General features: G+C 33.8%; 13 protein-coding genes across 28 annotated transcripts in view; 7 read left to right on the plus strand and 6 right to left on the minus strand.

Moving 5' to 3' along the window:
• LOC112704840 (uncharacterized) overlaps positions 1-3,391 on the plus strand; it is a 22,923-nt gene extending 19,532 nt beyond the window's left edge. For 11 of the 13 annotated variants that reach the window (XM_025755748.3, XM_025755749.3, XM_025755754.3 and 8 more), the window contains 4 exons: positions 1-77; positions 183-425; positions 1,027-1,104; positions 1,452-3,391. The exon at positions 1-77 is cut by the window's left edge and continues 157 nt beyond it. In XM_025755748.3, coding sequence (XP_025611533.1) covers positions 1-77; positions 183-425; positions 1,027-1,104; positions 1,452-3,215 — 2,162 coding nt within the window. In that variant the 3' untranslated portion in view covers positions 3,216-3,391. Of the gene's footprint in view, positions 78-182; positions 426-1,026; positions 1,149-1,451 lie in introns of all 13 variants that reach the window. The other 2 variants (XM_025755802.3, XM_072201310.1) reach the window with 1 other exon arrangement.
• Positions 3,392-4,447: 1,056 nt separating this feature from the next.
• Positions 4,448-7,074, plus strand: LOC112704944 (pentatricopeptide repeat-containing protein At2g36980, mitochondrial-like). Of its 2 annotated transcripts, none has more exons than XM_025755809.3 (2): positions 4,448-4,658; positions 5,072-7,074. In XM_025755809.3, exon 2 carries the CDS (start codon positions 5,125-5,127, stop codon positions 7,018-7,020), a length of 1,896 nt encoding a protein of 631 aa, XP_025611594.1. In that variant the 5' UTR covers positions 4,448-4,658; positions 5,072-5,124; the 3' UTR covers positions 7,021-7,074. The 2 variants fall into 2 exon arrangements, with proteins under 2 accessions (XP_025611594.1, XP_025611602.1); XM_025755817.3 differs by having other exon boundaries at positions 4,448-4,615.
• Positions 7,075-10,121: 3,047 nt separating this feature from the next.
• Positions 10,122-10,832, plus strand: LOC112704960 (heavy metal-associated isoprenylated plant protein 19-like). Its single transcript, XM_025755825.2, has 2 exons — positions 10,122-10,289; positions 10,432-10,832. The coding sequence occupies exons 1-2, from the start codon at positions 10,175-10,177 to the stop codon at positions 10,707-10,709; spliced, it is 393 nt and encodes a 130-aa protein (XP_025611610.1). The 5' UTR covers positions 10,122-10,174; the 3' UTR covers positions 10,710-10,832.
• Positions 10,833-13,141: 2,309 nt separating this feature from the next.
• On the minus strand, positions 13,142-17,272 carry LOC112704968 (probable 1-deoxy-D-xylulose-5-phosphate synthase, chloroplastic). Its single transcript, XM_025755833.3, has 10 exons — positions 16,692-17,272; positions 16,310-16,438; positions 16,038-16,202; positions 15,798-15,948; positions 15,392-15,663; positions 15,024-15,297; positions 14,482-14,789; positions 14,053-14,334; positions 13,680-13,964; positions 13,142-13,562 (listed from the first exon to the last, which is right to left on the minus strand). Exons 1-10 carry the CDS (start codon positions 16,833-16,835, stop codon positions 13,413-13,415), a joined length of 2,160 nt encoding a protein of 719 aa, XP_025611618.1. The 5' UTR covers positions 16,836-17,272; the 3' UTR covers positions 13,142-13,412.
• Positions 17,273-18,892: 1,620 nt separating this feature from the next.
• On the minus strand, positions 18,893-22,738 carry LOC112704977 (serine/arginine-rich SC35-like splicing factor SCL28). The gene is made up of 7 exons (XM_025755841.3): positions 22,369-22,738; positions 22,150-22,227; positions 21,750-21,914; positions 21,566-21,627; positions 21,386-21,425; positions 19,556-19,921; positions 18,893-19,181 (listed from the first exon to the last, which is right to left on the minus strand). The coding sequence occupies exons 1-7, from the start codon at positions 22,542-22,544 to the stop codon at positions 19,172-19,174; spliced, it is 897 nt and encodes a 298-aa protein (XP_025611626.1). The 5' UTR covers positions 22,545-22,738; the 3' UTR covers positions 18,893-19,171.
• Positions 22,739-31,117: 8,379 nt separating this feature from the next.
• Positions 31,118-35,268, plus strand: LOC112704984 (sugar transporter ERD6-like 16). The gene is made up of 17 exons (XM_025755849.3): positions 31,118-31,734; positions 31,835-31,897; positions 31,997-32,086; positions 32,177-32,236; positions 32,329-32,394; positions 32,495-32,560; positions 32,659-32,734; positions 32,839-32,903; positions 32,990-33,082; positions 33,195-33,275; positions 33,353-33,437; positions 33,527-33,636; positions 33,719-33,778; positions 33,878-33,931; positions 34,027-34,086; positions 34,191-34,305; positions 34,888-35,268. The coding sequence occupies exons 1-17, from the start codon at positions 31,501-31,503 to the stop codon at positions 35,004-35,006; spliced, it is 1,497 nt and encodes a 498-aa protein (XP_025611634.1). The 5' UTR covers positions 31,118-31,500; the 3' UTR covers positions 35,007-35,268.
• Positions 35,269-48,023: 12,755 nt separating this feature from the next.
• LOC112704992 (uncharacterized) lies at positions 48,024-48,783 on the plus strand. The gene is made up of 2 exons (XM_025755857.3): positions 48,024-48,312; positions 48,400-48,783. The coding sequence occupies exons 1-2, from the start codon at positions 48,165-48,167 to the stop codon at positions 48,525-48,527; spliced, it is 276 nt and encodes a 91-aa protein (XP_025611642.1). The 5' UTR covers positions 48,024-48,164; the 3' UTR covers positions 48,528-48,783.
• A 14,548-nt stretch (positions 48,784-63,331) lies between these two features.
• LOC112761193 (uncharacterized) lies at positions 63,332-66,105 on the plus strand. Its single transcript, XM_025808171.1, has 4 exons — positions 63,332-63,377; positions 64,458-64,811; positions 64,909-65,042; positions 66,049-66,105. Exons 1-4 carry the CDS (start codon positions 63,332-63,334, stop codon positions 66,103-66,105), a joined length of 591 nt encoding a protein of 196 aa, XP_025663956.1.
• A 40,427-nt stretch (positions 66,106-106,532) lies between these two features.
• LOC112705002 (nucleoside hydrolase 3) lies at positions 106,533-115,461 on the plus strand. Of its 3 annotated transcripts, none has more exons than XM_025755867.3 (11): positions 106,533-106,954; positions 107,027-107,317; positions 112,120-112,458; positions 112,887-113,063; positions 113,177-113,461; positions 113,546-113,668; positions 113,739-113,936; positions 114,043-114,296; positions 114,401-114,599; positions 114,679-114,990; positions 115,070-115,461. In XM_025755867.3, exons 1-11 carry the CDS (start codon positions 106,766-106,768, stop codon positions 115,364-115,366), a joined length of 2,664 nt encoding a protein of 887 aa, XP_025611652.1. In that variant the 5' UTR covers positions 106,533-106,765; the 3' UTR covers positions 115,367-115,461. The 3 variants fall into 3 exon arrangements, 2 of the variants coding, with proteins under 2 accessions (XP_025611652.1, XP_025611656.1); XR_011864834.1 differs by having other exon boundaries at positions 106,583-106,954; positions 114,028-114,296; XM_025755871.3 differs by having other exon boundaries at positions 106,583-106,954; positions 107,041-107,317.
• Positions 115,462-119,903: 4,442 nt separating this feature from the next.
• Positions 119,904-121,551, minus strand: LOC112705045 (histidine-containing phosphotransfer protein 1). Its single transcript, XM_025755907.3, has 6 exons — positions 121,154-121,551; positions 120,931-121,061; positions 120,777-120,845; positions 120,512-120,583; positions 120,361-120,433; positions 119,904-120,265 (listed from the first exon to the last, which is right to left on the minus strand). The coding sequence occupies exons 1-6, from the start codon at positions 121,211-121,213 to the stop codon at positions 120,206-120,208; spliced, it is 465 nt and encodes a 154-aa protein (XP_025611692.1). The 5' UTR covers positions 121,214-121,551; the 3' UTR covers positions 119,904-120,205.
• A 246-nt stretch (positions 121,552-121,797) lies between these two features.
• Positions 121,798-124,885, minus strand: LOC112705029 (probable prolyl 4-hydroxylase 4). The gene is made up of 7 exons (XM_025755891.2): positions 124,443-124,885; positions 124,292-124,349; positions 124,076-124,180; positions 123,855-123,912; positions 123,032-123,207; positions 122,489-122,558; positions 121,798-122,394 (listed from the first exon to the last, which is right to left on the minus strand). Exons 1-7 carry the CDS (start codon positions 124,577-124,579, stop codon positions 122,099-122,101), a joined length of 900 nt encoding a protein of 299 aa, XP_025611676.1. The 5' UTR covers positions 124,580-124,885; the 3' UTR covers positions 121,798-122,098.
• A 76-nt stretch (positions 124,886-124,961) lies between these two features.
• On the minus strand, positions 124,962-127,649 carry LOC112705014 (receptor-like cytosolic serine/threonine-protein kinase RBK2). Its single transcript, XM_025755876.3, has 9 exons — positions 127,417-127,649; positions 127,169-127,275; positions 126,683-127,069; positions 126,314-126,565; positions 126,056-126,210; positions 125,898-125,977; positions 125,662-125,797; positions 125,417-125,563; positions 124,962-125,342 (listed from the first exon to the last, which is right to left on the minus strand). The coding sequence occupies exons 1-9, from the start codon at positions 127,497-127,499 to the stop codon at positions 125,187-125,189; spliced, it is 1,503 nt and encodes a 500-aa protein (XP_025611661.1). The 5' UTR covers positions 127,500-127,649; the 3' UTR covers positions 124,962-125,186.
• Positions 127,650-128,261: 612 nt separating this feature from the next.
• Positions 128,262-131,300, minus strand: LOC112705022 (uncharacterized protein At4g15545). Its single transcript, XM_025755884.3, has 10 exons — positions 131,197-131,300; positions 130,506-131,060; positions 130,339-130,407; positions 130,103-130,159; positions 129,941-130,010; positions 129,609-129,701; positions 129,214-129,471; positions 129,026-129,068; positions 128,760-128,838; positions 128,262-128,649 (listed from the first exon to the last, which is right to left on the minus strand). Exons 2-10 carry the CDS (start codon positions 130,779-130,781, stop codon positions 128,557-128,559), a joined length of 1,038 nt encoding a protein of 345 aa, XP_025611669.1. The 5' UTR covers positions 130,782-131,060; positions 131,197-131,300; the 3' UTR covers positions 128,262-128,556.
• Positions 131,301-144,179: the final 12,879 nt, after the last annotated feature.

Here is a 144,179-nt window from a genome sequence, read left to right on the forward strand (position 1 = left end):
ATGTATTATCATACCCACTAGCTACCACAGAACCAAAGGATTGTTTGACTCAAGAGGATTGTGATGATAGTAATGAGGTATGGTGTTTCCTACCTACTAGCATGCTGATATGGTTATTAACTTATTATCCTTACATACAATCATTTCTTCTGGGACCGATTGGAAATGCATCAATTCTGCAGGCATCAAATCCTTCTGTAGCTCAAATTGACCATCAGGTGGAGGCATCTGATGATGTTGCTGGGGATGGGGATAATGCGGAAAGGCTTCCATTAAAGAACATCAATATCCCTTCAGAGTCCTTGATGATCGAGGAAATGAAGGTTGATGGTTCGTCTGTTAAGGTCTCACTCTGCAGTCTGCCTGCACCAGGGGATCCAAAAGTTTGTTTGACTGGGGGGAGGAGCTGTAGCAAAGTCATTGAGGTAAGCCTTTTTTACCCATATTATTATATACTAGATTAAGACCCGTGCGATATGCGGAGAGTTAAATTAATTATACTATATAGTATAGACTTAAAATGCTAGTGTTTAGGGATAGATTGGATAATTTGTAAATTAATGTTAAACTTGAAAGCTAATTTGTAAAAATATTGTACAGTGCATTTTATATATGATTCAATATAACTATTCAACAAAAAAGAAATACAAAGGAAAATATAGAGTTTTAATGTAGATAATAATCGTATTTAACTATTACTTTTTAATCCAATTGAGTATTTATATGTATTAAATTAATTGATTAAGTTTAAAATTTTGTTTAGTGGCATATCAAAATTCATTTAAATTTTGTAACGGTTGATGATAAATGACATATTAATACTATATAGAAATCTAATTATTTTTTATATTGCAAAAATGCAAAATTGCCATGTTTGCAAAATTGCTGAAGTGACAAAAATACAAAAAAGCAATATAGCATAAGGTCATTTCTATTATACGTTGGTATCAATCTTTATATGATATAAATAGATAGATAGATACTATAGTGATTCTCCCCCGTAACCCCATGGAATTATTTCTGCAGGTTCCCACCACTAAAGAAATAATGGTGCAGGAGTCCTTTGATTCTGGAGCTGAGATGGATAATCAAAGCGAGTCACAGGTTGGTTCCCCCTTTAGACCCAAACTTCTGTCTTGGTTTTACAGGTCAGTGGGTTGATTTTATGTTTAATGTAATCAATTAGCTATGTATTCATCTATTCATAATATTTAAGTGGACTCGGTTTACACATATACTCGTTTTTAGTATCCTGCTTTGCTAAAAATATTTACCACTGTTTCTGTTCTGATGATGCTTTATGTTTGGAATCAGTACATTATAGAAATTGGGTCAGAATTTTGTACACATCCAGCATTTATGGTCTGATTTCCATAAAGGAAAAAAAGAATACGTATTTGATCTGTTGTTTCCATTAACCTCTGGTTTGTGATTCTGTCTGTGCATCCCAGGTTGATGGGATACCAGTAGATGATGAAGCCAGATGTTTGGCTGTGTCTGTCACTACAGCAGAGGGAAAAAATGAGGTGGAGGTCTTGCCTGATGAGGGTCCACAAAGAATCTTCAAAGTGCAGGATAATGTGTCAAGAGAGTTGACTGATGAGGATGAGGCAGACAAGAGTCAAGTCCCAGTTTCCTCAGCATCAGTTGTGAATGTGGAAGATTTAGTTGATGGCACAGGAAGAATGCAGGTGACGGAAGAATCTGAAGCTGTTGTAAGTGATGATGGAATGGATGCTACTCTTAGGTTCTCAGCAGTGCAAGAAACAGCATCAATTGATGTGTTTTGCACTTCAGCAGCGTTGAGTGAACATGTAGAGAGCTTGTCTAAGAAAGGTTTTGTTGTCCCCCCTATTGTGAATCCTGACATCAAAGAATCTGAAGCTGGTGTTATTAACCAGGGAAATAAAATTGCACAAGACAATGAATTGAAAGACGTCGAACATGTGGAGAGCTTTTCTGAGAAGGATATAGTTGCTAAATCTTCCCCAAATCTTGATGCCAAAGAATCTAATAACCTGGAAACTCAAGCTGGGCAAGATGATGCATTGAAAGACACGGAAAGTGTGGAGAGCTTTTCGGAGAAGGATGTAGTTGGCAACTCTTCTACAAACTGTGATGCCAAAGAATCTGAAGCTTCTGTTACAAACCAAGGAAATGATATCATGCAAGATGATGAACTCAAAGACAGAGAATCTGAAGCTCCTGTTACAAATCAAGGAAATGATATCGTTCACAATGACAAATTGAAAGATGTCAAACACTTGGAGAGCTTGCCGGATAAAGATTCATTTGGCAACTTGCCAGCAAATCTTGACAGTAAAGATTTTGAAGGTGCTGTTACAAACCAGGGAGATCAAATAATGCAAGATGACAGGTTAAAAGATGTCAAACCTACGGAGACCTCGCCTGAGAAGGATTTAGTTGGCAACAATCCAGCAAATCTAGATATTAAAGAATTTGAGGGTGCTGTTACCAGTCAGGGAGATCAAATTGTGTACAATGATGAATTGAGAGACGTTGAACATGTGGTGAGCTTGTTGGATAAGGATTCGGCTGGCAACTCTTCGGCAATTCTCAACATTAAACAACCCGAAGATGCTTTTACAAAGCAACGAGATGAAATCATGCAAGACGTCAACCACGGGGAGAGCTTTCCAGAGAAGGATTTAGTTGGCAATTCTACAGCAACTATAGACCCTAAAGAATCTGAAGGTGCTGTTACAAACCAGGGAGATCAAATTATGCAAGACGACGAATCGAAAGAAGTCTCAGAGAAGTGGTTAGTTGGCAACTCTACCGCAAATATTGATCCTAAAGAATCAGGTGCTGTTACAAATCAGGGGGATCAACTTATGCAAGGTGAGGAGTCAAAAGACATCCTACGTGTGGAGAGCTTGCCGGAGAAGGATATAGTAGGCAGTTCTCCAGCAGCTAAAGAATCTGAAGCTGATGTTACTGAAGCCATGCATGAAGATGCCTTGAAACACTTGGAGACTCCGCCTTCTCCGAAAACAGAGGAAAGAATTACTGAGAGCTCCTGTGAGAAGGATACCACTACCTGCTCAGAAACACAGCAGGAATCAAAAGTGGGTGAAACTGAGGATGGAAGCAACATTGTTCAAAACAGTGACACTCAAAACGAAAAGGCACCTGAGAACGAGTCGGTTGAGAATTCAGTCGTAGAAGCTGATGATACCAATGCTATGAAATGAAATCGGTCACTGTATATATTAATATAATATATCATCATACGTAGGTATTTTGTGTACATATATATTGTGATCCAAGGCTAATTATTCATAGTTATTATTATGAGTAAAGTACTAATCCGGTTGTGTCCATTTCCCTGAATGACAACGCGATCCTTAACAAAAAACAGGTTTCATTACGGTCTCTGATCTTGTGTTCCGTCTGTCCTTTTGATGTGTAAGGTTCAAAAATAGATAGTGGTCTAATTGTCTCTAAATTTAAATTGGTTAGTGGTTTATTTGTTCTTATTATTCTTTAAACAATATTTTTTAATTATTTTTTATTCATTATATTAATATTTTTTTTAATAAATTATTAAATATATGGTATAATAAGTACAAACTAATTAATAAATTATTCAAATTTAAAAATATTTATTATAAAATCAAATAAATAATTTTTAAATGTATAAATAATAAATATTAAAATTTAATTAATATATTAATAATAATAACTCTATGATATACTATTAGTATTATACTCTAGTTAATTTTTACAATAAAATAAAAACTAATGAATACATTATTTGATATATAGTAAATTTTTTTACTAATAACAAATTTAATTTTTTATCTCTTTAAACTAAATTAATAATTCTATTTGATATTTTTGCATTAAAATACACTATAAGTAGGCTACTAATACTAAATAAAATAAAATATAATAGAATTATTAATTTAGTTCAAAGAGATAAAAAGTTAAATTTGTTATTAGTCAAAAAAAGTTTACTTGGCAACTATTTAAATTATCATAGTCCATTGCTAATAATAATCTATGTTTTTTTATACAAACTTCACAAAAATTTTGGATGATGAAAAATGCAGTGAGAACATTTTATGTTTATGTTTTGCATCTTTGTTACAAAGCCGCATGTAGATTGTAGGTTTGCAGAACTTCTCGACATTCTAATTTGTCAGTAATGGTTTTAAAAGTGGTTTTAAAACTGAATTTTTGGTTTAAAAAATCTGATTTTAAAATTGGATTTAAAAACAAAACCCGGATTTTAGATTTGAATATTAAAAAATCAGATTTAAAATCGGTTTGTAAATTAAGATCAAATTTAAATTCTAAAACCGACTTGAAATTGGTTTTTGTTTTTTTAAACCGAATTTAAAACCAATTTCTTTCTTCAATCCAGTTTCGATTTGGTTTTATGAACCACAAAACAGGTTCTCCAGTTTGAATTTTAAAAGATCCAAACCATGTCCATCCTAATATCATGCATTTGCTAACAGAGGCACAAAATACAAGACATTTTCTAATATGAAATACAACATGATCACAGAATTACAAATTGCATTTTGATTGGACTAGGGAACGAAATATAACGCGTGTCCAAATACGTTGTGACCAATTTAATCAGGTGAACTGGACCTGGTTATTCTGCAAAATCAGCTTCAATTTATGTAAAGTAACAATACTACTCATTTTGGTTGTCGTTTGGAAGATATGTTTTCTTCAGTGCTTACAATTTTGTACCAAAAAGTAGAAACCATTTTCATAAAAAATTAAAAATACACCAGTCTGATTTTGGTTATTGTTTTGGTCATGTTTTAGAGTAGTTTATTAATATAGCAGGAACTTGTAAAGAGAGAACATTTAGTCGTAACAATGTTTTGACTTTCGAAAGTTTAAAGCTCAAGTACCCAAATCTCTAAGGATTTATATTTTAAATTTTCAGTCAAAATACGATGAAATAATTATCTATCATGATTTCTCAAGAAGAGGATTTATTGGTTGATTTTGTAAAATTTTCTGTTTTTTTGCATGATAGGAATTTATTAATTAAGTGACTAACACTTTTTCTTTTGTTCTGAAGCATTGTCCACATTTCCTTGATGGACTTGCTCTCACACTTCAACTCCAACCTGAATGAGTCACGTGCGCTCTGAATTGTTCCGTACTACGTCCAAGATCGTAGCCTTAGCACGTTCAGGTAGAATTTCCCATGCTCGCAACTTGTTCGATGAAATGCCCCACAGAGACCCTGTTGCTTGGAACGCCATGCTATCTGCATATTCCCACTTGGGACTTCACCAAGAAAGTCTTGATTTCTTTGACACCATGAGAATCTCACATTCAAAACCTGATGACTTCTCATACTCTGCAGCATTAAGTGTATGCGCCAGTGCATCCTGTCTTCCTTTTGGAACCAGAATTCATGCTTTGGTTCTTGTTTCTGGGTACCGGTCTTCTCTTCCTGTTGGTAACTCGCTTATTGATATGTATGGTAAGTGTCTGTGTCCTGATGATGCAAGTAAAGTGTTTGATGAGATGACAGAAAGAAATGAAGTCACTTGGTGTTCGCTACTGTTTGCTTATGCAAACACTTGTCAATTTGGAACGGCTTTCCAGTTGTTTCGCAGCATGCCTAAAAGGGTTGAAATTGCTTGGAATATAATGATCGCAGGTCATGCTCGTTGCGGAGAAGTTGAATCATGCTTGCATCTGTTTAAAGAGATGTGTGAGAGTTCATATCTGCCAGACCAGTGGACTCTCAGTGCTCTCATGAATGCTTGCACCGAGTCAATGGAATTATTATATGGACGCATGGTGCATGGTTTTGTTATTAATTCAGGTTGGAGCTCTGCCATGGAGGTAAAGAATTCAGTTTTAAGCTTTTATGCCAAATTAGATCGTCAAAGTGATGCTATTATGAAGGTATTTAACTCCTCAGAGGATTTTAATCAAGTGTCTTGGAATGCCATCATTGATGCCCATATGAAATTAGGAGATACCCAGAAAGCCTTTCTTGCCTTCCAGCAAGCCCCGGAAAAAGATGTTGTTTCTTGGACTTCTATGCTTGCAGGGTATACCAGAAATGGGAATGCAGAGCAAGCTCTGAGTATGTTTGTAGACATGACAAGAAACTCTGTTCAGCTTGATGATTTAGTAGCTGGAGCAGTCCTTCATGCTTGCGCTAGCTTAGCTATACTAGCATATGGAAAAATGATGCATAGTTTCGTAATTCACCATGGTTTAGACAAACATTTGTACGTTGGCAATAGCTTGGTTAATATGTATGCTAAATGTGGGGATATAGAAGGTTCTAGGATTTCCTTTCATGGCATTGTTGAGAAGGACCTAGTATCATGGAACTCAATGTTATTTGCATTTGGATTACACGGGCATGCTGACGAAGCTCTCTGTCTATACAGAGAAATGGTGGCATCCGGTATAAGACCAGATGAAGTGACCTTCACAGGGCTGCTAATGACTTGCAGTCACTTAGGCCTAATAGATGAAGGCTTTGCATTCTTTCAATCAATGAGTTTGGAATTTGGACTTTCACCTGGAATGGATCACGTTGCATGCATGGTGGATATGCTCGGTCGAGGCGGGTATGTAGCAGAAGCAACTAGTTTAGCCAAGAAATATTCAAAAACAAGCAGAGATAGGACAAATTCATGTGAGGTTCTTCTTGGAGCATGTTACACACATAGTGATTTAGGAACTGGGAGCTCTGTGGGAGAATATCTAAAGCACTTAGAGCCTCAAAAGGAGGTTGGTTATGTTTTGCTGTCAAACTTGTATTGTGCTAGTGGGCAGTGGAAGGAAGCAGAGAGGGTGAGGAGGGCAATGATGGATCAAGGGGTGAGGAAAGTGCCTGGTAGTAGTTGGATTGAGATAAGAAACAAGGTTACAGCTTTTGTATCTGGTAATAATTCATGTCCCCACATGGCTGAAATATCAAAGATGTTGTGCTTCCTTGAATTAGAAATGAGACACATATGGTTAATTAATTTTGATATTGAAGGATCTTTATAAAACGATGGTTTATTTATTTATTTATTTATTTATTTATTTATTTATTTATTATTATTATTATTATTATTATTATTATTATTATTATTATTATTATTATTATTGGTGTCTATAAAACAATGGTTTATATGGGAAATTAACTGCATAAGCACTTATTTATTTATCTTTATTTTCAAGTTTAGTTTTTCTTTTTTTTTTTCCATACAAAATCTGTTTAAAAAAAACATAATTTAATCTTAAAGCAAGTACAAGTATAAACGGTGCATGGAAAATGGTATAAAATAGTAAATGTTGTTGATATTATTTCTTCCACTTATAGTTCCTCTCTTTACTACAGTTATATGACTTATATCAAAGTTAATTGGTTATCTTATTGAAAAAAGGGGAATACTAAGACTACTATTTTGTGTTAAAAAAATTGCTTACTATAAGGAAATGTATAGGGAGCCGTTTATTTAAATATAAGAGAGAGAAAAAAAAAAAGGTGTTGGCGATCTAAAATTAATATCTCCACCATTGTAGTTGATTTGAATAATCCCTCTAATAAATTTACCGATATATACATGATTTACAAAAATTTCTTAGGTGCAGTGTAAATAAGAGTTTTTGTTCTATTCTACTCATACTGTGACTCGGCAATAATGTTAGAAAGAGGAAGGGATAAGAACATTTTAAATTCTGAAAATTTATTTTTGTACAGAGTAAAAATGACATATTGCTAAATTGTCACAATCTAAATGGAATGGAATGGATTAAATTTTGGCTTAATAGTTAAATTCGTTCTTGAAAGATCACTTATTTTTAAATTAGTTTTCAAATAATTTTTTTAGTCATATTAGTCTTTGAAAGATAAAACATAAATCGAATTAGTTCTTCCGTTAGTTAGATGATGTCATGTCACATTAAGTGTCACGTGGCATAATGACGTGGTAGATTAATGCTACATGTTATAAAATTATTAGTTGACGTGTCTGGTCATTGACACCTAACACGCTATGTATCACTTTACATAAAAAAATGATTTATAATAAAAATAGTTCCTAAAAATTCAAATGTAAGTTATTTTTGTCTCTAAAATTTTAAAAATTAATCAAATTAATTTTTATATAATTTTTTATTTTTTTCCATAATATTAAATTTAAAATAATTTTTATAGTACTAACTTTAATATTATTTTTTAGATTTTAGTAAATAAAATTCTCTTTACATAAAATAATAAAAATAATTAAATTATTATAAAATTATTTTGTCATTTATATTTTAAAATTTTACATTTTTAAATTATAATTTTTTTATAGTATCATTTTTTATTTAAACGAATTTATTAAATTATTATTGATTATATATTTAAAAATTAAATATTTTAAATCTCACTAAATAATATAGTAAATATTTTAAAATTTAAATTGTTTAAAATTATAATTGTGTTATTATTTAATTTTATTAAAGTAGTGGCCTTTTAATATTAATAAAGTAGTGATCTTTCAATATTGGTAGAACTCACTAAATTATATTGTTTAATTTTATTATTGTTAACATTCAAAGGCCACTACTTTAATAGAGTTCTATCTAATAAATTAAACAATAATAAAATTATAATTTTAAAAAATTTAAAAAATTTAAATTTTAAAATAATTACTATATCATTTAGTAAAATTTAAAATATTAAATTTTTAAATATATAATCAACTATAATTTAATAAACTCATTTAAATAAAAAAATTGTACTATAAAAAATTACAATTTGAAAATATAAAATTTTAAAATATAAATGACAAAATAACTTATAATAATTTGATTATTTTTATTATTTTATGTAAAGAGAATTTTGTTTAGAGGAGTATTAGGGACCAGCAACTTTTGTGATTTGTAGTCATCAATAATATTTTTAATTATGTGAGATTTCATCTAATGATGTAGGATTACTCACTTTTCTTTTACTAGTTACATGTTGACCAAAATTTAATAAAATTGTTGGTCCCCTAAACTTTTTTTTCTGTTTATTAAGGTCTAAAAAATAATATTACAATTAGTACTACTAAAAAATATTTAAAATTTAATATTATGAAGAAAAAATAAAAAATTTATATAAAGACTAATTTGATTATAAATAACTTTTTGACATGTAAGTGACATGTGGCGTATTAAGTATCACTGATTTGACATGTCAATCAATCATCTTGTGACACATGACATTAACTTACCATATTATCATGGAATGCGACACTTAATATGACACGTCATCATCTAACTAACAGAAAGACTAATTTAACTTACGTTTTTATTTTTCAATGATTAATATGATTAAAAAAATTATTTTTGAATTAATTTAAAAAAATAAGTGATTTTTTCAGAAATAAGTTTGACTATTAACCCATTAAATTTTTATCTTCTAATGAGCACTTAAAAAATTCAATTAGTAATTTTTATAACCCTAATACTGAAAGCATACTCCAAATTTTGGCTAAACCATCAAAATAGTTAGAGTAACGGATATTTTTGTTTTTGATCTTTTTTTGGATATTTTCGTTCTCAAATAACAGAAAATACATTAAAGTTTCTGACCCCTGAAAAACGTTGATATTTATGTCCTTTCGTTGAATGCAGCCGTTTGCACTGGACGAAAAAGACTGAGCTGATAGAAGTGGCGATGAGGTGGCACGTAACGGAGGCAAGGTGGCATGGAACTTTTCGTAACAGGACATATAAGTCCCTGGAGACGAAAACGACGCCGTTACGTCTCCTCCCCCAATCTTTCAAATTCGTCTTCTCCAATCCCTCGTCTGCACAGAAATGACGAAATTCTTTTCGAGAGACCATACCTGACTTATTCTGAATCAATTCACTCTTATCGAAAAATATTTTTTCGATCAACAGCATTCAAATGTCCAATAGACCAATCTTATGTAATTTTTCTTCTTATTGTTTCTACTTAATATTTTCTATTTAATTATTTAAAATCAAATTCAATTTTTTTTTCTCAAACTTTTATGGAATAGAAAAAAAAAACACGAGTCAACCTAACGGTCATAACTAGCCCTAACGCCATTCTAACGAATCAAACAACCCTTGGCCAAAATATATATTTTCTCGAATCCTTTTCAGTTTTCTTTACACGGCATGCATTGGTACATTCACTCTTCAACTTTTGAATTCAATGGGAAAGAACAAAAAAGTTATGCCAGACACAGTAATAAGCGTAGAATACAAAGTCTCAATGTATTGTAACGCTTGTGAGAGAACCGTTGCAAAAGCCATTTCCAAGTGTAAAGGTACTTAATCAGTTAATCTTCACTTTTCTTTTTCCTTCATTTTTGTAATAATAATAATAATAATAATAATAATAATAATAATTAATAATAATAATGATAATTATTATTATTATTATGCTGTGTGGCATTGATTTTGTTATAGGAGTGGAAAAGTTCGTGACAGATATGAACGAACACCGTGTGGTGGTAACAGGTCGCATTGATCCAAATAAAGTTTTGAAGAAGATAAAGAAAAAGAGTGGCAAGAAAGTGGAGATTGTGGAAAACAGGGATGAGGATTCAAATGATGGATTCAATAATGAACGTGATAGCATTGTTTTGGTGCCACCTTATTATGTGTTTGAAAAATATTGCGGCATTAGCACTGAAACTTTGATGATGTTCAATGATGAAAACCCTAATGCATGTGCACTAATGTAGAGATAGAATTAATTAGTCTCTTCATGCATAGGAAAACTACTTTTATTATTCCTTATTCTTTTTATTTTTTACTTGTAAATAGATTCTACTTTTTTCTTAAACAATTTTAAGTGTCATTAGCCAATTAATGGCAATAGTTACATACAACCCCACAAAAATAATATGTATGTAGATAATTTTTTTTTTTTTAGTGTAAAATAGTTTACATAGTTGTGTAATTATATCTATTCTTTTAAGCAACAATTATAAAAAATAATTATTTTTTATGATGTGATATTATGTAGTTGAATGCGTATAAAATTAATAAATTACTGTATATTGCATCAAAATTATTTTTTTTTTCGAACATTTTGCTTGCTATGTTGTAAGAAAACGATTTGACATCTGTTTCTATATTTGGAAAGTGACAGTTGTCCATTATTCTCTTGGTTATATTATATATTGTTTGTTAGATTATTCTATTAATTAGTTGATAGAGTGAGAACTTTGAATTGTTGTGGCTGTGGTATTGCTAATTAATAACCAATTGAAGATAAGGTTCATGGTGTCAGGTACGCTGAATTATAGAAAATGTCGTCCTATTCTCCATTCAGAAACCCACCGATTTAAGCATTAAATGCATTTGATATTACAATTTCCTAATAGATAAGTTTTGAAAGGAGGATGACATCTTCATTTGTTTGTTTATTTATATTTATTTGTTAATGTGGTGTCTACATACTTTCTTCTAATTGTTGGCATTTAATTTACGTATGCAGAGAGCACTAATTGGCGTGTGGCTTGTACCAACTTGAATGGGTAGAATAGCACCAAAGTCAGCAATATGAAAGTGGTTGTGCCTCCGCATATTCATATTCATAGTGCGTCTTGGAAATAACAGAGTTAGTTCCATGCTATGTTCTGGCTTCTGCGTGGCTCTTCTTATCGTCTCATATGCATTTATTACTTGTCAACTAGCAAGTGCAAACAAACATGAGTAAAGTCATAAGTAAGCATGTTCAACTATCATATAAAAGACTTTATTAGTATTTTTTTTTAAAAGTAATCTATTCGAGATATAAATCTTTTAAGAATTTATCTATTACTTTCTGAACAAAACAAATTTTGAATTAAAGAACTATCTATATTTAAGAGTTTAATTTTGATGCAGTATAAAGTATTTTACACAATTTATGCAATCACATCTATTTTTTTAGATGATTGGTTAATGTAAACAATAATTTACAGATGCGACTATATATAATTAGATGCACTTATAAAATTATTTTATACTGACTGACTGTATATCAAAATTAAATTCTATAATTAATTTGTAAATTGTTTTACACGGTATTTTAATCAAATCTATATGTTCTAGATAATCTTTTAAATAATGTGTTTGAAATTAGTAATTTTTATTGTTATATAAATTATGTAGAGTTTTTTTACACTATCATAAATAGAACCTCATATAAAAATATTCGGAATTGTCTTTTCATAACAGTAAAAGTTTAAATATTGATATGTAACGTAGTAGGTTCAATCGAAAAATAAATTAAAATGAAGGGGAAAATAAATATTGATAATTATTCATAAAAAATAAATCAAATATTTTTTCTATTGAACTGATTATATAACATGTCAATATTTAAACTTAATCTTTGTATAAAGAAAATTTTAAGGTGAAAACTCAGTTATCAAGTTGATAATAAAAAATCGTTACATATTTTGATATATTTGACTAAATTATTATTAAATGATTTTCAACTATCAATTTTATATAAAAACAACTCTGCATGGACTTCTACTAAATTTTAAATATCTTTATTTTAATTTCCACCTATTCCACAATCCACATGCGACTAAAGCACAAATTGGACCAAGATTGATGTGTGACCAAAGTTTATGGAGTTATTTCTTGAGTAAAAGAGGCAGATAATTCACTCATAAAAAGTTATTAGAATAAACTCTGCTAATTGCAAGTGATGATAGCACTACAATTTGGAAAGTATAGTTAAGTACAAAGTAAAAGTTAAGCAATAAATTATTAGTAATCAATGTTTTTAACATGATCAGGAATGTTTTTAACATGATTAGGTAAGTGATAGTAATCAATGTTTTTAACATGATCAAATAAGTGATAGATACAGAGGTCTCAAATTTGCAAATCAGGAAAGATAAGAATGAGAGAGAGGTCAAGCAAAAATGCCATGTAAATAAATTAACAGGTACTCATAGTATTTCCTTGTTCTCTCTTCTCTGTAAGGAAATATGAAGCATCAACAAAACGAATAATTTGATATTTTACATTTTATGTTGATGTCTTATATATGTTAGGTTCATAGCTATTCTAAGGGGATAAATAAACTACAAGGTACTTTTGTAGATTCTCCCAATTTTGGATTGAGTTTGTAACAAACAATCTAAAAGAAAAACTATTTTAAATTTGGCCATTTCATGAACCAACTTCCTCAGCAAATAGCATTGAAAAATTAACATTATTTCTTCCATGCAAGTTGCAACTAGCTGATACTACTATTCGATAAACTACATTGTTACTAACATTTACATAATTCACATTCTAATATTACCTTGTTTGTGTTACACAAAGTGATTAATTCACATTCTAATATTACCTTGTTTGTGTTACACAAAGTGATTTATATCGTTAACATGTGTATATTGTGGGGAGTGAAAATTTAACCCCTCTTGATATTTCTCTTTTTATGACATAACCTCTAGTGCCTCCCTTGTCTGTCCAAGTATGTTGAACACAGTTGCTGCTATTTGAGTTGGAGCAAGGCCAGCTTCAGACAATTGATCAACAGGCGATCCGTGGTCAATATAACGATCCGGAAGAACCATTGGCCTCCACTGCACAGTTGTTACGCAAAAAACATGAGTTATTCGCGATTTATAATATTTTTAAAGATGTATATAAAAAGTGCTTTAGTTCTAATTTAAGTTGACAAGTCTTGTTTGGATTTTTACTTTCAATTTTCCATCTAGAAGACCATCAAGGGCCATGAACTGAACAACATGAGACCCGAATCCTCCAATTGATCCTTCTTCGACAGTGATCAAAACTTCGTGTGATTTTGCTAGGCTGCGAATGAGGGAACGATCCAATGGCTTGCAGAACCGTGCATCAGCAACAGTTATGCGCAAGCCATGATGCTCTACTAAGGAAGCTGCAGCCAGACAGCTCTGGACTGCTGCTCCATAGCCCAATAAGGCCACTCTTTCCCCCTCCATCAATATTCTACCTTTCCCAATCTGTTTAAAAATAACAACACAAACGTTAGGCAATTCCTCATCATCATCATGAAGTTATATATGTGGCCATTCTAAGTTTCTAATATACCTCAAGAGGAATTCCCTTATTCCCTAGTGGTAGTTCAACACCAATGCCGTTTCCCCTTGGGTATCGGAAACAACTAGGGCGATCATCAATGGCTGCTGCAGTGGCAACCATGTGGAAAAGCTCTGCTTCATCAGAAGGAGCCATCACCACCATGTTAGGAAGACATGCCATAAAAGTGACATCAAAAGAACCACAATGTGTAGGGCCATCTGCACCAACTAATCCAGCTCTATCCATTGCAAATCTTACAGGCAGCTTCTGCAAGTCGACATCATGCACTACCTGTGTCACAGAACATGTCCTTTGAGCACTGGTTACATAAACTAATCATGTATTGAACAATAAAGAATCACAGTACAATCATTATCATAAAAGCGTAGAGAAATTGTAAAACAGTAATGAATGTAGCGAGTGAGTTATTATTCTTACTTGGTCATAAGCCCTCTGCATGAATGATGAGTAAATTGCACAGAAAGGCTTGAGACCTTCACAAGCTAGACCTGCAGCAAATGTAACAGCATGCTGTTCTGCTATCCCGACATCAAAGCATCTTGATGGGAATCGACGAAGGAAGAGATTCATGCCAGTGCCACCTCCCATTGCAGCATGGATTGCAACAATGTCTTTGTCGGCTTCTGCTTCTGCAATCAAAGCCTCTGCAAAGTATGTTGTGTAAGACTGGGTACTAGCATTAGCCTTGAATTGCTTTCCAGTCTTTGGATCAAACTTAGCAACTCCTGCAAAATCAAATGGGATCACACCAGGCAAGGAAAATAGCAAGCAAGTACTAAACTAAAAGATTTTACTTTAGTTCATTGATTATGCTTGTTAATTCCCAGGCAGTGTTTCAAAGTGATAGTTCCACATAATAGCTCATATATATGTGGTGTAGTCTAGGGTTGAATTACCAAAATTTGATTAATTTTATAGATCATTAATGGAACTCAAGAAATTTGAAAGGCCTCTTTTACCATGGTACTTGTCTGCTGCTTTTTCTGCATATGGGTATCCTCGGCCTTTCTCAGTGACAACATGGATCAGAACAGGACCAGTGGTTTTAGTACTTTTAACTTCATTGAGAATGGAAACAAGATCATCTATGTTATGACCATCAACAGGGCCAATGTAGTAGAGTCCAAGCTCTTCAAAAAGTGTTGATCCGGAACCACCAATCATGCCACGAGCATATTCATCAACTTTTGCAGCCAATTCATGCATAGGGCCTCCAATGCTTTTAGTAACACCCTGCAAAGATATCATTCCGTATATTATCGGTTTCAATAATAATTTGTGGCAGCACAAGTTCCTTACTTATAAACTCATGTAATGCATTACTCACCTTGGCAACCTCTCTCAATTCTCTAAGAGGCCTGTTCGACTGCAACCTACTGAGAGCACTGCTCAAAGCTCCTACTGGTGGTATCGGTCCATCAAGTGTAGCAGTAGGTAAAGAGACCTGTTTGTTGTCGTTTAGAATAACAATCATGTCAGAATCGAGATATCCGGCATTGTTCATGGCTTCATAAGCTTGCCCTGCTGTCATGGCACCATCACCAATAACGGCAACTACATTATTCTTTCTTCCCTTAAGATCTCTCCCAACAGCCATTCCTGTTTGTCCAACAAATTATTGAAAGTTAAAGCCAAATCACAATCCAATATTCTAATTTATAAACCATCTTTTTGTCAAAACTATGGCTTGAAACATGCTGTGTTCATAGTTAGACAATAGATGGAAGAATTACCAAGTCCAGCTGAAATAGTTGTTGAGCTGTGACCAGTGCCAAAACTATCATATTCACTTTCGGAGCGTTTTGTAAATCCAGATAATCCATTTGTCTGCCTCATGGTGTGCATCTTATCCCTCCGACCGGTGAGTATTTTGTGTGGGTAAGACTGCGGATTCCATACAAGATTGTCCAATTCAGAACAACCCGTCACCCAAAACAAACAATGCAAAACACAAAAGAGATTGATAAACCAACCTGGTGACCAACATCCCACAATATCTTGTCTTGAGGGGCATTGAAGACATAATGGAGCGCAACAGTGAGTTCGACAACACCTAGACTTGATCCTAGATGACCCCCAGTTTTTGAAACACTGAAAATTACATCAGAACGTAGCTCATCGGCGAGTTGCTTGAGCTCCTGCATAATCAATATTAAGGTTATAAACAAGATTTTGACATGACTACAATTTTCTGTTTTTGGCTACAAAACAAGGAGCATATGCTACCTGCTTTCTATAAGCATACCTTGGTAGAGAGGTTTTTCATATGAATTGGATAGTTTATGGTGTCCAACAGCGGAGTTGGCGGTCTTTGAGCATAATACTCTCCCCTCTCTGATAGGGATGCATATACCCCACTTGATTTTTTCTTCACCTATTCATTTATATCCATTCAGATTTCAGAAACGCTTTAAGATACCCATTTCTATCATCAGCAAGTGCCATCTAAATTTTGAGACTTCAAAATAAACATGTGAAATTGGGCAAACAAAAGAAGGCAAATAAGCTAGTATTGAACTAAAGCTAGAATCTTTGCAGGCAAAGCACTAATGGGTATTCCTTCATACATGCAATGAGAGTAGATTGTAGTGAGTTATCTGAGAATGAAGTATGAATCATTTGTTAACCTGGTTGAACCTGTGCTGCGATTGATTAAGCAGATCCAGACCCCATTGAGAGTGAGAAGCAAGAGAACTTGATCTCCGAGGATCAGAAGCAGTTGCAGTTGCAGGGCTCACAAATGCAGAATATGAGAATGCACAGAGATCCATGAAGTTGTAGGTAGAAAACAGAAGAAACTCAGAGAGAAGTACCAAGAAAATGGAGAGGAAGTACAAGAAAGAGAGACCCTTTTATAGCAGAGAAAGAGAGAGTGTTTGTGAGTAAATGGGAAATGTCAATCAGATGGCACTAACACCAACAATAACAACAGATTGTGAGTGATGGTGGTGATGGTGGATGGATGATGGCATTGAATACAACAATGCTGATAGTAATAGTAAGTTGTAATATAATAATAATATAAGAAAGTGTGTGGTTGAGAATTGATAGAGAGAGAAAGAGAGAAGGAGGGAAGTGTTTTGAAGTACAAAGTGGAAGGTGGAAGCGATTCTAACAAGACAGGTTCATTCATTTCATGAAAGGGTGTTGTGTTTTGGTCAAGAAAAGAGGGATGCCATTGGGCCACGTAAGAGGAAATCACGAACGGATAGATTCTTTCAGATAAATGTATGCTATGCTATGCTGCTGGACGGACTTGTTTTTTGTTCTTTTTCATCGATAATAACCGAAAGTGAAACTCAAAATGCAAAGAAAGTTGCTGCATACAAAGTAGGATTCAAACTCGCCATACTTATATAAAAAGACGAGTGAATTGACCATTCTACCAATCCAAATTGGTTAATATGTGCATTGTTTCTTCTAACGTTTGATTACTTTTATGTATTTGTGTATAAAATATGTATTGTTTGTATATTTTTAATATATATTTTATATTTTAATTTATATTTTATATAAATAATTAACTAATTTTTTATATACAAATAATTATTTTTAAATATTTATAGAGCATTTGTGAGTTAAATAGAAAAACAAATTAATCATCTTTCGGGTCTTCACAATATTTTTTTAGCCTTCTCTTCCACCTTTCTAATTAACAAAATTATATTAATTAAATTATAAACCTCTTTCATGTTTTATTTATTATTTTTCCTTGGCAGCACTACGACGGGAAGAAGAATATTGTTCAAATAACTATCATTTCCCCTCTGTTACTTACAACGCGATAAGTCAACAGAACGTTGAATAAAATTGACCACATGTACGGATGAAAATGATAACTGGTTGGTTTTTTATTTTCTAAGCGAACTAGCCAAAGCAAGTGTTTGACTCAAAAGGGAGAAAAGGAAACAAAAAAAATATAGATACTTCTTAAATAATACTCTCAAAGATAGTCATTAACAAGTCCTATAAATTAATTATCAACCAACTTTACTATGTGTATCAAATCAGTTAAGGCCAAAGGGCGAGGCGCACTACCGACCCTACTTTTAGGAAGCTGATTCAACTTTTAGACAAGTTTTGCTAGCAACTTATCTTGCCCATACAAAGTTGGCTCCACTCGTTCTGTTAATAGAGGAAACCTATAACCAATTAGGAGTATAGCTAACTACAGTCAACTAGTTTTAAAATAGGAGGTCTGTTATAAAAAAGAAAAAGTAACTTTCCAATACTTCTAATTTTTCGAATTTTGATACTTCTAATTTTTTGAATTTTAAAACTAAAAATACAAAAAATTGACTTGAGTTAGCTCATGATATAATTAGTTCCTTAGACTTTTTCAATATTTTGTAAGTGGCATGTGGTTACTAAATTAGGTTTTTGTTCAACTAATCATAGTACTTAACCTATATATAAGCCAACAAGTCTAAGCGCGTGACATATATTATTTCATATTTTCATACATCCTGACAAGACGTGAGTGGCCATGATAGTTTTTTAGTTTGAATAAATACCAATCCACTGTTTCATTCATTACCTTCAGGAGAATACAATATCTAACAAAAATAAAAATGACAACGAAGACGCTAACTATTTTGGCCATGAGATATACTAGCATTATTAACCTAAAATAAGTTTGGCACTCTTATCTATAATAACGTTTTATTGAGAAGTATGAATGACGGTTAATAACGATTTTATAACTTTTCCATTGTCAACTGCATAGTCTTGAGAGTGATAGAAACCGGATTGGATGTTGAATTGTTTTAGTTTTTATTGGCCAACTGCGAAATGGTAAGTTACATGATATTCCCATGAGCGGAACAAATGCAACGAAAATACGAGTGATCTCATTTCACAAGCCAGATAATACGTAAAGTAACAAGTTTTCAGCTAACTCAGAAATAGCTAATGAACAATATAAGGGCCACAGATGAAATAGTACTCCAGAATGATAAGCATCAAGTATACTTCACATTTAAACGTGTTGTCGCCTACAGACTAATATTAACAATATCGATTCCAACATGTAGGTACAGTACGCAGCCACAAACATGACCCAATTGAATTAACCCCCACTCCTCCAAAAACACATCTTGATGGCTAATCAGCGTGGACTGCAAAAAAAAAAAAATCAAATTCAAGAAATTATATAAAGGTCACTTATGAATAAAATATACACCTACAGCATCAGCAGATGAAATCCCCATGCGACATGACATAGAAGAAAGTAGTTACGAACATAAGAATCTAAGCTTAACACTAAATATAGACCGCAATTTTTCCATAACAATAAGCTCAAGATCAGTATTTCGCCATACTAATGAGACCATTAGTTTATTCAGTTGTTTCAGATTTGTACTTCCGCTACCAGATTAGTTTAGAATTCCATCTGCCTCCACAAGATTCTCAGAGAATGTAATAATACTTCATATTGACAGAAATTTGCCATGACCAGAATTGAAAACATTTTGAAGCATTGGGCTCGTACCTGTAAGATTGTGAACCAGATCTAGAAGGACTGCGGCCATTACGCCTAGGACTCTTTGATCTGCTAGGTGTGCGAGCCCTCTTCTCATTAGGACTCCGACCATTCTCCCTGGGACTCGGAGACCTCCTGTAATCCTTCTCAGCTCTAGGAGAGGGAGACCTGGGATGTGGGGACCTCCTGTAGCCCTTCCCATCACTAGGAGAGTGAGATCTCCGATAGTCCTTCGCATCACTAGGAGAACGAGACCTGGGATGTGGAGACCTCCTATAGTCCTTGCCATCACTAGGAGAGCGTGACCTAGAATAAGATCTTGATCGGTCAGGAGAATAGTAATCTTCCCTATCCCTGCCCTTGCCCCTGCCACTCCTACATCAACATCAAGAAATCCTAGTTAAAGAAGTTAATAATAATATGGCTATCTCACCAAAATCATACATCCTACACATATCAAGAAATAGAACTACAACAAACAACATCCATGGTCATTTCATAAACCAAGAGGGATATGGATATTTAAAACTACAGCAAACTGTACAGGAAATTACAACCCTACCTACAAGATGATTAACCACATTTACCACAACACTAAACCAAAACTAGTTTTTGTTTTCAGACGAAAACCAATACTTACTTCTCCTTCTAAATCTAATTAGCCAAAATATGACCTTTACCTGTACCTTTCAATAGTTTCTGGACAAATACATGACACTCGGATCCACACAGACAGTTATGAATGATGCACTGCAAGACCAGCATCTTGTAACTTCATAGCTCTTTGTCCCAACTTTCTAAAACCACAACTATCTTTCTTGCACAATTGTCATCATATCTCTACTCGTATAAACTTTGGCTTCCATTCTTTGTGGATGATTTTCTTTGGCCAAATATAAGCTTTATATTCTTTCTTAACTGGATAGTATACGCAAAACAAGATATTAAACTAAATATAATCTTTGTTACAGATAATTTATATAAGGAAAACAAAAGATGTACTTATTTGAACCATTCTTCAAGCTAGAAACCAAATGCCAAAAAGAGGGAAAGTCCAGCAACTGGCAGAATAAGGGAAATTTGATATGTGATATTTCATATGAAGAATCTTTGATAGAAGCATGAGCAAGTTGCACATCACTTTAAGCCTCTTTACTCGTTAATCTTTATTAACCCATCTTTAAAGTCTGGATCCAATACACTTTATTATCTGCATAAAGAAGACCATAAGCAGATATCATTCAATATCCACTTATGCTATGCACATTAAAGGAGGGTCATCAAAGTGACACGGTCAAAGGATTGGCAGATTCTAATACTGAGAAGTCAACCTGCAAGTTATACTCTTATTGAGCTAGGAACAGTAACATTGGTACCCATAAACCAGCTTGCCACTACAAATGTCTTCCAGCATAAACATACTAGCAAAATATAAGTCTGATAACAAAGTTAAGAAACAAAACAAACAGGGTAATATTTGCTTTCACCACCAATAACTCCGGCAAGCAAACTTCGATCATAATGATCTCCAACCAAAAATCTCACAAATACAGCATTCACTTGTGACGTTCATATGAAAGATCAGAAACCAGTCATACTGAAGCTAAAATAAAAACACTCACCACTTAGAAAAATAAAGTTATCTTCTGAGATCAAATTGTTACATATAATGTTAACAGCTTGAAATGTAGACTTCCCATCATTACTGAGAAAATAAGGATGATCCAAAGATATTACCCCAGAGAATATGATATGGCAAAAATTTGGGCAATGCAAACTATAACATATTAACTGGCCAATGAAGTTGTCACACACAATACTACTGTGTAAAACACACACCTTGAATAATCTCGAGCTGGTGTTGGAGACCGAGAATAAGCTGCCAACACAAACAAAAATATTACAACTTAAGACAAATATTTTTCAATAGAAAGTTTAAACCCAATGATAAAATGGGAGAGAGAGTATCATTTGCATTTGGAAACTGATTAAGAAGCAAAAGTGAGTGGTTGAACTAACATCTATATCGGCGTCTTGGGGACCTTGACCGATTCCTCCTCCTGCTACCTCCTTGTCGACCACTTATGTAATATAAAGCAAACCAAATGCAAATCGAAAATTAGACATTAACAAGATCAGCACAGAAGAGAAACATATTAGCAAAAACCAGAAAGGCAGCAAGTAAATCAAACTGTGATCTCACCTTCCACGAGAAATGACACGCATCTCCTGAGGGGTTTTCCGGTTTTCCTCGGCAAACACAATTCTTATTTCACGCCCACCAATGGTGGTATGATTAAGCTGTTGCTTTGCCTCAGCTGCATCTTCACCATATCGATACTTCACAAACCCAAATCCCCGAGGCTCACTGCATGTTCCATTCAACAAAATCGCAATGGTATGAAAACAAATATCCCAATAATAAATATTAATAACAGAACCCCAAAATTTAAGATAAGAAATGCATGGATTTAAGGCTGAGCAATCCAGACCAACATAATAATCATCTCAAAGCAAACAGTGCAAAAAGATAAACAAAACGGCATAAGCAAAATCCAACGACTCTGTATTAATAACATTACGATACGAAAAAGCAGACGTACCCAGTGTAATAATTCTTAGGAAGATAAACATCCTTCACAGGTCCAAAGCGCTCAAATGGACCCCTAAGATCTTCAGGCCTGTACAGTTTACATAAAAGAACACATTTCAATTCGATTGTGGTAAACAATTGGCTCGATAAAACGTAACAAATACACAATAAACGAAAAAAATGAAAGCCAAAGCCTCGCGACAAACAAAAAAGCGAGAAAAGGAGATACCTAGCATCAAGGGGGAGATTACGAACAAGAAGGCCAGAAGGGAGTGGAGAGCGGCGATCCCTGTAGGACCTGCTGTCGCCGTAGCGATCGTCGTCGTAGCGCTTGCGTTCGCGCGGCGGTGTTCTGCTCCGGCGGCGAGGGCTGTAGCTTCTGCTCCGGCTTCGGTACCTCGCCATTCTTCGACGCACAGGCTCTCTCTCTCTCTCTCTCTCTCTCGATATCACCCAACAATTACGAGAGGTAGATAAACCCTCCTTGGAAAAATAACTACCAAGAAATATAATGGGAGCTAAACCCTAACCCCAACCTATTGCAAAAGCACAGGGGGCACAATCGGAAAAGTATTGGCTGAGAAAATTAATAGTTTAATACTACAAAAAGTTAGAAAAATACATTTTTTTGTAATAAATTCTTATTGGACTTTGTTTTAAGTTGAGACCAGTCCAGTCAAATTTTGAAACCTGGGCCTTACGACAATAATCATAAAAAAGAATTTCTGGTGAGTACTAACTAATGAGCCAATGAGATGTAGCTCGATGTCATTGGTCCCCTTTTTTTTTTCAGAGGTCTTGAGTTCGAATTTTACCTGACATAATTTGCGACAAAAAAAAGTACTAACTAATGTGTTATTCTCCGTAGTCCTTAGAGTAGTTTATATTTAGTTCTCTCTTTCTCAGCCCGTTGTTTAAAAAAAATGACAAGACCAACACATATTAACCATAACTTACAGCAACCTTAGGAGTATATAATACAACCATCACAAGAACAAAAATATAATACAACCATCATGCCATTTATCATAAAGAGTTCTGCTTGTTCAATTCTAATTTGGTTTCAACTCTCGTAGTAGAAACAAAAAAGTGTACCAAGTACTTCACACGACATAGATAAATTAGAGGACCAAAATATATACTTCTTCAACTTATAATATTTTTAAAGTTTAATTATTTTATTGGTCTTTATAATTTTATTAAATTTATAATTAAATTTTTATAATTTTTTAATTAAATTTTTATTATATTTTTATTAATATAAAAAATATTAAAATTAATAGAATATTTTTTTATAAATTAAAGATATCAACAATTAAAAATTTAACTACATTTTTAATTATATAATTTTTAAAAAGAATATTTTATTAATTTTAATATTTTCAATATGAAAAGAATGTCGGTACAAAAATAAAAGTAATATAGAAACTCAATTTAAAAAATATATAAATTTAATTATACGTGTTGTGAAATTATAAAGATAAATAGAATAATTAAATTTATTTTTGTTAGAGTATAATTAGGATCAGTTAGTATCATTTATATTTATATAGCATATATGTGTATTTATTGTAGGATTTTATGTTTTTATTGTTTTGATTCTTCTAACACCTATATATACATTTGTACATTGTACCTTTGCATACTCACTCAATAATACACTCTTCAGATTATTCTTTTGTTTCTAACATGGTATCAAGAGCATAGGTTTTTTTTTTCATGAAAATTTGTTCATAGCCTCTTTGTTTTTCTCTTCCGGCAGTTAGGGGTGTGCATGGGTCGGGTGAAACCGAGTTTGATGTGACTCAGACCCGATCCGAAATATATACTGGGCCTATTTATTAGACCCGAACCCGGCCCTAGACCCAATGAAATATATACACTTTCGGGTCACAATTATATCGAATAAAAACCGGACCGTTAACATTACATTACCTTTATACCTTCTTATAAGCTAGCATGTGAAAATATCCAAATTTCCAAGACTCCAACCATTATTTGACATAGTAAAATTCACTTAGAAAAATACAACAAGAACCAACTCTTCTCTAAAATTAAAGTATAACCATAATCAATACTAATATTGTCTAATAACACCAAATATTTAAATCAATACAAATAATACAATATTATGCATTAGTCTAAAATCTTATGCATTTTAAACATAAAACATTAACTTATAGTCTTATAATAACTAATAACACAAAATATTAAGATTTACAATACTTAAATGTCACAAAAGAATAGCCATCATCCATCACTAATAACATAAAATATTAATTGTGTATGATGACCGGGTCTATTTTTGAGACACATACCCGGCCTCAGACCCGGTGAAATCACACCAAATTAGCCCCTAAAGTGTTCGGGACTGGACCGGGTCTTCGGGTCAGGCCGGGCATGCACACCCCTACCGCAGTGTTCTTTGACCTCGTTTTTCAATCCTTTTCCAATGCTTTAGTTCGTCACCGCCGTTACCACCGTGTTCATCTCGTCGTTGCGATTCCAACGCATCCAAAATCGCCACCGGACGCGCCCTCACGCGCCACCTGAAGATCAGTTTCTGCTTCAGATTCTCCTCCCTCCAGACGCTTCCAACACTGTTGGATCCACGCCCAGGATCAACGGCATCACAGAGTGCCATGTGTCAGCCATAAACGACCCAGGACCCGCTTCCGCCCGCGTTCTTCTGGATCTCGACCCGCGTTCCACCTCCCTATCCCCATCAGTGTTGACGCATTTTCCTTCTCCTATCACGCGTTGCTACGTGGCATTCTCTACTGATGTGGCATCTGACGTGGCGACTGATGTGGCAGATAGTGAGACCCCCTTAAGATTTTTTTGTGAGCTCTTTTTAATTCTGCCGTCCATTTTTTCATTTTCGGCCCTAAATTTATATTTTTCTCTATTCTCTTTGATCTTTATATCTAATATTATAGAAAAATTAGATATTTTTGCTACCACAGACAGAAAGGGTAAATTTCTATCGAAACTGTAACCGTTCTGGGCACCTCTTTTCAAACTGTCCTTCTGTTGAATGTCGCAAATGTCAACAGAAAGGTCACATTAGTTACAATTGTCAACAATTGTTCTGCCATTACTACAAGCTCTCAGGACATTTGATTACTACCTATCTTGCTCGTCCACCATGTCCTGATCACCTCAAGTATCATTCTCGTCCCAATTTTTCCAAGAATGTGTCTGCTTTTGCTGTTGCTGCTACTACTGAAACTACCACCTCTGCTCCTCTCAACCCGTCTCCTATCTCTCTATCTGATATTGCGTCTCTTCTTAAGCATATTCTCTCCCTTTCTGGTAATACTCTTGCTGCTTTTTTTACTCCTCCAGGTAATTCTAAATGGTATTTTGATTCCAATTGCTTTAATCACGTGTTTTTTTTGTGTCATCTTTTTTCGTCTTTGTCTACCAGTACAAATGCACCTTCTGTCAATACTGCTGATGGTTCTCTCTTACACGCGACATACAAGGGTCGGTTCTATTTTCCAGTCAACTCTTAATTCCCTGATACTTATTATATTCCAAAATTAAACTTTAATCTTATTTCTGTTGGTCAACTTGTTGATCTTGATTTTGATGTTAATTTTTCTATTTCTGATTGTCGTATACAGGATTGTTAGATGAGACAAATCATCAAGACTGGACGTAAGGTCGGAAGGTTGTTTGAAATCGAGAATCTTCTATGTCAAATCTCTGTGCTGCTTCTTTTCCATCTACCCTTCACTTGTGACATTACTGTCTTGTCCACAGCTCTTTAGAAAAATTACGTCCTCTTGTGTCTCAAGGTATTTTGGTCAGGTTAATAATGAGTCTTTTGATTGCATTTCTTGTCAAACTGCCAAACAACCTGTTTGATCATTTTACAATAATTCATCTCTGGCTTGCTCTTCTTTTGATCTCATCCACTCTGATGTTTGGGACCCTACTCTCACTGTTTCTATTGGAGGAGCTCGATACTTTGTCATTTTCATTAATGATTATTCATGCTTTACTTGGGTTTATTTGATGACTAATCGCCATGAGCTACCTCATATTTTGTAACATCTGAGTTTTGAAAACTAAATAATGAATATATTTAGTTTTCAATTACTATTTTACCCTCAAATTTTTATAAAATTCCTAAACCACCTTTACCCCACTTTTCCCAAACCCAATCCTAAAATCCCTAATTCTACCATAATTTCAGTAAAATACATATATTCAGACTCAGAGACAGGACAAAGAAAAAGAGAAAGAGAGGAGAGACAGGAATCAGAGAGCGAGCGAGTGGAGAAGAAAGGAAGAAGAGAGGGAGAAGAGGGAAGAGACGATGTCGGCGGAGCTGGGTGCCGCCATCACTGTCGCAGAGAAAAATGAAGAAACACACGAGAGATGAGAGACGGTGAGGTCGCAGAACTTCCATGGAGAAAGAGGAGAGCCACGACGGGGAAGAAGAAGGAGGGAGTCCCGTCACCGCCACTGCTGTTGATTGAGACCGTCGTCGTCCCAGTTTAGGCCATCGTCATCGCCAACAGGGCAGAGAAGCGGGCGTGCGAACGGGAGAGAGAAAGGGGAGCTCTGCTGAAGCTTAACAAACCCGACACCTACTTTATATATATTACCAGAAAAGAAAGAGTGCTTGGTCCCAGATAGCTGAACTACCGAGATACTGCTACCTTCCACCACACCGCGAGACAGAGCCGATCTTAAGTTCTTCCACTGTCATTGTGGTTGCCTCCGTCGCAGGTGGAGGAGGCCACTAGAGAAGGGTATGTTCTGCTTCTACTTTTGATTTTCCATTGTTTGTTGGAGCCTCTTGGGCCATAAATGTTGTTGTCGGAGTCAGTTGTGGAAATTGTTTCCAAGAGCCACCACTACTCTTCCTTTACCTTGGTAAAACAAAACCCATTCTGCTTGTGCTTGACATCTCTTTCTATTTTGTTCCGCTTTTATCTACCTTACGCTCTCACTCCATTTTTCGAGCTGTCTTGATTAATTTGTTTTTGCTGTTGTTTGTTACGAGCGAGAAGTGGTAGCAATGCTACTGTTGTTGTTGAGATACATCTGTGATGATGTCTTTAGAGTTGTTGCTGGTGTGAGAATTGAAGCTGCTGTTACTGGCTCAGTCCGAATTCTACGCTCTTTCGTCCCATTCTATTCCAGCCTTTCTCGCCATTTAAATTTGGCACTTCGGGTTCGGTCTCTTCGGTCATTTGAGACCAAGTTGTTAGTAGGTTTTACATTTATAACCATTAACTTCTTGTTTATACTATTTTGAATTTTTAATTATATTTATAAAATTATTATTGAACAATTTTGATTTGATTAAAATAATTGATTTATTATAGTTGAATAATTATTTTATGAAGTTCATATCTTAGAAATTTTATATAAGACTATATATATTTGATAAAGCTTTATATTATTTTAGAATATTTAATTTTTATTCGAATATATATTTTTGAAGCATTGAAGTATTTGTTGGCACTCACTTTGAAATTATGAAATATGTTCTTATGATTGAGAAAGTATGATTAAAAAAGATTGCCGATGAGAATATATTATCTGATTTGATTTATTCGATTCGATACTTTATAATTTGAAAGATTAAATTTTTATTGTATTTAAAACTATATGTTTTGAATTGGTTTGGGAGGCTCGTATTAGAAAATCGTAGTTAACGGCGGTTATGACGTTAACTTAGATGCATCTAACTCAGATTCCAACTAGCAGGGGTGTTGCTAGCCTAACGTGTAATGAGTACCTATTTTTTTGTCGCATTCCTTGAAGTATATGCTCCATATGTCACAGGCAGGATCCAACCATTCTTAGTTATTTTAATTTTTTGTTAAAAATATATAGCTATTTATTTTAGAACTTGTAAAATATATGTAATTTGCTTATTCAACTTATATTTGAGTATGTTAGGCTTGCTATAGGATTATTTTCCTGAGCACCGGTCATGACTCATTTCGGATCGTGACAAAGTGGTATCAGAGCCTAGGTTGATTCTGTGTAATATGGAGCAAGTGTTCTATGGTAAGATCACAATTGTATAAATAGAAGGGCACCTATTTGTACAAATTGTGGCACTATCAAGTGTTCTATGGTAGGATAACAATTGTATATATTAACTTTACCACTATGATTAAAACTCAGTTGTTTAAGGTCATTAAAGTTTTTCGACGCGATAATGCTATGGAATACCGTGATTCTAAACTTTTTAACTTTTTTTGCAGAACATGATACTTTGTTTGAGTTTTCTTGCCCTGGTACGTCTCAATAAAATGGACGAGCTGAACGCAAATACCGTCATATTCTTGACTTTGTTCGTGCAATGCTTCTTTCTTCTTCATGTCCTAAGCGTACTTGGGGTGAAGTTGTTCTTACTGCTGTTCATGTTATCAATAGACTTCCTTCTTCTATACTTAATAACATTACTCCCCTTGAGCGTCTTTGTCATATTTCTCTAAATTACAGTTCTCTTCGAGTTTTTGGTTGTGTCTGTTTTGTTCTTCTTCAAACTCATGAACATAGTAAACTTGAACCTCGAACTCACATGTGTTGTTTCCTTGGTTATGGCACTGAACACAAGGGTTATCGTTGTTGGAATCCTCTCTCTAGATATATTCATATATCTCGTCATGTTGTATTATGGGAGCATCATATGTTTTCTCGATTCTCCTCATTTGAATCCATTCCTCCTACTCAGTCACCCTTTTTTACTAACCCTAATGTTGATCATTTTTCTAGGGATGATTCTATAGGTTTTATCTCGAGTAAACCTTTATAGCATTTTACTCTTCTGCTTTCTTCATCCCCGGATGATTCCAGACTTGATAATGATCCTGCTCCTACTGTTATGCCTCCTCCTTTTACTTGTTCTTCTAAGATAAGAAATCCACCTCTTCATCTTCTTTATTATCATTATTTTTCTACTATTTTCATCAACATGAACCTAAGTCATTCAGAGAAGCCTCCACAAATTTAAATTGGTAGCAAGCAATGCAAGAAGAAATCCAGACACTTGAAAAAGTACACACTTGAAATTTGGTTGATCCTCTTTCTGATAAAAAAGTTATGGGTAGTAGATGGGTACACAAGATCAAGACTCTTTTTGATGGTTCTATTGACTGTTATAAGGCACGATTAGTTGCTCAAGGTGGTATACAAGAGTACAATACTGATTATGAAAAGACTTTTGCTCATGTTATTCGTCTCACATCTATTCGAGCTTTCCTTGCCATTGCTGCGGTAAAAAAATACTCTCTCAATCAGATGGACGTGAAGAATGCATTTCTTAATGAAAATTTGAAAAAGAAGGTCTATATCAAACTACCTCCAGGTTATTCTTGTCCTTCTTGCAAAGTTTGTCTCCTTCGCAAGGCACTTTGTGGTCTTAAGCAAGCTCCTCATTAATGATTTGACAAGTTCAGCACCACTATATGCAATCTCGGTTTCACTTGCAATCCTCATGAATTTTCTCTTTATTTGTAAAAGTGAACGTGGAGTTATTCTTCTGCTTTTGTATGTTGATGACATGATCATTACTGGAGATGATGTTGATGGTATCTCTGATCTCAAAGCTTCCCTTCATCATTCTTTTGAGATGAAAGATCTTGATTCTCTGAGTTATTTCTTAGTCTCGAGGTCATATCCACAGATGACGATATCTATCTCTCTCAAGCTAAGTATGCTTCGGATCTTCTTGCTCACGCCGGGATTACAGATAGTCGCACTGAGTCTACTCTCCTTGAGCCTAATGTTCGATTTACCCCTATGGATGACACTGTTTTGGATAATCCTACTCTTTATCGATAGTTAGTTGGAGGTCTCGTCTACTTGACTATCACACACCCAGATATCGCCTATCCAGTTCATGTTCTTAGCTAGTTGTTGTCGGCTCCTCGTACTACTCATTATGCGGTCATTCTTCGCATTCTTTGCTACATCAAAGGCACTTTGTTTCATGGACTTTATTTTTCTTCCCATTCATCTTTATCCCTTCAAGCGTACTCAGATGCTGATTGGGCTGGTGATCCCACTGATCGTTATTCTACTACTGGTTATTGTTTGTTTCTTGGTGACTCTCTCATTTCCTGGCGAGCCAAGAAGCAAACGTTCACTGCTCGTTCAAACACAAAAGTTGAATACCGTGCTCTCGCTGACACCACTGCTGAAGTTGTCTCGATTCGTTGGCTTCTCGAAGACTTGGGTGCTTCTCAGTCGTTCCGACTGATATTTTTTGTGACAACCACAGTGCTATTCAGATTGTTCATAATGATGTTTTTCATAAACGCACCAAATACATTGAGATTGATTGTCACTTTGTTCATCAACATTTCTTTATTGATGTTGTTCGCCTCATAGCGGTTGGAATTCTGGATCAGACTGCAAATATTTTCACGAATACTCATCATCCTACTCGTTTTCAAATTCTATCATCCAAACTCAAGATAATATCTTTAGCTTCCACTTGAGTTTGCAGGAGAATGTTAGAGTATAATTGGGATTAATTAGGATCAATTAGGATCAGTTAGTATCACTTATATTTATATAGTATATCTGTATATTTATTATAGAAGTTTGTGCTTTTATTACTTTAATTCTTCTAACATCTATATACATTGTATCTTTACAAACTCACTCGATAATACATTTTTCATATTGCTCTCTTGTTTTTAATAATTTTTAATTAATAAATTACTATTTGTTTAAGAAGATGCCGAATCTAGTTTAATTAGGAATATTATTGTTTTCATAAAATCAATCGCAATGGCGCGTATTGGCATGGACTTGTGGCAATGATTGAGCCAAAACCGTGGAAACAAATATACAATCATACCTCTTTATCCAACAGCTTGCACCCTCCTATAACAAACATATTCAAATGTTGCCGATCCATCCTACTAAGAACCACGTAAGATCATATGAATAAACCAACACCAATAATGCTACTCACCACAAGCTTCACATGACTTGCTGCTCTATCTATGCTCAGAGGTCAATACCATTCTGCTCTAATAGATAAGGCGGTAATGGAAAAATTAGTTTTTTTATAGAGATATTTTTTTCTTCATTATGTAAACATATACTTCTGTTTTAACACATTTTTCAAAAGAATCACCACGTCAATGACAGCTTCCTTCCACATGTTAGAAAACTTTGAATCAAACAAAAAGACTAAATATCTTGTAGTGATTGACAATGATGTCGTTGGTACATAGAGTACTATATATAGTATCCAACACATGCCCTTTTTTTCTTGCATGTCCTCTCTTAGCATCACTGCATTGCTCTCAATCACTGGGGTGGTTATTCCATTTTCTTCTGTAAGTTTGAACCATATTGCTACTTGAAGAAAATGGCAATTGAGCAGCACAGTGATGTGGAGAGTGGACATGACAACAACAACAACAATAATAATAATAATAATGGGCTTCAGGATTTGCAAGAGCCCTTCATTGAGCAAGGGAAGAAGGATGTTTCCTGCAAAGATATTGAATCTAATACAACAATGGTGGAACATGGATCCATTGGAATGGTTCTGCTCAGCACATTTGTTGCTGTCTGTGGTTCTTTTTCATTTGGAACTTGTGTGAGTATACATAATATATATATATTTAAGAAATAACACTAATAGATGGATGTACAAAACAGGAACATGTGTTGTTATGTTTAAGTGATTATTTTGGCAGGTGGGATATACAGCACCTACTCAAGCAGCTATCAGGGAAGATCTTAATCTATCCCTTGCTCAGGTTGGTACTATAATCTTCTCTTCTTTCATTGACACTTATATGATGCTGTTTGAACTTTGAAATATTAGAAAAACTAATTCTGTTTCGTGGGGATGGCAGTTTTCCATGTTTGGTTCTTTAGTAACCATTGGTGCAATGCTTGGGGCTGTAACAAGTGGCCGGATTACCGATTTCATTGGACGGAAAGGGGTATGTGAAATCTAAATTCTAAATAAGTTTATGCAGTTTATAAGGGACTTTAAATTTTGATAAACAATCATTGGTTCTCATGGGAAACAGGCAATGAGAATGTCAACAGCATTTTGCATAACAGGATGGTTAGCCCTCTTCTTCTCAAAGGTATGCATCTCATGCAATATGTAAATTCATCTCCTAACAAAAATGTTATCAAATTTGAAATGAGCTTCAATTTGTTATTTTGTCTGCTTCAGGATCCTTACTCACTCGACTTTGGAAGATTTTTCACAGGATATGGAATTGGAGTTATCTCATATGTGGTAATTAACTATAGTATATTATAATATTGATCAATATTTTTCTTTTCCTAATTAGAAGCTTTGATAGAAAGCTATATCTTATGTTAACAAAATGGAACAGGTTCCTATATATATAGCTGAAATAGCACCAAAGAATCTTCGAGGTGGACTTGCAACAACAAATCAGGTGGGAAAACATTAAGAATGATCATATTACTTGTTTGATTAAAATGTTGAAGCACACCATTGGAGTGAATTTTGGTCTTAACTGCAATTGTATTGCAGCTTATGATTGTTATTGGAGCTTCAGTCTCATTCTTAATAGGAAGTGTCATAACTTGGAGACAACTAGCTCTAGCAGGTAAACCATAATTAATACCATTAGCTTTAAAGTTTAATTTTCTGCATAAGGACTGTTGTGAAGAAAAAGGGTCTAACTTGAAGGGTTTGGTTTGAAAATTGAAGGACTTGTTCCATGCATTTGCTTGCTGATTGGTTTGTGGTTTATCCCTGAGTCCCCTAGATGGCTGGTAAGCATTGAGATACATTAGTACAATCTTAAAGAGAGTGATGCAAAATTGTAGATTAATAATAAAAAGTATATATATTTTTTCAGGCGAAAGTTGGTCATGAAAAAGAATTTCAAGGAGCATTAAGGAGACTTCGGGGAAAAAATGTTGATACTTCTCAAGAAGCTGAAGAAATTCTTGTACTTTCTTAGCTCCAATCATTAACTTATTGAACATGGTTAAAATGTTTCTTAATCAAGTTGATATGCTTGATCATCTGAGCTCACTTTTCTCAACTCATTTTTCTTATAGGATTATATTGAAACTCTCCAAAGCCTTCCTAAAACCAAGCTTCTGGATTTGTTCCAAAGCAAGCACGTGCGATCTGTAGTGGTAAGTGGCATAATGTTCATACATACCAATTTTTGTATATTTACTCAAAGATTTCTAACTGTTTGTGATGACTTTAGATTGGGGTGGGATTAATGGTGTGCCAACAATCTGTTGGAATTAATGGTATTGGATTTTACACAGCTGAGACTTTTGTAGCAGCCGGTAAGTAAATATATGCAGTGGATGCATGCTGATTTTGAAAAACCAATATAATCTTCTGTGTAATTAATCTCCTATAACTTTATTTCCAGGACTTTCTGCTGGCAAAGTTGGTACCATAGCCTATGCATGTATGCAGGTTCCATTTACTGTATTGGGAGCTATTTTAATGGATAAGTCTGGAAGAAAACCACTGATAATGGTAAATGTTGAACAATACATTTCATTCCATAAAATGAAGAATCAGAATTTTTTATTTTGATGCCTAATTGATATACTTGTAGGTTTCTGCATTTGGGACATTTTTAGGCTGCTTCATCACTGGAATTGCCTTCTTTCTCAAGGCAAGTCTTAAATTTCATATATATATATAACACACCAAATCTCTTGGAGTGTATATCTTATTTAGTTCTGAAACTCTGACTTGTGACTTCATGAATCAGGATCAAAGCTTATTGCTCGAGTGGGTACCGGTGTTAGCAGTGGCCGGCGTGATGGTGCGTCTTCTTTAAACTATTGATCCCTTCTCCCATGGAATTCTTGTTCTTTAAGCTCATATTCTCACCATCCTTTTGCCTCTGCTTGTTAACAGATATATGTAGCAGCGTTTTCAATTGGATTGGGACCAGTTCCTTGGGTGATAATGTCTGAGGTATGTGTCATTCACTTGACACAACATAAACTTGAATGGTCTTGACTCATGTAACATGTTCAGCAAATATAAGATTCTAACTAATACTATATTTCATACTGCAGATCTTTCCCATACATGTGAAGGGAACAGCTGGGAGCTTGGTGGTTTTGGTTAACTGGCTAGGAGCTTGGGTAGTTTCATATACTTTCAACTTCCTAATGAGTTGGAGTTCTCCTGGTAAGCATAATCTTAGTTTCAAATAATTGTCTATTTGAATAAAATGGCATGTTAAATAATAAAGTCTTGGGGCAACAGATTTTAGCAATTTTGACTAGTAATTGGCCAATATAAACATCAAATGGTATGTGTGTAAATTCTTGGAAATGTAGGTTCAAACTATATTGATTCGTGTGCAAATTCTGATAAATACAAATAAAAATGATGTGTTTCATATGTGCAAATCCTTATAAATATGGGTATAAAATATAAATTATTATTAGTCTAAAATAATAATATTTGCTTGTCATGTAACATTACTGATGTATTTATATTTTAAAGAAAAAAATAGGCTACAGATACATAAGTCTGTATATAAATATATTATTAAGTGAGGATCTCAAAAGATAAGTTGACAAAAAACAAGTATCATACAACACATAGATTAAAGAATTAATGTATCTAAGTGTAAATTATTGCGTCCGAATTCATTGATTTCTCTTTGTATCAGATAATTTAACATGAAGGGAGGAAATAATTAGCATTTGTATTTTGTTCATCTAACTCTAGATGGTAACATATATTGCCATTTCTTTTGGGCAGGTACTTTGTTTTTGTATGGTGGATGTTCCCTCTTAACTATTGTATTTGTAGCAAAGTTTGTACCAGAAACCAAGGGAAAAACGCTGGAGGAAATACAGTCATGCATTAATTATTCATAGAGATAATAACTTAGGGATAATAACGTCCGGACTTGGGGTAGCTTAAGCCAAAAATCATATCACAATGATGTTGTGCAATTATTGCTGTTATGGATAGGATAGGCATTGCCAAATATGGCCCCAAGTTACAGAATATATGGATGACATGTGCACCAGAGATAGAATAAGTTGATACTTACTAATGTATTCTGTCCATTACTCCATTATATTTTACTAGTAGTACCTTATTTATAGAATAATTCAAATTATTCAAGCATGAAAATCAGGTGTCGTTTCACATTTAGTTCTTAAGGATCAAACCTAGACCATTATCTTTAAACAAATTAAATAACTATCATTTGTGTTAGCCTATTTAAGTATTTTAGTTTTCAATTAATTATTTATTTGATCATATACTGAAAGCATACATAGCAACAAAATTACTATTATTAACATAGTTTTTTCAAATTTCTAAACCATAAATATTAAGAAATAGACTCATTATTCATCAACACTTTGTACAACTTTTTTAATCCTACAATAAACAAATCAACCATCTAATCTTACAATGTCATAATATTTTTAATTAAGAAAAACAATCATAGCCAAGTTGCAAAATAATATGGATGAAAAAATTCTGATATAAAGGAAAGGATAATCAAGAAACATGTCAGCAGTCCACCTCTTGCTAGGATCTTTCATAAAGCACTTTTCTAGAAAATCATAATAGAAAAAACTGATTCCTTTCGACTTCTTTGGTGATAGTTCAAGATACTCAACGAAGAACCTCAAATACTCCTCAATACACAAAAAACTCACTCCATGCAAGCAATCTAATCAGCATTTCAATCTCTATGCATCTAAGTGTCCATATATCCATCGGAGCATTAATGTGACCAGAAAATGCCTCCGGCGACAAGTACAACGGCGTACCTCTAGGCTTGGACTTTCAAACCTCAACATATGCTTCCTCCTCTTTGGTCTTAAATAATCCGAAATCCACAATTTTTAATTGATAGTTTGCACTCTCTTTGTCCAATGAAGGAAACAGAAGAATGTTCTCTGGCTTGAGGTCACAGTGGACGATTCCATTAAGATGAATATGCGAAAGCCCTTTAACAATCATGCGTGCATAGACACTCACGTCGGTCTCCGAGAGAGGTTTTTTGCGGATCAAGTCATCCAAAGAACGGTAAAGAGCATACTCCAATAGAATATTGTAAAAATAACGTCCGTGCTCTACGATGGAATCAGTTCCAAAGTATCGAATGATTACTTGGCAACCACAGCTTTCACCTTTACAGCTGATTTAAAAACTCGTTCTTCTTTCTTCAGTGAGAATGTCAATCTGAGAATGCAGTTCTTAACAATAATCAAGTTTGGTATTTGTGTATCAATAACAATTACAAAATAAACAGTGTCATAAGAACCCTCTCCAAGACCTTCAGTTTCTTCTATTATAAACTACTCATCTATGATTGCTTTTTTTTACTCCTGTATCAACATCAAATATTACATACAATCATCAAATAATATTATTTATTAATATATAATTTTTTAAATACCTGTAGGCTAATTTTTGTGAATTATGAACCAAGTTTTGTGTTTTATTAATTATTACTAAGTTCGTTACTTTGTGCTATTTATATTAATTAGTTGTATCATTAAAAATCATATAAAATCTATTTTTTGTGTTTTTAATATTGTCTATTATCTTATAAATATCTATAAAACAAAATTTAAATAAAACTTTTGTTATATATTAGGACAATATAGGAAGATAATTTTTAAAATGAAATCAGGTGTCATTTCCAATTATCTTTTATATTTTTTGATATCATAGAGAAGAATGCCAAAACAAGTCAATTGGTATAGGTACAATTATCATCATTTGTTTTTTTATTATTTTTTGTATTAATTTTATATTGAATATTAATATTCCTTGTATGAATTACATTTGCTATAAATTTAAGTATGCCCCTACGTTTGTGTTGATTACATATATATTCTAATAATTTGATACTTGGACTCTAATTAATTAGTCCAAATGGACTAGGAGATGTCTATAAAGTTCTTCGGGAAGAGTTTCTGAAAGTAAAACTTGGCGATGAGAAATTTATTTTTCAACAATCATAAATAATGAAAGTCACTGTGTTCTTTATTGCCGTTAAAAAATATTCTGCATTTCTGGCATATATTAAATGATGTTATCTACTAAAATGATAAAATTCTTGTTGTTGCAAAAAAATATTTTAGTCAATACTACTCAATTATGCTAGTATGTAACATAAAAGTATAGAACATTATATTTTAATTTATGTATTGGAATTCTGATAGGGTAGTCTTTTCTAATCCAATAGTATTCATATTTGTAAACTCTACAATGTTATAATTTCTAATTTACTAAGAAGGTGGATAGATTAAAAATGAAAATTTTCATTTAAATAATATCACTTTCAAATTCATAACCATGCTAGAATTAGTATTCTTAATAGTGGATTAATGAAAGTAAGAATGCATATTATATTCTAGCAATTATACATACATATATATTATGGGATTTTTTTCCAGAAAATAAAAAATATATATTTCCCCAAAAACCATTTTTAAACTTTAATTCTTTAAATACAAATTTTTTTGTTTAGAGCAAATTCGCCGCACTCCGTCGAATTCTATAAAAATTATAGAATTCGCCTAACCGAATTCCCTTTAATTTTTTTCAATTTCAGATTTTTTAATCCATTATCATCATCTCCAAATAGTATATAGATATACAAACCGTATATAAAAGTACACAAAAATACATAAACAACAAGTATGACTTCTTCAAAGATTTTTTGAATTATAAATTAAAAAAATAAGCCATATTTAACAATAGCAACCATTATTATCGTCTCTAAAAATACAAAAGTACACCAGAATAAGCTATATTTAACAAGGATTTTTTAATTATAAGTCATATTTTATTTTAAAAAAATTAAAAAATATTAGATATAATTATATATTAATTTTACATATAATTTTTATATTAAAAAATTTATATTTCATATAATTAATATATTTATTTTAATTAAAAATTAAAATTATAAATTTTAATCATATCCGATGCATGATAAAGATTATTAGACTTAATTTGTTGATAAATAAAAAATAAATATGATGATTATTTTGACTCTTTTTGTAAATAAGAAGAAAATCAAAACCAATTAAAAATTCAACTAACAAAAAATTGTACATCTAATCAAATTTGAAAAGTTATAGATATAATTTAAAATATAAAATCTAAATTTAAGATTAATATTTTAAATAGGTCCTAAAAAATTTGGCAATTTGATAGATTTATCTCTAAAAAAATTAATTAATTTTAGATTTTTAAAATTATTAGATATATGTTATATAAGTTTCTAAGAGTATCGTTTTAACCGTCTATATAATATATATCTAATAATTTTAAAAATCTAAACTTAATTATCAATTAATCAATTAATTTTTAAAAAAAATAAATTTATTGAACCGCCAAATTTTTGAGGACTTACTTAGGTATTATTCTAAATTTAATTTTGATTTTATTTTTAATACTTTCCAACGATATATCTTTTAGCTAAGGATTTAGATTTTCTAAAGTTTGAATTTTACTCTAGAGAATAAAGTGTGATTTTCTATCCTTAAATAGTTTCTCTTTTATATTTATTTTTACGGGCCTGCTACACATACAAGCTTACAAGTTTACAAGTTGGCCCAGCCCAAATACAACTCACGCGCATGAAGACGGATTGAATAGAGCGTCACATTCATGCGCTCACCACTCAAACGGTTACGTATGCTACGAGTAATGGCAGACTCTTCCACTTCTTCCACTTCTTCCACTTCTTAAAGCGATTCGAAAACAAAGCAACCCTTCCATTTTTGAGCGAAAATCGAAGTTCAAAATATACAAGTCGTTGCTAACCTTCGAAACCTCCATCAACACACCATCAAACTCTCGATCAAGAATCTGAAGAGAAAACAAAGCAACCATACTCAAGGTAAGTTCATTAAGATTCCTGTATATTTTTCAGATTACGAACTAGGTTTTACTTTTCTTCTACGTCGTTGTTCTAGGGTTTACTGTTATTCTTGCTTCTTTGTTACATTGTTCTTCTACGTTGTTGTTCTAAGTTCTCCTGTTATTCTTGTTGTTCTAGATCTTCTAGTAACTGATTTTTGGGGGTATATTCCGTATATTGGGGGTGTATACTGCTTGACCTTGTAATGTTGCTTGATATTAAAGCATGTTTGAGTGATATTTGACTGATATATATGGATGTATCTGAATCATATCCATGGGTGTATTTCACTGTTATCAATGGGTGTATCTTACTGTTATTAATGGGTGTATCTGACTCATATATATGGGTGTATCTTACTGTTATCAATGGGTGTATCTTACTGTTATTAATGTGTGTATCTGACTCATATATATGGGTGTATCTTACTGATATCTTTGGGTGTATTTTTCGTTTCAGAGAAAATGGCAGCAAGAAACCAAACAAAAGACCTTAAGTGTGCCACACATCTCCTAAGTGATAAATTCAGAAACATGAGTGAGGAGAAGAAGGTGATTGTGAGGGATCTTGGATTCGGTGGGTTGATGCACATCCCACCACTAAGGGTGCATCACCAACTGTTAAGGGAGCTGGTAAACAACTTCAAACTTGGGGAGAACAGACTGGAAACAGGATATGGTTCTTTCAAAATAACACCAAGAAAGATAGGTCATGCGCTTAGCATCAATGCAACAGGTAACTAGTTCAAAATTATAGGTGTATATTAAGTTGATGCTTGGGTGTATTTGAACTGACTTTGATACTTTGTTGTTTTCCTTTTTGTAGGAGATCTATTTCCTGAGAAAGTTGACTATAAGAAACTTTCTGAGGATGACAAAATAATTTTTAGAAGATTCCAGGGTAAGACCCTCAAAAGTCTTACCGATGAGATGATGGAAATCGGCGTTAGTAACAAAGAGGAACGCCTGATGTTCAAGAGGATATTCATCCTCTATATACAGCTGGCGTTCCTTTTTCCAACGACGATAAACAAAATCTTGCCTATCCACCTGCCCCCAATTTTTCAGATGGACAGCATCAAGGAGCGAAACGGGGGGGGGGGCATGTTTTGACCTTCATCGTCAAGGGCATCACAGACTACAAGGAGAAAAAGAAGAAGGCAATTGATGGCTGCCTCTTTGCCCTGATGATAATTTACTTTCATCTTTCAAAAAACAAAGGAAAGAAGAGGGCTGAAAGACCACCAAAACCATGGATTGCCAACTGGAGTAAGGAGCAGTTGGTGGAAAGAATGACTGCAGAAAGAGAGGAAATTTTGGTAAGTAAACATAATATGTTGGATGTATTTTATTTACTTGAATGCTGCTAACTAAAATATCTAATGTTTCAGGGGATTGTGAAGATGGCGGAGACAAGAGAAAAAATGAAAAAAATGAAAAAAAAGAAAAAAAGAAATAAAAAAAACAAAAAAGGAAGGCGAGTTCAACATCGTCTTCGGAGACAGAAACAACTACTGACAGTGACAGTTCTACCTCTGAGTCTGAGACTCAAGAAGACTCAGAGGATTCAGGAAGAAAACACCCCAGCAAAAAGGGGAAAAAGTAAGTACCATACTTGGGTGTAATTTCTTTTTCGAGTTGGGTGTATTTTGTTGATCACGTTGGGTGTATGTAGTTTATTAAGCTGGGTGTGTTTCGTTTGCTGCGTTGGGTGTATATTGTATATTCAGTTGGGTGTATCTTGTGCATTCATTTGGGTGTATTTTTAGTATGTTCTAAATAATGATTTTTTGCCTTCCAGAATGGACTCCAGAAAAAGAAAGAAGAGTCAAGAGGAGTCAGATTCTGATTCAGAATCTAAATCTGAATCAAGTGATGAGTAATGTCCTGAAATTATTACTCCTTTCTTTTGGCTTCATTATAAAGATTTTGTGTATTAACTGAAGTGTCTATTATTAACTTATAGGAGCGAAGAATCATCACCGGTGGAGAAGGAAAAGAAAAAGAAAAAGACAAAAACAACACCAAAAAAGTAAGCACTTCTTTGGATAATATTCTGTGATAAAATTAATTTTTTATTTCTGATTGGTGCTCTTTTTTTTCCACCCAGAACACAACCAAAAAAGAAAAAAGTTGTTGTGGAGGATTCACCTCCTGAAGAAGATCAATACTTTGATGGGTACAGTACCTCGTAAGCTATATTACCGTCTATCATCGTAATTATTTTTGTTAACATCTTCTTTTATGAATGTAGTGAGAGATATGAAATATCAAGTGAAGAGCTAGATGAATTGCTAAGGAAAAACGTTGATAAATCTGTTGCAAAGGGGTATGTCTTGCTGGGCTGTCTATTTCAGATTTTGGTGTGTTTTCTTTCCTAATAATTGTTTCTTGTTTCGCAGGGAAAACGAAGCTGACCTACGATCGACAGAAGGTCGCTATGCCTCCTCTGAAACGTAACAAAGCATGTCTTCTTTTTGAATTGTTCGGGTGTATTTTTTGACTTTCTTTGGGTGTATTTTAGGTTGAGTCCGGTTCAACAGTCAGCCAGTGAGCCGGCTGATTCGAATATGATGGTTGTGAGGGAACAGACACCGTCGGATGCGCTTGTAATGTGAGTTTTTGAAGAATATTTCAACCTTATTACCTTATTATTTTGAAAGGCATTGTTAACCTTTCATTTTTCTTCTTGTTTAGAGTCCCAATTCAAGTTTTTGTGCCGGCGTCCCAAACAACCACTGTGCCGGAACTTCAAGAAACACCTGTGTTAGATTTTGAACCAACCCCTCTGCTACAGATTGAAGGAACTACAGAAACGTAAGAAATAGTATTGGGTGAATATTTGTTTAGAGTTTGGGTGTATATTGTGTTATAGTTCGGGTGTATATTTGCTAACAGTTTGGGTGTATATTGTTCCTGAGTAGTTTTTTTTACGCCATGATTAATTTTGTGTAACTGTGCAGCACTCCTGAACCCCCCCAACAACTTCAAGAAACCACACCCACGCTTCCCCCAACTCCATCTAAAATGTAAGTTCATCAGACTAAAATCAATCTTTTCTTATGATCTGTATATTCTTACTCTTATAATATGTTATACATGATGACGCAGTCATCCAGCCGCAGAAGACGTTGTTGCCCTGATGATGATGGCACGGACAGCATCCTATGTTCCTAAAACAGATCCAGTGCCATCATTCAGCCTTGGCTTGACTGATTCAAGCCAGGAGGGAGCGTCAACGCAGGAGACAGAAAAGAAAAAATTTCCAGAAACTGCAGATTTGCTAGAACAATTAGACGATTTGGTACAAAAAATAGCAAGAAATGCAGCAAAAGAAGAAAGTAAAAGTCCACAAATTCAAAGGGAGACTGGGGAAGAAAGTTCTGGGAGGTTTGAAACTCCTGCGGGGATAAATGAGAATACGGATGATATGAAACAGAAGTGCTACATTTGGGGACGCGAGTGAAGACATACGCAGATGGCAGAACTAACGAGTATGAAAACATGTGCACTTTGATGGCCCAAGATAAATACATTTTGACAAAAATGCACATTGCATCACTCCAGCCAGCAACTTATATAGAAGCTGAGGTAATATTAGAATAACACTAATGTTTTTACACCAAAGTTTACTGAAATGTTTATTAATATAAATTGATTTCGGCATATATTTCTAGATTGTATCTGCCATGTGCCTCATCCTGAACCAGACAAATGATAAAAGGTTTCAAGAATAAATATACTGTCTCCCCCCGATATTGTGGTAAGTGTTACTTCTACGCATTTTGGGTGTATTTTCTGTATTCATTTGGGTGTAGTTTTTAAGTTCACTTGGGTGTAAATTGTGTATTCATTTGGGTGTATTTATAGTATTCACTTGGGTGTATTTTCAGTATTATATTTGATGTTTCACAATTGTTGCAGAACATGGCCATTTCGAAGCACCCAAACGGGGAATTCATATCACCTAAAACCAATAAAGAGTTCAGGGTGGAAGACTACCCAAGTTTTATTCCCTTTATAGATGCAAAAAAATTAACTTCGCATCCATATGTAAGTTTTCATTTGTAAAATTTGTTAGTACCGTTCTTTACTTATATGCCAAATAAAATAACACACTGTTGAAATATGGCAATCCTTCAGATTTTTGCACCTATTTGCCACGCGGACCATTGGTGGTTATGGGTGATTGATACAAGAAAGCGGAGATTTCATATACTTGACCTGCTACACAAGAAAGCTCCAAGCGATCAGAGAAAGAAGCTTAATAAATTCACTGTAAGTTGGCTCTGTGTTCTCCTTTGGGTGTATTTTGTGGAACCATTTGGGTGTATTTTGTTGATCAAGTTTGGTGTATGTTGTTTATTCAGTTGGTTGTATCTTGTGCATTCATTTGGGTGTATTTCATTCGGGTGTATTACTGATTTGTTTTGGTATTTAAGGGATATGTAATTTCAAGAATGAGAGCATATGTTGGCGGGGAACCTCCGAAGAAAGGCGAGAAGGAGAAGGAAATTAAAGCATCATACGTCAAAATATCAGGCCAAAAATCAACGTATAAATTTGTGACTCTGAACATTAAATTTTTCTAAATGAGATTTGTAATTTATTTTCTTCATTTTCAGATATGACTGCGCTATCTACGTTATGAAGTGGCTTGAGTTAATTGAGCCGGAAAACATTAAAAAGGGGAAGTATGAATGGGATAATTGGAAACAGGTAGCTGTCTTTAGAACTATATAACTCTGTATTACTTTAATGAATTAATATTGCTGTTTAAACAGAATATACTTTTTAATTGTAGGACGAGGTGGACCACTATAGAGTGGAGTATGCTTCGCGGATACTATTCAATGAAATGAGTAAAGAGAGAGATGAAGCAATTAGAGCGAGTAATGCAATAAGACTGTCGAAGCCATCCTCCGTATTATTGAGTCCGTTTTGTCAGATAAATTCTACTGATATAGAAAATGAGTAATCCAACTGCTAGCTAGTATGTAAATTGAACAAATGCTATAAAAAATTGCCATTTATAAACAACTTCTATTCAATGAAATTTTTTTCCATAGTTAAACTATATGTCCTATTAAACTATCTGTGCTGTATTCAAAAGTTGTATTACAGGTGGTTAAATATGAAGGAAAACATCAAGGCAGATCTAAAGACAGATTATAAAATTTACACCCAACGGGGGGTTTAATATACACCCAAGATTTCTTAAAATATACACTCAAACTCTATGTGCTGTTAAACTGTCTGTGCTGTATTCAAAATGTATGAATTACAGGTACCAAAATATGAAGAAAAACATCAAATCAAATATACACCCATAACCTGCGATTTTTTAAACCCAAATAAAGTTGAACATACACCCTGAAATCTATCCCCCCATGATGCTTTGAGACTAAAACCCTGAACCCTAAACACTTAAAATGTAAAATGTGAATTCACAAAAATACACCCAAGCGAAACAGTGCTTTTACATCCATATTCTGTAAGACTATACACCCAAAGAGTTATCCACTGCTGCTGGTACCATAAACTGATAATTCATAACATGTCCTTGATATTGCCTATTATTTGAAGGCACCACTGATGTAGCATCAAACAGGTTTATCTGAATATAACAGTCACATATTAGCTAAACTATTAACGAGAAAAATAAACTCAATCACCACAAATTTAAAGAACATTACTTTTACCTCGCTTAAAACTTTCGTTTTCTTCTTCTTTGCGGCATTTGCAATCTGTTTGTCCAACTTTGAACCTAGCCTATTTTTTGGACGTCTTCTTGTTCGGATCCTTGGCGGGCTTTGAAGCTCGTTAACGGATTCCAAGTTGGCGTCTTCGTGGGATAAAGAAGATGTCCACTTCCTTTTGGCTTTTAATGATTCCATCTCAGCCATGACGTTATCGTACGCACGGTGCAGAAATGCAGTCATCTCCTCCGATTCGGATGCAAATTCGCAAATATTTTGCGAACGAAAAACTAATTGGTCAAACCTCTTGCTTCTTGGCTCCATCAGTGGCTCGTCGTGGCTGCTCTTGATGTGTGTGTGTCGCCTCTTTACCTTCTTGCTCCATCGTTCCAGTATATATCTAGGTGACACTTGGCTTACTTGTTCAAAGCTTAACACGCTTAGTGCGTGACGACACAGTATCCCTCTCGACTCGAATAATAAGCATTGGCATTTTACCTCGGCTGCAATTGAGTCGTAAGTAACCACAAACTTGTTGAATATTGAGTTGGAAACTTATTCTCCGACTTCGTATACTGAATAGCCTAGAGCGGAATTCGTTAATCTGGTGATGCAATTCGCCTTTCCTCTGAATTGCGCTTGGACTTCCCTAAACTCTTGATGAGTGTACACATCTTGAAACTGAGCTTCAATGGAGGATTTGGTTGCACACGGTATGACCGTATGAAAATCTGCAGCATCTGATTCTCTCTCTGCTTGCTCCCTGCTTCTGAGGCAATTATCGTATTGTTTGACGAACTGAATAAGCGAGCTGTTCCGGGTGATAAACTTGTTAAAAAATGAATACATGCTCTCGCTCCTTTGTGTGCTTCTCATCCCTGCCCAGAAGTGGTGATCTAGATAGATAGGAACCCATATATGACGGTCTTCATACAGATCTGCATAATACACCCAAACACAGACTATAAATACACCCGAAAAAACATGCAATTTACACCTCTGATGCAGATTTTAAAAAGACATTACCTGAAAGCCACTTGTTGTCCACAAGACCAAAATTCAGCAGAAAATCGTTCCAATTCCTATCGAATGAGTCTTTGCTATGAGAGTTAAAAACAATTTGGCTCATTCTCGTTCAATATCTGCATGTCCCTTATACCCGTTTAATTTGCTTGGAATCTTCTTCATGATGTGTCAAATACACCAACAGTGAATTGTTGTTGGCATACAGGCCTCTAAAGCCATTTTCATTGATGCGCATTGATCGGTGAGAAACCCTTTCGGAGCGTTTCCTCCCATGCAACGAAGCCAACATTGAAATAACCATTTGAATGATTCAATTTCTTCGTTTTTCATCAAAGAGCATCCGAGAAGTGTTGACTGACCGTGGTGATTCACCCTGACAAAAGAACCACAGACCAAATTATACCTGAAAACAAATTACCATAGTGCAGAATGCAAAATCATTAGGTACACCCCAACACATGCTTCGTATACACCCAAAAACAGCCAATATACACCTCTGCTGCGGATTCATAAAAATACATTAATTTAGCATCATAAATAGGGGCAGTTTGTTACCTGTTTGTATTGTAGGTGGTGTCAAATGAAATGACGTCTCCGAAATACTCAAAGGCAGCTCTACTTCTTGCATCGGCCCAAAAAGCCAGCTTAATCGATTGATCCTCCTCGAGTTCAAGCTCAAAAAAGAAATTCTGATTCTTCTCTTTCATTCTTAACAAATATTTCCCGAATTTCTTTGCATCTTCTTGTTCGGAAACATTCCGCACTTCCCTAGTAATGTAATTCCTCACGTCCTTTTCGATAAAATTTAACTCGCAGTGACCCCCGGCAGCTGCAACAAATGATTGAAAGATTTTGCTTAGTCTGATACCGGCCTCCTCGTTATTCTCTATTGTACGACGAATGGACATGCTTAGTTCCCTGTGCTGTTTGAGCATCTCTGCTTTACTTGGATAGCAGGGGTGTGAATGATCCAGCACAACCTTTGAAATGATCCAAGCACCGACATCCTTCAATGTGTGTATATAAATTCTTGCAGGACAGTTTAAACCGGCTGTCGGATTCGTCTTCTCGGTCGGAGATATTTTAGATTTCCATTTTTCCTCTCTACTACATGTAATCAATTGATTCTTAATCTCGTTTCCCTTCCTATTTGTGCTCCGAACTCTTGTAGAAAAACCTGCAGCCTTGGCGTAGTTTCTGTAAAATTTTCCAGCATCTTCAAGGGTGGTAAAAGTCATTCCAACCTTCGGAATAAATTAGTCATCAACAACAGAGAGAGGCTGCAGAATACACCATGTCAAAAACTATAAATACACCCATAGATATGATTCAAATACACCCAATCATGTCTAATATGATACACCCGAACCGCAACAACTCAACTAAAATGACAATAAAAGCCATAAACTGTAAATACACAGGCTGCAGAATACACCATGTCAAAAACTAAAAACACACCCAATCATGTCTGATATAATACACCTGAACAACAATAACTCAATTAAAATAACAAAAAACTAGTAAAGTGTAAATACACCCACACTTCTAGCAAAAATACACTAAAAAAAGACCTGATCTACACCCGAGCGTCTGCTATAAATTCCAGATAATTAATCACAACTAATATATTGAATCGACAGATTCATGTTAACGTGTTAGTTTCACAGTCAATGTTCAGCAATTTTTCAACTACACAATGATATACAAATTACTGCAAGAAAATTCATACTAATCCTATGTAAATCAAACCTCAGGAACTTCATTATATTCAAATTCATAATCCACCTCGCATGGATTCAGCTGACAATCCGAGGTTGAATGATCCATTATCTTCAAAACGAATTCAAACTTTGATTTCAGAAAATAACAAATCAAAATAGAAAACGAAACTCGAGTTGCACACAGAGAGGAAAGTAACGTAAACGAAGAACATACCAGTGAGAAAAGGAGAGGAAAAGAACGATGGAGAAGAAGGAGGGAAGATGCGCGAGAAGAAGAACAACCAAATCTCAAAATAACGAAAACGAAGAAGGAAACAAATCTTTTAAATTTGGTAGTTAGATATACGCGGGATCTTATATAGCGCGTGTATACAACGTATATAGAGCAACACGTTTTTTTGTTTTATTGCTTAATGAACTTGTAAAGCATAGAAGCCCTAATGGCTTGTATGCAGAGCTTTTCTGTTATTTTTAATCTCACCTACAAAATTAATGGTAAAAGATCACACTTTACTCTTTAAAATAAAATTCAAACTTTAAAAAATCCAAATCATTTAGCTAAAAAGATACGTGGAACTCCTCACTCACTGCGGGTTTAGACGTATTTAAGTAGATCTAAGAAGAGTGAACGCACAATCTTTCTTCTTCTTCTTCTTCTTCCCCCTCTTAGAAGAGAAGAGAGAAGAGAATGGCGTCGAGGACATCAAGGACTGTATTCCGCGTAGCAATGGTGGCTATCTTGCTTCTCTTTCTCTTCTACATCGGTCGCCCTTTGTACTGGAAAATCTCCGCTACCGTCCACGACATTCGCAACAATAAGCAAACCGTTAGAGAAGGTAATAACACCAATACACCTTCAATTTCATTCCGACGTTTCTCTCTCTACAATTATTCTTCAATTAATCTGTTATTCTTCGCTCCAGGTCTCTCACAGATCGTAATCGAAGCTCAGAAATCGGTCGGTTGGTATCACGACGAGTCTGACTCAGGGATCCGTGCTGCTAAGAGCCGTAAGCTCCTCCGTCGCATTTTCTCCACTGTCGCTGGTTAGGATTGGTGTGCGTTTTTTTAAATAAATTATGAATTCACGATTCGGTTGTGTGCTTATTATACATGTAATTAATTGTCTATAGTGACAATAATTAGTTAGGTTAATCTTATTCAAGCATGTGGTGCTAGGGTTTCAGACTTTCAACGGAAACATAATAAATTAATAATTAGTGATTTTCTTATGTAGTTATTAATGCTGCCGTATAGAACAAATCACATGATTTTGTTGCCTGTGAATGTGAATGATTTTCTTCTTATGTCTTCTGTTTTCTTGTATTGTGTTAACTTTTGCTTGAAGTGCGGAAGGGTAATGAACTAATGATGTGCTGGTGCTATGCTGTATTATATTATGTTACATTCAGAAAAAAAGAATGTCACTTCTATATTATATTGAATTTGAATGGAGGCGATGCAAAAGTAAATTGGTAAAGTTCAATAATCACATTACTGGTAAATAACATGAAACTCGGCTTGATATTTCCTGAGCTCAATAATATGGAAAGAGAAAAGATGATCCGGTCTATAGGAATGGGATCTGAGAGTAGGAGGAAACTGGAAGTTTGTCATGCCATAGAAAAATTGTTCCCTTCACTGTACGCTTCAGCCATTAGCTCACCTATCTTGGGAAACTTTTTTGCTTGAAATTTTTTTAAAAATTGATAATATTCCGGTGCATAGCTGCAGTTATATTGTATGACCCTGTAGAATCAAACTCCTCTGTTACAAATTATGTCACTTTAGAAATTTTAGAAACATGATAGAAATATACTCAATGTATCTTGGTATCTAAATGTATTAAATGATAGATTCTGAATACATCATCAGAAGTTTCAAGTTACAGATAATTTGGAGGGGATTTTTATGGTGCCTAAATTTTAGACATAAAATTTAAAAATAAAAAAGTGGATTCCATCTTCTTCTATCTTTATTTTTAGGCAATTTAGGCAAAAAAATCATAGACACCAAAAAATTCCCCTAATTCAGAATGGACTTAATATTTAAAGACGTGTCTACCTCTCCCTAGTCCCCTCCTATCTAACACAAAAGTCAATCAAGTTAATGCATTGCTCTTTCTTTGCCATCTGCAAGTGCGTTTACTTTCAAATTTCAAATTGCCGTGCATTGCCACATAGTTGTAGTGATCTAACTAGTACTTATTTTCTTAACCTTTCTTTGGGTTGCTTGCCCGCAGGGGTGGCAAATCGCAAAACAACCCCCGCCTCCCCGGGGCGGTGAGCCGTTGCCCTGCTCCCGCCAATTCTGTTTTTTTTTTTTTTTAATATAATCTATAAACATATAATCATCAGCTAAACTATTTTAAAATAAAATAATAAAACTAAGATTATAAGAAATAAAATAAATATTATCCAAAACATATAATTATATATCTTTAAATTTCTAATAAATCAAACATAAAATATAATCTAAATTATAACTTATGAACATCTTCAATTTAAAAAAAAAAAAAAGACGAGTCCGCTGTTCCGTCGAAAGTCAATAGATTGGACAAGCTTTTTAATTTTAGTGGTTTCAAAAGTCAATAGATTGGACAAGCTTTTTAATTTTAGTGGTTTCAAATTTTCAGTCTAATTTGTTTTTTTGGCAAGTCATGTGGATCAGTTCCTCAGGTTTCGGTTCATTTGTCACCTCTATTTGTCCCGTATTTGGAGCTTTGCCGACTAGTCCGAATGTGACATGGGTTGCGCATCTAGTTGTGGTGACGAGTCTCCTAACTAGAATAACTACATACAATAGGCTTTAAACTTGAGACTTACTTAAGCGAATCCAAACCGCTTACCACTTGGAATAACCACCGTTAGTGCTTAGCCTGTTTATTGATTGAAGTTTCTTAATGGTGAACCTATTTATTAAATAAAATGGAATTGGATAAAATTTTTGTCTTTTTATTTTAGGTGTATTTAAAAGATTAAAAAGAATATTTGGTCGAATGGTTAATTTTTTTGTTGGTTTAAATAAGTGTTAAAAATTTAAATTTTATTTTGTGTATCCAGTAATTTATTAACTAGTGACCTATAATAAATTAATTTTTAATCTGTTAAATTATAAAATATCGTTTAAAAAAAAAAAAACAAAGGACAAAAGAACATTGCATAACATTTGGATTTATCATTTATCTGCCAAAGAGAGTCAGTATGGCTGTGCCTGTATGGTGTCTCGAAACCAATGATAAATTGACACGGACATGCTAATTTTAACTTTTGTTAGACCTGCAGAATTGTTTTGATATACTTTAAAACTTATTTCAAGTATATCAACGAAGAATAAAATTAGACATCTCAGTTTATAATCATATTTGAAGGTGTTCAAGTGTGCATGAGGAAGTATGTTTTTTAGGGTAATATTACTGTGATAAAAGCAAATTTTTTCAGCATGTTTGAAAATTGATGTGTCTGTTGGATGGGTAACGTGTATGAGTATTGTGGTCACAAGCATAGATAATTTCTGTCATAAATCAGAGACTACATATAAAATGTAGGAGAGTGATTAGGTAAAGTAAAATAGATTAATGTTATTATAATGCTTGTGATTATATTTATTGGACATTTTAATGAACTAGCCAAATTATTTTTGTGTGGACTAAATTTTTAATGTTAATTTATGGAGAAAATTTTATTTGATTTATATTGTCATGATAATACAAAAATTGGTTGCTTAAAAGATAACTGTATTTATAACATATGAATAATGTGTAATGATATAAAAGGTTTTATATTACAAACAAAGAACGTAGGATTAATTTGTTATCAAATAATTCATTATTTATAAAGCAACCGTATATTTTTTTTTTTAAAGAAAGTCATGATAAAGAATTTAAATAGGTTTTTAAAATAAGTATTTAAATGTATTTTAGAATTTTGAGTTTGGATTTAGCCTAAATATTTTGTTGGTCCATGAAATAATTAAAAGTAGGTTTGGTCTAATAAAAAATAATAATAACAATAATAGATAAAATAAAAGATTTACGAAATTTGCTATACATACGAGTCTTTTTGGTATATAAGTTTATACAAGTAAGTATAATTCCAACAAAAATAACCCTTATTTAGAGAGCGTATAAACACGCGCTTTCTCAACTTTGAATAGCACAAAATGAGAAACATTCTTCTTCAACGTTTGTATTCTAAGTTATTCCTCCTCCTCCTTCTCCTTCTTTTTTGCATTCCTCCTCCTTTTTTCTTCGCATTCTTTCTTCTTCTTCGCGTGTTTCATCCTCGTCGTGGTTCTTTTAATTGTTGTTATTATTGCTGCATTTTTTTCCTTCTCCTCTTTTTATTAATTTTACAACATTATGTATTTTTTTTCTTTATTTGATTTTTTCTCCTAAGAAGAATTATAAGAAAACGAAATAAAAAAATGAGGAAGAAGAATCAGTAGAATATGAGGAGGAGGAAGAGGAAGAGGAAGAGTTTTGAATTATACAGAATTTATCAGAATAAAAATACACCCAAAATTCTTAAAATACACCAAATATCTTCATGTTACACCCAAATTGCTGTAAATACAGAAAAATGTTTCCTCTAATGCTGCATTTTTTTCTTATTCTTCATTTTCGTATTTCTTTTCTTTCTTTTAGTTAAATGAATGTAAGTTTATCATCTTCCAAGTAATTTTGTAGCATTATGTGTTTCTTCTTCTTCTTTGTTTGATTTTTTTATTTTTATTCTTGTTAAGAGAGTAAAACAAAAGAAACTTGAGAAGGTAAAACAAAAAAAAAAAGATGAATAAGAAAAAAAAGAAGAAGATGGTGATGATGATGAAAAAAAGAAGAAGCAACAGACGATGAGAAAGAGGAAGAGGAAAAATTTTGAATTATGCAGAACTTATCAGAATAAAATACACCAAAAATTTTTAAAATACACTTAAATATTTTCGTGTTATACCCAAATTTGCTACAAATACAGAAAAATATTTCATCTAATACTACATTTTTTTCTTCTGAATTGAACCACATTTCAGCCACTTGATTGGATTCAAAAAAATAATCAATTTCGTTCTAGTTCAATTGACAATTTGAACCTGAATTATTCATTATCTTCAACAACGAAATAACTGATGATGGAGGAGAAAGAGAAAAAGAAAGGAGGAGAAGAAATTCCAATGAAAAAAAGAAGGAAAAAGAGGAGGAGGAAGAAAAGGTGGTGTTGATGATGAGGTAACAAAGAAGAAGAAGAAGAAAAACGTGTAGTAACAATACAAAGCGCGTGAATATAAATGACTTATAAAGATTTGTATGAAAAAAAACGCTTGTATATAGAGAATAATTGTTTTAATAATTGCCTAATTTTTTTTCTTCCCTGAATTTTTGTCTAATTTAAATTTAAATTTAAATCTCACTTTTTTTATATATCTCTTTCTTAACGTTTTGATTTTCAAATTTTATATAAATTTATGTACAAATATATTGGACCTTTTGAAAATATGAGTTTAATTTTTATACGTTGATAATGTAAAATATTTTACACTATCGTACAATTATATTTATTTTTTGGATGACTATTCACATAATCAATATAAAATATAGTTATTTTTACTAATATGATCTTACATAATTAAATGTGCGTATAGAATTATTTTATATTAATAGTGTATCAAATTAAATTATAAAAATATTTGTAAAAAATTTTCGATTAATTAAATATCATATTTTAAAACTTATTTCTCCATGATTTATGAATTAAACATTGTAAAAATTCCTTTATCTAGTCACTAAAATTAATTTAATATACCTATTTAAATTCCTTATAATGATGATTTACTTTAAAAATATTTTTTTGGTGTCGTAAATAATAAATAAAAAATAATAAAATAAAATATATTTAAAAACTTATTTTAAATACCTATTTAAATTTCTTATCATGACTTTCTTTTAAAAAAATATATATCCTTGTTTTATAAATAATAAATTATTCGAGAACAAATTAATCTTTCGTTTCTTTGTTTATAATATAAAAGCTTATATCATTGTACATTATTCATTTGTTATATTTCTTTGTTTATAATATAAAAACTTCTATCATTGTACATTATTCATTTGTTATAAATACAAGGTTGTTTTTCAAGGAATCAATTTTTGTATTATTATGAAAATATCAATCAAATAATTTTTTTTTCATAAATTCACATTGAAAATATAATTCACACTTACAAAATAATTTGGCTAGCTCATCGAAAATTCCAATAAACATAATCACAAGTATTAAGACAATATTAATACATACTACTTAGAGTATCTTCAATAAGTGAGTTTCATTTAACTTTTTCTGACATTTGGAAACCTACCATTGGAGCATAATATGATTGAGTCTCGGCACATAATTCCAAAAGAGAGAGTTTCCATTCAGAGAGACTCATTGTAACTAATAATAACTTGTCAAAATAAATAATTATATAAAATCTGAATTAATTAAATAATTATATTAAATAACTAAATCATAATTAAATTAGTAATAATTATAATAAATAATTATATTAAATAATTATATTTTTATTTAATTAATAATTTATATTAATTATTTAAATAATAATTAATTAGATTAAATAATTAAAATACTAACACTTACATAATTAAATAATTAAATCATAATTAATTTATTAAATAATTTTTATTTTTAAAATTTAAAATGCTAACCACATTATTAAAATTAGTCGTTTCAAAACTAGCCGTTACAAAATTAGTCGTTGGAAACTAGCCGTTACTATGTTACCGTTATTATTAATAAATTAATATCTTATTACTCTATATATACCACTTACATACACTTCTATTCTCACACTTTCTTCTACTCTTCTTTATCTTCTTCCAAGTTTACAAAATCAAAGTTCTGCTGATATTATTTTTTGTTCGAAAAAATGGATCCAAACCAACTCCACTCTTTTTTCAATTATTTACAAAACTTTTCTCAAACTCCAAATACCCAACAATCTCAAACCTCAAAACTCTCAAGTTCCAAATCAAAACTTCACACTACTAAATATGTTTCAAAATCCAAATCCACAAAATCTTCCTAATTTAATTTTCAATCTCCTTACAATAATCAATTTCCTATATTCCAACCACAAAATCAAAATTTACAAACACCACATTTTCCATCTTTATCTATATTTAACCCCTCTATCGGAAATATTACTCCAATATCTTTGCCGTTTCCAACTCAATTCAGTGCATCAAGACATAACTCATCTGGTGTTGGTGGCTCTTTTAACCAATCCTCTCAGACTCCAATACAATCTAGTCCAAAATTCACAATATTCAGATTTTGCAAACCCTCGTGGATTAGATGCTATCGACCTCAATGATGATGATATTGAAGATCGGAGGCAAGATAGTATTCAACACCAGCATTGGAAAGAGGATGAGATGCTGATCAGTGCATGGTTAAATGTTTCAACTGACTCTATAGTTAGTACCGATCAAAAGGGAGAAATATTTTGGAGTCAAATTCACAAGTACTGTGTAGAATTTTGCTCTGACATGACAAGTGGGTAGTTGCATGTAAGAAACGATGGTATAAGATTAACAAGGTTGTTGCACAATTTGATGATTGCTACGATGAAGCTAGTCGAAACATAAGGAGTGGTTCGAATGCTGATGATATAAAGGAGTTGGCCTATAAACTTTATTCCACAAATTATGGTAAAAAATTCACTTTTGAGAGGCATTGGAACATGCTTCGTTTGGAGTAAAAATGGATAAGCCAACTACCTACTGACGATTGGATTTTTCACGGTTTAGAATTTCACAAATGAATTCTCGTTGCAAGTATAGTTTCTAAACCAATCAAAAATCCTTTCATACAAAAGATTGTTTGTCACAAGTAACAAACCCCTAATTTTATAAACCGAAGTATTCAAACCTCGGGTCGTTCTCCCTAGGAATTACAATAAAGTGCTTTGTTATTGGTTTGAGTTATTTTGGGGTTTTGGATAAGAAGCATGAAAAGTAAATGGCAATGAAATTAAACTAACAACTATAAAAGGCTCTTGGCAAGATATGAGAACTAGAAGTTCTATCCTAGTTATCCTTCTCAATTGTGATGAGTATTGTTCATTGCTACCACTTAGTTAACCCTTACTAAAGAAAGGAAAGTCAAGTGGATGAATTGACTTGAGCCACAAGTCCTAGCCAACTCCCAAGGAAAGACTAGCTTTAGTGCACTCCAAACCAATTAGCAATCTCTCCAATTACCAATCAACAAAGGAATTAGATAACTCAAGTGCCACTAATTACTCTACCTAGGCCAAGAGGAACAAAATCTATACTATAACTAGAAGAGGCATTTCAACAAACACATAAAAGGCAATGAAAGTAAACAACATAAATTGCAAGAATTAAAAAAAGAGATCTAACTACAAAGGCAAGAGATCAACAATAGAAAAGTAAAGAAGAACAATTATTATGAATTACCTCTTATTGAATTGAAAGAAAATGGAAGGAACAATAGTAGATCTACAACAAAGTGTAAGAACAACATAAAGGAAATTGCAATAAAAGAATGGAAGAAGAATGAATGTAACAACAAGGAATTGAGAAGATAGAAGTAGAAGAAGATGAATTAAAATCTAGATCTAAGAACTAAACCTAATCCTAATCCTAATCCTAGAGAGAAGTGAGAGCTTCTCTCTCTAGAAACTACTTCTAAAACTAATCCTAATGAGTGTGAATGAACTAATGGTAACTAACTTGTGTTTCCCTCTTCACTCCTTGGGTTAAATAGCATCAGAAAATGAGTTGGATTGGGCCCACAAGGCTTCTAAAATCGCTGGCCACGTTTTGCTTCAAGTGGACTAGGTGGCAGCAACGGCGCGTGCGCGTACTATGCGCGTGCGCGCCACTACACTTGTAGCAACTATGGCAAATCTTATATCGTTTCGAAGCCCCGGATGTTAGCTTTCTAACCCAACTGGAACCGCATCATTTGAACCTCTGTAGCTCAAGTTATGGTCGTTTAAGCGCGAAGAGGTCGGCTTGACAGCTTTCCGGTTCTTTCATTTCTTCATGAGTTCTCCAACTTTTCATGCTTCTTTCTTCATTCCCTTGATCCAATCTTTGCCTCCTAAACCTTAAATCACTTAACAAACATATTAAGGCATCTAATGGAATCAAGGTGAATTAAATTTATTCATTTTAAGACCTAAAAAGCATGTTTTCACTCTTAAGCACAATTAAAGGAGAAGTTATAAAACCATGCTATTTCATTGAATAAATGTGGGTAAAAGGTTATAAAATCCCCAAAATTCAATACAAGATAAACCGTCAAAATGGGGTTTGTCAACCTCCCCACACTTAAACCAAGCATGTCCTCATGCCTAAACCAAGAATGAAATGAGGGATATAACACTTATTCAAAGCAAAGAAACTATGTGCATGCAACTAAATGCAAAATGATTCTACCTACTTGGTTAAAAATAAATCATTCTCCAAGACATACATGCACAAGTAGGACTTAAGATCATATAACGATTCATGAATCCTACCAATTGAAGTATAAATATGAAGTTCACATAGACTTGCAAGAAGAACGCTCATGAAAGCCGGGAATCAAGGAATTGAGCATCGAACCCTCACCGGGAGTGTTTACACTCTAGCCGCTCGGTGTTTGGGGTTGATTCTCTCAATTCTCCCCTAATCATGCTTTCCAAAATTTGTTTTTCATCCAAAAATCAACAATTATTTCATGCATGCATACAATTATCATGAGGTCTTTTCTTTAGGTTGTAATGGGGCTAGGGTTAAGGTAGGATGCATATTTGGTCAAGTGAGCTTGAAATTTGAATCTTTGATAAGCTTAAACTTCCCACCTAACCTATGACATCCTATACAATTTCAAAGCTAACCTAACTACCCATTTCTCACTTTTTCACATACTCATGCAATTTCTTTTCATTTCACAACACTTATGTATTGATCTTTATTGAGCTTCACTTTGTTTTGGGGCATTTTGTCCCCTTTTTATTTCTTTCTTTTTCTATATTTTTTTTCTTTTCCTTTTCCATATTATTTTTCTTTTCTTTTTCTTTTGTTTTTCTCATTTTTTCCTTTCTATATGCAAAAATCTCAATGCATAAGGTTTTACATTTGATCAATACATGAGTATGTACCCAATTCCCAATATTTTTCAATAACAATACAAAATTACCCTTTTATTCACCCAATGTCCCAAGATTCCCACACTTGAATGATACTCACACACTCTAGCCTAAGCTAATCAAAGATCCAAATAAGGACATTTATTGTTTTTCGCTTGAAGGCTTGTAATGTGCTAAAATAAGAACAAGTGGGTTAAGCGTAGGCTCAAATTGGCTAACAAAGGAATATAAAAGGATTGGCTATTTGGATAAGTGAGCTAATGAAATGATGGCCTCAATCATATAAATGCATGAATACAAGGAATAATGGGACATATAGATTCAAACAAATCAAAGATCACATTCATAAAAAGAGAATAATGCACACAAGAAGGAAAATAAGTGGTTATAAGATGTAACCACATCATTAGGCTCAAATCTCACTTGCTTGTGTTCTTAGCTCAAAAGCCATGTTCCAAAATAAATTCTTTCAAGCAAGTTCCACAAATTTTCTTTTTCAAATTAGTAGGTTGCCCTAAAATGGTTTCTTGGGAAAGAAATCATCACTCTAACCAAGTAGTCCTAATAAGAAGAAGGTAGTAAAATATGTACAAATTCTAACTAACATGCAACCTATCATGCAATGCAATAACTAATCTAACAAAGAAAACTAAGAATTGGTGTTGAAAAGGAAATTGTTACCCCTGGAGATCGGTCGAACGACCTCCCCACACTTGAAGATTGCACCGTCCTCGGTGCATGCAAAGAAGAGCAGGGTGGACGGGTTGCTACAATTGATGAGCTCCTCAAATGGTTGTGCGGATGACTTGTTCGTTGCCCCATTTAAAAGCCTTTCCGTTTCCTCCTTTCTTGGTGGCCAGCCTAAAAGGAGAGAAAAAGAAAGAAAATTAAGCCTACAACAAAGGTATCAAAGTAAATAGAACATAGGCGGGGGCTAATGCCAAATAAGAGTATGAGTCTCTACTACATGGTAGCTACAACATGTAGAGGAGGAAACAATAAGAGAAAATGGCATATCAATGATACTTGATGCAAGAGTAAGGTCAAAGCATGAAGAGCATGATGAGCATCAAGTTCGAACAAGAGAGAGTGGGCCATGAAAGACAATATAAGGTCATATCAATGCACAAAGAACACAAGTGCATAAAAGATTGAGCATTGATTTGAAGAGAAACATCACCCAACAATATGAAACAAGTCAAGAAGCACCAAAGTAATGCAATGAATCCTCAACAATTGAGTAGGAAGATGCAACACCATTATTAAAATGACTAAAAAAAAACGAAACATGCTACAAAAACTAAATGAAAATGGGAAGAGTAGAAGTATGCGAATGTGATAAGCAAAAGAAAATGGAAGGGGAGAAAAAAACTTTTTTTTTTTACCGACGCGTGCGCGTCATGCACGTTTACGCGTCGATGGGTATATTGGTCGAAGGACGCGTATGCGCCAGGTGCGCGCACGCGTGCGTCGAGTTAGGCCGGAGGCATAGTGTTGGCCCAAGTCTGGCACAACTCTCGGGTAAAAGTACCGGGGGTGCAGATTGTGCAATCGACGCGCGCGCGCACAGTGTGCGTGCGCGTGCATTGCAAATTTAAGATCATGTGCGCGTACGCGCCAGGTGCGCCCACGCGTACATAGACTTGTGCCTTAGGCCCAATGTTCGCACAGTGCAGGCCTAACTCTCGGGTTTTTAGCTGGAGGTGAAATTTTGCATCCACGCGTACGCGTACAGTGCGCGTGCGCGTGGGTGGTCGAAAAATGCTCAGGTGCGCGTACGCGTTATGTGCGCACACGCGTGGATGGTGTTCTGTTTTTCAAAAAAAATTTTTTTCTAAGTTCTTGCACCAATCCAAGCTTTTCAGTCCTCCAAACAGCTACCAAAACACCATAGAACCTTATTCAACATACTATACTACTAACTAAACTCAATAAAACAATAAGAACAAGAAATTAAACTAATTCTACCAATATGTACAAAGAAAGAAAATGAAAAGATGTTACCATGGTGGGGTGTCTCCCACCTAGCACTTTTATTTATTGTCCTTAAGTTGGACTTATGGGGAGCTCCTCATCAAGGTGGCTTGTGCTTATATTCATCTTGGAACTCCCACCAATGCTTGGTTCTCCATTGTGCCCCAAGATTCTTCATGGATTGAGCCAAGTCTTGATGGAGTTCTTCACAAGCTTGGGGCTCCCAATGTTGATCCTCTTCTTGTGATCCGGGATCCCACACTTTATTTTCACACCCGTCTTGAGGTTGATCATCATTATTAGTCCATCCGGGTGGTAAGTAAGATGAATTCTCTATATAGTGGCCAACAATCCTCCTAGACCCATCTATTTGAGCACTACTCCAACCTTTATATCTCATGTTTGATGCATCAACCATGATGAGCCTTGATTTGCAAAGCCAACCACGAAACATCTTTCGCTTACGCTTTATCCCACAAAGCATCCTAAGTTGACCGTCCGTATCAAGCAAGCCATACTCAAGTGGGACAATAAAGCTAATATAAATGAATTTTACCCACTCAAGTGAAGGTGTAGATGGCAACCTAGGCAAAGATGATTCCAAGGTTCTTGACAAAGCATATTCCACCCCCATCCTCCTTTTTCTAAGGATCTCCACCTCTTCACAAGATTTCTCTAATTCAATCCTTTGTTCATCAATACTATCTAAGCCTTTTCCCTTAATCAAACTATAATTGGGAGGGTGAAAGAAGTTTACCTCCACAACATTTTCAAATGCACCGGGAGAAGGTTCTTCATGCTCAAAGGATTCTTCACCACTAAGACTTGATGCTTGATCTTCATCACCAAGGGAACTCAATCCTTGTTCTATCCCATCCAAGTCTTCATATGGAGTATGCCTTGAAAGGTGTGCACTTTCCTCCCTAGCATCAATTTCAATCATCTTGGAGGGGTTTTCTTCAACTCTATGTTCTCATGGAAGCTCCGCATCTCCTAAGTCTTCTACCACTTCTTCCTTGTCTTCAACAATTAAAGCTTCCTCCAATTGTTCCAATACAAAGCAACTTCCCTCATTTCCCACCGGAGTTTCCAATCTCTCCTTCATGCTATATTCTTCATTTGATTCTCCACATGTAGCCATGGGAGTTCCTTGAGTGTTCAAGCATTGGGAGGCTAATTGATTTGTTACCGCATCCAAGGCGGCCATGAAATTTTGCACATCCCTTTTCATCTCTTCTTGCCCTTGAACAAGAACACCAAGGGTTTCATCCAATAGAGGTTGGGGTGGGTGGAAGGGTTCCTCATTTTGGGGGAAGGGTTCATAGTAGGAAGATGGTTCTTCTTGGTAGAGTTGTGGTGGTTCAATATTCTCCACTCTTTCCACTTGTTGCACAACACACTCCATGGTTGCTTGAAATTGATCCAATGCTTCCTTGAGACGATCCCTTGACTCTTGTTCCTCTTGGATATCATGAGTAGGACCATAAGGCTCTTGGATTGAAAGACATGAATATTCTTCCATGGGGGTTGTGGTGAAAGGTAGAATTCATCTTGTGGTTGAAAATTTTCATATATTGGGGGTGGTTCATCTTGGTAATAATATGGAGGGGGTAGCTCTTGAAAATGTTGATGTTGGAATGGTGGTGGCTCTATGTGTGGTTCATATTGCTCATATGGTTGTTGGTAGGATGGATATGGATTAGGGTCATATGAAGGTGGTTGGTGAAAAGGGGCTTGTGAGTGTGGTTGGGGGCCATGTTGAGGAGGGGGTTCATAAGCATATGGTGGTGGCTCTTGAAAGTCACAAGGAGATTAACCATAGCCATTGGGTTGATATGCATCAAAAAATGGCTCTTCTTCATAGTGCATTGGTGGAGGTTGTTGCCATGAGGATTGATCATAAGCATATGGCTCCTCCCACCTTTGATTGTCCCATCCTTGATGCATCTCTTCATTGAAGTTCTCATCACCTACAACATAGTTGTAATCACACTCATAGCCAAAATGAGAATTCATGATAGCAAGAGAGGGAAAAAGAACAAAAATAGTAACAAATAAAGAGAACAAACTAAAAACTAACAAAGCAAAAAGCAAACATATTCACAATATTCACATATATACAATAACCAATAACATAACACCATTGCAACTCCCCGGCAACGGCGCCATTTTGATGATTAGATTTTTGACGGTTTAGAATTTCACAAATGAATTCTCGTCGAAGTATAGTCTCTAAACCAACAATAATCCTCTCATACAAAAATTTGTTTGTCACAAGTACAAACCCCTAAAATCTATAAACCGAAGTATTTAAACCTCGGGTCGTTCTCCCTAGGAATTACAATAAAGTGTCTTGTTATTGGTTGTGAGTTATTTTGGGGTTTTTGGATAAGAAGCATGAAAAGTAAATGGCAATGAAAATAAACTAAAAACTATAAAAGGCTCTTGGCAAGGTATGAAAATTAGAAGTCCTATCCTAGTTATCCTTCTCAATTGTGATGAGAATTGTTCATTGCTACCACTTAGTTAACCCTTACTAAATGAAGGAAAGTCAAGTGGATGAATTGACTTGAGCCACAAGTCCTAACCAACTCCCAAGGAAAGACTAGCTTTAGTGCACTCCAAACCAATTAGCAATCTCTCCAATTACCAATCAACAAAGGAATTAGATAACTCAAGTGTCACTAATTACTCTACCTAGGCCAAGAAGAACAAAATCTATACTATAACTAGAAGAGGCATTTCAACAAACACATAAAAGGCAATGAAAGTAAACAACATAAATTGCAAGAATTAAAAAAAGAGATCTAACTACAAAGGCAAGAGATCAACAATAGAAAAGCAAAGAAGAACAATTATTATGAATTACCTCTTATTGAATTGAAAGAAAATGGAAGGAACAATAGTAGATCTACAACAAAGTGTAAGAACAACATAAAGGAAATTGCAATAAAAGAATGGAAGAAGAATGAATGTAACAACAAGGAATTGAGAAGATAGAAGTAGAAGAAGATGAATTAAAATCTAGATCTAAGAACTAAACCTAATCCTAATCCTAATCCTAGAGAGAAGTGAGAGCTTCTCTCTCTAGAAACTACTTCTAAAACTAATCCTAATGAGTGTGAATGAACTAATGGTAACTAAATTGTGTTTCCCTCTTCACTCCTTGGGTTAAATAGCATCAGAAAATGAGTTGGATTGGGCCCACAAGGCTTCTAAAATCGCTGGCCACGTTTTGCTTCAAGTGGACTAGGTGGCAGCAACGGCGCATGCGCGTACTATGCGCGTGCGCGCCACTACACTTGTAGCAACTATGGCAAATCTTATATCGTTTCGAAGCCCCGGATGTTAGCTTTCTAACCCAACTGGAACCGCATCATTTGAACCTCTGTAGCTCAAGTTATGGTCGTTTAAGCGCAAAGAGGTCGGCTTGACAGCTTTCCGGTTCTTTCATTTCTTCATGAGTTCTCCAACTTTTCATGCTTCTTTCTTCATTCCCTTGATCCAATCTTTGCCTCCTAAACCTTAAATCACTTAACAAACATATTAAGGCATCTAATGGAATCAAGGTGAATTAAATTTATTCATTTTAAGACCTAAAAAGCATGTTTTCACTCTTAAGCATAATTAAAGGAGAAGTTATAAAACCATGCTATTTCATTGAATAAATGTGGGTAAAAGGTTATAAAATCCCCAAAATTCAATACAAGATAAACCGTCAAAATGGGGTTTGTCACTTACACAGAGTGGAGGCTCAAAGAAAACCAAGGTTAGTGCAATTGGAGTATACTCATCCTCATCAAACCCAGATACACCGTTGGCAGACGAACCTAGTGTGGACTCTCCCGTTCGTCCACAAGGGAGCAAGCAAAAAGGTAAGGGAAAAGCACAAATGTCTGAAGATCTTAGCAAAAAAAAATCATCGGTTGTTAAAAAACTATCTCTCATGGAAGATATTAAGAATGTTAGAGAAAAAGAACTCATGGATAGGGAAAGAGAAAGAGAAGAGGAGAGGGCACATAGAGCAAAAGTTATGGCAATGAAGGAGAATGAGTTACAAATTCAAGCAGCAATGAAAGAACAAGAATTACAAACTCAAGCGGTAATGAAAGAACAAGAATTACAAATTCAGAGGTATATTAAAGAAATGGAGATAAATGCAAAAGAAAGGAAAATGAAAAGGATGGCTAAGGAAAGAGAAAGAGAAATGGATATGCAAATACTTAATGTTGACATGCCTAAAATGAGTGAAAAATGACGAGCTCTTCATGAGATTGCATGTGAGAAAATAATCGCGAAGTAGTTTACTTAATAGTTCCTTGTATTCGTAGAGTTACGTAGTATGTTCTTATTTTTATTGCGTATTACTGGTATGTGATGTAGTCTGTTTTATTCATTTCTGATGTAACTTTTCAAATTAGTCAATATTATTGTGCCGTTATTGTTCATGAAAGTGACAGTTAAGTAGCTGTTGCAAAACTATCCGTTAAGTAGCCGTTGTAAAACTAGCCGTTGAGAAGTAAGTACTTGTTGCAGACACACTTATAAATATCAACTATCAATGACTCTGCAACTCTATTTTAACTCTTGTTTCTCACCTCGAAAGAATACTAAAAATTACATTTCAAGATATGGCTAGAAATTTTGATGATATGTTTAATGAGGCTTTGTATGGCAAAAGAAGATGGCAAGATAACACACTCATAGATAATTGGATCGATGAGTGTTTATTCAAAGATTCAGAAGAAGAAGAAGATTATCAATAGAAGCTCTATCCCAACTCCTTATAGATAGATCAACAGAGATCGAGAAATAGGATATGATCGCCTTTTCCAATATTACTTTGCAGATGAACCGGTGTATAATGCTGACATTTTTCGATGGAGATTTCGAATGAGAAGACATGTGTTCCTTCGGATAGTAGACGCTCTCTCAAACGTCTATTCGTATTTTCAACAGAGGGTTGATGCAACTGGAAGAAGAGGCTTGTCATCACTCCAAAAATGTACCGATGCGATACGGATGTTAGCATATGGCGTAGCAGCTGATGCTGTTGATGATTATGTGCACATTACAATTAAATGCTTGGAAAATTTGTTTAATGTGTCATTTCGGTGTTCGAGGATGAATACTTGCAAAAACCAAATCCAAATGATGTACGACGCCTGCTACAAATGGCAGAGGGTCGTGGCTTTCTTGGCATGTTGGGTAGCATTGACTGCATGCATTGGCAATGAAAAATTGTCCAAAGGCGTGGAAAGGTATGTACATGAGTGGTTATCGTGGGGTTGCAACCATAGTACTTGAGGTTGTAGCATCTTCAGACTTTTGTATATGGCATGCGTTCTTTGGAGTTTCTAGTTCAAATAACGACATCAACGTGTTAGATCGTTCTCCAGTGTTCGATGATATTCTAAATGACCATGCTCCGGAGGTAAATTATACTATTAATGGTAATAATTATACTATGGGATACTATTTAGCAGATATTATTTATCCTGAATGGGCCACATTTGTCAAATCAATATCAAAGCTAAAAGGGGAGAAACGCAAGTTATTTGTACAATACCAAGAAGGGTGGTATGCGAAATTGTGATTCACACTTTTCACAACTCCGCGTAGTTGACCAGCAAGTGCACTGGGTCGTCCAAGTAATACCTTACGTGAGTAAGGGTCGATCCCACAGAGATTGACGGCTTGAAGCAAGCTATGGTCATCTTGTAAATCTCAGTCAGGCGGATTCAAATGATTATGAGGTATTGATAATTAAAAGAACAATAAAACATAAAATAAAATAAAGTCGCTTATGTAGTTCCTTGGTGAGAATTTCAGATAAGCGTTTGGAGATGCTTTATTGCCTATGAACCTCTGCTTTCCTACTGTCCTTGTAACAACCACCCCTTCTAGAAACAAAAATTAAATTCGAAATTCGAAAGTCAGTTGGGAGTTGGGTTTAGAATTTTGAATTTTATGGATAGGAATCTAATAACTGCCTTCCGTTTGAATTTAAAATTATCCCAACCACCCTATCACCAAATGTATATAAATAGGGGTGCACTTATAGGTAGAAAATCACTTCTCTCAAACACTAATCCTCTCCCTTCTCTCTCTACAAAAATATATTCTGTGTGCAAACACAAGAAACACAAGAGGCAAGCTCATAGGCAACAAGGAAGCGTTAGAAAAAGTGTAGGGAATTATGTTTTTTTAAAATGCTTGGCATGTGTTATGTTCCATTTTTTATTTTCTTCCATTCACGAATGTTATCATGGCATTAATTATCTTTCACTCATCCTTTATTCATGTTGATCATGTCTGTCCACCATGTCATTCATGTCTTCTTGAATCGTTAGTATATGTCTCCTTGTGATGTTCATTCAATTATTCACTATACTCATTTTGTGCTCTTTCATATAATTATGTTGTTAATATTCCCTTAGATCGAGAGTACATGCCTTCTTATAATGCTTATTCAATCTCCCATATTATTATATTAATATTTTCTTAGGGCTGAGAGTACATGCCTTCTTATACTGTCTTGTTCAACATACCATATTCTATTATATGCATATGTGTGATCTCTTACATGGTTATATTATTATTTATAATATTTTAATCCAATTATTTAATATACCCTATTTTATTATGTGCATCTATGTGACCTGTTATATTATTATATCATTATTACTCCTTTAAAGCAAAAAATACATGCTTTCTTAAATATTTTATTCAAACATCTAATATACCCTATTCTACTATGTGCATATCATTATGTCATTATTACTCCTTTAAAGTCAAGAGTACATGCTTTCTTAAATATTTTATTCAAATATTTAATATACCCTATTCTATTATGTGCATATTATTATTATTACTCCTTCAAAGTCAAGAGTACATGCTTTCTTAAATATTTTATTCAAATATATAATATACTCTATTCTTGTTATATGATCGTTGCACCATTATATTACTCCTTTAGGATCGAGAATACATAATTTCTTTAATATTTTGTGCAATTATTTAAAATGCCCTATTTTCTGCACTTTGATATGACCTCTTTCAATCCATGCTATTATATTACCAAGGTCTTTTAATTAGAAAATCTATACACATGCTAGAGTCTCATGATTTTCATATCTCCCTTTGTTATCACAATTGTTCCTTTTCTTCCAAGATCTCTTTTTATATGATTTTTCTCTCGTGTATGTTTAAACAACCTAATTGTAAATTGAACGGAGAGAATGATCCTTCGGTAAGGGAAGGTGACCCCCAAAGACAAGATAATCGAGATGATCCTTTGGTAAGGGAAGGTGATCGAATTGAGATGATCCTTCGGTAAGGGAAGGTGATCGGCAAACCGTTGGGAACCTTTGGTAAGGGAAGGGAACTCCCATCAATTTTATATAATAAGATATCTTTGTTGATATAACTCTTTTCTTGTGTATGTCTAAATAACCTTGATTGTAAATTGAACTGAGGGAGTGATCATTCGGTAAGGGAAGGTGACCCCCAAAGACAAGATATCGAGATGATCCCTCGGTAAGGGAGGGTGATCGATCGAGATGATCCTTCAGTAAGGGAAGGTGATCGCCAAGACACTCGAGATAAGAACCTTCGGTAAGGGAAGGGGACTCTCATTTATACCGGTTTGAGCTCAATACCTTCCATAAAAGTTAAAAGTTAAGAAAGAAGAAAGCATGAATGAAAGTTTGATGTTTATGTTTTTTTTTCTTTAGATTTAATTATGATTATGTTGATGTTACTTAAGATGTTATCCTTCTATTTTCCTATATGCTTTCCTTTTTTCACACATGTTTTACAAGAAAGATACATATTACATGCCATGTTATACGCTCTTTTTAAAAATCCCGCACGTGGGCTGAAGATGGATATGGAGGTGTTGCATAGCACTCCTACTGAGACGTTAGGTTCTCACTCCCTTTCTTTTCCCATACTGTCTCCAGAGGAACATGGCACAGCGGATAGAGACGACGCAGTGTCCCCCGAAGGTAACTTCTGAGTATGACCCCTCGAAGCACGCGTGGGTAGTTGCGACCAATACTACCGTGCTCCAAACTATCTACTTAGATCGAGAGTTCATGGAAGAAGAACCCCAGCTGCCCGTCGTAACCTTCCTAGATAGGAATGCTTCAGCATCTAAGAAGCGGTCATCTAAGGTGGTACACCTCGAGTCTGACTTTGAAACCAAGGAAGAGGAATCCGACAACCTGAGCCAAGGATAGGACATGACACAAGGATGGAAGTTTCTTCGATGAAACTAGTTAGGATGCGTTAGTTTCCTTTTCGTCATAGTTACCTTTAAGCACTATCTCCTTTAGAACCGTGTTCATGGGAATTCTTTTATGTTTGCTTGAACCTCTTTGAGTTTTGTTCAATTTCATCCTTTTAGTACTACTCGATTTCCACCCAAAGTTTCGCGCGTGTTTTTCTTCTTTTCTTAACTAACGATTTAGTTCTTTGCTTTTTCATATTAAGTGTGACACCCTACTTAAAGGCCTTTAAAGGTAGAATATTAACTTAGAATGTTACAGTCCTCATCCAATCATGCGTACTCCCTTCCATGGTAAGCTGTATGTTGGTGGATCACCGTTGTCAATGGCTACCATCTGTCCTCTCAGTGAAAACATGACCTCTACGGTTTCCCACATGGCTAATCAGCTGTCGGATCTGGATCGTGTCGGAATAGAATACATTTATTCTTTTGCACACTGTCACTGCACCCAACAGTCACGAGTTTGAAGCTCGTCACAGTTATCCCATCCCAGATCTAACTCGGAATACCACATACAAGGTTTATATTTTTGGATCTCAAGAATGCTGCCAATTGGTTCTAGCTTATACCACGAAGGTTCTAACGTCACGGATTCGAATGCTCTGTTGTCAGGAGAGGTGATTCAAATTTGTGGGTCAGAGACCAAAGAGAATATACTCCAGCTGTCATCCAATGACTACGTTGAACATCATGTAGACTGCTTTGTGGTTGTCAGGCACACGGATCTTGGCTAAGCGAGTAACGAAGATTGAGTGATTGTCACGGATCACTCCTTCATTCTGACTTAACTGAATTAAGTACAAGAGTATATCTTGGAGGAGAAGTAGGCGTGAATTGAGTAAAAAAACAATAATACTTGCATTAATACTCGAGGAACAGCAGAGCTCCTCACCTTAATCTATGAGGTGTAGAAACTCCACCGTTGAAAATACATAAGAACAAAAGGTCTAGGTATGGCTGAATGACCAGCCTCCAAAAAGGGTTCGAAGAACTCCCAAAAGGTCAAAGACCCCGAATACAATAGTAAAAAATGCTATTTATACTAAACTAATAAACTAGGTTTATAAAAAAATGAGTAGATAGTGTAGAAATCCACTTCCGAGGCCCACTTGGTGTGTATTTGGGCTGAGCCTTGAAGCTTTCACGTGCATAGGCCATCCTTGGAGTTAAACGCCAGCTTTGGTGCCAGTTCTGGTGTTTTACTCCAAAAAATGGTCTCTGGTGAGCGTTTGGATGCCAGTTTGGGCCATCAAATCTCGGGCAAAGTATGGACTATTATACATTGCTGGAAAGCCCAAGATATCTACTTTCCACGCAATTAAGATCGCACCAAATGGGCTTTGGTAACTCCAGAAAATTCACTTCGAGTGCAGGGAGGTCAGAATCCAACAGCATCTGCAGTCCTTTCTCAGCCTCTGAATCAGATTTTTGCTCAAATCCCTCAATTTCAGCCAGAAAATACCTGAAATCAAAGAAAAACACACAAAATTATAGTAAAGTCCAGAAATGTGATTTTTTCATAAAAACTAATAAAAATATATTAAAAAGTAACTAAAACATACTAAAAACTACCTAAAAATAATGCCAAAAAGCGTATAAATTATCCGCTCATCACAACACCAAACTTAAATTGTTGCTTGTCCCCAAGCAACTGAAAAAAAATAGGATAAAAAGAAGAGAATATACAATAAATCCTAAAATATCAATGAAGCTTAGTTCTAATTAGATGAGCAAGACTTGTAGCTTTTTGCTTCTGAACAGTTTTGGCATCTCACTTTATCCTTTGAAATTCAGAATGATTGGCATCTATAGGAACTCAGAATTAAGATAGTGTTATTGATTCTCCTAGTTCAGTATGTTGATTCTTGAATACAGCTACCTATGAGTCTTGGCCGTGACCCTAAGCATCTTGTTTTCCAGTATTACCACCAGATACATAAATGCCACAGACACATAACTGGGTGAATCTTTTCAAATTGTGACTCAGCTTTGCTAGAGTCCCCAGTTAGAGGTGTCCAGAGTTCTTAAGCACACTCTTTTGCTTTGGATCACGACTTTAACCACTCAATTCCAAGCTTTTCACTTGGACCTTCATGATACAAGCACATGGTTAGGGACAACTTGATTTAGCCGCTTAGGCCAGGATTTTATTCCTTTGGGCCCTCCTATCCATTAATACTCAAAGCCTTGGACCCTTTTTACCCTTGCCTTTTGGTTTAAAGGGCTATTGACTTTTTCTGCTTGCTTTTTCTCTTTTTTTTCTTTCTTTTTCTTTATTTTTTTCGCCAATTTTTTTTCTGCAAGCTTTTTTTTTCACTATTTTTTCTTACTTCAAGAATCAAATTTATGATTTTTCAGATTATCAATAACATTTCTCTTTTTTCATTATTCTTTTAAGAGCCAATAATTTTAACATACATAAACTTCACTATCAACAAAATATGCACTGTTCAAGCATTCATTCAGAAAACAAAAAGAATTGCCACCACATTAAAGTAATTAAACTAATTTCAAGATAGAATTTGAAATTCATGTACTTCTTGTTCTTTTGCAATTAGAAACATTTTTCATTTAAGAAAGGTGAAGGATTTATGGGACATTCATAACTTCAAGGCATAGACACTAGATATTAATGATCATGTAATAAAGACACAAATATAGTCAATACATAAAGCATAAGGAACGAAAAACAGGAAAACAAATAACAAGGAAATTAAAGAACGGGTCCACCTTAGTGATGGCGGCTAGTTCTTCCTCTTGAAGATCCTATGGAGTGCTTAAGCTCCTCAATGTCTCTTCCTTGTCTTTGTTGCTCCTCCCTCATGGCTCTTTGGCCCTCTCTTATTTCATGGAGGATAATGGAGTGCTCTTGGTGCTCCACCTTTAGTTGCTCTATATTGGAACTCAAATCCCCTAAAGAGGTGTTGAGTTGCTCCCAATATTTGTGTGGAGGAAAATGCATCCCTTGAGGCATCTCAGGGATTTCTTGATGAGGGACTTCCTCATGCACTTGTTGAAGTCCATGAATGGGCTCTCTTGTTTGCTCCATCCTCTTTTTAGTGATGGGCTTGTCCTTTTCAATGAGGATGTCTTCCTCAATGACAATTCCGGCTAAATTGCATAGGTGACAGATGAGATGAGAAAATGCTAACCTTGCCAAAGTAGAGGGCTTGTCAGCCACCTTGTATAGTTCTAGAGGTATGATCTCATGAACTTCTACTTCCTCTCCAATCATGATACTATGGATCATGATAGCCCGATCCACAGTTACTTCTGATCGGTTGCTAGTAGGAATGATAGAGCATTGGATGAACTCCAACCATCCTCTAGCCACAGGCTTAAGGTCCGGCCTTCTTAGTTGAACCGGCTTGCCTTTGGAATCTATCTTCCATTGAGCTCCTTCCACACAGATGTCCTTGAGGACTTGGTCCAACATTTGATCAAAGTTGACTCTTCTAGTGAAAGGATGAGAATCTCCTCTCATGATTGGCAAGTTGAACGCTAATCTCACATTTTTCGGATTGAAATCTAAGTATTTCTCCCGGACCATTGTGAGCCAATTCTTCGGGTCCGGGTTCATACTTTGGTCATAGTTCTTAGTGATCCATGCATTAGCATAGAACTCTTGAACCATTAAGATTTTGACTTGTTGAATGGGATTGGTGAGAGCTTCCCATCCTCTTCTCCTAATTTCATGTCGGATCTCCGGATATTCGCTCCTTTTGAGCTTGAAGGGGACCTCGGGGATCACCTTTTTCTTTGCCACAACTTCATAGAAGTGGTCTTGAAGGGCTTTTGAGATGAATCTTTCCATCTCCCATGACTCGGAGGTGGAAGCAATTGCCTTCCCTTTCCTCTTCCTTGAGGTTTCTCCGGCCTTAGGTGCCATTAATGGTTATGGAAAATTAAAAAGCAAGGCTTTTTCCCACACCAAACTTAAGAGGTTTACTCGTCCTCAAGCAAAAGAAGAAAGAAGAGAGTAGAAGAAGAAGAGAAGTGGGAGATGGAGGTGTGAGAAGGCTTCGGCCAAGGGGGAAGAAGTGTTTGTGATGTGTGAAAGTAGAAGAGTAAGTGGGGGTATATATAGGGTAAGAGGAGGGGTGGGTTCGTGTGAAGTTGGGTGGGTTTGGGAGGGAAATGGTTTGAATTTGAATGGTGAGGTATGTGGGGTTTTATGATGGGTTTTTGGAAATTAGGGGATGGATGTGAGTGGTAAAGAGAATATGGGAAAGAGGGTAAGATTTGATTGGTGAGTGGTGTTTTGGGTAGAGTGTTATAGAGAGGTATGAAGAAGAGAGAGTGAGGTAAGGTAGGTAGGAATCCTGTGGAGTCCACAGATCCTGAGGTGTCAAGGATTTTTCATTCCTGCACCTCTTTAGCGTTAAACGCCCTCTGTGTGCCATTCCTGGCATTTAAACGCCAGGCTGCTACCCTTTTCTGGCATTAAACGCCAGTCTGCCTGCCAGTTCTGGCGTTTAACACCCAGAATGGTACCAGGCTGGGTGTTTAAACGCCCATTTTTCTACCTTTACTGGCGTTTAAACGCCAGTTTACCTGCCAGTTCTGGCATTTTAACGCCCAGAATGGTGCCAGACTGGGCGTTAAATGCCCATTTTGGTATCCTTACTGGCGTTAAACGCCAGTAAGCTCTTCCTCCAGGGCGTGCTGTTTTTGATGTTGTTTTTTATTCTGTTTTAATTTTGTAGTTGTTTTTATGACTTCACATGATCATCAACCTAAAGAAGACATAGACTAACACTAGAAAATAAAAATCAGAAAGTAATTAATATAGATAAATAAAATTGGGTTGCCTCCCAATAAGCGTTTCTTTAATGTCAATAGCTTGACAGTGAGCTCTTATAGAGCTTCACAGATACTCAGAGTATGATTGTGGCCTCCCAACACCAAACTTAGAGTTTGAGTGTGGGGCTCTGCTTGACTCTGTATTGAGAGAAGCTTTTCATGCTTCCTCTCCATATTTACAGAGGAAGATCCTTGAGCCTTGAACACAAGGTAGTCCTCATTTAACTGAAGGACTAACTCTCTTCTGTCCACATCAATTACAGCCTTTGATGTGGCTTGGAAGGGTCTTCCAAGGATGATGGATTCATCCTCATCCTTCCTAGTATCTAGGATTATAAAGTCAGCAGGGATGTAAAGGCCTTCAACCTTCACTAAGACATCCTCTACAAGTCCATAAGCCTTTTTCATCGATCTGTCTGCCATCTCTGATGAGATTCTTATAGCTTGTACCTCAAAGATTCCTAGTTTCTCCATTACAGAGAGTGGCATGAGGTTGATGCCTGACCTCAGATCACACAGAGGCTTCTCAAAGGTCATGGTACCAATGGTGCAAGGTACTAAGAACCTTCTGGGATCCAGTTTCTTTTGAGGTATCTTCAGCTGAACCAAGGCATTTAGTTCATTAATGAGCAATGGAGATTTATCCTCCCAAGTCTCATTACCAAATAACTTGGCATTAAGCTTCATGATTGCTCCTAAATACTGAGCAACTTGCTCTTCAGCAATGACTTCATCTTCTTCTTCAAAAAAGTGTATTCATCAGAGCTCATGAATGGTAATAAGAAATTCAGTGGAATCTCTATGGTCTCTGCATGAGTCTCATATTCCTTTGGTTTCTCATGAGGGAACTCTCTAGTGGTCAGTGGACATCCATTAAGATCTTCCTCATTGGGAACCACTACCTCTTCCTCTTTTCCAGGTTCAGCCATACCAGGTATGGTTATGGCCTTGCACTCTCTTTTTGGATTCTTTTCTGTATTGCTTGGGAGAGTACTAGGAGGAGTTTCAGTAACTCTTTTACTCAGCTAACCCACTTGTGCCTCCAAATTTCTTATGAAGGACTTTATTTCATTCATGAAACTGAGAGTGGCCTTAGATAGATCAGAGACTATGTTTGCTAAGCCAGAGTGACTTTGCTCAGAATTCTCTGTCTGTTGCTGAGAAGATGATGGAAAAGTTTTGCTATTGCCAAACCTATTTCTCCCACCATTATTGTTGTTGAAGCCTTGTTGAGGCTTCTGTTGATCCTTCCATGAGAAATTTGGATGATTCCTCCATGAAGAATTATAGGTGTTTCCATAGGGTTCTCCCATGTAATTCACCTCTTCATCTGCAGGATTCTTAGGGTCATAATTTTCTCCTTCAGAGGAGGCTTCTTTAGCACTGCCGAATGCAGCTTGCAGTCCAGTCAGATTCTGAGAAATCATATTGACTTGCTGAGTCAATATTTTGTTCTGAGCCAATATGGCATTCAGAGTATCAATCTTAATAACTCCTTTCTTCTGAGTCACCCCATTATTCACAGGATTCCTTTCAGAAGTGTACATGAACTGGTTATTTGCAACCATCTCAATGAGTTCCTGGACTTCTACAGGTGTTTTCAGATGAAGGGATCCACCAACAGAATGATCCAATGACATCTTTGACATTTCAGACAGACCATCATAGAATATACATATGATGCTCCATTATGGAAACATGTCAGAAGGACATCTTTTGGTTAATTGCTTGTATCTTTTCCAAGCTCCATAGAGGGATTCACCTTCCTTCTGTCTGAAGGTTTGGACGTCCACTCTGAGCTTACTCATCTTTTGAGGTGGAAAGAATTTGGTCAAGAAGGCATTGACCAACTTTTCCCAAGAGTTCAGGCTTTCTTTAGATTGTGAGTCCAACCATGTTCTACCTCTGTCTCTCACAGCAAAGGAGAAAAGCATAAGTCTGTAGACCTCGGGATCAACCCCATTGGTCTTAACAGTATTACAGATATGCAAGAATTCAATTAAGAACTGATGAGGATCTTCTGATGGAAGTCTATGAAACTTGCAGTTTTGCTGCATTAGAGAAACTAATTGAGGCTTAAGCTCAAAGTTGTTTGCTTCAATGGCAGAAATTGAGATGCTTCTTCCATAGAAGTTGGAAGTTGGTGCAGCATAGTCACCAAGCATCTTTCTTGCATCTCTAGCATTGTTGTTGGGTTTGACTGCCATGTCTACTTCTTTTTCGAAATTCTCTGTAAGGTCCTCTCCAGAGTGTTGTGCTTTAGCTTCTCTTAGCTTCTTCTTGAGAGTCTTTTCTGGTTCAGGATCAGCTTCAACAAGAATACTTTTATCCCTGTTTCTGCTCATATAAAAAAGAAGAGAACAAAGGGAGTAGTGAAATCCTCTATGTCACAGTATAGAGATTTCTTGATGTGTCAGCAGAAAAGAAGAATAGAGGAATGAGGTAGAAAGAGAATAGGAAGAATTCGAACACAAAGGGAGAGAGAGGGTTCGAATTATAAGTAGAAAAGAAGTGTTAGCAAATAAATAGAAAGAGATCAGAGAAAGAGTTTTCAAAAATTAAGATTAAAATAATTAGTTAATAAAAAAGATTTTTGAAAAAGTGGTTAGTGACTTTCGAAAATTGGAAGTGGAAAAGTGGTTAGGTGGTTTTGAAAAAGATAAGAAATAGTAATTAGTTGAAAAAGATTTGAAAATAATTTTGAAAAGATAAGAAGTTAGAAAAAAAAAGATTTTGAAATCAAAGTTTAAAAAGATATAATTGAAAAAAAAGATTTAATTGAAAAAGATATTATTGAAAAGATATGATTGAAAAATATTTGATTTTTTTAAAAAAATATATGATTGAAAAGAGATGATTGAAAAAGATTTGATTTTTACAAATTTATGACTTGACTAACAAGAAATTAAAAGATATGATTTTAAAATTCAAAGGTTGAACCTTTCTTAATAAGAAAGTAACAAACTTGAGATTTTGAATCAAAACATTAATTGTTAGTAATGATTTTTGAAAATATGAGATAAGATTAAGTAAAAGATTTTTGAAAAATTAGTTTGAAAATTTTTTAAAATCATTAAAAGAAAATGAAAAATGAAAGTTTAAAATATGTTTGATGCAAAAAGTTATGAATTAAAACATGAAAAATTGAAAAAAAAAATTGAATTGGAAACAAAATTACCTCCCTTGTGTCATCCTGGCGTTAAACACCCAGGATGCTATCCATTCTAGCGTTTAACGCCCAGAATGCTACCTCTTTGGGCGTTTAACGCCCAGCCAGAAATCCTTCTTTACTGGGCATTTTTCTAAACGCCCAGAATGATATCTTTACTGGCGTTTTGACGCCAGTGAGCTCTTTTTCTCTGTGATTCTTTTGCCTTATGTTCTGAATCTTCATTTCTCTGTATTATTTACTTGAAAAGATATATTATTTTTTTTATTTTTGAACTTTTAATGAAGAGATAAAAAAACAACAAAATGAAATAAAACATAAAAATGCAAGATCAAAACAAGTAATGCATGCAAGGACACTTTGAATGTCAAGATGAACTCCAAGAACACTTTGAAGATCATGCTGAACATCAAGAATATATTTTTGAAAATTTTTAAGAAAAGAAAGACATGCAAAACACCAAACTTAGAAATTTTGAATGTTCAGACACTATGATTTTGAAAATGCATACGAAAAATAACATAAAACACAAAAGAGGAAAATCATGAGATTGAACAAAGGAAATCATCAAGAACAACTTTAAGATCACAGAAGAACACAATGCATGAATTATTAATTTTTTGTTTTTTTATTTTTTTCGAAAATAAAAATAAAAATTACCCAATCTAAACAACAAGATAAACTATTAGTTGTCCAAACTCGAACAATCACCGAAAATGGCGCCAAAAACTTGGTATGCGAAGTTATGATTCACACTTTTCACAACTTCGCATAGCTGACCAGCAAGTGCATTGGGTCGTCCAAGTAATACCTTACGTGAGTAAGGGTTGATCCCACAGAGATTGACGGCTTGAAGCAAGATATGGTCATCTTGTAAATCTCAGTTAGGCGGATTCAAATGGTTATGAGGTGTTGATAATTAAAAGAACAATAAAACATAAAATAAAATAAAGTCACTTATGTAGTTCCTTGGTGAGAATTTCAGATAAGCGTTTGGAGATGCTTTGTTGCCTCTGAACCTCTGCTTTCCTACTGTCCTTATCCAATAATGCGTACTCCCTTTCATGGCAAGCTGTATGTTGGTGGATCACCGTTGTCAATGGCTACCATTCGTCGTCCTCTCAGTGAAAACATGTCCTCTACGGTTACCCGCATGGCTAATCAGCTGTTGGTTCTCGATCGTGTCAGAATAGAATACATTTATTCTTTTGCATACTGTCACTGCGCCCAACAGTCACGAGTTTGAAACTCGTCACAGTCATCCCATCCCAGACCCTACTCGGAATACCACAGACAAGGTTTAGACTTTTCGGATCTCAAGAATGCTGCCAATTGGTTCTAGCTTATACCACAAAGGTTCTAACGTCACGAATTCGAATGCTCTGTTGTCAGGAGAGGTGATTCAAATCCATGGGTTAGAGACCAAAGATAATATACTCCAACTGTCATCCAATGACTACGTTGAACATCATGTAGACCGTTTTGTGGTTGTCAAACATGCGAATCTTGGCTAAGCGAGTAAAAAGATTGAGTGATTGTCACGGGTCACCCCTTCATTCCGAGTTAACTAAATTAAGTACAAGAATATATCTTAGAAGAGAAGTAGGCATGAATTGAATAGAAAAATAATAATACTTGCATTAATACTCGAGGAACAGCAGAGTTCCTCACCTTAATCTATGAGGTGTAGAAACTCCACCGTTGAAAATACATAAGAACAAAAGGTCTAGGCATGACCGAATAGCCAGCCTCCAAAAAGGGTTCGAAGAACTCCCAAAAGGTCAAAGACCCCGAATACAATAGTAAAAAGTGCTATTTATACTAAACTAGTAAACTAGGTATACAGAAAATGAGTAGATAGTGCAGAAATCTACTTCCGGGGTCCACTTGGTGTATGTTTTGGCTGAGCCTTGAAGCTTTCACGTGCATAAGCCATCCTTGGAGTTAAACGCCAGTTTTGGCATTTTACTCCAAAAAAGGGGTCTCTGATGGGCGTTTGGACGCCAGTTTGGGCCATCAAATCTCGGGCAAAGTATGGACTATTATACATTGCTAGAAAGCCCAAGATGTCTACTTTTCAACGCAATTGAAAGCGCACCAATTGTGCTTTTGTAACTCCAGAAAATTCACTTCGAGTGCAGAGAGGTCAGAATCCAACAGCATCTGCAGTTCTTTCTCAGCCTATGAATCAGATTTTTGCTCAAGTCCCTCGATTTCAGCCAGAAAATACCTGAAATCACAAAAAAAATACACAAATTCATAGTAAAGTCCAAAAATGTGATTTTTGCATAAAAACTAATAAAAATATATTTAAAAGTAACTAAAACATACTAAAAACTACCTAAAAACAATGCCAAAAAGCGTATAAATTATCCGCTAATCAAAGGGCAAAGAAAAGATATGGAGCGAGCATTCGGAGTGTTGCAAGCACGCTTTGTAATTATACGTGGTCTAGCTCGCTTTTGGGAAAAGAAGAAGCTTGCCAACATAATGAGGGCTTGTATTATATTGCATAATATGATTGTTGAGGATGAAAGAGACACTTATGCAGGAAATTTTGCTTAAGACTTAGAGTATGATGATGTCAAAAATGGCTTATCACAACCTCAGCTGGGAGAGAAAGATTTTGCACCATACCATCAATTTCTCGAAAGAAATGCCCAACTTCGAAATAGGCAGCAGCATAGACAACTGAAAGAGGACTTGATTGAACATATATGGCAATTTCACAATGTTTGTCATCAACTATAGAACTTAATTATGTTTTTCTTTGTATTAAGTAATTTTACAAATTAGTGTAATTCCGAATTATATATTGTGTATTATTGTTATGTATGAATTTAATATTAATTTCTTTTAATAGTGAATTATTTTTAAATTTATAAATTTAAATAATATTATTAAAAAAATTAATTATATTAATTTTAAATATTTTAATCAATTAATTAAGTGAAACTATAATGCGGACTAAAGTTAATTCCTTTTAATGGAGAATAAAAAAATATTTTAAGTTTCTATTTATTATTTATGATGTAAAAATTAATATGAAATTACTTTTTATAACAAATGAATCATAAATAAATATTGGGATAAATTTTGTACTGAAGTTGGTCTTAATCACTCTCCTACACCCGTAGTTTCTCACTGTGCGACTGAAATTATCTGCACCTATGGCCACATTTCTCATATGTGTTACTCATCTAACGACATCGGATCAGTTTCTCACATGCTGAAAAAAGTTGCATTCATTATGGTAGCATTATCTTTTTTTTTTTTTTTTATTTAGACATTACTAAACATGCGTGCAGAATGGGTGTTGGATTTTTTTTTTTCAGGTCAAATAGTGAAGTGTCATGTCCCATAGCGTAGGACATATGTCAAAATGATCAGTATGCACATGTTCTAACCTTTGCATGCTAATTATTATTGAACTTATATATATATATATAGGTGAATGCTATGGTGTCTAAGTTATGGTACCTAACTTACTAAAAAAGTAAAAAAATAATATTTAATAAATTTTAATTATTTTATTTTTATTTTATATATTTTATTTTTTATCTATAAAAATAAATTAGACAATTTAAATACAACAATAAAAAGCATCATAGAATCCACTATATTGTTGGGTTTTTTTTTCTCCTTTGTGAGGCCCAAGCCCAACATTTTGGGGGTGTATTCTTGCACCCTAGTGTCACAACCCTAATTCAGTTTTTGAGGGTTATTGAGAGTGATAGAGAGTAGCCACAAAAGAGAGAAAGAAAGGGAAAAACAGAATTCCCGTTTTTGTCCAAAGCAGCAAATTTCAAATGGTAGTTTCTCAGTTGTTCACCGTTGGATCGACTTGAAATTTAAACTGCATATTCCTATCATCTTGTTCTTCATTCTGATCGGTGGAGATGTTGATTGGAGGTTTGCAGTAGGAGAAATTGGTTTCGCAAGAGAGAAATTAGGTTTCCCGTTTTTACACAGAGCAGAAATTTTGGAACGGCAGTTTCTCATTCTTTCACCGTTGGATCGACATGAAATTTGAACTGTAGATTCTTCACATCTTGTTCTTCATTCTGAACGGTGGAGATTTTAATTGGAGGTCTGCAGAGGGAGAAATTGGCTTCGACATCAGCTCTATTTTTTGGGTATATTTCATCTTCTTGCCTATTATTTGTGAGCTTTGGTGCATTGATGTTTTGGCTGGTTATATGCATATTTTTGTGCTTTGTTTGAGACTCTCTTGTACCTCATTTGATTATAGTGGAGCTATTTCATTGGTCTGGACGACCCGTGGTTTTTACCTCTCACATTGAGGGGGTTTTCCACGTTAAAATCTTGGTGTGTTCTTGTTATTGCTTTACTTGCTATATTTGCTTGTTATAGTTGCTGCCATATTGTGTTGTGAGTGCTTCCATATTGTTCTTGTGTTGGACATTGTTGTCGTTTCCGCTGCTAGGCTCTTTCATACTGGCATCAGAGCTTGTTGGTATTTTTCTGGGCTTGTGATTCTGTGAACAATAGAAGCTAATACTAATACTAGTAGAATGATCACTCTTAATGGTCCTAATTATGTTTGTGGAAGTCAAAGATGGAAGATTTGCTTTATGTCAAAAATTTTCATCAACCAGTTTTTGGTACAGAGAAGCCTAATGATAAGTCTGATGATGATTGGACTTTGTTGCATAGACAAGTCTGTGGATATATTAGGCAGTGGGTTGACGATAATGTGTTGAACCATATTATTGGAGAGACACATGCTCGGACCCTTTGGATTAAGCTTGAACAGTTGTATGCTCGGAAAACTGGGAATAACAAGATGTTTTTGATCAAGCAGTTGTTGGCTTTGAAGTATACAGATGGGACATCAATGACAGATCACTTAAATAATTTCCAAGGAATTATGAATCAGTTATCTTCCATGGGCATCAAGTTTGATGAAGAGGTTCAAGGATTGTTACTTCTTGGCTCCTTACCAGACTCGTGGGAAATTCTCAGAATGTCATTGTCCAATTCTGCTCCTGATGGTGTAATTTCTATGGATCTTGCCAAGAGCAGTGTTTTGAATGAAGAGATGAGAAGAAAGTCACAAGGTACATCGACTACACATTCAGATGTTCTTGTTTCTGAGTCTAGGGGGAGAAGCAAAAGTCGAGGTCCTAAAGGTAGAGATCAAAGCAGAAGCAAGTCTCGAGGAAAGTATAAGAATATTGAGTGTCATCATTGTGGTCAAAAGGGACATGTGAAGAGATTTTGTTGGCAGCTAAAGAAGGAGAAAGCCAAGGCAAGTAAAGACAAGAGCACAAATAAAGATGATGGTAACAAGGAAGACAAGGTTAATGTAACTCATGATGATTTTCTTGTTGTTGAGGAGTTTGAATCTATTAACCTTGTTGATAATAGCACTAGTTGGGTGATTGATAGTGGTGCTTCTATTCATGTTACATCTAGGAGGGATTTGTTTACATCTTATACTCCTGGTGATTTTGGTGATGTGAAAATGGCTCATCAAGGTATTGCAAAATGTGCTGGTGTTGGACAGGTTTGTTTAGAAACCTCCAACGGTACCAAGTTGACTTTGAAGCGTGTGAAGCATGTTCCGGATATTCGGTTGAACTTACTTTCTGTTGGTAAGTTGTGTGATGAAGACTTGGATAGCTCATTTTCTCGTGATAGCTGGAAGCTCACCAAGGGTTCCATGGTTGTTGCTAGAGGTACAAGACACTCTACTCTTTATTTAACTCAAGCAAAGATTGTGAAAGATGTTGTTAATGCTGCTGAGTTTGTTGATGAAACTGATTTATGGCATAAGAGATTATGTCATATGAGTGAGAAGGGTATGAATATGTTATCCAAGAGGAATCTTTTATCTGGTTGTAAGGTTGCTTTGCAAAAGTGCAATCATTGTTTTGCTGGAAAACAAAACAGAGTCTCTTTTAAGAGCCATCCACCTTCAAGGAAGCCGGAGATACTTGATTTGGTGCATTCTGATGTATGTGGGCCAATGAAGACAAGAACACTTGGAGGGTCTATCTATTTTGTAACCTTTATTGATGATCATTCTAGGAAATTATGGGTTTACACTTTGAAGACCAAAGATCAAGTTTTGAATGTGTTCAAGCAATTTCAAGCTTCTGTTGAAAGAGAAACTGGGAAGAAGTTGAAATGCATTCGTACTGACAATGGTGGTGAGTACTCAGGTCCATTTGATGCTTATTGTAAAGAGCATGGTATAAGACATCAGAAGACTCCTCCAAAGACTCCTCAGTTGAATGGCTTGGCTGAAAGGATGAACAGAACATTGGTTGAAAGCGTTAGGTGCTTGTTGTCACAATCTGGATTGGCAAAATCCTTTTGGGGTGAAGCTTTGAGCACTGTTGTTCATGTCTTGAACCGGACACCATGTGTTCCCTTGCAATTTGAAGTGCCAGAAAAGGTATGGTCAGGTAATGATGTTTCTTATGATCATTTAAGAGTCTTTGGATGTAAAGCTTTTGTTCATATTCCTAAAGATGAGAGATCTAAACTTGATGTAAAGACTAGGCAGTGTATTTTTATTGGCTATGGCATGGATGAGTTTGGTTACAGGTTTTATGATCCTGTTAACAAGAAGGTGATTCGAAGTAGAGATGTTGTCTTTATTGAAGACCAAACATTGAAGGATGTTGATCATGCAGAGAAGCCAATGGTTCAGCCTAGTGATGATTTTTCTGACTTGGATATTACTCCCTCTATGCCTATGGTAGAAGATGGTAGAGTTGAAGCTCAAAATAATGAGCATGATACAGGTGCAGGTGAAGATGGAACAATTGATCCGATACTTGATGAAGTTGGTGATGATGATCAAGATGAAGAACCAACTTTGGAAATTCCTGCAAATGCTCTCAGAAGGTCTACAAGAGAGAGGAAGCCTTCATCAAGGTATTCTCCACATGAGTTTGTTTTGTTGACTGATGGGGGAGAACCTGAATGCTTTGGAGAGGCTGTCGAAGATGAAAGCAAAGCTCAATGGCTTGAAGCTATGCAAGAAGAAATGAAGTCCTTGCTTGAGAATGATACCTATGAGTTGGTGAAGCTACCGAAGGGTATGCGAGTTTTGAAGAACAAATGGGTATTCAGAATCAAGAATGAAGAACACAATTCTAAGCCTCGGTATAAGGCTAGATTGGTTGTTAGAGGTTTTAGCCAGAGAAAAGGTGTTGATTATGAGGAGATCTTTTCTCCTGTTGTGAGGATGTCATCCATTCGTGCTGTGCTTGGATTAGCAGCGTCTCTTGATTTAGAGATTGAGCAAATGGATGTGAAGACAGCTTTTCTTCATGGTGATTTAGATAAGGAGATCTACATAGAGCAACCGGAGGGCTTTGTTGTTAAAGGAAAGGAAGATTTGGTGTGCAAGCTTAAGAAGAGTCTTTATGGGTTGAAGCAAGCTCCAAGACAGTGGTACAAGAAGTTTGAATCTGTTATGGAGAAGCATGGTTACCGTAAGACAACTTCAGATCATTGTGTATTTGTGCAAAAATTTTCTGATGATGATTTTATCATTCTTTTGCTTTATGTGGATGATATTTTGATTGTGGGCAAGAATGCTTTGAGGATTAATGAGTTGAAGAAACAGTTGAGCAGGTTCTTTGCTATGAAGGACTTGGGTCCTGCCAAACGGATTTTGGGCATGACTATTACTCGTTATAGAGATTCCAAGAAGCTTTATTTGTCACAGGAGAAGTACATAAAGAAGGTGCTTCAAAGGTTTGGCATGAATGATGCCAAATGTGTTGCTAGTTCTTTTGCTCCTCATTTTAAGTTGAGTACCAAGCAGTGTCCAACCACTGATGAGGAGAAACAAGCAATGTATGAAATTCCTTATGCCTCAGCTGTTGGAAGCTTGATGTATGCTATGGTGTGTACTAGACCAGACATTGCTCATGCGGTTGGTACAGTGAGTTGTTTTCTCTCTAATCCAGGTAAAGAACATTGGAATGCTGTTAAATGGATTATGAGATATCTCAAAGGTACAACTAACTTGAGTTTGAGTTTTGGTGGTGAGAAACCTTTGCTAGTTGGCTTTACTGATGCAGACATGGCAGGAGATATTGATTCTCGAAAGTCTACTTCAGGTTATTTGGTCAAGTTTGCAGGGGGAGCTATTTCATGGCAGTCAAGGTTACAGAAGTGTGTTGCACTTTCTACCACAGAGGCAGAGTTTATTGCAGCAACTGAAGCATGTAAAGAGTTGTTGTGGATGAAGAAGTTTCTTGCAGCACTTGGTTTTAAGCAAGACCGTTATGTCTTGTTGTGTGATAGCCAAAGTGCTATTCATCTTGCCAAGAATTCTACTTTTCATCCAAGATCTAAACATATCGATGTTAGGTATCACTGGATACGGGATGTGTTAGATTCCAAGTTGTTGGAACTTGAGAAAGTTCACACTGATGACAATGGTGTTGATATGATGACAAAAGCATTGTCAAGAGAAAAGTTTGAAACATGTTGTTTGATCGCCAGAATGGCGAGGGCCTCCACCTAGTGGAGAAGGGGGAGATTTGTTGGGTTTTTTTCTCTCCTTTGTGAGGCCCAAGCCCAACATTTTGGGGGTGTATTCTTGCACCCTAGTGTCACAACCCTAATTCAGTTTTTGAGGGTTATTGAGAGTGATAGAGAGTAGCCACAAAAGAGAGAAAGAAAGGGAAAAACAGAATTCCCGTTTTTGTCCAAAGCAGCAAATTTCAAATGGCAGTTTCTCAGTTGTTCACCGTTGGATCGACTTGAAATTTAAACTGCATATTTCTATCATCTTGTTCTTCATTCTGATCGGTGGAGATGTTGATTGGAGGTTTGCAGTAGGAGAAATTGGTTTCGCAAGAGAGAAATTAGGTTTCCCGTTTTTACACAGAGCAGAAATTTTGGAACGGCAGTTTCTCATTCTTTCACCGTTGGATCGACGTGAAATTTGAACTGTAGATTCTTCACATCTTGTTCTTCATTCTGAACGGTGGAAATTTTAATTGGAGGTCTGCAGAGGGAGAAATTGGCTTCGACATCAGCTCTGTTTTTTGGGTATATTTCATCTTCTTGTCTATTATTTGTGAGCTTTGGTGCATTGATGTTTTGGCTGGTTATATGCACATTTTTGTGCTTTGTTTGAGACTCTCTTGTACCTCATTTGATTATAGTGGAGCTATTTCATTGGTCTGGACGACCCGTGGTTTTTACTTCTCACATTGAGGGGGTTTTCCACGTTAAAATCTTGGTGTGTTCTTGTTATTGCTTTACTTGCTATATTTGCTTGTTATAGTTGCTGCCATATTGTGTTGTGAGTGCTTCCATATTGTTCTTGTATTGGACATTGTTGTCGTTTCCGCTGCTAGGCTCTTTCATATATATATATATATATATATATATATATATATATATATATATATATATATATATATATATATATTTTAAGTAAAAGGTGGTCTGTTGTACCGCTTTTTATTTTTAGTGTTATAGTTCGAGTGATATTTTTTCGATAATATGAATACTTGTTTTTTTTAAATATTATAAATCTGATTTCTAAATTTATGGTTTTTAATATTTTTTAAATATAAATGTAAAAGTTAAATTTGTAGTTTATAATTTTTTTTATAAAATTGACCTATCAATTTATTTATTACTTAAAAAAAATTTAACCCACAAAAATTTGAGGTTTAAATCTTTTTATTTCATGATCTCAAATTAGATAAAATTTATTTTTTTGATAAAATTAAGTCTTTAATTTGTAAATTCTAATTTAAAAAAATATATCTTTATATCCATAAGAAACACATAACTTTTTTATAATTGGATATAACACATTTTAAGTTTTCATAACTAAAAAAATTAACCTTGTTGTACAAGTATTTTATGATGAAAAAGGTAAGAAATTTAATATAATAAATATATCAATAACTATTCATAATTTGAATTCAACTTTAAGAACACCTCTAATAGTTGGTTTTAATTTTATTTTATTTTAGATCTTACACAATACTACATAAATATTTGTGGGATTTTATATTATAAAAATTAATTTAAAATTTAATGTAAAATTCGTCACTCCAATAATTAGTTTTATTTCAATTTAACGTTACATAACAAAGTTATAATGTTTATTTAACGGATTTAATATATATATATATATATATATATATATACAAATAAATAGTAGCATTTTATTAATTTTTTTAAAATAATACAGTATTTTTTATTGATGTCAGTATCATTTTAAAGATTGTGTCCATCCAATATAAATTTCAATTTCAAATCAGTTTAATTATTGTAAATATCAAAACTAATATCTAAAAGAGGAGTGGTACACATATAAGTCATTTGGTTTACAAGTCATACAAGTTGGGAGAAACTTAATAAAAAGCACGCTGACCCATATACGATTTTCATGGCGTGTTTCGCGTTCCTCTTTCTCCTCCTCCTCTTCCTTCTTCTTCTCATTCTTCTTCTCCTACTCTTCTTCTTCTTCCTCCATGAAAACGAGTTTCTTGTCAAATTTGTTTGATCTCCTTCGTACGTTCTCTCTTTGCCTTTTCATTCATTGTTTTGTCTGCGTTTATAATTGGTATTCTTGCTTCGTTTTTTTTCGATTTTCATGATTTCTGAAATCAAGCTTTGAAATCATTTTGAAGATAATGGAACTTTAGAAATACACTCATACGATTACAGAAATACACCCAACCGATTAAAGAAATACACTCAAACGGTTATAGAAATACACTCAAACGGTTACAGAAATTCATCCAAAGGATTACAGAAATACACTCAGAGAATTACAAAAATACACCCAAGGATTTAAAAGATACACCCAAAATTTGTTGAAATACACCTTATGCATAATTCAGAACTCTTCCTCTTTTTTCTCCTCATTTTCTGCTGCTTCTTCTTCTTCTTCATTTTCTTATTTCATATTCTCATAATTCTTTTTGGGAGGAAAAAATCAAACAAAGAAGAAAAAACATACATAATGTTACAAAATCAAAAGAAGAACGAGGAGAAACACGATGATGAAAATGAAACACTTCAAAAACGAAGAAGAAGAAGAAGAAGAAGAAGAAGAAGAAGAAGAAGAAGAAGAAGAAGAAGAAGAAGAAGAAGAAGAAGAAGAAGAAGAAGGAGAAGAAAAAGAGGAGACATGGAGAAAGAAAAAAAGAAAAAATAAATGACTTGTATGACTTGTATGGAAAAATGTTTGTATGTGAAAAATTCCTCTATCTAAAAAATATCTGATTGAAGTTGTTCTAAAATTTAAAGTCATGTATAGTGTTAGTTCAACCAAAATTCCCTTCATCTAAACTCTTTTAATATCGAAAAAGCCAAATTTTTGGATTTACAGTATCAGTCTCTTTGGAATTATAGAGAATGAAGAATATGATTTTAAATTATTAATACAATTGCCTAATTTTTTATAACAATAAAATTATGAATTTAATTTTAATATGCTGATAACGTAAAATATTTTACCTAATACATACTCGTGTAATTACATTTATTTTTTTGAATGATTATTATATAATCAATATAAAAAATAATTATTTTTACTGATGTGTTAATACATAATTAAATACACGTCAAATTAGATTCTAAAATTAAAAGGAATCTTTCGATACTTTTTTTGTGTGTCATATAATACACTCACACCAACATCCTACACACACTAACCTAGCAACTACACTAGAATTAGCTCCATTTGAAGCAAATATCTTCAAACCAAGGCATTGGTCTATGCTCTCTATATAGCAAGTAGTAAGCATATGAAAGCCTGCAAAAGTGCGAAATTATTTTAGCAATAGCAATTTGCAAGAGGTCTTTTACTTTTTTTTTCTTCACTACAAAAAATACGTTAAGTACTGTCGTCCTGAAATTGACAGTACAAATGGCACTGAAAATTGTCTATCGACAAATTATTTCGTCTGATACTAATTATTAACGAATTTTTTGTCAGTTTTTTCAATGAATTTGTCGAAACTGAGTTGCTGATAACCGTCAGATTATTCCGATGATAACTTTGTCGCCATATTACGTATTTTGGCGCAAAGTTACTGTCAGATTTGTCTGCAGGTAAATTCTACAGTAATTTTTTTACAGTTTAGTCACAATTAGTAGTCAAATTAAAATTCTTGTTAACAAAATTAGGCAAGAAATTCAAAATTATCAGAAATCAACAAATTATTAAAATAAAAGATCTGAATATAATAAAATGTCACAGAAGTAGAATACAATGAAGTAGATATAAAAAAATTAAATCCCTAAATCCTACAGTTCCCGATAATCTTTGTCATCGTTGTCGTCTTCCCTCTGCTGAGCCAGCGGAGTAAGTGCTAATGTCGGTGCCCTACCAGCAGCGTTGCCATCGGTACCAGCAGCGTCGCCACCGGTACCAACAGCGTCGTTGCCTCCAACATGCATCTATTCGTTGTACACTTCCATCTGCTCTCGCAAATGATCTAGCTGCTCTAGCTTCTCCGTCAGGTCCAAGCTGATGGCAACGACTCCTCCCATGTATGCAAGAAAGTCGTTGTATGGTTGTACCTCTACTCAGACTGTTCCGCTTGTTGGTGAAGCTCTTGTGTAAGCTTTTGCACTTCTTTCCTCAAGTCAACAACTTCTTGGGAATTGGCAAGGCTGGTGGCAGAGACAGAGGTAGAGGAAACCACCAATACGGAGGAGCAGAGGCCACTAGCGAAGAACGATCCCAACCCAAAGTGGCGATTCTTGTAGGGTTCAGAGGCGGTCTCGCGCCAAACCCTATTAGGATCTACTACTGAGGTCTTGAAGCCAGCTTTGTCGTTCCCACTAGGCGCCTAAGATTGCTGGGTTGTGGCTTCCAAGCTCTGCGTGTAATCCTCCTGTATCACACACGTTGTGATTAGGATAATAGTTAGTTGATTGTAAACCAAATGAATTTGAAACTTATAATTAATTGAAAAAACTCACATAATGGGCCGTAGACCGCTCGTCAGCAAATTTCTCCTTGTTGGCCTTCAAGGTATGGATATACTTGAAGGTCTCCGCCAGTATCGCCTCACGATTCAATGACTTAGACTACACATATTCAAATCAACCAATAAAATAAATCAACAAACAACTAATTTAAGTAACTATTAACAAACATTAGCAAACTACTTACCAATCTGCTCTTCGTCTTCATGAAGATCGCCGATCCACCCGTATATTTTGATGACCTAGGCGAAGCCCTGTTAGTGACATCGTCAGACGACGACGCTTGAACCCTTCATCAATTCTAAAATGGGCCTCTAGTTCTTTTTTTTATAGATGGACATATCTAGGTCATTAGGTGGTCATGCCCTTGACGAACATCGCTCATCATCTGCTGAAGTCATTTAGCTACTTGGTGTTTATAGATCTTCCTGATCATGAGATTATGTTCTGTATCCCATATAAATTTCAACTGCACAAAGTGATTCAACAACATTAGTTAGTCGAAATAAAATACAGTTCAAATATAGTTAATTCAACAACATTGGGTTCTTACTGCCCGTTTCTGAAACCATCGCTCTCTAGTCTCAGTAGGGATTTTCGTGTAGCTCGGCCATGTGTGGTTGTACATAGACTTAATCATCTCAGAGATCTCTTGTCTATATGCATTGTTGTTTGGTGCAAACCTATCAATGAAAAAGCTTAAGATTAACAAACACATAGAAACACATAAATTTTAACAAATCCAAAATAGATTGCGGATAAAATACATTAAAATCGTATGTACTTATGCTTGCATGCCATTAGGCCAAATCCTCAGCCGGATGACGGGCGGTGATGGAGGGGCATCTTACTAGGATGCATTAGAGGAATCACCCACCGCAGGCTCTGTCGCTAGATCTATAGGGGCGTAGCAGAAGAAGGCACGTAGTTCGGGTTTGGGACCATGATGAACTGCTAGTCTACTGGACCCGCCTATGACGTTACAGGGGTCGACGGGGTAGTCAGGGTAGAGGGTGATGACTGAGCAGTCCCTAGGAATTCGGTGAAAATCCTCCCTCTACCACGACCACGAGACTCACTCGATCTACCTCTACTACCTGTCGTCATGTCTACAAAGAGAATATATTATTAACACTAATCAGCATATACTACACAAATCATTCAACATTATTTCAAAAAAATTTGACATAACCTTCCCTAAAATTGGACATATTTCTACCTTTACGGTTCTCACAAATTCAACCAATCTCAATCCACAACATCAGTCAAAACACAATTAAATTTACAATATTTCTAGCAGAATATAATAACTTATTTTCATACTTGAATTCATACTATATATATAATATATATAATATGTTGTACATATAATATTACAATGTCAAACACAATAATTTATTCAATTCAATTAAAAAATTTAAATAATTAACAATTAAAAAATTTTAAGTAATAGAAATCTAATTGAAAAATTAGGTCACAATATAAATATTTTCAAACTAGTTAAACTTTAAGAAATAAGACTATACTTCAAAAGTAAATAATAGACATCATTATACTATACACATAAAAACATGTTTACATAAACCTACCTCAAGAAAAATGAAACTATCTAGTTAACAAGGTTAATTAGTTCTTGAGATTGAATAAAAAGCAAAAAGAGACTCAACTTACAAATTTTACAAGATTTAGAGTTAACTATTACTACTATTAAATACTATATATATACTTAATTATATTATATCAACTTAAGTCTTGTAACATTTTCTTGGTACATTTCTTATTTTAAAATTTAAGCATCTTGCACTTTTTCCTAAATCCTAAATTAACATATAACTACCCTAAATCCTAAATTATCATATGTTGAGTTTGGAAAACTTAAATTAAAAATGATGAATAAACATTATTAAATATGTTTAAGTGTTTAAATAATTTCCAATAGTTTGTTTGATTTTTTGTTAGTGTGCAGAAAAGAAAAATTAATTTCCTAATGGGCCAGCAAATAGAAGCCCGTTTTTGGTTTCCAAACAAGTATAAGCTCATCACATGGTTGATTCAAGTGGATGAAATAAAAACCAAACTGGCCCAAATCCATCCATGCCCATCATAAATTAAAGAGAGAAGTAATTGACCTAAGTCTTCAAGCATGCTTCGGTTACGTACTCCCATGGACTAATGGATTTTAAATTTCACCTCAATTAAGTTCATGTCTTGGTAACTGAAAGAGAAAATTCAAATTGATTTAATTGCATTGAATGCTTTACACATTACTTTATGCCTTGGAAAATAGAAGTAGAAATTTAATTTGTTTTAATTTCATTCATTGCTTCCTTCGAAAGTTTTCTCTCTTTTCTCTCTCCTCTCTATTGCTTTCAGTCACATCTATCCATCAGAAAAGAAGATAGAAGAAAAGTAAAGCCTCTAAAGAAAAAGGCTATGAAGAAGAAAGGAAGATCTGTACTTCAGAAGGAAATATTTTGGAAGATGGCCTCAAAATTTTGATGCTAAGAAAAGAAACAATCTGCCTCGGTGAAGAAGTAAATCTAAGTTGAAAAAGTTTAGTTCCATTTCTATTCATCAAAGAAAAAAGATAGCCGCTGTGCTACACGTACGAAGAAGCAAAAATGAAAGGTAAGAAGCTGTCCTGGGTCAGGAGCTCATCAAGGGTCCGAATCCTTTCTTGGAGCCAAGACAAGATCAAGGGTTCAGATTGAAGGAGTTTGATGAAAAAGGTTGAGAAAGATGAGGTAAGCTTGCATGCATCAGCCTCGGTTCTCTCATCTTTCTCGATTAAAGCCACTGCTACTCGTTGGTAAGAAAAGAAGTTGCTGGGTTAGGGTTTCAACCTTGGAAGCTTCCCCTTCTATATTAAGGGTGAACGGCCAAGGGTTGAGACCAAGGAGAGAAAATGAAAAAGCATAGAGTTCTCATAGATACCCAAACTTCCTGAGTTCTTCTCCTTCAATGATGATCATTTAGTTTTCTTTTTCTTAGTTTTGTCTGTTTGAGTCTCATGGTGAAAAAGGCAAACATGGTGAGATTTGTAAGAAAAAGCTAATGAGAAGAAAATGGTAGTGATCGAAATTAGAGAAAAAGCCATAGATGTCTTAGAATTTCTTTGTTCATCTTTTTGTTGTGTTTCATGATCCTGAGGGGATTCTTTTGCAAGTTGGGTTAGCATTTTGTGGTTGAAAGCTAGGTTTTGAGTCCTAGTCAAGTTCAGATTGGGTGTAGAATCTGGATTTGTCCCAGATAGGAATGGGTAGTTTCTAGGGAGAAATTGGTGATTATAATGTTGTGAAAACATAGTGAAATTCCATTATTGTCGTGATGGAGACTGGATGTAGACTATATTGCACCTAGTAGCTGAACCAGGATATATCTGGTATTACTTCTTCTTTCCTACTCTTTTCTCTGTTTCTGTTCAATAGGAGACAAAAACAAAAGTGTCTCTCAACTTGGCACGAGACAAAACAAAAGTGTCCCTCAACTTGGTACGAGACAAAAGACAAAAATATCTCCTGAAGTTCCTCTAGAAACCGGAAAGTAATATTCAGCAAAAAAAAGGGGGCTAAGATTCAACCTCCCATTCTCTTAGCCACTTATTACCATAAGCATATAATAATCAAACCCTAAATTCTAAATTAACATGTAACTAAATCCTAATGTAACTTAAACAAGGAAAAAGAGGAACCATGGAACTTGAGGAACGAACAAAGAAAAAGTAGGAGTCGCATTGGTGCTGGACGACAACGGCAACAATGCTAGATGGCGACGACAACAGACAAATAGGAAGAAAGAGAGAGTCGCGGCTGATGGAGGGGAGAAGAAGAACGGGTTGGTTTCTGTGAAGGGGAGAGGAGGCGGCGACAAAAGGGGTAGGCAGCGGCGGGGCTGACGGAGCAGCGAGGAGAGGAGGTGGTTAGAGAGAAAAAGGGAGAAAAAAAGTTAGATAGATAGAGAGAGAGATAGAGAGAGAGAGAGAGAGAGAGAGAGAGAGAGAGAATGTCAAAATGAAAGGGGAGAGGGTTCGCACTTTAAATTTTAGGGCTCATTACCATTGGATTTACCGGTGGATAAATCCGACGGTAACTCATTGGGGGTCACCAAAATGCAGCATTTCACTAAAATGAGTTTACCAGCGAATTGTTTCGACGATAAATCCCACATTAAATTTCGCGCCTATTTCCTCCATTTTCCTTCTAAGTATTATCGGTGAATTTATTGTCAAAATCGAAAATCTACCAGTAACGATTTGACCAAGCATATTCCTCATCAAAACCGTCCATAAATTCTTAGATAAACCCGACGCTAATGTGCGACACTAAATTTAATGATACTCAATATTTTTCTTGTAGTGTTTGATAGTGTAAAATCTTCACCAACACCACAATGTATGTCATGATATAGATGCTCCCAAAAAATTTCAATAGTACAGTGCAACCAATCATCAGAAGAGGCAATTATTAAGAAAGACTCACGGTCTACGGCGTATAGAGAATAAGTAATGGGACAATTATATGGTACAGATTTAGGCATACAGATTGAAGGAGTTGTTGACAAGTGTTGCGGATGGTGGATGCAGGGAACAGGCTTGGCAAAGCTCTGCAAGCTTACCTGCCATGGTTGTTGAAAGGGGAGCCGGCTAATTGAATAAGCCTATGAGGAGCCAATGTCTGGGAGGTGGGCCGAGCTTTTGATTTATGTTTTTGGTTTTGGTCTTCAGTGCTGGACTTGTTTAATATTATAATATAGTTGGGCTAATGCTTGTTGTAGGCTTCTTCATCTGTAATGGGGGTTATGTTCTTTTTTTCTGCAAGTCCAAAGCATAACAAACAAGAGGAAGATCTGAAAGAAAACAACCACAAGCATAACATCCTTATGCTATTGAGATAAGAAGATATCCACATCCAACACCACTACCACCAACACCAACAGAGGGTTCTAGATATGGCCTGATCATCATCAACCCTGCTACTTCTCCTTCAGTTAGGTCCGTCTATTGAGAGAAACACCACCACAAACCTAAATGACGATGTGTCCTTCTCTTTCCTCGATGTGTCGTCGGAACAGAGCAGGTTCACCGTGTTCTGGTCATTGCCATCTCGACCGGGTCTTCAAGGCGCCACAACTTGCAGATGCCGCCTCAACATCTCCGAAGGATCTTGGTGGCCAGATGTCGCTGGTGGAGACATCTGTTAGAGTTTAGAGTTAAGGAATCAAATCTTCACGCCAGACCCCATCATCAGTCGGAGGTAAGAGCTGAGATGGTTGAGTGGCGGCAGACATGGAAGGAGGATTCTCTGTGCGGCGGCTTCATGGTAACAAAACGATGAGATGACGGCTTCATCAGTTGGGTAGGATTCTTTCGGCAGACCCGAACACCAAAAAGCACAACAAAGGTTGAGCCGAGAAGGTTGTGGTCACAGGTTCAGAATGATAAAAACCCTAATTCCACAACTCAACACAATTAGTCCCAGTTTCGTCGATCCCTTGTTTCCTATCACAGAATCGATTGTTTCTTGCTAAATCAAAGATATTAGATTGTGCATACGATGGTAAGTTGTTGTTGGATTATCGATTAAACTATAAAGTCATTATATTAGGTTGGGCATGTGATATTATCTTGTTACAGCATGGTTGTTAATATATATAATTGTCTTGATGAATGCTGTATTCAGTATTTTATAGCTGTTGTGTCTCTTTGGGATTTCAGAATATGTTGATGAAGCAATGTTGATTCCGAAAAATAAGTCAGTGGTAATTCGTCGAGTTCTTGGAAGGCCACGTTTACCAATTGTTACCGAACTAGAGTATTATCTCTAACCTTTAATCTTAGTACTGTTGTTGTTGGCTGGAATAACCAATTCCAACTCAATTGCCTCCAAAAGAATACTAGAATGTCAAGCTCTGAGTTCACTTCAAAACAAAGATTTGTCTTTTTGGTCTTGATCAAAGACAAAAGTGTGCAGCAATGACCTCATAATGCAAACTAGATTTTGACTGATTCTATTTAACTTCCACACCAGATAAAACTATTGCATTATACTTTAATGCAAAAATTATGAGTATTATCACTCCAAAATCTACTCTATGGATCATTGACTCCAGTGTGATAGATCTTGTGATTTTTGACTTAAAAGATTTTGTAAATTTTCAAAATATTACTTCAATCAATGTGATATTGTCAAATGGGACCAAAATTGTAAGCACCATTATTGGCATAATCACATTCTCTAAAAATTTTTTCCTCAAAAATATTTTGTACATTCCTTCTTTTGATTTCAAACTGTTCCTTTGTGTCAAAATTAACCTCAAATTTACATTGTCAACTGTTAATCGATGATAAGTGTTGTGAGATACAAGATCAATCTATATCAATGATGATTGGCATTGTAATGTACAGAGAAGGGTTATATACAATGAGTAGAGGACTATAATTCTCTCACTTTCTCCCTCCTCTAATAAAGCAAGCTTCATTCGCAACAGTTGCGATTACTATTCATTATTGCACAACACCTTCACATACTAATCACAACAATATTTGGCATCTTAGATTAGGACACATACCCATATATAGACTGATTTTACTGAAAAAAGATTATCCTTTTATAGATTGTATTGATTCAAAACTTTCTTGTAACTTGTGTCATTTTGCAAAATAAAAGAAATTATCTTTTGATCTTTAGTACAACTAAAATAAAGCATTATTTTGACTTAGTTCATATGAATATCTGGAGTCCTATTTTTGTCCCTTCTAATGAATAAAATATGTAATTTTGAACTATAGTAAATGACAAAGGCAAATTCACTTGAATTTTTTTATGAAAACAAAATCTGAGTCATGATAGTTGGTTATTAACTTTGTGAATTTTGTCAGTACAATTTAAAAAATAAATTAAGTGTATAAGGACTGACAATAGACCAAAATTCACTCTAAAATCTTTTTTCGCATCAACTGGTATTTTATACCAAATTTCTTGTGTAGAAACACTAGAGTATAACAAAATTATAGAGCAAAAATATTAGCACATTTTAGGTGTTATTAGAGCACTGTTATTTCAATAACGAATTCCACATTATTTTTAACAATACGGAGTTGCTCATCACGCTATTCACCTAATTAATAGGTTGTCCAACACTAAACTGGATAATGTTAGTCCTTATAAGCTTCTGTATGGTAATTTATCTAACCTTTCAGATTTAAGAGCATTTGGTTCTCTTACATATGCCTCCACATTAACAAATTCAAGAACCAAATTAGACACAAAAGCCAAAAAAACAACCTTTCTTGATTTAAAATTTGAAACAAAGGATTTTCTACTTATTGATTTAAAATCAAAAGAAATTTTCATATCTAGAAATGTAACCTTTTCATTTTCTATTTTCACATTCTACTAGCACTGACATTCTTACGACACCCACTCGTACTTCACAATGCATTGACCTTTTTCAATATGATGCACCATCCACACATCATTTACAATCACCTACACATACCACACACACAGATTCAAATGAACATCTCTCAAGTTAAATGTATTTACCAATTTTCTCCCACACTATTACATCCATTAGCATACCACACACTAACACTGCACCTAAATCACAAAACTACAATATCATACATGATTGCATTACTAGAGAATTTGAAAGAGTCAAGAAACTGCCTGCTTATTTGAAGTACTAACATTGTATGATAATTCACGCAGCACACTCTAGCAACTTTGTCAACTCTAGCACTTTATATCCTATCTCATAACACTTGCTATATGATTAACTAATCTCAGGATATAAGTCCCTTTCTCTAGTCATCACTTCAAATCCGGAACCTAGCACCTATGAGGAAGCGGCTGCATATGAATGCTGGAGAAAGGCAATACAAGTTGAATCAGTAACTCTGGATCATAACAAAATTTGGTCTCACTAAATTCTCAAAAGGTAAGAAGGATGTGGGTTGCAAATAAGTTTTTTTAGGTAAAATTAAATTCCGATGACACTATAGAGAAAGACACAAAGCCAAACTAGTTGCAAAAGGATTTACTCAAGTGCAAAGAGTGAATTATGGTGATACTTTTATTCCAGTTGTCAAAATAAATACTCTACGAGTAATGTTAGCATTAGCAATGGTAAAGAAATGATATTTGAAATAGCTGGATGTCAATACTGTATTTCTTCACAGAAATTTGGACAAAAAAGTTTATATAAGGATATTATCTGATTTGGATGTGTCATAACTAAGTATGGTCTACAAATTGTAAAATTTTCTATATGAATTTAAGTAAGCAAGCATACAATGGAACATTAAGTTCATTAAGATTCTTGTTGATGCTAGTTATAAGTAATTTTTTTTATGATCATTCCCTTTTCATCAAGCAACAGTTTAAAGGTTTCACTACCATCTTAGTATATGTAGATGATTTGATTTTAACTGAGAATAACATTGGCGAAAGTAATTTCATCAAGTAGATTTTGGATGATAAATTTGAAATAAGATATCTTGTTGATTTTAAGTACTTCTTGAGGATGGAAGTAGCACACTTTGACTCTAGAATTCAAAATAATATAATTAGAATTTCGCGCTCACCGCACGATGTTAAAAGTTCTACACCATAGTTAAATATGTGAGATTCAATTGGTTAAAATTAAAAGTAATAGAAGAAAGAATTGCAAAGAGATGAAAAAAGAGATTTTGTTATGTGAAAATGAACTTCATGATCCACTCATAACACATTGCTATCACACACACATATATATCCTAATAGTGCTTAATTATATGTAATAAACTCCTAACATATGTATTCTTCTAACTAACTAATTGCTATGAATTAGAAGGATAACTAACACCACTAACTTTTTTAATGATTTTGGTTATCTAGATTGCAAGTTTTTTAAATACTCCATTTGATTATAGCCAGAAATTTTTAAAGGAGTGAAGTACTATTTTAACGAACAACACTACTTATACGCAACTCATCGATTGACTCCTTTATATCACAAACACTATACTCGATATCTCTTATATGCTGTGGGACGTTTGAGCCAGTTTTTGGACTGTGCAGCTGCCTCTCATCTGCAGGCTGCTTTTTGCATACTCCGATACTTAAAAGGTAGATGTGCAATTAGTATATTCTTTTTCTCTACTTTTGATCTGCATCTCACCGGATTTGGCCAACACTGACTGTGCTACCTATGTCGATACTCGTCGATTCGGTTATTACTTTATGCTTGGGAACTCTTTCGTTAGTTAAAAGAGTAAGAAGCAAACCAATATTGCTAAGTCTTCCACAGAAGCTGAATATCGATATCTTGCTGGTGCCACTTTGAAGTTGGCTAGAGGTTTTTCTTAATAAATTTCATTGGTTTGTCATTTCAAAAATCTAATATTTTATTATGTGACAACTAGTCAGTCATTCACATCGCAAATAATCCCATCTTTCATGAGATAACCAAATATATTGGAGTGGATTGCACGTAAAAAAATATTTGTTTGGACTCATTCATCTGGTTTGCTCTAGTTTGCGGGAAGGTGTTACTTATATCATTTGTACGTGAATATGGGAAGACTATGTCATTTTAACTATAATTCATTGGCAATTATAATATAATTGTGAATCATACATAATTAGCATTTACATTGGCACCAGATATATTGATATGACACATTTTAGTATCAATATACATATATCTCTCTTTTCAAGTTATTTAAAATATCTTATTTATAATTATGTAAAAATCAATATTCAAAAATAATTATACTAATTGTCAATCATTTTAATTATCAATCATTATAATATAATTATCATTATATATAATTATCATTTATGTGATATTTACGTTGGTGCCAAGCATACTATCGTAACACATTCTAGTATCAGTATGCTTGCCTTTCTCTTCAATTTCTTATTTTTGAAAAGTATCAATTTCAAATAATTATATTTGTTAGCATTTAATAACTAATTATAATAAGATTTGTCAATAATCATAATAATTTATATTATATCTTTCTACAAATTGTAATGATTCTTTCATATATCTCTATGAGTATTATAAATAGAGTGTTTTATTTATTGTTCATGAGTATAAATTTTAGAACCAAAATTTTTTATTTTATTTTTTTTAATTATTTCACACAATAATAATAATAATAATAATAATACATTTTTGTTTTTTTTTATCGAAATTGATCTTTTAAGGTATAAATTAAAATTTTGTCATTCTTTTATAAAGCCAACTTTATTTTTATTATTTTAATTATATAACAAGTGTTCTTACTTAATTTGTTTTCTTTTGTCTTTACGATAGAATTATTTTTTACTGCAATCGTTTATAATACCTCACATACATCATGTTTTATCTGAGAGTTGTTTCATTGATTCGGGTGCTAATTATATGGATATAAGAATTCAGTACAGTAAAAGAAGTGAATTTTATTTTGCTAAAAGATTGTTAAATCTTCTTAAATAATATAATCAACCTAATAGAATATGGGTAAAGTTATCTTTTGTAGAAAAGCTGAATTTATCATTGAACTAAATGTGGTTATTTTTGTCTTACTGTATTAAATGGATAACTGGTGATGGAGCTTATTTAACAAGATGATTGTTTAAATTTGCATAAATTTTATATATTTAATATGGTCAAACTATTTTTATTAATTATCATTATGAAAATGACTCTAATGTATATATATCTATATTCTAGAATTGAATATCATAGATATTATTTAAATAATTTAATTCTAATATTAGGATTTGATTAGTTTAGTCTTAAAAGAATTTAAAAGTTGATATTATTTTATTAGTTTATTCTATTTAATTTAGATATGTAATATGTAATATTTAATTTATTAATTTTTTATTTTTTTATTATTTATGAGTTTATTTTATTAGTAATATATCCAAGTAATTTAGTAAAAACTCATATTAATATGATAGTGTGATAGAATTTCGATATACTTTTAATCTGTTAATAATTAAAAATTAAATTATTTAAAATAATAATAATAATTCTTTGTCAATAATAATAAATACATATATTCTATTATTTAAATTATTATATCATTAATTAATAATTTATTTTTAATTTAAAAAATATTATAATTAAATGCATATATTTTAATTAAGGGGAAATTATATATTAGTCTATTAAATATATTTTTAAATTGAATTTTAAGAATAAAATAATATTTTAATTTTTTTCATTGTTAGAAATCTATGATTAATTAGTTTCTTTTAGGTAAGTTATTTTAAGATTTTGTTTTTAAATGTATTGGGTATGGTTTTATTTTAATTTTTTTATTATATCAGTAATTAATTTCTTTCTTAATTTTAAAAGTTTTATACTTACAGAAAGAATGCGGATATTAATATATAATTATAATAAGAAAGATAATATTTATATATTATTAAAATTAAAATTTGTGTATTAATGTTTTAAATCAATTATAATAGTAGCAATCTATATGATCATATTATTAAGATAGAAAAAGATAATATTTTAATTTATTATTAATTATACTAAACATAAATTATATAAATTATATTATAATTATATAAAATTATTATTTTTAAATTAAAGAATTAAATTATTATATTATTAATTAATAATTTATATTTTAATTTTAAAAGTATTTTAATTAACGAGTAAATATATATGTTATTTTATTAAACATAATTTTCAAATTGAATTTTGAGAAAATAAAACAATATTTAAAATGAATAATTATTCAAATTAGTCTCCAAAGATTTTTAAAGTGGACATTTTAACAGACAAATCAGCCTCTAATATATTTTTTGGCAAATTAATTACCTAAATTAGTTCTCAAAGATTTTAATAACATATTTTTTAGACATATTATTCCGTTAATTTTAATATATTTGATAAAAAAAAAAAAACTTAACTAGAAGAATATAAATAGTAACAACCTACCACAGATAAATAGAATTCCAAACTAATAATTATGTAGTAGTAATAACCTATCACAATTAAATAGAGTTTTAAATTTCTACAAGCAATCCGCTATTCCTAACTTTATAAACTATACTCTAGTTCTTCGCGACTACCTTAATAATGGCTACAGAGGGTTGCACAAAATTCAACACAACAAAACTAATCTCATAGTCGTCTATCTCGGCGTAATGTGAAGTTTCGTTCAGCTTATTGATATCTCCATCGTTATCAACTACGAGCACAATCGTCATATTTATCGATAATATGGTTAGAAAAGGGTAAAAGAAATGAGAAAGTCGTTGAAAAATTTAAACTGAGATCCAGTCAAAAACTATAAACGACATCTATTTAAAGACGTTTTCCATGTAAATGAGATATGTTCGGCAATTATCATATTAATTTTATTTATTAAAATAAAAAATCCTATTAAATAATAACTTTTTTCCTAATCTTAAAAGCATTGTACTTATGTAAAGAACGTACGTGTATAAATATATGATTATGAGTAACAAAATATTTATATATTATTAGTTAGAATGCATGTAATAATACTTTAAATTAATCAATGATAATAATGGATTTGAATATATTATTAAAAAATATAACACTCTAATTTATTACTATTACACTAAATAAAATTATATTACAATGATACATAATTATTTGTTACTATATTAGAAAATTAAATTATTATATTATTAGTTAATAATTTTTAAATTATCTTAAAAATAATTAAATGCATAGACTCACTTTAAAGAATAAATATCTTAACCTCAAGATTAGTTTATTTTAAAGAATTATTTTAAAATTGTATTGTCTGACATATTAAGTATGATTTTTTTTTATGGTCTTTATTTTCTCTCTACTTACTTATATGTATTTTAGGAGTATACAACTATTAAAAAAAATATTTTAAATAATATTAAATATCTTCAAAACTTATTTTATATAAAATCTCAAATAGAATAACTTTTCATTAGAATTACAAATAATGAAAAAAATAGGATAAAATAATTATTGAATAAAACATATATTAATTAAATTGTTCTAATCAGGATAAATTTTTGTAATATATATAAAATATTAACGATACAATTAATATGTTACTATTATTATTATTATGAATTTTTTATTTTATACTATTATTTGGTATTTATATAAATAATAAAAAATATAAAATTATTTTATATAAGTTAAATACATTCATGAAATTTTATTTAAAAACATATTTTAAACATAAATACAAGAAAATAAATCTTTTTTGCATTGCATGAATATTTACATTAGTTAATTATAGTAAAAGTATATAAAGAATACATCATAAAAAAATTTGTGAAAAAATACAAAAGGAGTGAGAATAATCTGAATTCCATTATTAATCGAATACATTGCTTTTTCAACAAGATAAAAATTACATCCATTATTTTCTTACTATCAGCAAAATTTAGTTCTAAACACTTCCATAAAATTAAACCACTTTTCCATTTTCACAGGCTATTGAAAGACTTAATTTATTAAACCACTCTTTCATTTCTAATTCTTTTAACCATAAATCATTACTAGAACACTAAAAGTTGCACAAAAAACATGTCCTAAAAATAGTATTTTACCCGTTTTATTATAGGCTAGAAAATCAGTTGAAAAATGCAATGTAAAAGCATGTACCCACCATTGTATTTGTCCTAGGTTTTAGTTTTATAAGATGATGCAATTTTTATTTCATATTAAATGCAGTTAAAAATAGAATACATATTTGTTATTTTAAAATAAAAAAATGTTTTATAATTATATTTTCATGTACTCTTTATATATTTCTATTATAATTAATTAGAATCACATATTAAACTAATAAAAAATAATCTAAATAACATAATTAAAAAAATAACTCTATTAAACTATTTTGAAAAAGAGAACACAGACAAAAAGAAATGATAAATATTAGATATTGTTTTCTCTTAGTTTTTAGGATTAAAAAAAAATAGAACTACATCAAGTAACATTTATATATGTCTTGATTTTATAGGATTAAGAGATAGTCTTTTCCATGCAGAATAAAAAAATCATGTATTTTTTTAGGTGAATTCTACTCAACTCCATCCAAAATAACATGTAAATTATTTTTTATGATGTGTCACACTTTAATTGGTCTTAATTTTAACCATAGTTGGGTTATTTTGTAATTTATGGTTTAAGATGGGTAATGATATAATTTCTTAAAATATTAAGCCCTTTCACGCAATCTCTCTTCAATACATCATTTCTTAACGACGTTGTTTAATTTTCATTGCTCGTTATTCTCCGTCACCGCTATCTCCTGTCGTCTCACTCTATCCCTCTTTCTACTGTGATCACTTCTTACCAACATAATTAATGGTTAGTTTAGTTATTAAATTTTTTTCATTAAACAAATATATTTTTATTTAATTACATGATAAAATATATATTCATAGGTAAAATATAATATAATAAAATAAATCTATTTAAAATACTTAGAAGTATAATTAAAATCATGAACATATAAATATAATAATAAATTTGTACTCTAAACAAGTAAACATATTTTTTTATCATACATAAATTATTTAAAAATAAATATATTATTAAAATTAATAATATAAATTTAAAATGATAAAATCCAATTTTCTTACCGTATTCTTTTTATAGTATTTTTATTTTTTTAATTTCCAATTTATTAGTACTTTATTATTTAATTAATGATTAAAAAATTATTTTTATGAGAAATTATTTTTTGTATTATCTTAAAGAAGAGACCAATATAACAGTTTAAGAAAATCTAAAAATGATATTTTAAATAAAAAGTATTTAATATTAAAACTTTTAAATACAAAAATAAATTGTATAAATATTTAAGAGATAGATATAAAATACATGTCTAAAATAAATAAAACAGATAAAATGGGAGTACTCGTGAAAAATAACGAATTATTTTTGCATATTTTATTTATTCTAGACATACTCACGAGAAATAAATAATTATTTTTATCTGTTTTATTTATTTTAGACATATATTTCATATTTATATCTTAAATATCTATACAATTTACTTTTGTATTTAAAATTTTTAATATTAACTATTTTTTATTTAAAATGTCATTTTTACATTATTTTTTAAACTGTTATATTGGTTTCTTTTTTAAGATAATACAAAAAATGATTTCTCATGAAAATAATTTATTTAATCATTAATTAAATAATAAAGTACTAATAAAATAAAAATTAAAAGAATAAAAATACTATAAAAAATATGTGTAAGAAAGTCGAATTTTATCATTTTAAACTTGTGTTATTAATTTTAACCATTTATTTATTTTTTTAAATAATTTATGTATGATAAAAGATATGTTTACTTGTTTAGAATACAAATTTTATTATTATATTTGTATATTCCTGATTTTATTTATATTTTTAAGTACTCGGATTAGATTTATTTTATTTTATTTTATTTTATTTTACATATAAATATATGTTCCATCATATAGTTAAATAAAGATATATTTTTTAATGATAAAATTTAATAACCAAACTAATCATTTTACGACAGAAAAATGGATTGAGTGAGAGGAGTGAGACGATTAAGAGATGACGTCAGCGCTGGCTATGTTGGGAAGGACGGCAAAATTACGGACGAAGGAAATTCAACGACGCTGTTAAGGATGATGATAATGCACTGAAGAAAGAGAAATTGCGTGATAGAGCAGTAGATGATGACCGTCGCTTCTTGTCACAAACGTCGACGGCATGCATGGAAGGATTCGAAGCTACGTGATGAAAAAAATGAAGGAGTTGGAAAGGTGTTTCAACGAAAATGGAGTTTTTGATGTTTTAAAAAATTATACCATTACCCATCTCAAAGAGCAATTACAAAATAATCCAACTATGGTTAAGATAATGACCAATTAGAGTGTAACACATCATGAAAAATAACTTACATGTTATTTTAGAGAGGATTTGATAGAATTTACCATTTTTTTATGGTATATTATATAATAATTTTACATGATTTTTAGATTTAGACTCACTGACTATAAAAAATTACTATATATAAAAAAGAGACAACTTAAGAGTCAGATAATGAAAGAACAACCAAAACTTTTCAAGAAGTAGCCAAGGAAAAAAATCTAAAAGCATTTCTTGTAGGAACTAGCTCTATCAGAACAAAAATAATTATATAAAATAATTATTATTAAGTTAATTTTTATTATTACGTTATACATCATATATTTTTATTGTGATTGAATAAGTCATTATCATATTATATACATTTTTATCATGATTAGAATCATATATTTTTGTTTTAATTTTTTGAGGTAGATATCAATATCAATTTATCAAAAATTACGATTAATTTAAAATTATATTACAATGATTGAAAATTAAAATTATTGACAATTAACGTAATTATGTATTAAATACTGATTTGATGTATAATTATAAAAAATTATTGACAATTAACATAATTATATATTAAATACTAATTTGATGTATAATGATTGACAATTAATATAATTATGTATAAAATAAAACATAGCAACTAAAATTAAATTTGTTAACTAATATTGAAGTTAGGTAGGCAATGTTTAACAATTATTTTAGCATTTAATTATTGATATATCATCATCATCATCAATTGATATCAATATAAATTGGTCACTGTTAACTAACAACTTGCCACTAATAAAATTATTGCATAATGAATGAGAATTAGAATTGTATCAATATAATTAAAATATTAAAATATTCTCGATTTATAACTAGTTTAATAATGCATTAAATATTGATTTTATATAATTATAATAAAGATATTTTTCTAAATTAGTATAATCATGTATTATTCATTAAATGCTAATTGTAATATAATTATAATAAAGATATTTTTCTAAAATAAATTTAGAAGATAGAATAATACTTTCATTTTGGAGAAAAAATAAATTCATGAGGAATTGGTACCTCACTTTCATTAGTTGATAATATATTAAATATTGATTTTATATAATTATAATAAAGATATATTCTTAAATTAGTATAATCATGCATTATTTATTAAATGATAATTATAATATAATTATAATAAAGATAATTTTCTAAAATAAATTTAGAAGAGAAAATAATACTTTTATTTAAGAAGAATTTTTTTTTATAAAAAATTGATACCTCACTTTTATTAGTTAAAAAAATCTAATTTTAATATATTAAATAGATAAAATAATCTTCTCTATGCAGAATAAAAAAAATCATGTATTTTTTATGGTATATTGTATAGTACTTTTACATGAAATCCACCTTAAAAAAACCTCCGGTGTTATATACAAAATTATAAGTTTTGTATTCAACCACTATTTTTATTGTTAATTAATTGTTATTGATTTAATTTTAATTCATTATAGTATAAAAATTTTTTATATAATTATTAAATAAAATTTATATAATTTAAATAATGAGTTTAGTTAAATAATATTAACTTAAATCCGAAATAAATATAAAAAATATTGATTATTTAATATTTTTTACAATAATAACTAATTTTTTTCCTTCATTACTTTCTCTTTTATTTTTGCCGTCATCACAATAAATGATGAAAAGTTTGAAATATATATGCATGAGAAATGTGTTTAATATATAACAAAAAGTATAGGTAAACAATGAAAATAGTAAACAATATAACTAATGAATATATTAAATATTCATTTTGATAGATATGTAATTATTCATATTGTTCAAAAAAGTCATCTGTTACTTACCATAACCCAATATATAATAGCAATAGAAAAAGGATAGCACTATAGCAGAGCGCTTGTGATGCATACTTAATGCTATTTTAATTTCCTAGCTAGTACACCCTCGCGGCCTCACCAACACCAACCAACCAACCAATGCCATCATATATATTATACTGAATTATTGCTACTCTATTGAACATCTTTGACCAGCTAAGGAGAGTAAGCTAGAAAGAGATCAGAGGCTAATGTTGCTCTTGTCGTTGTTGCGGAGGTGGAGGTGGTGTTTGGTATGTGTGATATTGATAATAGGAGGAGGCGGCCGCGGTATGGCAGGGAAGCCTCAGCGGATTCTGTTGGATACAGACGTTGACACTGACGATTTATTTGCTCTTCTCTACCTATTAAAGCTCAACACTTCACTCTTTCAATTAGAGGTCTCTGTCGTCATAATTTTATTATTCAAGAATTAATGAGATAAAAAGAAAATAATGAATTGAATGGTGCAGGGTGTGACAATAAGTGCGAATGCATGGACGGACAGCGGGCACGCGGTGAATCAGATATACGACTTGCTGTATATGATGGGAAGGGATGAGATTGCGGTGGGAGTGGGTGGAGAAGGGGGAATACTTGAAAACGGTACCGTTTTGGGAAACGTGGGTGGATATCTGCCAATCATACAACAGGCGATCAGAACAGCAGGAGGCTGCAGATACAGGCAGGCCATTCCTGTTGGTCTTGGTGGCCGCTTAGATGTCAATTCAAATTATGGCATCCGTAAAGCGTTCCTTCCTCAGGTAAATCCTACACTCCATAACTCACAAATCATAAAAGACCACTGTCGGTCGGTCACGTAATTAATTGTGAATTCACTGTTTCCTATTATGCTCTTACCTTGCCTCTATCAGAGGATTTTGCTAATCAAAAACTAAAACGGACCAAATCTATGGAAATTTCTCAAGTACTACGACGAAATAACAGTCTGAACTCTTGGCAGCGCTTTTTCAACCTAATGCTCAGTTTGGTTGGAAAGAAGTGTACAACTCTTCCCTCCTCTCCATTTTTTCCTCCCTTAATTAATTTAGAGTCATTAAAATGGCTAAATTCATAGGATTGACTCGTTAATTAGTCCGCTTTAAATGGACACCTATCATACATTGACACGGGATCTAGACGACACGAGATATACTGAGACACAAATTTTAAATTCTTATGAGACATAATAAAATATTATTATAATAATATTTTAATATTTTTAATATTAAAATATAAATTAATTTTTAAATTATTTAAATTTTTTTATATTAAAAATACAGGTATAAAACTAGATATATTAATACATAATAATATTTAAACGTAATTAAATGTATTCAAAAAAAATTATTTTTTATTTTATTTTTTATTAAAACATATTTAACTAAAAAATGTGTATATGAGTATCATGACTAAAATATATTAAACGTACAAACACATTAATTCAGCAAAATGTATACATTTTGTATATGGACAAACTTTTAAATTTAAAATTAGATCCGCAAAGATAGTAGATTAAATAACTTCTATTTATGAAATTTATAAAAAGTTGGACTAGTTCATTAAAAAGGTTAGATCTCGTTTAATTTGTATATTTTTTATTTTAAAAATGTATCTCTTACTTTTTTTTGTTGGTATTAATGTATCTCCTAAAAAGGAAAAGAAATTACAGATATTTATTGTATAGTCTTATCTTCCTGTTACCTCATCTTATCTAGGAAAATCTACCAATGCAGAAAAGAATCTATAATCTATCCTAAATCTACTTTATAAAGTTTATATATAGCTTATTTTCGTCATGCAAACATCATTTGTCGTTATTTTGATACTTTATTCATAATCTATTCCTAGCAATTATGAAAGATCATAATTAACTCACTTTTAACATCATACTTTTCTTAGTTTATATAAATTAAAATTAATTGATTAATTATGATAAGTTTAAATAAATTTTTGGTCCCATAAATCTTTTGAAAAAATATAGGTAGACAATGAAAATATTAAACAATATAAACAATAAATATGTCGTATGTTTAATTTAATAGATATACAGATAATTATGTTCATTATTTTTAATTGAATGGTTATTTCTTTTAATTTGATTTACTCATGCACATTTAACAATGACTAGATGTTCAATTTACTAGATGCGCAGATGATTATTCTAATGTTAAAATTTAAAAGATAATTTGAGGTGGAGTTTTATTTTATTTTATTGGATCAATTTTAAAACCCATTATTCATATTATTTACAAAATTTATTGTCTATCTAACAAAACCCATTTTTTTTTATTTATCTATTCTTATTTTCGTCCTGCAAACAGCATTTGTCGTTCTTTTGATACTTTATTCGTAATCTATTCCTAGCAATTATGAAATATCAGTAATCATAATTAACTCACTTTTAACATCATACTTTGCTTAGTTTATATAAATTAAAATTAATTGATTAATTGTGATAAGTTTAAATAAATTTTTGGTCCCATAAACTTTTTGATTTATCTATTTGTATTTTGTTACACTAATTGCTGACATGTCGGATTAAATAATGTTGTTACTATATTAGCATTTTTGTTTGCTATTTCAGTACATATCAAACTAACGACAACTCATTGTCTTATTGGATCAAAATTTTAAAAAAATATATTATAAGAATTAAAATAAAAATTAATATTCAATTTAATCCTTCAAATTTTAAATTTGAATTCAAATTAAACCTTAAAATTTTAATTAATTTAAATTAATCCCTCAAAGTTACAATCATAACTCGCGTTAATTCCTCAATTTATCTCAATTAACAACATACTAATTTGGTATGTTAATATGCTGTAATTTGGATTCATCGTCTTAATTCCATATGATCAATATTTATTAGAGTTCCTAAAAGCTTGATAGCTGCCGCCAGAACTTCAAATTTCACAAATTGAACTTGTTATTATCATTTTCGTGAGAATATTAGAGAGCAAATTAAGTTTTTGGGCTTTCTAGTAGGTCTGAGTCACATAAAACATAGGTGAAGAGTCCAAATTATGATAAGTTAACGTGTAAAATTAGTACGACATTAATGAAAATCATCTCATAGACTAACGTGAGTTACTATTATAAATTTTGGAGTTCAAATTGATTCAATTATAACTTTTTAAGAGTTATTTTGATTTCGACCTCAAATTTTATGGGTCAAATTGAGTATTGAGGGTTATCAATGGCTAAAAAATGGGGGGTTGAATCTTGGCCCCTTTTTCTTTTTCGTGTATACTTGCATTCTGTTAAGAAAATATAGGAGATATTTTGGTTTTATCTCTTAACTTGGTAGGAGATATTTTTGTTTTGTCTCCTATTGTGCAGAATCAGAAACAGAGATAAGAGTAGAGATTGATACACAAATGTATTCTAATTCAGTTACCTAGTGCAATGTAGCTTACATCTAGTCTCCATCACAACAGTGACGGAATTTACTATCTTTTCAACAGATTACAGTCACCAATTCTCCCTAGGATCTCCCCAGTCCTATCTAGGACAAGTTTAGATTCTAATCCAACCTAAACTTGACTAAAATTCAACCTAACTTTCAACAGCAAAGTGCTAACCCAACTTGTAAAGGAATCCTCTCAGGATCATGACACAAAATAGAAAAATTTACAAAGAATTTCTGATATAACTATGGCTTTTTCTCCAAGTCTATCTCACTGTCTTTTTTCACTCATTAGCTTTTTCTTACAAACTTTACCATTTTTGTCTTTTTTTTAATAAAACTTAGACAGACTAAATTGAGAAAAATTACAATATGAAAATCACGAAGGAAAAGAACAAAAACAGCTTAGGGAGCTATGGAAATCTAAACAAGTGCTCTTTCTCTCTTAGTTAATCCTTGGTCGTTCACCCTTATTATAGAAGAGTGAAGTTTCCAAGGTTTGAACCAAGTACAACACTTGGATTGTCTTCTTCTCTAGCAACAGAACTAGCAGCGACGTGGTCAGAGGTGAGAGAGAGCAGAAGCAATGACATGCAACCTTACCTTTTTTTTTCAACCTTTTTCTTCAAGGATCTTGAATTTGGGCCGTTGATATTTGTTTTGGCCCCAAGTTAGTTTCTTGACCGTGAATTTTAGGCAGAGCATCATTGAGTTCTTCTTTTCCATAGTTTCTAGAATGGTGCTTTGTGCATAGTTGATTTCTTCACGATTTCTTGGAGAAGCACAAATGGAGAAATCAACTTTTGAGATGCTCTGCCCGAATGAGATTTACCCCTTTGTTGTAGCCCTTCTTCTTGCTTGAAATTTGTAAGAACCGTTTTGTTTTTGACTGTTCCCTAACTTCGGCTCTTTTCTTTTTCTTCTTTCTTGGTTCTGAACTTTGATGTGAAAAGGAAGAAAAGGAAGAGAGAGAAGAGAGAGTTTGTGTTCGATAGAAGTGAAATGAAATAATAAAATAGATATTATATAAGGAAAAATAATTATTAAGTCATTGTAGTATTTTTTGGTTGTTCACGGTATTCCCCAATTCGACAGACCAAGAACTAATCCGTCGCGAATCAAAGCTCCATTCAAGGCGACCCTTACTTAAGCGGACGAGTAAGTTGACCACTTGACTAACCCAAGTTGGTTTTCATTGTAGTATTTTAATATTGGATAAACTACAAAAAATACATTCAAATTATTTTGACATAGACAAAAATGCTCCCGGATTTTGTAACTAACAAAAATATTCTCAAATAATTTAAAAACATGCAACAGTATATAATAATATAATAAATATAAAAATAATTTAATATAAAAATAAAATTAAAAAATATTTGTTATAAAAGAATATTATAATTTTATATACTTATTTAATAATAATCGAATTATAATTTGTTGAAACTTGATTATTTTTAAAATATTAGTAAAGATATGTATTTTAAATTTTTTATTTTAGGTTTTTGACTATTTTATATTTTTTTATTTGCCTGGGATCGGTTTTGTCGGTTCAACTAGTAATTCATTAATTAAACCAATAAACCAGTAAATTAGTAGCCTGATTAGTTCGATTATTTATTCGATTTTGACAACTATGATTTCACTTACCATATAAGAAGCTCTATTTGCCACATCTTTTTTTCAGTTAACTAAAATATTTTAATTCATGGTTATGTATTTTTGTCACGTCTTTAAATAATTTGAAAATATTTTTATTAATGAGAAAGTTTAAGAGTACAAAATAATTCGAATATATTTTTAATGGTTTATCTTTCAACATTTAATAAAACGTAAACTCATTCCTAGGCTTCTAGCTTAGAGAAGTTTGTTTGCACCAACCTTAAAGTCATATAACATAAAAAGAAAAATTATATGAAAATCAAACTGTGAAAATGAAATCATTAACTGCATAAGAGAGGAAAACAAGTACATATACATCTACACTAACCCAACCTTAGGAGCTTGGCTTAGGAGTTAGTATCCATAACAAGATAAAAGATACATTGCAAAGTACATAATTATATGATTTGATGTTCTCATTGTTACTCAATTATTCTATATGCTCGAGCCTAAAATTGCTATGAATAATTTTTGAGTTGATCATGAAATTAGGGAAGAAGGAAATATAGTCCTCTGAGACAGGCAAGCTCTCAGGAAGTGCTGATTGACAAAATATCAAAGGGTCCAATAACACTGCTTATGAGTGGAACACACACAAACATGGCCATTTTCCTTATGAGTAATCCACACCTTAAGAAGAACATAGAGCATATTTATATAATGGGTGGAGGTGTAAGGTCAAGCAACCCAACTGGTTGCTGCCCCAAAAATGCAACCTCTTCTTCCTGTGTGCCTAGGCAGTGTGGTGACCATGGCAACATGTTCACTGATTATAACACCAACCCTTTTGCAGAGTTCAATATTTTTGGAGACCCCTTTGCTGCATATCAGGTATGCCTCTTCAAAGTAATTTATAACAAAATTGTTAGGTGTATATAAAAAACCAGCCACTGAATCAGCCACCATGTATCTATGTATATATATATGTGTGTTGTTTAATTTATTTTCAATATGTATTTTGTATTTCAATATATATTTAATACGGATGGTTAATTTGGTAGCTAATTTTTGGTGTACTAGTATGATTGAATTTATAATTATTGTTTATTGTTAACACACATTGGTTAGTGCATGCATTAGTTCAATTATACCTCCAATATTTCAACATGTTTCAATTATAGATATTGACTTGTTATTGACATGTAAGCCTAGTTCAATCTTTGTTAATGATGTTAACTGATGAAATATATTTGAAATATCAGAGAGAAAATTAAAATAAACTAAAACAATAAAACATAGTTTAAAACTCAATTTTGCAGGTGATTCATTCTGGAATTCCTATCACCCTTGTACCACTTGATGCAACAAACACAATTCCCATCAATGAACAATTCTTTGATGCATTTGAAAAGAGTCAATACACATATGAGGCACAATATTGTTTCAAGTCCTTGAAAATAACTCGTGATACTTGGTTTGATGACCAATTCTATTCGGTAAATATATATGTTTCAGAAGTTATTTTGTTATTAACATCTGTTTTGTTTTACTTGATTATGGATGATAATTAGAGCTAATATATTATGCATAATGACTTTGTTGTTAGTAGAGTTATTTTATGTGGGATTCTTTCATGGCTGGTATAGCAATCTCAATCATGAGTAAACCCAATAACCAGAATGGAGAAAATGAATTTGCTGAAATGGAGTATATGAACATAACTGTCATTACTTCGAATAAACCCTACGGTGTATCTGATGGATCCAATCCATTCTTTGATAATCTTAAAGTTCCTAAGTTCAATCTAGAGAAAGGTGGGGTGCATAGTGGTCATGTTCAACAAGGACTAAGAGATCCTCTTTGCTTTGTCAAGAATGGCAAAGGAAAATGTCAGGTAGGCTTCTTTTCTAAGGTTGCAACTTCATTTTGTTACACACAATATCAGTTCTTATGATATGTTCTGCAACATGTTTTATAGGATGGTTACACAGCAGAGGTAAATGGCCCAGACTCAGTGAGAGTACTTGTTGCCACAAAAGCGAAGCCTAACCGGGATTTTGGGAGTTCACTTGACAGAGAATATTACAAAAACTTCTTGAATGTTAGTTTCACTTTTTATTTGAATATTTATGTGTATCAGAATCTGATTTTGGTTCTTGGGTGGATTGAAGGTTCTAAAACAACCACAGAATTCTGGGAGGTTCAACTTCACTACACAGTTTCCTTACTACAAAGAAGAAACTTACAAGCCAAGTTTTCATAATAAAAGATTAGGAAAACCTATTGTGTTTGACATGGACATGAGTGCAGGAGATTTTCTTGCTCTATTTTACCTCCTGAAAGTGCCTGTTGAAGTCATCAATCTTAAGGTATCCATTCTAATGTTTCCCTTTTGGTTGTTTCTGTGAATGGAAGAAAAGAAAAAAAAAAGAACTCTTTATATTTGCTGAACTTAATCAGTGGCTTGTGGCTTAGGCAATCATTGTGAGCCCAACAGGATGGGCAAATGCAGCAACAATAGATATCATATATGACATCCTACACATGATGGGCCGCGACGACATCCCAGTTGGTCTTGGAGATGTTTTTGCAATGAATCAGACAGATCCAATCTTCCCAGCTGTTGGACAATGCAATTATGTTAAGGCTATTCCCCATGGAAGTGGCGGCTTTCTAGACTCTGACACGCTCTATGGCCTTGCTCGCTGTCTACCTCGCAGCCCAAGAAGGTTACTACTTTCATAAATCATAAAAATTTCAAGTGTTCCTTGTCAACAATAATAGAGTAACTACCTCAGTCATGATGACCAAACTGTTTTTTTTTTTAATTCAGGTATACAGCAGAAAACTCTGTAAAGTTTGGGGCTCCTCGTGATACTGATCACCCTGAACTTAGACAATCATTAGCCATGGAAGTTTGGGATTCTATATTGCAAACTGAACCAAATTCTAAGATCACAGTATTAACTAATGGACCCTTGACTAATTTGGCAAAGGTGGTATCATTCAAGAATGTTAGCTCTAGAATTGAGGTATGATTGATATAACATTATTTTAATTGGCATAGGGAAGTATGAAAAATGATATAACTTTTATTGCAACATGTTATAGGAGGTTTATGTAGTTGGGGGACATATCAGCAGCAATGTCAATGACAAAGGAAATATATTTTCTGTTCCCTCAAATCAATATGCAGAATTCAATATGTTCTTGGACCCTTTAGCTGCCAAGACAGTATTTGAATCACAACTTAGCATCACACTCATTCCACTCACTGTCCAGCGCAATGTAAGTTCTTTCCCCGATATCATAAGCCGGTTGCTTCGGACAAAAGGAACAAAAACCCCGGAGGCTATGTTTTCTAAGCGCTTGCTGTCAAGGCTATACCGTTTGAAGCAAGTTCATGAAAGATATCAGCATATGGTATAGGTTCCTAAATCCACATCTAATTTCTAGCTTATGTAAAACTTCATGAGTAATGTATTTTAATATCATGTTGCAGGACACATTCTTGGGGGAAATTCTAGGTGCAGTTGTCATGGCTGATAACCATTTAAGTCTTAATCCGAAATTTGAGGTGAAGCCAATTAAAGTTTTGGCTGATGGTGTGGAATCCAGTGATGGAAAAATTGTAGTGGATGAGGAACATGGGAAATTAGTGAGAATTTTAAGGCAGGTGGATGTGAAAGGTTATCATGATTTGTATGCAGAGAAGCTTAGTGATCATAATCAGTCAGCTAAGGTAGCAAGCTTTGAAGAACAGAGGAGAAAATGGAGTAATCCTCAAGGTCAAAGCTAAGAGCAATTCTTTGTGATCATTTTGCAAATAATAACCCATCTTTTGTCATATAATTTTAAATTTATATGATATGGTATTAGTTGTGTGGTTGATAATTCTTCAATGCTTGATATTTCATATGCTATTTGAATCTACAGTCTACACTAACTATGTCAATAGCCATTAATCTTTAATTTTGGAATGAAAAAAATATAGGAAACCAATTTTTAGTTAACTAACATTAACCAATTTTAGTATTTAGGTTTATAATTTAAGATCTAGAGTTAAATGTTTATGATTTAGAATCTAAAAATTAAAATAATTAAAAAATAATTAAAAAAATAATTGATATTACTTGAAAAAAAGTTTATGGAAGAAAGTGATTTGCTCTTGTAATCACATGAATCCGTCTGAGATGCTGAGTGTTCAGCCTATACCTACGAGAGAGGGTCTATGGAAGGATATATGCCTTTTGCAAATCAGGGAGTCACATGTGAGAGAGAAAATGATCGGCGGCTTCGCTATGGATTTGGAGAATGGCAGAACAATCCGGTTCTGGGAGGATAGATGGTTACCTAGTGGGACGTTGAAGGATGAGTTCCCACGACTTTTCTTGGTCTCAAACCTTAAAGGATCTGTTATAAGGGATTGTGGGTTTTGGAATGAGATAGAGTGAATATGGACTTTTCAATGGCAGAGAGAGTTATTTCAATGGGAGTTGGAGATAGTAAGCCAACTTCATGAGAGGTTACATTCAGTTAGGCCAACATATGAGAAAGGATAGAGTGGTTTTGAAATTTGATAAGTCAGGTATTTTTTTGACTAACTCTTTTGTGCATGTCTTGCAAGCGGAAATTCTCCTAGAGGCAATCCTTAGCTATAGCTTCACTAGTTCTATTTGGAGAGGATTCGTCTCACCAAGGATTGAGTTATTTGCTTGGTTTGTGTTGGTTGGCAGGGCGACTACTAAGAATCGACTGTGTAGATTAGGGGTCCTTGACCAGAATAATAATTTGTGTGTTTTATTTTATAAGTCTATAGAGTCTGCCTTTCATTTATTTATTGGTTGTGAGATTACTTGGCAGGTGTGATGTGCTTGACTGTTTGCTCTTGGAAGGATTTAGATAGTGCCAAGTTCACTAAAGCAACACTTTGAAAGTTAGACAAATGCCTCTGTGCGAAAGGTGGAGAGAAAGCGGTGGTTCATTGGCTTCTTTACAGTTATTTGGATAATTTGGCAAGAAAGGAATGCCAAAATCTTCAAAAATCAAGCCTCAGATGTGGTGGACATTATAAGTAGGTCTTTTAGTTTTTCTGATGAATGGATTGGAAATGCACCATGTAGTTATTGATGGCAATGCCGAAAATGACTCGGGGTTACTAGGTTTTTAATGTCTTTGACGTGTTTGTCGTTATCTGGTTTATTTGCTTTTCAATGCTCCACCTTACGGTGAGCTCTATGCACTTCCAAAAAAAAAATTAGTTACCTAAGGTAGCGTTTGGTGGAGAGACAAATACTGAAAGACTGAGACTGAGAGACAAAGACTAAGAGACAGAAACTGAAATAAGTTTTAGTATTCTGTTTGGTGCCAAGTGAGAGACAAAAATTGAAACAAGAATAAAACTCTAATTTAATTTGCACAAAGAATAAAATTGGAATTAATTAATTAAAATGAGAGTATTTTAGGTATAAAATATTATTAAAATTTCAGTCTTTGTTTCTAAAAATATCAGTCCCCTGTGTCCCTACATTTTGGAGGCACTGAAATACTGAAATTTTGGAGACAGAAACAAAAATTTTAGTACCAGTCTCTGAACCAACAAACATGATACTGTGTCTCAATCTTTCAGTCTCTGTCCCAGTACTGCAAAACAAAAGCTACCTAATATTACTCTTTTGGAATATCAAAAAGTTAAAAAAGTAAAGGACTAAAGGTTGAAATCCAATAAAAAAAAGTAACGGATTTTAGTCTTTCAAATTTCAACTAATTCTTATTTTTTACTAAAAAAAAATTACTCTTTTAAAACATTAATGAATATTCTTGACAATTAATTAGCAAAATCCGTTTTTTATATAGATCAAAATCCTTATTATAACTACAATTTTAAATTTCAACCATAAAGTAAACAAAAATAATATGTTTATATTAAAAATTATTTATCAAATCAATCATTATAGATTTGTGTATAAACATATGTTATTTCGCGTATAATCAATATATATTTTATATTTAAATTACGAGTGATTTGGTGGCTTATTTATACCGGGGCAATTTATGTTTTTAAATTATTTGAACTCCAATTTTACGTAAATACATTGTTTCAAAAACGGATACGTAAATACATTGTTTCACTATTTTATATAAACCGCTACTGCCAGTAGCGGTTTACAATTGCACAGAAATCGCTAGTATCAGCCGCGGATTATGTGTATTTTTGGCTGGTCACAAACCGCTGCTGCCAGCAGCAGTTTATGTAAGTTGGTGTGCGTGCGTAAACCGCTGGTGCCTATAGCGGTTTACATTTAGTATGTGTCAATGGGTTCCCTATATAAACCATGGAGGGGCCAAATATAGAGAGGTAGAGTTTTATTCACAAATGGATGGGAAAGATAGTATTAAAAAAATACAATACTCAAAGTATTAAATTATATAAATAAAGACTATTTTTTTATTCTCATCTCTTTTACAATTTATAAATAATAAAATAGTTTATTTTTAGTCAAAAGTTCACTAAATCATATATTTTTTCTCTTTAACAATCACTTCATTCTCTTTTATTTATATCAACTATACAAGAGATACTAGGAGAGTTTGAAACATGGGTTGTATTCTTTGCTGCTGATTTACATTTGAGGTTCTAGCTAAACGAATTTTTTTTATTTGTGCAACTTTATTGTTTTATGCCAAAATATAAAAATTATTTGTATTTTATAGTTGATTGATTGGATAAATAATAGTGATAACATCATAATTTTGATGAATAAAATAAAAAATATAAATATGCATGTAATAATTTTTTATTTGTATTTATTATTAAAATGAGACTAAATAGCAAATCAAAGAGTGAGTATCGACAGAGTACTAAAATATATAAATTAAGACTAATTTTTTTTATATTCATCCCTTCTAGAACTCATGAATGATAAAATAATTTATTTTTAGTAAAAAATAGTGAATTTCTTCACTAAAAATAGCAAATCAAATAAAAAAAATTCACTATTTTTTACTAAAAAAGTTATTTTATCATTCATGAATTTTAGAAGGGATGAAGATAAAAGAAAATTAGTCTTAATTTATATATTTTAGTACTCTGTGAATACTTCCTCCTTGATTTGCTATTTAGTTTCATTTTAATAATAAATACAAATAAAAAATTATTACATGCATATTTATATTTTTTATTTTATTCATCAAAATTATGATGTTATCACTATTATTTATCCAATCAATCAACTATAAAATACAAATAATTTTTATTTTTTGGCATAAAACAATAAAGTTGCACAAATAAAAAAAATTCGTTTAGCTAGAACCTCAAATGTAAATCAGCAGCAAAGAATACAACCCATATTTCAAACTCTCCTAGTATCTTGATATAAATAAAAGAGAATGAAGTGATTGTTAAAGAGAAAAAATATATGATTTAGTGAACTTTTGACTAAAAATAAACTATTTTATTATTTATAAATTGTAAAAGAGATGAGAATAAAAAAATAGTCTTATATAATTTAATACTTTGAGTATTGTATTTTTTTAATACTATCATCTCCATCCATTTGTGAATAAAACTCTACCTCTCTACATTTGGCCCCTCCATGGTTTATATAGGGAGCCCATTGACACATACTAAACTAAACTGCTATAGGCACCAGCGGTTTACGCAAGCACACCAACCTACATAAACCGCTGCTGCCTCACCAACCAAAAATACACATAATTCGCGGTTGGTACTAGCAGTTTCTATGCAATTGTAAACCGCTACTGCCAGTAGCGGTTTATATAAAATAGTGAAACAATGTATTTGCGTATCCGTTTTTGAAACAATGTATTTACATAAAATTGGAGTTCAAACAATTTAAAAACGTAAATTGCCCTATATATTGCTATTAGGATTGAGAAGCGATAAAATTAAAGATAAACAAAACAACAAAAGATAGGGCTTAATTTGCGCAGCATCTAATAGAGAGGGAGAAGGCTACCACATATAGATTTGACTTTGTGAAGAAGAGAATCATATCATATCTTGTGATGATTCACCTTATCTTGGGCCACCAACTTCATAGAATTATTGGCTGTCCCCATTTTCTTATTCCAATATAATAAAGTAACTTTATATCTCCACAATCTTTTACCATTATCCTATGATTCCATTGCCAACTAATGCCATGTGATAATGACAACAATGTCACTATTCACTTTTCTTCAAGTTTATACCAGCAGAAACAATTCAATTCCAAATAGTCACCTGTCTCTATCAGTTTAAGAAGAAAACAACAATAATATTCACTAGGCTATCCCCACAGCATAATTGGTCTATGTACAAAAATCTAAGCAAATTTTGTAAAACGGCCATTTTTTCTTCACATATGGTGAAACTTGTTTCTGATTCAAATTCTAATAAACCATCTGATCCTGTTGCTATCTAATTAGACTTTGTTAAACCATGCAAAAAAATGACAAATTACACTAGTTGTTCTGTTTCTTAAATAAGGTACAGAAGATGGAAACTTCAAACTTCCTTGTTCTCAATACATGAGAATCCACACATTCATCACAGCATAAAAGAGAAAAACTTCAACCAAGGAGAAGACGACTCCAAAACACTCTTACAAGCTTCTATTTTTACAAATTGGATCAGTCAGAAACTAAGTTCCATCAAAGGGATCGATCCTCCGGCTGCCATAATCTGTTGCTCAAGCTGCACAAATTAAAGTACACATGAATAAACATAAATGTAAAAATAAATTCACAATGAAAGAATATGTTCTTCAGGCAATTTTTTATTATGGTTACCCTGAAGAGTGTTTCAAGCTTATTTTTGACAAGGCAGCATTCTTGCTTAACTTGGTGCAGACATTTCAGGCACCTACAGAAATAAAAATTTTGTGTGACTAGAGAATGAAATCTCAACACTCAAGTTCAATGAGGAGAAAGAGTGACTTACCCATCTATATTCTGTTCCTCACAGAAGTTGCGAAAAGCAATGCAACAATTTTTAACCCTTTGAGCGCCAATGCTGTAAAAACAGACAACCATAATTAACTAAGGTTAATATTTAACTTTGACTGGTTCAGTAATAGTAGGAACGAACAAGACAAGAATTGCCAAAAAAACAATAGCTACTTAACAAAACAAACATGTTTTTTTTTTTTTCTTTTTATCTGGGATTGTGTTGAATTAAAGGCAAATGATATATTGTTATATCATACCTTGAGCTACTCCCTTTTAACTGATGAACATGAGCATCAACCATTTTGAAGTCAACACTTTTCTGATCTCTGCAAATGAGAAGAGAAGATAAGAGAATATATATGCTAATTAGTGATAGTAATCTCTGTGAGAAAAACAATATGATAGACTGACAGAGCAACGGTGAGATCATTGAGAAGCTTGTGAGAATCTTGAAAGAAGAGAGAAACAACTTCAACAACAAAGTCAGGATTGTTGTCATCTTGTAGCTGCTCAAGTTGAAGGAATTGCGCATCCAAGAACCCCTTCTCTCATCACACCAAACATCACAAAAATAAACAAATGGAGAAAAAATAAATAGATAAAAAGAAAGAAATGTTGTGTTTAGATTGAAAACCTCAATGAATAATGATCTGGTGTAGTCTATCCACTGTCTCTGCATCTGACCCACCTCCATGATTTTCCTGCCTTAGTCCTTCTTTTGTCACACAACACAAACACTAGCACCCACTTACTATCAGCTATTAATGCAGCAAATTTTATTCCTATATGGATTCGCACTCTACTTTGGTGATTCTTTGACCCCACTTATCATATTTGTCTGAAAATGTTTTCTATAAAAAACAATAATTTAAAAACAAACATTCTTTTTTAAATTAGAAAATACTCTCATAAAAATATAAGATAGCATTGTGAACAGTTACATAATTCAATCAAACATATTTAGTTAAATATATCAAATTATCTAATAATTCACAATGCCATCTTCATGTAAAGATATCACCAAGAATATCCACCTTTAGATTATGTTTCTTCCTCGTTTTAACATTTTCTACGTCATTCAATTATCCTTTAGTCGAAATGATAATTACTTCATCGTAACATTGCAATGCAACAAAAATACGTCGTACATACTATACTAGTTTAATTTAAACCGAAATCTCACCAGCTATTGTCTACAGTGATTTGTCTTTAACAATACTGCATAGCAAGCATTAAAATAGTTATTGTAAATAATATTTAAACTATTGAGATTTACCCTAGTGACAAATTATGCATGTGTTATTATTTCCCGCTTGTTTATCCATATAAAATAGCCAACAAAATGACAAGCAAGATGCCGCATTACAACTCAATTCTATCACTTGGAAGTGTGGCAGAGGCCATTTTGAGTTTTTTACCCCAAAAAGGAAACAGTATCATCTTTATAACTAGTAACTACTGGCCATAATGATACAGAATTAATTTACAATCCAGGATAGAAGAGGAATAAAATTAAGAACCAACCGAAATCTGAAATCCAGTGGCAGAAACTTGTATGTGGGAATCTGTAGTGAAGTTTCTAACATGCCTTACAACTCTTCCTACAGTACCCAGGAAGGTCTGAAGACCCAATCATATACTCAGGATTGTTTGTGCACTCTCCAAGGGAAGCCCATGTCACGCAGCTCTGATGATTATCAGTGCAGTCTCCCCCAGGTCCTACTGTTTTATCAAATGAATCAACATGAATCCATTTTGTTGCTGACCATTTCTCACCTTCAAGTACAGGGCATCCCGCATGGAGGCTATTAGTGTCGGGGATAGCATTTGGGAGAAGACTGAAGAAGAGAAGTGCATCCCCTCTACGCGGTTTGACTGTGTAATGCCAGGTGAGGAAAGAATATAAAGCTCAATGAGTATAATGCAAACATAGGTGAGAAATCCGTAAAAAGATTATACAGTTTCCCACCTGCAATTCCTTTTTTGGCACACTCAGAGAGATCAGTTCCTTTTTCAGAACCTCTTCTATGTGGAGTTTCCTGTGAACAGAGTGAAAATTCAGAAGCTATCAAATTAGCTATTGGTTGTTAAGGCTAGAAACAATTTCCTCCTTAAAACCAAAACACTTTTCGATCTGCTGCTTGAAGTGGAAGAAACCAAAGAGGAGATCTTGAGAATATCATATGAAGAATGAATAGTGTATGGTGTGAACTACATGTACTATCTTCTAAATGCAGAGTCAAACTATATGCTGCCTGAGTATCCACCCAAGAGGACCCAGTCAAGCGCAAACTTTAAACTCCTAAAAGGTTTCTACTTTCTAATATTGGTTGCCGAGATGGCGATGGAATAAAATACAAGCATCTCGTAAAAACACGAGAAATTCAGATCACAGGCTAGAAAGTTTGGTATAATTAGAGATATAGTTATTCAAATTGAAATGAACTGCAACTGTTTTCCAATAATATATTTATAACTAGGAGGAACGAACTACATCAATTACTATACAAACCTCTGCATTAGGGAACACTGTTTCACCACCACTGGTCACATCGGTGAGATACATGAGAACAGTTGCAACACGGTGTCCACCTCGAGCTATATTAACTTTGTCAGAGAAGTAGTCATAATGCGGATCATATTTCTGCCCATGCTCATACCTCAATACTTGAATGTCTTCTCCATTTTCTGAAATTTAATAACAATATTACAAGACTAATTAATGCTAACGTCTTCGGTACAACAACGCGCCCCTATGAAATCATTTAAATGATCATAGAGATACAGGTTCATTCCCCTATGAAATCCCTAGCTTGCAAGTGAACAATGATGTTGTTGCATGAAGATGATTGGCAGTCAAAGGTTAATTATGTTTTCTAACAAACTCCTGTCTAATTTTTTTTCTAGTATCTCTGCCCAATTGCTCTAAATTGTCTGGAAAATACAATTCGGACTCAATTAACCAATCTGTTAAAATGTTGCAGACTTTCTCATTCCACAAGTGAAAATATTAGCATAGAGCAATCTAGATTTTAGCAACTTCCTTCTGCTAAAGCCGGGGCAGATGCAAAAACAGCAAGCTATGACAGATGACAAAATAAAAGCTACATTGAATCTTGTCTTCTCATGTTTTGTAATTAACAAATCTTACATCTCATTTCTTCATGAACTGGAAAAGCAAACAAACTGGTGACAAGTACAACATAGAGAAGTAATGATACCAAGACCAACCAAACATTGAGCACAGATACAAACATATATGGGATAGGAAGAAGATGAAGAAATTAATATAAGTTAGCATATTCCAAGAAAATTGTTTATATGCCATGACATACCTTTCGGAAGAAAGGTCCACGACGAAATCTTATCCTCAATGCCAGAAATAATAGGATCCTATAAAATTAGAAGGGAATTAAAGCCTCCATACGCAGCATTAGTTACAAAACTCAGGAGCATAATTTCAGGGCAGGGAGGAGAGTAGATCACACTAATTCCAACGTGAATTTCAAAAATGAAATGGATTACAGTAGATAGATTATGAAGAAGAGGAAGAAACCTTGTCCTTGGGAATGAACATTCCAGAGCTTGTTCGAACTTCACTCAACTGACTCTCTCCAGAAAGATTATCCGCTACAGCAGATCTCTTAAGCTCTGATTTCGCCTGAATTAAACAACGCGTAACTCGGATTAGCAAAGAAAACTAACAGTTAGCAAGTAACGAATTCTACGTAAGAGAAAGGGAGCATATTATATTATATTATATATTACTCACCAAAGAGATCAGATGATCGCATTCCAGGTCGGTGAGGAAACCTTCGTAAACGAAAGCTCTGCAAATATCGGATTGAGATTCGCGAACTTAGTTGATTATTGCTAGATTTAGAAGGAAAGAGCGAAATGAGTAACAATAATTTGAAAGAGACCTTGGATTCCATGAAATCTGTTTGACCTTGGAAGGGTTGATGATGGAGCTCGCCGAACCAGCGTACGAGCTCAACACTTCTTCGCAGTGGGAGATCCACGTCACCAAGAACAAGAGCAGAACCCTATGATTACTCATCTTCTCCGATTCGATCTCGAAGTTGAATTTTCCAGTAAAATTATTTCTCTCTCGTCTTTCGTTTTCCTTCTGATTCCTTCCAAATCCAACTCATCGAGCGGGAGGATTAGATTTTGTTTTCTTTCTTTCCTTTATTAATTATTATTGACCTCAACTTCTATCAGTTTAATTAATAATTAATTAATGATTATTTAATTGTTAATCTTCCTGTTGACATTTTGGTTTCTGTTTTCTCTTCAACAATTATAACTTGTAAGAAAATGTTCACACTTTCTAACTTCGTAATTTGTCATCTTCTGTATGAAAATTTCCTAATTTATTTATAAAAAAACAGTATAAATGTATAATTGTGCTTAATTTTGCTACATAAGGAAAAAGTAAATTAGATAAAATATCTTTCACAGTGAATTTCACTGCGTAATATTATCAGCATACATTTGAAATCTTGGATTGCCATGGAATACACACAAGAAATAACGAAATATACACACAAATACCTATTCTGCAAATAAAATCACTACACCTAAACTTTTGCACAGTTGCAATATCTGAAATGAAATGAGGGGCCATAATCTAGTTTTTAATGCTTGCTGTTATCAGCAGAGTCTTAATCTTGTCCAATAGTCTGCAAATGTTTAGATATGTCATTGGAACTCTCAGGTGATGGAAACTCTTCTTCAAGGAACTCATCATCACATAAAGGTTCCAGGAGTTCCCTAACAAACTCCATGCTGCCTTCTTCACCTTTTGCTATCTGCAATACCTGCATGAATCCATTCCATAACATTAATTAAGCGCGTTTGAGCTAACTTGACAAGTATCAATTAAGGGACATACCTGATGCATTCGCGGTCGAACGGTCGACTCCGCTATACACAAAGAAGCTGTTAAGATTATATATTTCATCTGCTCTTCATCATAGGCACCAGCAAGACATGGATCAATAAGCTCGTCCATTTTGCTTTTGGATATCAGAGGTTTTGCCTGCAACCAATTATTTACTTAGCCAGAGGCATAATAAATATAGATATTGACATTTTGAATATCAAGTTAAGGCCATAAAATAGCTGACATTAACATACCCACATCACAAGACTTTTCTGAGCTTTGTCCAAAGCCGGACGGCCGGTAATGAGCTCCAATAATAGCACTCCATAAGCAAATACATCAGTTTTTTCATCAACAATACCATGCATGAAGTATTCAGGAGGAAGGTAACTGTTCTCACATCAAGAAAGAAAACAAACATTAGAAGTGCCAAATAATGAAAATACTGGATTAGAAAGAAAACTTTGGCAAGTTTCTTAGATATACAAACCCGAATGTGCCTTCTACTTTGGAGACAGTATGGTGAGTCCATTTGTCAGGTAACCATTTAGATAGTCCAAAATCAGCTATCTGGTGCAACATTCAAGTTAACATTGTTTCAAGCATATAAATTTGGTAACTGGTGTTTATAATCAAAGAAAAATGCACCTGTGGCTCAAAATCCTCTGAAAGCAATATATTAGCAGCCTTGATATCTCTATGAATAATCCTTCTTTGACATTGTGCATGCAGATAGTGGAGGCCTTCAGCAGTCCCCAATGCAATCTTATACCTCATGTTCCAATTCAGTTTCTCTCTAGGTCCTTAAGAATTCATGCAAGCAAAGGAAGAAACCAGTAAATTAACTTTGTTTTATAAAAAAACTTGTGCTTGATCATATTGGAAGCTTGTTAGAGGTTAACAGACCATATAGTATGGAAGCTAGGCTGCCATGTGGAGACAACTGAAGAACAAGATGCATTCCACCTTCAACTCCATATCCAATCAATTTAGCAATATTGGGGTGGTCCACATGCACTATAATCCCAAGCTCAGACAAAAAATCTGCAGTCATTTCTTCTTGGTCCCCTCTTGTTAGCCTTTTAATTGCTACAAAGGTTCCATCTGCCAATTGGCCTTTGTAAACCTCACCATAACCTCCCTGCCCGATCAAATTCTCTTCAAGAAAGAAAAGTATGGAAGTTGGTTATCAGCTTGGAAAGAAAAATAAATAAATAAACAAAAATGTTAATACGAGAGTTTCTTGTCAGGCAAGAAATTAAAAGGATTGCACACCCTGGCTGAAATTATTGGTCGCGGCCTGGAGATCTGCGAGAGTGAATAATTTCCAGGACGCTTTAAAGCGATAAGCCTCAGGATTAAGAGATGATCCTTGTTTAAGAATTGCAGAAAATTCCTCTGGGATTCGTTCGGCGGAGGTTCTCTTTTTGAAATAGGGAGCCTCCTTGATTGAGGTTAAGGTATAGAGGGGCATCTGGGATCCTTTCTTCAGAATACTAACAATGCCATTCCAATTATTATTGTTATTGTTGCCTTTTAAATCTGACTGCTCCCCGGAATTAGAAGGGCTACCGGTGTTGGAAGAGGAGCTTTCGGATCCTGGACTCGGACAACTCTTCATACTAGATACAGAGACATCCTCACTTCTTGGAGGTTCCACATCTAATGCGGTATTCATTCATTTCAATTCATCATTAGTATGATACACAATGACCTTAAAAACATAGATACAGTTAATTAAATTTCAACATGTTTTGATACCTGGAAGTGAACCTGTTGATAGCGCAGTTAGCCTCCTTAGAGACCTTATTATTGATCTCTGCTTTGCTTCATTCTGCTCTCTTTGTTTGCTTTGCAATCCATCATTGCTGCAAATATTATACCATATATAGAAATAGCATATCTAAGATTAGAAGAACCCGTGAATAATATGTGAATGCAAAATGGTTGGAAGGAAGAAAGGATGAGAAGAAATGGAAGATTAGAGGTTGCATTGAATAATGTGTTACCTGGTGGCAGAGGAAGGTTGGGGAGAGGGCGGTGGCTCAAGGGCCATGGCGGATAAAGCAGAACGAGGAGCAGACCACATCATAGGGGAGATGATGAAACAAAAGAAGCAAGACAGAGATGGCGTTTGTTATATCAGCTGCAACAGAATTTGTAATGTAAATGACTCCATTAGAGAAGTAATTAGTCCTAAAATGGTCAATTATATTAGCTGTTCTAACTTCCATATACTAACTCGTCCTCGTTGTTTTTCGTTTCCATGGAGATAACCAGGTTGCCTTTGCCAATGTAAATTGCACATAACAAGATTGTGTGAAATTTGACCAATCTAAATAAAGTGCATCAAAATTTGCTTATGTTATTCCTCTATTTTCTTCTTTTTCCTTTAAAAAAACGACCTCCTAGATAATAGCCCCATATATAGAGTGGCTTTTTTCATAAAATCAGAAAAAAGAGAAATATATTCTATGCGTGTTAGATTCATATTAATTTGCTTAGTTATTAATTTAGTCTTCACTATATTTCATTATTTCTCTTTCTAGCTCTTACCATTACCAATCCCTATTTTGAAATGCCTCTTTTTTCCCCATAACTCAATCGTTGAAAAGAAAAATTATTATTTTATCCAAACAAACTTATGAATGCTTCTAAAAACTAGAAGTATTTCCAAGTTAATCTATCTAAATATAAAACTGCTAGAAACCACTATGACTGTACTAAAAAAAAGGTTTGGTTAAAAATAAGAAACTTACGTATGGTTTTCGGCCATTACAATACAAGCAAACCATGCGATTAGCTCGAGTTCATTGTTTTATTTAGGAATCGTATCACATAGTACAAGGAAGTATAATTCACGAATTCCTCGTGGATTTCATGGTGAATTGACTATATTCGTCCAAACCATTATACAAGTAAGATATATTAAGGTATTACATTGGATGAACCAACCCAGAAAATGTCCCGTGAAGAAATGTCTTGGTCAATATAAATTTACAGACTTTCATGTCCAAAGAATTATTTTATCATACAAAAATTAACAGGATGTAACACACAATGGGGACAAAGAAGTATGTAAAGCCGTAAACGAACACAAATTCATCAGTTGTAACAAACTCCGATTGAAAATTCAGCTAGCCATAACGTCAATGGACATTGCGAGTAATCAATCCCTCGAATATAGCATAAAGGTCCTTATTTTCAGGCCCGAAAATTTCATCAGCTTTTTGTAGCGTCTCCTGCAATTTCACCACAGATAAAGGTTTCAGTTAACTAAAAAAGAAAAAGGATTAAGAGGATCAAGGAAAGCACAAGAGATGGGGCAAAGAAAGCAGCAGGCAGGGATTACCTCTCTTGTTTGTTTATGGGAATTCAGCTCCTTAACGTTCGCCAGAAATGCTCCAAACTGTTCATAGGACAAACGGTTCCTATGGATAACAAAAAATAGATTAAATTTGAGACTCGTACATGACCAATAGAAGTTTGACATAGTGTTATCAGATTGAAGTGTGTTAATACTTCAATCTGATAACATCAAATTATCTAATAGGTAAGCCATTAAGAGTGATCAAGTAACGAAGAGTTTAAGTAGCATGCATGATACAGGGGTCTCACCTTGCTTGGCGGAAAAAGTCCTTTCCATCCACCCGGGTTCGTCCTATGACACCCAATTATAAAAATGATACAGAAACTCGTGAGTACACTAGCCCGGCCAAGATCCGAGAGAGCAATCCATGCTAGTCTTACATCATAAAAATATTCCTAGATACGAAAGCAATAACAGAAAAGTTGGAAAGACTCACCAAATTGTGATCCAGCTCCTACATCAGAGCTAGATACTGAATTATGAACCGAGGACGTTGAGGAATACACTGAAGACCTGTCATCATACATGCCTCTTGAGTTCAAGACTGAAATTGAATGTCTCCTTGGAGACACAGGTTGGGATGTTCTTGGGGACATTGATGCCGAAAGAATTGGAGGGGAACCCGGTGGAGTAATTCTAGGGGTGCTAGTTTGGGATGCTAAGAGGAGACTTTGTGATACTCGAGGTCTTGTGGCTGCAATGAGAGAAATAGAAAATAAATGCAAGAATGCACAATCATAGTTCATTTTTGTATTATCTTTGGCAATGCAAAGTTGAAATGTATGTCTATAGTCTACCCATCCCCTCATGGATGATAGTAATAGTGCATACCATCAGATTCACGATCCCGGACAAAAGAATTTCCAACATCAGAAGTGTGTGTTTGCGATGAAGATGTCGACGGTGGCCGTGAAGCATCATCGTCTGCAATACAATTAGAACTACTCAAGGCCAGAAACGATAAAACTAGATCTCAACCATAAGGGATGAGGTTTGAATTGCAGTATGAACAACAAATAGTAACTTTTCCCTCCATTTAACTATCTTTTCCTCTTGTTTTCCCCCAAAGAGAACCTAAATCGTTTCCTACCAGTTCTCAAGAGAAATCCATTCTTATAAAGTTGGATAATATACAATAGAACATAGTAGAAACTAGAAAGTACCTCCAAACTGGGAAGTGGAAGTCAAGCTCGATTGACTCTCTATTCTAGCAACCATTTCTGGAGCTCCACCCTATGAGAAACAAATCCATAACTGGTAAAAAAAATTCTCCTTGAAAATAATAATAAATAATGATAATGACGATGACAATAACAGTCACTTACAGAATTATCATCATCTTCTTGAAGTGATTGCATAAGCGTCCTTCTGAAACCCTCCAACTGTAAACGTAGAGCACATTAGTCCTATTCCATTAACCATTCACAGTCACATCACATTCATCAATTATTCAATCACGCTCTACTCGAAGTTACACTAACAATACAATTCCCAATTTCTTCTTTCACTTCCATTTCTAGGTTAAAACTCAGAATTTAATATGAAGAATAGAAATTGAGACCTTGGAGACCTCCCGAGTGAGCTTTCTGACGGTACTGGAAAGGGAAGCATTCTCCTTCAGCAAGCTCTCCTATTATCTCAAAGAAAAAAAGAAAAGAAAAACGGTCAAACGTGGTTCAAAGGAGCGAATTGAACCGGGTTCGACGGGTGGTGGGTGGTGGTTGGGACCTTATCTTGGTCGGCTTGGACGAGCTTATCGGCGATTTGGGAGAGGGAGGCGTCGAGGGAGGCGAGCTGAGAGCGCAGGTGGGCGATGAGATTGTCCTTGTCGGCGATCTTGGCGCGTAGATCAGACGTCTCAGATTCGAGTGCGTTGACACGCGTCGCGAGCGCAATGGATGTGATCTTGCGTGCCACATCAAGCTGCTCGAAGGGATCTGACGGTAGCACTTGCACCACCTCCTCGGGAAGATCGAACTTCGAGCTTCCCGATTCTGCCGCCATACTCCTAACTTAACTCTTCCTGTTTTGTTTATTCTCTTCCGCTTTTTCTTCTCCTTCTATTTTTAAATAAAAATTACTACTAATTATGGGTTTAGCTAACTGGTACTGGCATACTAGAATCACATGCTTCTTTCCTTTTTGTTTTCTTTATTATCCGGTTTATTTGGCATTTTATGTTATTAGAATGTTAGGTTTTATGATCTGTGCTTGTTAAATGCAAAGGAGACGGAACCTTAGGAGTTTGGACCATCAAATGGATGGAGAAATGCCCCAGAGAGCCTGTATTCGGGAAAATAAATAAATAATTATGTCAAAAATATGTGGCATTTGAGGAAGGAGGTGAAGTGGGACTTGAACAAGATCAAACATTTACAATTTACTATTTACCTCTCGGTATTTTTTTTTTTTTTTTTACCTCTCTTCTCTTTTGGGTATGATGAATTGGATTAGGCCGCATGGCTTGCAGAAATTAGGTCCGTTTCTGGGTAGGTGAGACATAAAGTTTTGGTTGGCAATGGTAGCAGGGTTCTAGTATAGGGTTTGTGGGGATAAATATTTTGTAAAATTCAATCTTATTCTATTTCCAAATTTAAAACTATCCTACTTGAATTTTATCCGCAGAAATAATTCTACATCCGACTCAACTTCATGTGAAAAAATTAATAGTGAATTTATCTTAAAACAAACAATGTTTAGCCATTTAACATTTTATAAATATATATATATATATATATATATATATATACACACACACACTAGGAGTCCAAAACCTAGAGGAAAAAAACAACCAATTTCAAACCTAGAATCACACGCATAGATATTGTTCATATCTTGGCCTAAAATAAAGCCAAGTCCAAAAGGAATAAAATCACCTAAAGACAATGATCTTATTATTCTTACTCGATCTAATAGAGGCCGGGCGCGACAACATAAATTAAGTCTCGCTTATTTAAATAAGTAATTACTTCCTAAGATATTTCCTATCCCTCTAGGGGAGATCTCAACAAACTTCCCTAAAAAAAGAGAACAATTATCCACCATCAAAGGTGGAATTACACTAAAAGGTGGTAATCTATTCTACTATAAATACACTGACACCCTCAGGTATATTCAAGTCCAATCTAATAAAAACCTACTTAAATCCCTTGCTAACTTAAGTATCGATGTCTCTTACAAGTACTACCCCCACCTTCTCATGAGAAACTCGGACCTCATAAGGGTTAAGTATTTTTTTGTCCCTAAAATTTGGGGTGAAAATCAAATTTGTCCCCAACCTTTTTTTGTTATTAAAATTATTCCAAACATTACAAAACGTTATAAAACCGTCATTTTCTACTTCAATTTTATTTTTTTTGACACCTCAAATTCTTCTTTATCTTCAGAAACCCTTCATTTTCACCAAACTCTCCCTCCAATTCCCTTTCCACAACAACCACAACTTGCTCTCCCACCACGCCATTCACCTATGCCCCCTCGCCGCCGTCGTCATACCGGAGAACATTGAGGAGCTCAGCATCAAGATCTCCGATCTCACCTCTCTCTCTCTGTGTGGCCTCGTCGCCGCTGTCAAGGTCTGTCAATTCCGTCGTGCTTGTTGTCGTCACTGAAGACCGCGGCCTCTGATGGTACGGTTTCAATAACGTCTCGAAGAAAGCCGAAACTCAGATCCAAACTTCCCATTCAAACTCAGCCTCTGTCTCTAGTCGTTCCCTTCTCTTCAGTTCGACACCGACAACGATGGTCTTGTCCGTCGCCAACATTGACTTGCTCAGCCTCTCTCTCTCTCTCTCTCTCTCTCTCTCTCTCTCTCTCTCTCTCTCTCTCTCTCTCTCTCTTTCTCTCTCTCTCTCTCCCCTTCTGTGTTGTGATTCTCTTTGTTCTGCTTCTTCGAAGGCACACGCATTAGGCATCAGATCCGGTTAGGAGGTCTTCGGCAAGAGTAAAATCATCTGCTTTAGTGTTCCATGCGTGAGGAAAAGTGGGTGTTGGGTATTCTGGGATTTGTTTTGAGGGGAAGTGTTCCATCGGCTTCTAGTGGCTTTTGTGTTTTATTGTTGTAGAGGAAAATATTGTATTTTTTATTTGTCTTGGTACAAAATACAGAAAAAAATAGTGTATTTTGTGGTTTGTTATTGTTTCAATAGCTATGTGTTTTGTTATTTCTTAGATTTCAGCCAAATTTCGGTTCTATTATTTCTTTCTTTTAACTTAATTTTCTGAATTTTAATTTGTTTTTTATTTCTTTTTTTCTAATTTTCTTTTTTCTATATCATTTTTCTTTGATTTATTTTTTATTTGTCTCTGTTGTTAATTTTGAGCAGAATTAAAGTTAGACTTGTGATAATTTTGTTGTAGTAAAAGAAGAAAATGCCAAGGCAGTGGAGGTGTGATGGTTAGACTTGTGATTGTTGTTGTTGTTGGATTGTTAATTTATTTTGTAATTGTGATTGTTGATGTGGTTAGGGGTAAATGATGAGGGAGAGCATGAGTCTAGGAGAAAGAGAGAGAGAAAGAGGCTCAGTGATAATGAAGAAGGGGGTTAGAGATTAGTAGTAAGGGGAAATTTTTTTTAAGGGTAAAATAGTCAAAAAATATTATTTATGAACAAAATGACGATTTTATAACGTTTTGTAATGTTGAAGATGATTTTAATAACAAAAAAGATCGGAAACAAATTTGATTTTCACTCCAAACTTTAGGGACGAAAAAAGTATTTAACCCTAATATTAATATGTAGGGTAAAATATATTTTTTTGTCCTGAAATTTGACAAAAATTTTAAAAATACTCCTAGATTTTATTTTGTTTCAATTTTATTCCAAAAATTTTCCATTTATATCAAATATATTCTTGACGGCTAATTTTTTAAAAGATTTAAGACTAATTCAACAACAATTTCATAAGAACAATCTTTAACTAAATCACATCACATATAATTTTCATATATTATTATGAGATTAGTATTAAATTTTTTAAAAATTTAACCGTTAAAAATATATTTGATACAAATTAAATATTTTTAAAATAAAATTAAAACAAAATAAAAATTAAAAATATTTTTAAAATTTTTATTAAATTTAAAAAACAAAAATATACTTTATCCTAATATGTTTGTTAAAATTTAGTTTAATGTCTTCGTTTCCAATGGTGTTTTGACTAACCCACCCAAATATACTGTGGAAAGATGCAAGTTGCAAGTTGGCTTATGATCTAGTGCCAGACGCTACGTGGTTATTGGTTGGTTAAGACTGTAAGATAAGCACGAAACTAAGCAATAAAGCCGTATAAATTGTATGCCCACCCAAATAAATATAATAAATTAATAATACGTATAAAATAACGTAACCCATATATGAAATGTTTGATAACATACGCAATCATTTTGTACTTCACATGGCATTGTTCTTGCAAATTATGACGCTTTGATATTTTGTATATTATTTTTCAATAGCATAATATCTACCATCAAGTTGCCTAGCTGTTTCCTGGCCACCCATTTCTCCCCTAACTAATATAATGATCATGCAATCCACTAACAAGATCTTTTATTCGATAATTTCTTTATAATAACCCATAAAATCATAAGCAATCTTACTTACAAATTTGAGAGATATGATAAGCTAAGCAAACCATGAGATATATAGCCGTGTAAAACAAATAAAGGAAGGTTGAAATGGACATTTCTCCTTATTTCTGTGGGCATCGTGTCTCTCTGCGACTGAATGAAGCATATTTGCGCTATGATTTTTTATAGCACCTGGTTGCAATTTGGACAGAAACATCTTAGATAGCTTCAATCTTGGGAAAAATATATCATATTCTTTAGACATTAGCCTTTTGAATGGGAGACAAATATAGCAATTAATAAATTAATATTGTACGTATTATATTGGAGTTGTCTTCATCTTTTAGCAAACTTCAAAATATCGTCAAATATGATCAGAATAAAATACACGTTGGTTAAATTGATAGATAAAATATATATGATATATGTTCTTCTGTGTTTCATTACTCGTCATCTATACGAGCTAATCATAGAAATTAATATATACTCTATGGAACAACATCAATAATTAGTACTGACATGCATTTTATATTTAACGTGGTAATTGATAATCAATGATATGATTTACTAACAATTTATAACTCAAATATATATATATATATATATATATATATATATATATATTTTATTTTAGAGATCTCGAATTCGAATCTCATTTCTAACTAAAAAAAACCAATGATGAGATTCAATTTTTATATCTCATTGATCAACTAGAGTTAAACTTTGTTGTCGAATTAATTTTAGGGTTGATCATACAGTTCTGTAATAAAAATTATTATGGATAATAATTACGTACGTATCAAATAAGGTAAAAATTAATGATTAGTTATTTTTTATGTAAAATTTATAATAAAAAATTGTTAAATAACTTAATATGTTTAACTTAAATTATTATTTAACAACTTTTAACTATCAATTTTATATAAAAGATAATTATATGTGAATTTTTATCTATATTTTTAATTATTATTGTTATTATTATTATAAAAGTTTTATTGCATATTTAATAGAGTATAGCTCACTCGTCCGCTTAAAAAAGTGTCAGGGAGTTCGAACCTCGTCTTGTGCATGTAACAATTTATTGGCCAGCGGCAGACTGTATCCTTAAATGGAACTCAAATCTACGATGGATTAGTCCTTAACCTATCGGGTTGGGAATACCGTTTGGGTAAACCAAAAAATTGCTATGATATATTCCCACAAAAAATAAAAATTGTATAACATCTCACTATATACACACACACACACACAAGGACTCCAACGCCCAAGTCAGTGTCCGTACGAAAGCGGCAGACAACATGAAGGGTAGGTGACGTACCTCTGGAGAGGGGTAGGGTCCTCCCCATATATACTCTGTACTAAGGCGGATCCCATATGAGCAGACCCACCTTCCAGGAAGTTTCCCTCCTCCAGCTGGTTGGTTTCACGCAGATAAGGAGATGGCATGGGGATTATCCCTTGATTCGAGTATGGTGTGTTGTCGGGTCAACGATTTGTTTGAATCCGGACTCCTGTCTAACTGGGCTGGACTGAAACATATACAAATTTTTGAAAGTCAACCATTTTTAGTATTTTGAAGACAAGCAAGCTTCTATGCATTAGTCGGTGCCGAACTATACAGGAGAAGATTTTCACAACCGCTCTTCAAATGCCTAAGCAAAGAGGAATTGGTAGCAACCATGGACGAAGTCTATGAAGGAGTTTGTGGCAATCACATAGGGGGAAGAAGCCTTACAGCAAAGCTACTTAGAGTAGGCTATTACTGGCCGACTATACGAAAAGATTGCATAAACAAGGTAAAAAGGTGTGACCATTGTCAAAAACATGCTACAATAATGCACAATCCTGCCGAGATGTTGCACAGTACGGAGGTAACTTGGCCATTTTTCAAGTGGAGAATGGACATCTTAGGACCATTCCCAACAGCACCAGGTCAGGTAAAATTTTTCTTGGTATGTATAGATTACTTTTCTAAATGGATTGAGGCACATCGACTAGCACGAATCACCGCAGACAAGGTACAATCTTTCCTTTGGAAAAACATCATTTGTAGATACGGAATTCCAGGTGAGAGCATTACTGATAATGGAAGACAAGTCACTGATTCAAAACTTGCTTCTTTTTTACAAAACTTCCTTGTCAAACATCATTTTAGTTTCGTAGAACACCCTCAAATAAATGGGCAAGCAGAAGCAGCTAACCGAGTTGTTTTGATGGCTTTAAAGAAAAAGCTCAGTGAGGCAAAAGGCTAGTGGATCTAGTGTCCGAGGTGCTATGGAGTTACAACACCACCATCCATTCGGCCACGAGAGAAACCCCTTTCAGACTAGTATATGGGGCAGAAGCAATTATTCCCGTAGAGATCACCACTCCCACAATCAGAGCCGAACACCATACACAAGCCACAAATGATCAAGCTCGAACAACCGAACTTGATACCATAGAAGAAATAAAAAACGATGTTTCTCTGAAGCAAAAGGCTTTAAAACAATTGATGCAGAGACAATGTAACTAAAAGGTGATTCCCCGAGCTTTTCAAATAGGAGATCTAGTCTTACGAAAGACAGAGGAAGCACGATGAACTCAAGGACACGGCAAGCTAGCAGCTGATCTTATCGAGTTGACAAAGTACTCGGCATGGGGGCTTATCCGCTGCAAACACTGATGGGAAGCACAGTCCCTGAAACCTGGAATGTTTCCTCTTTAAAGTTGTACATACCATAGGCATAAAGGTGCATGATGGTACTCTTTTTCCTACTCATGAGCTTTTTTCCTAAATTGGGTTTTTGCTCAGAGAAAGTTTTAATGAGGTCGGACGCCCACATCAAACTTTGTACGTCTTTTACAATAAAGAAATGCAAAAAGTCATAAAGCATGTATAATTTAAATCCTACAAGCTTACAAAATCCAGTCAAATAAACCCGAGCTTCATAACCGATGATGATAAATAAAAAATGACTAGTTAAAAACAAAATACAAGCAAAACCAAGAATAACATATTCAATCATCTCTCTGTCCGATACTGGAGTCTTCTACTGTTTCTTCAACCAGAGTCTCATCATCAACTAACTTCCCACCAATTAGCATCCAGCTTCTCTACATCAACTTCAGGAAATAATACTTTAATTTGGGATTCTCCCAAATGACTCGTACACCTTCGTCTCGAACTCTCCCACACGAGCCTCCAATTGGTCATTTCGAGTCTTCATATCTTTTACTTCTTTCTCAAAGGATTCTTGCTGGTTTTGGAGGTTCTCAATCTCAGACTCTTTGGACTTCAAAGAAGAGGAAAGTTCCTTCACCAACTTCTCCTTTTCTTCTATGGTTCTTGTTAGTTCAGTGACAATGGCGACAGTCTTCTTTTCTGTTTCTAACGCAACCTCTTGTGTCCACCAATAGACACAAGCCGAGCCCCAATTACCTGCAAGCAAAGCATGCATAAAAACATGTGAAAACCTGATGGAAAAAAATCAATAAGCAGGAAAAGCAATTCAATTTACCTGTAGAAAGCGGCTAACACCAGCTGGACCGACCCTGTTGATCATCTCAACATCAGTAGGGAATTGACCAAACTAATTAGAAAGAGTAACGAACAGAAACAGTTTGCTCCACAGAAACTTGGCATGATCGTCAACACAGTATCCATGAAGTTCTTTTTGCGACTCATACGAAGATTCTATCAACTCAAAATTCAAATCATCATCACTCTTTAAAGTACCCAGGTTAGTCGCTTTAGTCGGCCCTTCTCTTTTCCTTTTCACTCTAGGCTTAAGTTCTGATTGAATAGCACCGCCTTCAACCTCCTTATCAGCACTAGTGGTCGAACTCTCTTTTTCAGCCTTTTTTCTTTGACTAAAGAACGTCTTCAAACTAGTTGTAGTAATAGTAGAGGCTTTTTCACCTAACAAAATACAAAAACAGAACATAATAAAAAACATAACAAATAGAACAGGCAACTATCTTCCCTTTTTAAGAAAAATTTACCTAGATAGTCCAACACTGCTTGTTCATCAGAATCCCATTTCAACAGTTCAGCAACAGATAATAATTCTTTAGATTCCATTTCACTAACTAAGAACTCTAAGACGTCATTGTCACTAGGGAACCTATCTTCCACATCTAAAACCTGTGTCGGTTCCGAACACCACAAAAGAGGAAACCTCTCCTCTAGTGTCTCAATAACATAAAATGGAAATTGCTCAGGAACACTCCTAACTTTAACGAACATTTTCTTAAAATCTTTAAAAGAGGATTTGTACAATGCGAAGAGGGACCTACCAGGATGATTGCTTAGGATTTGAACACCCTTAGCTTGAAACAAAGAAAAAAACACCCTCAAAGATGGAGCCTGACCCAGAATGTCTATTAAAACCTCGATGCTCTAAAAAAATCCTAGAAATTGGGGTGCAACTGTGATGGAGCATAGTTCAACCAAAACAACACACCACATTGGAAATCGATGAAAAAAAACCTAACCTCGAACTTTGCAAGAACACAATTATAAAAATAAAAATAGAACTAGTCACAATTTTTTTGCAACGATCATCATCCCCGTACGGAAGCACCTCTATTTTAACTTCACTTCCCTCCCTAACCCACACATCCAAACCAAGAATTTCTACTGACTTCGCATCATTAAAGTAAGAAGCATGACATTTGACATTCTTATGCACCCAACTACAGGGGTCACTCTCACTAACAATGATTTGAGGTTTCTCCATTAACAACAACACATGCAAAGGACAAAAAGAAAGAAAAAAAACTCAACAGTAGCCAAATAAACTAACTTTTTCTGCTCATTTTCTTTTTAGAACGAAAGAATTTCAGTTTTTGGTAAAGAGTCCACTAAATCACCACCCAATTTAAGACAACAAAAACGGTTCAATGCCCAGAAATACTCTTCAAATAACAACTATTCAATATTTAACATCAAATCAAAAGAATTTGATCAAATGGTCAGGAATACCTAGAGGAAAGCGCCACGGTCATGTCCATTAAGTGCTACAGGTGTGAAAAACTAGGAGACATGATTCAAATAATAATAATAATAATAATAATAATAATAATAATAACAACATATAAAACAAAACACTGAAAGAAAACCGGTCCAGCTTGGGGGCTAGGGAACCACCCTATACAGACCAACAAATTATGGGCCGAGGTAGTTCCGAAGCTCGACCTGTTTCCCATATCCTTTTTTCCATTTTTTTCAAAAAAATAGGTCAAGCTTAAGGGTTGTGATGTGGACCATAAACCTTGGCCCAAACAAACACAACGGCTACCAAAAAAGCTAGGAATCAAGAAAAAAATCACTCAGCAACGGAAGAAAGATTCCAAACACCAACCACAACGAGAATTATAGGAAAGTCCGAGATATTGGGTATTTGGCACAACAGCTTATTTAAATAAAATCGGATTGACAAAAGGAACACACAAGCACTATACAGAATCAATTCTTCTTCTTTCTTTTATTTTATCTGCGATTTATTTAAAATACTTCTTTTGACTTGAGCGTTGGAGATTCTTTTGCAGGTGTTCCACCCGCGGTATTTGGAGACCAGCCAACCTATACCTCACCCCGACGAATAGCAGCACCACGCATCTAAAAATTGCTCATAACTTAGATCACTTATAGATCGGCCTGTATAACCTGGATGGAACAATATATATATATATATATATATATATATATATATATATATATATATATATATATATATATATATATATATATATATGTATGTATGTATGTATGTATGTATGTATGTATGTATGTATGTATGTATGTATATGTATGTTTGTGTGTGTGTATTGTGAAAAAGAGTATCTCCCAACAAATATATATATATATATATATATATATATATATATATATATATATATATATATATATATTGAAACAAAAACCTTAACGTAATAAGGCGGAGCATCAATGGAAAAGTACTAAATAGATAAAATAAATTAATTTCTAATCATCTTCGACTAATGCCATCAACAACCCAAAAGATTAAATATCACTCCACTCTTTGTAACTCCTAATCGACCTGTTGACTACTCTCACAACACCTATTTCTTGATTCCTGAAGATCCTGTCATTCCTTTCCAACCAAGTGCTTCAAATGATAACAATAAAACCAAACTCATCAATATTCTATCAATTCGATTTCACGATAGACCCCTGAATCACGTAAATTTACGGTCACTCAGTTCTATATCCACTAGTTCCATATCTTGTATCCATGTTTTAAAGTCTTCCGTTGTTACTGTTAACACACTAGCGCCTTTCTTTTCTTCCAACTGCACAACCTTCTTGAAGACACCTATGTAGCAAAGAGGAACTTGACATATTCCTGATAAAACACTCAACTCTTCCTACACAGCAAGCTTCTCCTCCTTTGTATGCACACCATACACCAAGCAAACCGCACAATGAAATTATTGTTTGTCAATTTTCCTTCTATACACAACCACCTCCCCCCTTTGTAACAATTACTCAACCTAAACATCATATCATCACATTATTAATAAACCTTTGGAAGCACCTTTCGATCCCACAAATTTTCAACCCACTGCATCATTACCCCAAAATTGTACTACATCAAACTTATTAATCACCTCCTTCTTTATCTCTATCAATTCTAACATATTCACATTATTTTTACGAATTTTTTTTTACCATTTCCCACTTTCCAACAACCCTAAACCCCTCACATTCCATGAACTAAAACCATTTAAAAATTTTATTACACACATTATTTCGGTTTTTGGGGCGGCTCCTTCTTGCTTTCTCTTTCTGTTTTGCTTGCCTTCTTTTTTGTGCCAATACTTCATTTTGAGCTTGGAGAATAGCCATAGTGTCCTCATTATCGTCATATAAAACAGCTCCTGATTCGACCGCTAGATCCCAAACAGCCCTGTTTTCAGCCATATCTTTATCCCAACTTCCTCCATGCTCATCTTGATTAGTTTCACTGTTTGCATCCTGCTTTGAGTCCCTCGAATCTTCCAAGTTTCTTACCGCCCCTTCATCCTCCAACCCAGTTTCTACCACCACTGTATTCTCATCCTCTAAATCTAAATCCTGCAGTGCATCACCTCTCATCAAACATATGCCAACATGCTGCTTACCACTCCCGCCTAAACTAGCGTGGATCTCACTAATTGCACTTGGTGGAATGTGTCTTTCTACTGTGCTATTCTGACAATTCTCCGCACCTTTGCTAATCTCCTTCCGGCTTGATTCTACTCGTCGGGTGCATTAGTGGCTTCAAGCTCCTCCCTGCCCTCCATGCCATCAAGCTCAGCGCGAACATTATCATCTCCGCCACCAGCAGCTGACTTCTACGCTGCTCCCAGATCTGCCTCGTCAATTCTGTTCACCGTGACATCAACCCCTTCACGAACTCCATGACTAGCCGTGCTGCTCTCTTCACCGTCACCCGCAGCAGCCAGCAAGGAGGCCTTTTAAAATGTACAACGACGTACTCTCCGTTGCACCACACAGCCACTTCGCTGTCACATTCCACTAACATATTGGACCTTATATGCTTTAACCCATCCCCAACTGAACTTTTATTCAACCCCAAATCAGCCCCTTTTTTACGTTTATCCCCATATTCCCAAGTCTTCGTTCTTTTAGGGATTATTTTGTTACTGATTGTTTGAGATCCCATAGATTCCGCACTCACCATAATTGTCGAAAACACCAAAGAAATATCCGTTCGCCTTTTCAAAAAATCCTCATGTCACTCATCTAAATCCTCAACGATAATTACCTTTCTATCCTTGTTATGCTCTGCCTCCCGTAGCCCTTGTGGCATCATTACCACCACATCCTATCCCAACTCCAATGGTTCTCTCTGAGCTTCTAGTTCTTCACTTCTATGGTGTTCCAAGACAACTCTCCTTTCTCATTCACCTCAATATCCTTTTCTTTAATTCTTTCCTGTTTTCCATCGGGAGACTCCCTAGCATCCTCATTATGCATAGTAATTTTTTTCGGACATCAATCCTCCACCTATACTTACCCTCACACCCACAAAAATCTCTTTACTCCTTATTCGCATTCTATTCATATTCTTGATGGCCTTTATTGCCCTTCTTTTTGTAGTATACCTGATGAAAGCAAACAGATGGATCTGGCCATATCTCTCCTTACGTCCAATTCATTCTTTGAAACATTGCCTGGTAAATTATCCACAAAAATTGTGAATGATTCACTCTTCAATCGGAGATAAGCTTTCCAGTTCTAAACCCGTGGGTTTTTTCCAACATGGAGTTGCCTAGCTTTACCCCGCCTTACATTAGACACAAATGGATTATGGAGTACATACTCTCATACTGCAAAATAAAAATCTCGAGAAAGAAGCTGTTATCGGTGAGAGCGAATAGGGGTTGGAGACTTTAAATGAAACTTTTTATAGCAAATTAATATATGAACTTCACTAGGAAGACAATGAAGAATCTTGACAATGTGTACAATGGAATTTAAATTTGGCCCAATACAAAGAAAAAAAAAATCCAAATAGTTATTTCAAAAAATTAACCATCTCAACCCTAATTTACCAATGAAATTTACCCAAACACCCTCTCTCCTCCCCCAACCGTCTGCTACCCCATCCTCATCAATCATCCCACCTCTTTGGCGTTAGAAGCTCTCTCATCGACCATTAAACAACCATCCAGGTAGTTATTAAAGTAATCATTCGACTACCTAGTGAAATGACCATCTAACATTTGTTAATTGTATATACTTAAACTAAATCAAATAAAATAACAATCCAATTAAGAATTAAAATAACCATCTACATACATGGTAAATTAAACATCCAGCATCTAAATTCGTCCGTCTTCAACCCACTCAAAGCGAAGTACAACGGCAGCAACAACTCGAACACGAAATAAACACAGGAGAAAAAAATACATTTTGACCAACTTGCTATCATGCCTATGACCTGAGGAACATTGAACTACTGCAAAGGCAACTACCAGTGTGATTACGTGTTATGTTAGGCATAGAATTTGCATCTGAACAATAATTTTTGTAAATTAATCACCTCGGCCAAAAGAGAAGTTTTAGCCCTGAGATTCTATGATGAGACATATGGCGAGGGCGAGGAGGATCCAGGCCACGACGTCGTTGAAGGCGGCGGTGGCCATGGCGGTCTTGGGCTGTGCGACGGACGCAACGTGCACGAGGGGTGTCTTCGTTGAATGTTCTCGGACAGCAGGGCGGCGTCGGGTTGCGTTCTAGGCGACGGACGGTGGTGATATTCGCGGCGTTAGTTCGGAGAGAGTGGAAGAGACTGTTGAAGAGAAAGAAATTGCAGTACATTCTTCACACACATAAAATAGAAGAATATGTAACTTCCTCATAACTAAATCCTTATGTTTTTAATTCGAAATTATTAGGAATTAATTTAATTAATTATTAACTAATTATAATTTTAATTTTATTTCTATTGTACACATTGTATACTAGATTCATTTTCTCTTCATACTTTCTCTTAATATATTTAAGTACTCCTAATAAAAAAATAAAAAGGAAAGAAAGAAAAAGGATTCACTATAATGATTGTGGTTTTACTTTTTTTTTCTTTTTTTTTTATGTCCCCTTTTTTCTTTCTCCTTTAGTATCTTTTTCTTTTATTCAATTGTAGCTTAGGTCCTGCTTCCTTTTCATATATCAAATGAAATAAACGCAGGAACATAATATACGTATTATGTAATATAATATAACTAAATATGCATACGTGGGATGCAGCGAAAACATCCTCTCTTATTCTGCACGTAAATCAACTTAACAATAAAGTGTTGCATGCATAGATCCATTTT

This window comes from Arachis hypogaea, chromosome 1, assembly GCF_003086295.3.
Source record: "Arachis hypogaea cultivar Tifrunner chromosome 1, arahy.Tifrunner.gnm2.J5K5, whole genome shotgun sequence".
NCBI classification, from domain to species: domain Eukaryota; kingdom Viridiplantae; phylum Streptophyta; class Magnoliopsida; order Fabales; family Fabaceae; genus Arachis; species Arachis hypogaea.

Bases quoted from the DNA above. Each gene is read 5' to 3' on its own strand.
- LOC112704960 (XM_025755825.2), top strand. From the start codon at position 10,175: ATGGGAAAGAACAAAAAAGTTATGCCAGACACAGTAATAAGCGTAGAA. The intron at 10,290-10,431 runs GTACTTAATCAG...ATTTTGTTATAG, and splicing joins AGCCATTTCCAAGTGTAAAG to GAGTGGAAAAGTTCGTGACA.
- LOC112704968 (XM_025755833.3), bottom strand. From the start codon at position 16,835: ATGGATCTCTGTGCATTCTCATATTCTGCATTTGTGAGCCCTGCAACT. The intron at 15,949-16,037 runs GTTGGTTTATCA...TGGAATCCGCAG, and splicing joins TGTGGGATGTTGGTCACCAG to TCTTACCCACACAAAATACT. The intron at 13,563-13,679 runs GTAAAAATCCAA...ACAACTGTGCAG, and splicing joins TTCTAGATGGAAAATTGAAA to TGGAGGCCAATGGTTCTTCC.
- LOC112705029 (XM_025755891.2), bottom strand. From the start codon at position 124,579: ATGAGTAATCATAGGGTTCTGCTCTTGTTCTTGGTGACGTGGATCTCC. The intron at 123,208-123,854 runs GTATGTCATGGC...ATTAAATTTCAG, and splicing joins GTGGACCTTTCTTCCGAAAG to AAAATGGAGAAGACATTCAA. The intron at 122,395-122,488 runs GTGGGAAACTGT...GGCATTACACAG, and splicing joins TGCCAAAAAAGGAATTGCAG to TCAAACCGCGTAGAGGGGAT.
- LOC112705045 (XM_025755907.3), bottom strand. From the start codon at position 121,213: ATGGAGGTGGGTCAGATGCAGAGACAGTGGATAGACTACACCAGATCA. The intron at 120,584-120,776 runs GTATGATATAAC...CTGTTTTTACAG, and splicing joins TTAAAAGGGAGTAGCTCAAG to CATTGGCGCTCAAAGGGTTA. The intron at 120,266-120,360 runs GTAACCATAATA...TAATTTGTGCAG, and splicing joins AGCTTGAAACACTCTTCAGG to CTTGAGCAACAGATTATGGC.
- LOC112761193 (XM_025808171.1), top strand. From the start codon at position 63,332: ATGGGGTTTGTCACTTACACAGAGTGGAGGCTCAAAGAAAACCAAG. The intron at 63,378-64,457 runs GTTAGTGCAATT...ATTACTTTGCAG, and splicing joins GAGGCTCAAAGAAAACCAAG to ATGAACCGGTGTATAATGCT. The intron at 65,043-66,048 runs GTAAATTATACT...ATATTCCCTTAG, and splicing joins TAAATGACCATGCTCCGGAG to ATCGAGAGTACATGCCTTCT.
- LOC112704992 (XM_025755857.3), top strand. From the start codon at position 48,165: ATGGCGTCGAGGACATCAAGGACTGTATTCCGCGTAGCAATGGTGGCT. The intron at 48,313-48,399 runs GTAATAACACCA...TCTTCGCTCCAG, and splicing joins TAAGCAAACCGTTAGAGAAG to GTCTCTCACAGATCGTAATC.
- LOC112704977 (XM_025755841.3), bottom strand. From the start codon at position 22,544: ATGGCGAGGTACCGAAGCCGGAGCAGAAGCTACAGCCCTCGCCGCCGG. The intron at 21,628-21,749 runs GTGAGATCACAG...ATATTACATAAG, and splicing joins CGTGTCATTTCTCGTGGAAG to TGGTCGACAAGGAGGTAGCA. The intron at 19,922-21,385 runs GTGTGTGTTTTA...ATGTTGATGTAG, and splicing joins CCAGCTCGAGATTATTCAAG to GAGTGGCAGGGGCAAGGGCA.
- LOC112705014 (XM_025755876.3), bottom strand. From the start codon at position 127,499: ATGATGTGGTCTGCTCCTCGTTCTGCTTTATCCGCCATGGCCCTTGAG. The intron at 127,070-127,168 runs GTATCAAAACAT...ATACCGCATTAG, and splicing joins ATCAACAGGTTCACTTCCAG to ATGTGGAACCTCCAAGAAGT. The intron at 126,211-126,313 runs GTCTGTTAACCT...TGAATTCTTAAG, and splicing joins CCTAGCTTCCATACTATATG to GACCTAGAGAGAAACTGAAT.
- LOC112704944 (XM_025755809.3), top strand. From the start codon at position 5,125: ATGAGTCACGTGCGCTCTGAATTGTTCCGTACTACGTCCAAGATCGTA.
- LOC112705022 (XM_025755884.3), bottom strand. From the start codon at position 130,781: ATGGCGGCAGAATCGGGAAGCTCGAAGTTCGATCTTCCCGAGGAGGTG. The intron at 130,408-130,505 runs GTCCCAACCACC...TTGAGATAATAG, and splicing joins TCCAAGCCGACCAAGATAAG to GAGAGCTTGCTGAAGGAGAA. The intron at 130,160-130,338 runs GTCTCAATTTCT...CTACGTTTACAG, and splicing joins TCACTCGGGAGGTCTCCAAG to TTGGAGGGTTTCAGAAGGAC.
- LOC112705002 (XM_025755867.3), top strand. From the start codon at position 106,766: ATGTTGCTCTTGTCGTTGTTGCGGAGGTGGAGGTGGTGTTTGGTATGT. The intron at 112,459-112,886 runs GTATGCCTCTTC...TCAATTTTGCAG, and splicing joins ACCCCTTTGCTGCATATCAG to GTGATTCATTCTGGAATTCC. The intron at 114,600-114,678 runs GTATGATTGATA...AACATGTTATAG, and splicing joins ATGTTAGCTCTAGAATTGAG to GAGGTTTATGTAGTTGGGGG.
- LOC112704984 (XM_025755849.3), top strand. From the start codon at position 31,501: ATGGCAATTGAGCAGCACAGTGATGTGGAGAGTGGACATGACAACAAC. The intron at 32,561-32,658 runs GTGGGAAAACAT...ATTGTATTGCAG, and splicing joins GACTTGCAACAACAAATCAG to CTTATGATTGTTATTGGAGC. The intron at 34,087-34,190 runs GTATGTGTCATT...TTCATACTGCAG, and splicing joins CTTGGGTGATAATGTCTGAG to ATCTTTCCCATACATGTGAA.